The sequence below is a fragment of the Rhynchophorus ferrugineus genome, unplaced genomic scaffold, assembly GCF_030347505.1.
Source record: "Rhynchophorus ferrugineus isolate W39M unplaced genomic scaffold, kcgeb_rfMv2 rfM1, whole genome shotgun sequence".
Lineage (NCBI taxonomy): Eukaryota > Metazoa > Arthropoda > Insecta > Coleoptera > Curculionidae > Rhynchophorus > Rhynchophorus ferrugineus.
In genome coordinates this window covers 76,147,352-76,271,139 of record NW_027472580.1, presented here as the reverse complement: position 1 = coordinate 76,271,139, position 123,788 = coordinate 76,147,352, and the positions used below count along the sequence as shown (strand labels likewise).

At 32.4% G+C, this 123,788-nt stretch overlaps 1 protein-coding gene across 6 annotated transcripts; it reads right to left on the bottom strand.

Moving 5' to 3' along the window:
* Positions 1 to 12,916: 12,916 nt before the first annotated feature.
* Abd-A (abdominal-A) lies at positions 12,917 to 114,764 on the bottom strand. Of its 6 annotated transcripts, XM_076410175.1 has the most exons (5): positions 113,742 to 114,486; positions 107,453 to 107,473; positions 104,453 to 104,485; positions 103,179 to 103,199; positions 12,917 to 16,698 (listed from the first exon to the last, which is right to left on the bottom strand). In XM_076410175.1, the coding sequence occupies exons 1-5, from the start codon at positions 114,403 to 114,405 to the stop codon at positions 16,298 to 16,300; spliced, it is 1,140 nt and encodes a 379-aa protein (XP_076266290.1). In that variant the 5' UTR covers positions 114,406 to 114,486; the 3' UTR covers positions 12,917 to 16,297. The 6 variants fall into 6 exon arrangements, with proteins under 6 accessions (XP_076266290.1, XP_076266317.1, XP_076266309.1 ...); XM_076410202.1 differs by lacking the exon at positions 107,453 to 107,473 and having other exon boundaries at positions 113,742 to 114,611; XM_076410194.1 differs by lacking the exon at positions 103,179 to 103,199 and having other exon boundaries at positions 113,742 to 114,605.
* Positions 114,765 to 123,788: the final 9,024 nt, after the last annotated feature.

Sequence of the window (123,788 nt, the reverse complement as noted above, 5' to 3'; positions counted from 1 at the left end):
GGCCTTGCTCAAAACCGCTCAAGAATAAATTATTGCAATAAACTAATAACAGAAATTGTTGCAAAATCGATTGTAACCACGAAGGATATAACAGTTTAAGCTAGATGCTTTTGCGGCACGGAAGTGTAATAATTTTCATTCTGAAGCATTATTTGCAGAATTGTATTGCTAAATATATTTAAAAAATGATTTTGATCGCCATTTCTTTGAACTAGCATCGATATTTTTATTTTATTTTTCATATTGTTTGTTTTCTGTGTAAAAGTTTTCTTAAAGGCGTCGATATATACTACACTACTGTGCAAAAGATTGGAGACACTATTTACTACACACCTATTTTTGTTAATCCATTTTGAAATAAATATGTTGGTGTTGGGGTTTATTATCTTTAAAAAGAATAAGTAAAACTATGAACAAGTAATTAAAAACAAGGGTGGTCATTTTAACGAAGCCAAAATATAACCAAAAATTTATTAATTTTTTTTTGGTTTTTACTAAATATATTTAACAAATTTAACAATGTTACTAATTGTAAAGTAACTGTTAGTATAGGTTTTAATTAAAATTTGAGAACAATAATTTATAACCTTGTTGTAAAATCATAAGATAATTTGTTTATTGGTTTTATTGTTCTTGTCTTTCGGTTACTTAATTCTTTCCTTGTCCTTCATTTTTAATATATAGTAACTACGAGAAAAATTCGAAAGTGAATTTAAAATACCCCTAGAAATCCTTCTGTCTTCTAATTTTTTTACCACTTTGCTGTTGTGCTTCCATATATCTCGGATCTATGACATTTAAAACTTTTATGTGGGTTTTATAGCCTGAACGTAATTATTCGGGGACCTATGGTTCAATAAGGAGTTTCGTGCAGAATTTTAAGGTACCTGGCCGTGAATGGTGTACGATTTAATAGGGGGAAGAGGTCGATTAACAGATCGTTTCTTCGACATTGTTTGAAAACGAGTGTTGTTCTGCATAGCGGGGTACAGAAATCGCAATATATCAAAACATACGCTCGATGCCCGTTGATGTCGAAGAGGTCGTAAAAAAGCGAAATAAAGAATTTTTCGCACATAAAATGCCTGCATCTACCATAAAATGGCTTTATTTAGATATTTTCGGTTCGAATTGTTATTGTGACTTGATAGCAATAATAAACATGTCCGATATGTTTTTGGGACTACCGAATGTGATTCAGTTTCCGCTAAATGATGAGGTACGTGGGTTTGACGATATTTAGCATAAAAGAATATTTTAGAATATTGAGTTAACTGTAATTTTTAGGTAAACTATATTTAATATTACCAGTAGATATTAAATAAAAGCCATTTTTTAACTATATCAGATACACTTTAAGATTAATTAATTATTTATTTGCCGAGGTCATTAACTTGTGTCAGTAATTAATGTAAAATAGTAACTGAGGTGCTGCAATGGGCTTTTGAAAGCTAGCATAGAAAATATACTGGTTTTCTTGTTAAATAAAAAAAAACGGTGTGATAGCTATTTTAAAGTTGCCTTGGAAATGTTCTTAAGATAACTGCGATTGTTTGCAATTAGGTGCTTGTATGTATGTTGATCTGGGATACTTATAGGATAAAATGCGTAGTATTAATGCAAGCAACTGCTAAGAACCTAAAATGACTGTTAAATTTTTTATACACTTGTTTATCAGTTTACATACTTTTGTTTTGTATAATTGAGTTTTCCATTGAATTGAACTCTCTAGATTCATTATTTTCGTTTAGTATACACTTTTAGAAGCTTGTGATGATACTCCGTCATATCCATATAAACGGTTCCTGCTCATCCTTGCTCAAACTCTCAAAGAATAATAACAAAATATGAGGAAAGATCCAAAATGAAAGAAAATTACTATCAGAATAATTAGCTAATGAAAGAAAATTACTATCAGAATAATTAGCTAACCAAATGCCGTTTCCAACTGTTTCAATATCTTTATCAGGTAATGTTTTTTATGTCATTTTGCGATTGGTGATAAAAAGTAGATCTACTCCGATAATTTAACATGCAAAAACTCATATGTTATTTCAGGAAAGCCATCCATATCGACCACGAAGCGGAATATTAACACCATGGAATTAGTTCATGGATTAGCAAGATAAATGAACTGCTACAAGCGAGTGAAACTGTTGGCGACATCATTTGGACAAATTGAACGACGTATTGATATAAAAATATACTAACAATAGCAAATAACAGATGCAAAGTCATTGTCTTGCATGAAGAGTTTTAAAAGTGAATGATACACTACAGTAGTTTAAATGGAAAGCCTAGCCAGCGCACACAGTAGCACAGTCAGGTGTATGAATAAGTGCGAAAATGGATGGATAGTTGATGGTTTCTAAACATCGATCTTTCGACAAGATATAACCATAATATTGCCATAAATATGGAAAGATACTCTGGAAAATATTGGATAACATTTTTATTAATACATATTGTACTAATTTTTCACAAAAATTGAGAAAATGATCAAATTACATGAACATAAAAAATTAGTTTTTATTAGAGTTTCTTTTTACCAAGTACAGGTCTTGCGGACCCTGTATTTCATAATGTAATTTCAACATTTCAACATTCAACATTCAATAATTGACCAGGCACAAAGTATCACCGACATTACTGAAAAAGCTTCCTAAGGGAAAACAGTTTACTCAGTTCTTTGACATAGTGCAAGCCTTTGATAAAGTGTGGCATAAAGGAATCGTGCATAAACTCCATAAAATGTTGTCAGAGCAATACATTAAACTCTTAAAATCTTTTTTCTCATACTACAAATAGAAAATGTTACTATAGCTATATTTACTATTGACTACGATACTTGCTAATGGGGATAATAGTGAAGAAGTAACCACAAAACTGCAACACACAAGTAATAATCTAAAGAAGTCGAGCCAGATTAATAACAAGAGCCAGTAAATAAGAACATATTGATTTTACCAACAACCAAACTGTTCCTGTACCAGTAAATATGAATAATAATATTATGCCATACAGTTACAGTGCTAAGTATCTTGGGATGGTCTTGACGCCAAACTTCGGGTACATCAAAAGGTAAATAAACTAACTAAAATTCAAAAAATTGTATTGGTTATTTGGAAGTTGCTGCTATACAGGCAGATACTAAAGCCTATATGGACTTATGAAATTAGGAGGATTCTTTGTAGTAAATAATATTCAACATGGTATACATGATATATTATGAATACATTCAGATGCTACAAAAATAGTTACTTAAACCGATATCTTCGAATTCCAACTGTTCTAAAGGACATTTAGAGAATTGTAATAAGATGTGAGGAAGGATTCCAATTCCATATAAACACGAAGTGCTTCAACTCTTGGATAGAATTGAACTAGGAAAAATAAACCATGTGATCTTGTGTAGTGCACTAAATGAAAAAAAACGTTGAAAAGTGTTACTAACTTTTATTCTATTTTATTACAGAGTATGTTAAGTAACGACCAATGGTTTAAAGATATTCACCTAGTTTTAAATTGCTGTAGATAAAAATTGTAAGATAGTTAGCAACGAGCAGTAATAATGTATTAATACATTAAAAAAGATATATTATAAATGATTTTTGCAACTATTTTTACCCAACAAAAATAAGTTAGAAAGTTGTTTAAAAGAGTTTCTTACATCACTTTGGCTTTTTATTTAAAATTATTACAGGCGAAGAAAATTGTACTGGCAATTGATTAATAAGAAACTACTATTAATATGATATTAAGAAAAGAAGCAGCCAAGATATATTATATTGAAAAAAGCAGTAAAAACTAAGTCATACATGCATGCATATATTATACATAAAGCCAACCACTGACTAGAGACCAACGTGGATAGAATCTTAGAGATTACTAGAATTAAGCCTATTAATTTTGCTTACCAACACTGAGGTAGGTTAAAATTTCAAAATAAAAGTTTGCAATAGATCAATATCTTGTTTTCTCTCAATAAATTTTCCTTATATATTAAATTTTATCAATACAACATTATATTAAGTACTACCATTATTATATTACCACCCTTAAATAGCAAATAAAGACCGTGAGGCTAGGAATTGATTTATTCAAAGAAATCTCTTCACTACCAAGATACAAAAGTAATTGTTTTTTCGCAATCGTGCTCTGCCTCTAAAAGAAGTCGGTATCAATTTTCTTTCATGGCTTTATACGAATCCTCATCGATAAACAAAACTATGCAATCGGCTTAGTATACCGACACCGATGTAAATTCGCAAAATCACCAAGAAAAAAAATAGAAGACGACGGGGAAGAAGATGAAGAGCGGAATGGAAGCGTATACGGTAATCCCCCTCGGTCCCGCTTTACCGCCACGCTGTGACTGAAACATCGAAAGTTCGAATGCATAATGAAAAAGTAAGCATAACAATATGTTCCAGGAGCATAACACACATTCTTCGGGTCTTTCCTCTACGGCTTTACTGCGTAATAAGGGTCCCATTTCGTCGAGACCGGGGATGGTCCTGGCTGCGGATCGTGTCTGGATCAAGGGGCTGCCGAGCGGTGGAACGACGTCGACAATGCCACCCCTGCCGCGACGAAATCGCCCATGTCGAGCCCAAATTGATCAATTCAATAACCGCAAACGTTGTAGTAAAGTTGTCGGTTGTTTTTCAGACGTTCATGGCTGGAAAACGAAGTGTGCCGCACTATACGTTTAATTTTTATGATTTTGTGATACTTCATTCTCTCCGAAGATTGTTCCATATATTTTAAATGAATATATAACTAATGCGAATTAATTTTGAGGAATCGGTTTTTTTTATGAAACATTTTCATAATTTTGTTTTTAGTTAATAATAAACTTGTAGAGAGAAAAAACTAATATCCACCCATTAGTTTGCTAGTTTAAGTTCATTAACAAGCATTAAAAATATGACCAGATGCATAGAATAACATGGAAATAAATAAATGATAACATAATAATTAATTGATAAAGACTATGAATGTAAAAAGGTATAATAATTTTAGATGTAGTACAAGCCTGTTACCGAAACAGTACACTGTCAGAGTCAAACAAGAGACCTACTCTATAATAAAAGTATATAAAGGAGATCCTAAAGCTAAATCAGTACTACAAGGAAATGTATTGAAGCCAATTCTTTACACACCCTACACATGTGATATAACACAAATGAAAAATATGACGAATATTACATTTGTTCATGATACTGCGATTCTTGCTGTCGAAGATAATAGTGAAGAAACCACACGAAAATTACATTAGGTAACAGAATACAAATTATTTTACTAAGCCCGGAAAAAAATTAACGAAAGTAAATCTGTGCATTTGCAGATCACCTATCATCAGACCGCACAAGCATCAATAACAATAAGTCATACTATCATTCCAACAACGTTAAAAATCTCGGAATGACTCTTGACGTAAAACTTTACTGAAAGCAACATATACAAATGTAAAAGAAAGAACTGGAGTTCAAATATAGGAAAATGCGTTGGTTATATTATATTATTCAATTGCAAGTTTTCGACCATAAACCCCTGAGACACCAAGATCTTCTGCCGCTCAAAAAACCAAGATAATCGCAAGGAGACAAGAGGGAAGACTCTATTCTCATATCAATATCGAAGTATTATAACTCTTGGATAACTCCAGAACAGGACCTAGACCCAAAATAATCAAACCATTTAAACTTATGTAGTGTAGGGCAGTGAGATATATTTAATAGAAATACAACAATGTTAATACATATCAGGTATCATTACTATATTAGGTACTAACATATGACCAATAGGTCCTCCTAGATATTAAAGTTATTGTAAAGACAAATTGTAAGTTAGATGGTAACGAATAGTAACAACGCAATGAATAAATTGAAAAAAAAAGGACACCATTAAATGGAAAAGACTCAAATTTTAATTCAAAAGAACATCAGAACCTCTCATTTGTTCCAAGTTATTTTGCTTACTTATTTCATTTTTCTTATCAACAGAATAGTTGTCATTTATCTTGAATTCAACCAATTTATCTGGTGTTCCTCAGGGTAGTGTCTTGGGACCACTCCTATATCTACTTTATGCTGCTGATACCCCAACAACAAAAGAAACAATACTTGGAACATTTTCCGATGACACAGTCATCATGCCAAAATACACATCTCTACGTAAAGCTGTAGAAAAAGTAGAGGTCAACAAAATCTACAAATGGACTAAGAGACTAGAAAATACAGCATAATAGCTTCAAATCTGCCCATGTTAATTTTGCGTTGCAGCAATTTGACAAAAATCTAATTATATCACTTGTCGGATGCGCGATTCCTCAAGCAGAATCCGCCAAGTACCTCGGAATATATATCGATGGTAGGTTAAATCAGAAACATCATGTTAGACAAAAAACGGAGCAGATTAGACTCAAAGTCAAAGTAACTATACTAGTTAGTTGGAGTATATTCTGGACTTGACCTAAAATCAAAGAAATAGGTTTATCAGTCAATGATAAAGCCAATTTGGACCTATGAGGTGCAAATATAGGGTTGTACTAACAAATCAAACAAACTAGTAATCCAACGCACCCAAAACAAAGTTACGATTAATTACCAATGCCTACTGCTACGTAATCAACGAAGAGCTGCACGATGGTCTCGAAATCAAATGGTTAGACGAAGTGATCCAAGATTTCGCACTAAAACATGAAATAAGGTTGCTAAATCATAGCAACGTGGAAGCAATACAGCTGCTAAATAACACGCAAGAAATTAGAAGATTGAAGCGAATCAAACCATACGTATACGTAAACGTGAACGTGTTTAGTACATAAGTGTATTTTAGTTTAGTAGATTCGTTTTTAACTTTGTTTAGTAGATTAACTTTAGCTTAAGTAGATTCATTTTATTTTAATAATCCCGTACTCGCCTATTAATGCAAGTACAACAGCATAGTAGAAATAAATTAGTTGCAAATTAGGTTTGTACTAAGCATACCTGATATGAGATGTAATTAATAAAAAAATATCTTGGGGTACATTGATTTAAACCATATATTTTAATTGTTTATATGTCTAATATGTTATGTTCAGCAATTTATTTGAAATACTGAAACAATGAGATTACAGACGCACATGTTAAATTTGATCTCGGTACCTCGACATTTATTGTAGTTATTGTATCTACTGTCTAATTGTGAACAGATACGTTAAAATACACCTTAATAGCTCGAGGTATGCCGACGTCAACCTTCAGATTTGGCGAAATATAAAACTCTAATTATACGACTTGATTTATGTCCCATTCCTCAAGCAGTCAACTCGATATTAAAATAATTTGAAAATATTAAGACAGGAAGGTAAGTAGATTAGACTGAAAATTAAATAACTGTCTTGGTTAGTTGAAAGATATTCTCAACTTCATCTTAGATCAAATAGATTGATGTATTAGTTAAAGGTGTCAGCCTATTTGGAGTTATAGTGTTGGGGGCATTAACGTTATAACTCCAAACGCACGGCAACTTGTACGTTGACTTCAATATCAAACTGCTCAACAAAATTATCATATATCGCACCAAAACAATTAAAATTTAGTTACTAAATCTCAGCAATATTAAAGCAATATAACTAGGGGACAAGGCGTAGGAAATCAGATGATTGCAGTGAATCCTACCACATGAACTTGTATTTGTAAAAGATGTATTTGATTCTAATTTGGAATGCTGGTAATGTATGAGAATATTCTTTGAAAAACGCCTCACGAAGTAATTTTATCAATGCAAATAGACAAGTTTGTTAAAAATAGTACTGCTTGTTAATATAAAATTACTAGTTGTTACAATTATCTATTAATGCCAGGACGGAAATATACCTTATAAAATAATATTAGCATATATATGAGTCTCCAGATTCGATGACAAGAAACTAATGTTTAATGTAGTTTTATAATGTATATATGCAAACACTTTCATACAAATAAGATCCCATTAATTATTACGGACCGATATAATATCACTTACCATTATTAAATAGTGGTTTTATTGAACTTTACTGCATGAATACGTTTATGTCATTACCTGAAATAGAAAATACTATTATGTCCTTGGGACGTCAAATGAATAAACCATTTTACCTAATTAGAATACGGTTAAATAATTTTCTGTATATATCTATTTTGTAATTTTTGTCTCGGAAAAACTATTTCATTAAACACACGATTTTTTCCTATGGATTATTGATATTTTGTCGCAATCAGATCAAAATGTGCCTAGATATGGATGTTAGTGATAATAAAATAACCTTCATATATAGATAGAACCAAAAAAATATTATGCGATAAATTCTCCTTTTTACCAACGAGAGTTTATCTGGACTAGACCTACCGAACATTAAGACTACCGATTGGCGAGTAACCAACATAGAAATCATCCCAGAAGACATCCAGTCTTACCCAACCATACACACAAGACGACAAAATATAAAAATATGGGCAAGTTATAAAAGTTATATATATATATATATATATATATATATATATATATATATATATATATATATATATATATATATATATATATATATATATATATGTGTTATATATATGTTATATACATATATATATATATATATATATATATATATATATATATATATATATATATGTGTTATATATATGTTATATACATATATATATATATATATATATATATATATATATATATATATATATATATATATAAAAGCAGATATAAGATACAAACTAAAATAGTAAATACAAAATAGTTATTGATAAAAACTATATGAATATAGTCAGATCAAAGCAGTAAATAAACCATGTTGTGAAAGCTACAAAGTCACTTTCAATAACTAAATTAATTTTAAGTAACCTCAGTTAAATGGATAATCTAGGGTTGAAAATAGTACATTTTAACTGTGTAAAGTCCTAGGAGATTAAGATATAACACTAGATTTATTGAGCGATTTCATATCATAATATTTCAACAGAAAAAAAAGTTGTAACCTGTTAAGAGTCTAGTGCAGAGATGTTTTTGAAATCAGCAAGAAATAAGACACTTTTCACAGGATTGGATTTCATATCCAATACAAATCATGTTTTCTATGACAGGTATAGTTAAAATAATTTATAATCTTATATATAAAATGTAGCATAAAGAATAACATGAAAGTCGTAACCAAAAGTTAAAGATTGAAAATATTTTTAAGTATAATATAATGTATACTCGATCCAACTTAATGTCTAATTAATCTAAAAACGGATAATATATCTAACAATTATTTTATATCATTCAATTATTATTGGATTAAAATTATTTTACCTTAATTTACAATCAACCGGCTTAACTTTTTCAAACACTAACGCTCGTTACGAAGCATGCAGCGAGACTAATCGGCTAATATGGTACGACACAATTCAAACTATATGTATTTAAGACAGATATAGACCATCAAATACAAACTGAGACAAAAAATCCTGAAAAAAACGCATGGAATTATTTATGAAAAGCCTCATATCTATATCGTCAATTGTTTTTTTATCAATGCCATAGCTGTTTGGCCGGTTCAAGTAAACATTGGATCGGCTTAAATGTAGACGTAAAATAATTTTGGACTAATATTAAAATCGTATTAAATATCCTTTTATTTTTAGATTTTGAGGAAGGAAATATTCTCGCAGATTGTAAACTTATTTTATTTAAAATTATTTTGTTTTAAAATTATTTCAGTATGATATTATTAACTATATTATGAAACCAGGAATTTTTTTTTTAATTTTGTTTTTTTTTGTATATTTTAAAGTCTCCTTTTACCAACTATGGGTTTATCTGGACTGGGCCTAATGTTCCGGTCCACGGTCTCCCATTAATCATCCCAGAAGACATCCGGTTCCAGTTCTTTCCTTTTCTTCTTTATATATTCCTTCCAGCGAAGTTTTGCATCAATATTCATTCCGAGATATTTAGCGTTGTTGCTGAATGATAGTATTATTTAATTTTATTGGTGCTTGTATGGTCTGATTGTAGGTGAACTGCACATGTACAGATATACTTTCATTAATTCTTATTTTCCAAGCTTGTGTCCAATTATTTATATTGTCACTTGCCTGTTGTAATTTTCGTGAGGCTTCTTCACTACTGTCTCCGACAGCTATAATCGCAGTATCATTAGCAAATGTAGCCATTGTAATATTCCCCTTTTGTGGTATGCCACAAGTGTACAGTAGATAAAGCATTGGCCCAAGTACAATTCCTTGTGGTACACCGGCTTTAGGTTGTTTTATCGTAGAGTAAGCTTCTTCTTTCAAGGCCAACATGCCAAACCTTATCGGAGGCTTGTGCTATATCCAAGAATATAGCTGAGCATACTTTTGTACTTTCGTAGTCTTTTTCAATAACATCCCTTATTCTTTGGACCTGGTCAATTGTTAAATGCTTGTTAATAAACTCAAACTGGTATGTTGGTATTAGGTTTTCTCTCTCTATGATCGGTTTTATTATTTTCAACAGGAGTTTTTCAAAAACCTTAGATATTACTGGCAGCAGTGATATAGGTCTATAAGCTTTTATTTCGTTTGGTGTCCTCTCAGGTTTTGGGATCATTCATTATAAATCAATAATCGAATTTTCAGACTCTATACCCGGCAAATTATTTTCAATATTAGTTTCATTTGGTTTGAAAGTATTTTCTATACATTCCGCAAGTTCTTCTGATTCTTGGTGATTGTCACGTGCCCCATTCCAACATAGGTCCTTTATAGGTGGACTATGGAGACATGAGCGCTTTAGATATTTCGTGGCTTTCTGGAGTGAATAAATGGTTTCTTTATAAATTTATAAATAAATAGGTATCGGTGATTTTTTTAAATTTGCTAATATTAACAATAATTAATAACTGCCAAATACTAATAATTCATTTATTTGGCTAGCTAAAAATCATAAGAGCAGAGACTCTGTAGGTATCCGTTACGATTATTATATTTTCAGTTTGAATTTTTACAGGGGCATTATCCTGTTACTGTTGTAATATTTACCAGCTTATTGATACTTTCCTCTGAAAGAGATCATCAAACAGTGATTTCACACAATTTTAACCACTATGTCTTTCTTGAAATTAAAGCAAGCTATTGTCTGAGAATTAAAGTAAATCTATAAGTGGCAGACAACAAGATCGATAAATTAAGTAGAAACTGGGAAATATAGCTTAATAACTCGAAATCTGTCCATATCAATTTTTAATTGCGGGAAGAAAGCATAAATCTAATATTATCTAATATTATTCTATCATATCCCTACACTGTTTAACATAACAATAAACTCTATATTTGATATTCCCAATACAATACATATTGAGGCTCTTTGCAGATGACATAATGGCATTCCGCTCTTCTTCCGATCCCAGTGAAGCGTCTGAGATAATTCAGTTATTTGAAAAGAGTTGCTCAGTGGACTCGGGTAGCTGGTTTTATAATATCCTCTACAAAGTCTTCAATAGTGCATTTTTTCTGAAAACGGCATTGTACAAGGCTTTATTCTTTGACTCTGAATGACCTATGAATTCCTGTTAAACAGAGTACAAAGTTTCTTGGTGTTTACTTCGACCAAACGCTTACTTGGAAGGAGCATATATGCAATTTGAGACAGAGAACCAGAGCGATTGGTTGATTTGTACTGATTCCGTGAGCTCTATCCTGGCAATTGAGAATGCAAGTTTTAGACACCCTATTATCGTTCGCATCTATAATATCTATCACAATCTTGTTGTACGGAAAATAATAATATCAATTGTTTGGGTCCCTAGTCATGTGGAAAAGGTAATGAGAAAGCAGACAAAGCACCTAAAGAAGCCACTCTACGCGGTAGATATATTCTTAGTTTTCCATATTATAAGGATCTATATCCTATTATTACGACTAAAATGGATAGTTTTTTCAACTGGAGTGGGACTTGCTGGAGGGCGTTAATAAATTGTGGTTTATTAAGCAAGACTTTTTTGCTTCTATAACATTATATCTACTAATAGGTATAAGCAGGTCCTGTTAAATAGGCTAATGATTGGGCATTGTCGGTTCTCACATTCGTATCTTATGACTGGCGATGTTCCTCCGTTAGTTGATTATTGTGAACTAGTAAATACAGTCCGACATGTTTTTCAATCATATGAGGCTCTACGGTCTATTTGAGATAGACATAATATACCTATAAATCTGTAAAATATTTTTACTTCAATCCACGTCGATAAAATATTTGATACACATGATTTACATGAAATTTATTTAAAATATTCTACTATTATGTTATATTTATCTACTGCTTTGGTCTCAATATATTATATTGTTTTATATGTGCTTTTAAGTTAATTTTATTTCTTTATTTATTTTTATATTTTATCTATGTTTTTATATTTATCCGCTGTGTTACATAATCTACTTATATATATTCATATATTTTAAATGTATAATATTTATTTATGTTTTATCTCGTTTTATATATTGATTATTATTTTACTTGTACAATCTGTATTTATTATATCTTATATGTATTTTGTACATGTTTATTCTATTTTGGATTTGTCAACTAGGCATACTTAATAATATATATCACAGTCCTAATAAAATAAAATAATCAAAAAATTAAAAATATACTTATCATATCTAATAAAATATGTAATAAAAAGACTCTCAAATACATTCGTACTCAATAAACTAAATTGACAAGGACAAACAAAATGCTGCACCATGAAATAAGTCATTTGTTCTGCACAAGAAGCACAAAAATTATGGCAAATAATCTTCGGATATATCAAAGCATTTTATAAAGATATATCATTATCTTTAGAGTTATAACTTCCCCAATAATACTTAATTAAATGATTGAATATATAATTTAAATAAAAACAATGATGTTTTTCCAAAGAAATATTTATTCAGGTTCGACATTCTGTACATTTACATTATATTAGGTTATACAGTTAAATATAAGAAACATGGCATTCAAAGCTAACTGTTGTATTCTAATGATACACCTAACTATTTATAGTACATTTATTTAGTTTTAATAATTCGGTTTGAGGGTTTCCAAATCGACAACTGTCTCGAAACCAGGCGACTTTCAGTATTGTTACGATATCATGGGTCTGAATACGGTTGTTACGTCACTAATACATCCGAGATCATTTTAACAGTAAAACTCCGTCCGAACTGAACGTCGGCTTGTTTCTAAAGAGTCGTGCCATTGTTTAAATGTTAATTTACATCATACAATTACGGAAATATCTTAATACTTAAGTCCCTAAAAGTATATACTATAAACATTTTCATAAATAGTTGAATCGATGAGAGTTGATTTCGAATGTTTTAATTGTCGTGAAAATAACAGCGGGAAATCAGAATTCAATTGTACGGGGCGTTAACTTTTCCGAAATCCAACGAAAACTATTTTTCCAAAACTAAGTTACCATTGAATGATAGTCACAAACAAAAACGTTTTATTTTTTTATTTGTTTAGAACAAATTTATCATTGCACAACATATAACTTAAAAAATTAATGTTAGTATTGCACTTTCACATTATATGTTATAAAACAATAAGGAAACAGAAACAAAGAGCAGAGAGATGGAAACAAAGAAAACCACAACAACAATAATACTAATAGGGGGATCAATGTAACTTAGTTTGTTTTTCTCTTTTAGTGGAGGTTCTCTATCACAGGTATGAAGCTTCACAAAACGTTAAAAATACAAGGATTCTGCAAAATGATTTTAAACACCATCGTAAATGTGGTTGGCGAATTTTCATCTTTCGTTTTTGTGATATTCACTGTGTATAACTTTAGTTGTGCTTATTTGCTATAAATGCAAACAGCAGAACAAAAAACAATCTGCATTTTAGCGATATATCTATCAGTCGGGCATGTTAGCTTTTGGATATAGGATGATCGAGAATATATCATCATAATTTAAACGATGGAATTAAAAGAAATTTTGTCAGTTGGTTAAATCACAATGTAGGGATTAAATATATATTTTTTAATATTAAAAGAAATTTAGAATCGTCAACTATACTAAAGTTATGTTAACTATGATAATATATGTAAATCGATCTACTCATATCCAATTCAAAAAAAATAAGAACAATTCTTTTCAAGCAGCCTTAAATATATAAGAATATTTACATAAGTGAACTGTACACTTAAAACGACATTTACCGCGAAATATTTTTAAAGTCTAATACTATAACAATGTCACTAGATGCCAACAGAAAAGAAAAAAAAAATGTCACCATTTCATCCATCAATATCTTGATCGAATTTGAATCGTGGGTAACTCGATTCGTATTCCTATAGGGATACAGTATATAGATAACAAACGAAAACTTCTTTTTGCGTATACAAAGATTTTTTTTACATATATAAACGATGAAGAAGGAAAAAGGGGAAATATACATTGACTTACATTAATGAAATAAATTTACAGTTACGCTTATGTTTGTTTGTTCTCTTTTAAAATTACTTTATCCGAAATATTGTACAGTTTTACGTATCTATTTGTGGAGTATTTTTTTTTGCTTGACGTTCGAGTACGGAAACGCCCGAACAACTACTTAAGATAAGATTTGAAATAACACCAATTGTTTCTTCGTCTTTCTTCTTTTTATTTAAATCTAATAAAGTACTTCTTTACAAGAGTGTAGACGGTGTATCTCGTTTTAACTAGGGACCAACAATATTCAAATGTGTACTGCTACTATCCATTAACAAAAAGGTGACAGAAACTATAAAGATTCCTTGAACTAAATTATAAAATTTAATTTTATATTGAATATTAACTAATTACATATGTATATTGAATCAAAAAGAGTTCTGTTTAGTTTTCGTAAAAAAACGTATCGATTGATCAAAAATATGGAATAAAAGTGTATAAAACTTTGATGATTGCAGTACCTTTGCGACTGCTTCTCGTTAATAGTAAATATATAATATATATGTGGCGTATCTTTAAGAGATACATTTGTAAAAGTTTATTACTGAAAGTAGTTTTTTTATCTTTTCTGAAGTATATATTTATTTCTAAACTTTATAATATACGTTTTTTTTTTGTTCTACCCTGACACCAAATTACGTATAGAGTACTAAACATATTTTTATTTTCACAAATGGGCTTGATCATTCATCAAATATGAATATCTTGGAAACTTGTAAAAATATATATATATTCTGTTTTTGATGACGGTTTTCGTTCGCTTTTTTAGTCTCCAAAAAAGCTTGGCACAAAGTCAAAACATAACAAAACGCGCGTAGTAAAATAACTAAGTACTTACATGGTGAAACTATTTTTGTTGTTGTTAAGCGCACAAACAGGCGAAATGTACACAACTTCGACAAATCTTACACTAAAAATAATTTATTGCTTCAGTAGTCAGTTAACCCTCAAAACCAAAATATATAGTACGTTTCGTCAAGGAAAGAAATTAGCCAAAATTAAAAAAAAATACAAACAGATCGTCGTCGAGTTCATAACAGGGCATCTGTTGTGAGACCCGACGACGCATCATAACATTGTAGGCCCAAGATAACAAAAAAAATCACAACAATATTACTTAAAATAATAACGTTAAATAAAAAAATAAGTTTTTTTGATCGCCGTTTCGGTCGATCGTTAACACATCGAAAGATGATCATCAATAATCAACCTTCCGAAATTAAATTAATAATAATAATAATAAAAAAATACAATTACAATTACTTTAAGTATAAAAAAATAATTTGAACACACTTCTAGTATATACAACGGATTTTTTATACAACACTGTAAATAAAAAAAGCATGGCTTCCTGTAGTAATCATAGTAATAATAATGTTCTGCGTTAAAGCTTCGGAGAATAGTAATAAGTCCGTTAAACAATAATAATGACATAATCAAAAGTTCATTTTCGTTTTCACATGCGCAAAACTAAACTGCACTAGTGGCAATGAATTCTTCATTGTTATCTTCTTCTTCTTCTTTCGTTTTATCGTATAACAGAAAAACATCAAACACGAACGGTATAATGAAACGTAAAAACTGTGAAACGCGCTTGATACCACCACACCTGGACATTCTTGGTTTCGATATCAAGCCGCAGTAAAAAAAATAACATAATATTTATATACACTTAAAATATGACCTCCCAATAAAGGAGCAACAAAATAACATTTGTAAATGTTCGTTAATTCAAGGAAAATAATGAGAAATAAAAACGAAACTAAACATTCACCATAAAATCGACACTAACCAAAGCCATAAAATTATGTCGGAACTTTCGTTACGGTTTTCAAAAGATCCGAGGAACTTTCGGTTTTAGTGAGGTTCATCTTCATAGGATCGTGGTGGTGTTGGTGTATGCTATCGCTGCCGATGCTCTGTTTCTGCTTCTCCTGCTGTTGCTGTTTGTGCCGTTCCTGTTCCTCGCGCTCCCGACGCGCCTGCTCGTTGATCTCTTTCACGGCTCGCAGTTCCTTCTTCAGCTTCATTCTCCTGTTTTGGAACCAGATCTTGATTTGGCGCTCGGTCAGACAGAGGGCGTGAGCGATTTCTATTCGTCGTCTTCGGGTTAGGTAGTGGTTGAAGTGGAACTCTTTCTCCAGCTCGAGCGTCTGGAATCTGGTGTACGTCTGTCGGCCGCGTCTTCTGGGGCATCCATTGGGACCTAAAACAATTGCACAAGTTGTAGGGTTGTCATATAAAAATCAACATATACGGGTAATGAGGAAAAACAGCAAAACAAGTGATTGAACCTTGATATATAATAGATTAAAGACAGTTTAGCTAGCTGTAGAGTAATCTCAATATCAAAAGAGATTCACAATTTGTAGTAGTATAAGGAACTTCTGAATAGATTTAAAATCAACTTAAATTGATTTATGTTATATTAATTAATATTATTATTGCATAATACGAGGTGAACCGCACTATATCAATTTAAAAATAGTTCAAAAAGATGGCCAAGATGTGTATAATCCTATGGCTAATATTTTGAAGAAATAAATTTTTCCGTTTTCTTGAAAATTATGTAGATTTTTTTCGAATAAACCGGTAATGACTTTCCGAACATCTGGTAACACATTATGTTGATTAATTTTAAAATAATTAATAAATATATTAATAATTATTAGGAGCCATATACTTTGCTTTAATTATTAAAAAAATATTTGACTAAACTTGAAATTATGAAGTTGATCTAATAAATTTAATACAATTTATATGCTACATAAGAAAGTTTCTGGTAATATTAATAAAAAATATATCATGAAATATGAATATAATAATCTAGAGCAAATCAAAAAAATTATATTATAAACAGTGATAGTTATTTTGAGTAGAATATCCCTAGTTCTTCTTCATTCGACCATTTGTCGTGCCCCCCAATTGACCAAATAAAGACGATCGTCATTTAATGGAAGAAAAAATGGAAAGGAGGCTTTATGACCATACGTTCTTCGCTTTTCTTTTCACCAAAAAGGCCGTTCTCGTTATCGATTTCCTCCATAGTCTCATCATTTTTCTGTTACGATTCTAAACACTTTCGAAATCGCACTCGGAACAACACTGTTTTCGTAAAAAACTCAACTTTCTAAATTTCGAGGAATTATTAAAAAACTCTCTTTTCCTCGACTTGAAACCCTTTGAAATCTGATTCCTTTCACCCTTTCATATCGACAGAGCAACTTTCTTTTTTTTATTGCCCTAGTCGAAGTTAAAAGGTATAAAGTCTTTTTTCTATCGGGTCCGAGATAGGTAAAAAAAGAAGTAATAAAATCAAACTGACAGACAAGCTTTTACCTAAAAAAAGGGTTTGGAGTTTCGGAAATTATCTTTTTGTGGGTGAAAGTTGAAAGCTCTAAAATTCGACTTTGTTGCAAAAGATAGGTGGTCCCTTAAATATAGAAAAATTAGGTCAGAAATTTAAAGGGTCCAAGAAAAGTAATATATTTGCAATACATGTTACATATACATATTTGTTTCGAAATAATGGGGTACCAATGCAACCAAAATGTTTACGAATTTAATTTTAATTTTTAAGGAACTTAATTATAGTTTCTTAAATTCATAAAAATAATAAAACAAAATATTATCGTAAAAAAGGAATTAAGAATAGAAAACCATCAAATTAAATGTGAACGATCTAAATAATTAAACCCATATATTCAGTGATGATGATTCAAAATAAATAACGATATACTTTATAGTAGAACAGGTAAATAGTTCTCAAAAATTTAATTAATTTTTAAGTATCAATCAAAGCTACATTTTTAAGCATACAGTAATTTTAAACGTATTAATTAAAGTTTAGACATGTCTAAATGTATCTAATGTTGCGATTTGGTTACTGATACATAAGCTAAATCTTCAAATAGTCGAAATATATCATTTAAAATACTAGATCTCTAATGAACTACAAGCACCATCTATTTGTAATAACAGAACTATTTTTACCTTTAAAAAATCTAAAACAATTTTGTGCATTATATGATCACTAGAGATGTGATTTGAAGATCCATGTCCATTGACATAATTCTGAATCAAAAATAAGAGATAAGAGAGATGCTAAGCAGTGGTGTGAATCTGACTTTTTGGCGTCGAAGGGAGATATCTGACAAAATGGAAGGCGTTTTCGTATTGCTTATGTTATTGTTAACTACCATCATCCCTAAAATTCATGAATTAAAGTACGAATTGTCTCAACGCTTGGTCAGATTTCGCTCTCTAAAAATAATTTCGTGCAAAAACCTTCCATTTTTCTATATGGTTCGCAAGCATGGTCTAAATTCCTTGAAATGATTAAGTCTTCGAAGCTATGACGTAGAGGATGACTCTACAACAGCTTTACAAGCACCAACACTGAAAAGTTCATAAAAGGAACTTCTAGTATAAATAATAAGTTTTCATCCAATTTCAGAATCCATTCTATTCGGGCCATTTCGACTCTCATTCCATGATCATGTGAAACAATACTCAAGATTATATCGATTTGTAATTAAGAAATGTCTCTATATCATTTCCGAGTTCCCGCGTTCAAAACCCATCTTAAAACACATTCAAAAAAGAAGCCCTTGACTAAGAGTTTCAGACTACTTAACATATACTACTCAATTTCTAAAAATTTTTAATTTGATTTGGTTCAATAAATCTAAAAAAATAAAAGAGAAAATAAAGCTATGAATTAGTAAAAATGCAATTTAAGCTCTTCTATTTCAATTTATCTATTCCTATTTCCAGACGATGTTACAAGTAAGAACGTTATTCGGATCCTCCGGTAATGCCATCGAGATTGTTAGGAAACTTTTGTCATCAAGGGTCCTTCTCTTTTTACGTTTTACAGACGAGAAAACTTCGATGCTTACAGTGAAATATGGTATTCGATACACGTAGGAGTGTTCTTCACCGTGGGTCTGAAGTTGAGTTGCAGCCGGTGTTGGACACGTGACTGACTCGATATTAGATCGTGGACGATACGGTGGCTTTTCCATTGTTCGGGGAAGGATTTGTTAACGTGTCCCACCGATTTTCTTTTCAAATATTACGTTCTATATTCCTTAAAATATAGAATACTTCTTTTGGTTCGTGAGTCGTTATAGGGTCCTTAATATTAAGTAAAATATTTTAATTTCTATATGTTGAATGATATATGAACGATGATAATAAAATATATTCTCGGCATTATGAAATGTGCCCCACCCTCCAGACGAAGTACACTCATCATTTCACATTCTTCTCCTATTCAGAGCAGATAACGCAGTCACTAGTCGTGATTGTTTACAGTTTACAACGTTTGCAAGTCTCGTTCCGGGAAGATTAATTAATGCAGATAGAAGTTTATCGCGTTATTAATGATGGCGGTTAGTGCTGTGCACCTAACCCATGAGATAAAGATGAAACTGCGCTGATAACAGGATGGACGATGGAGAGAAGCGGTAACGGTTCCGGTATTGCCACGATGGAGATTGCTGATCAGGGCTGTGCCAATCCAGAGCCGGACTTCATTTGTACCATGAAAATTAATATTTCCGCATTCATATACAGCGAATATACCTTAAAAAATGTTGCCTATGGAATTGTGTAATAAATTATTTCAAGATTGGATAATATATTGTAATCATAATATAACGAGCCTCAATATAAGAGTTTATCGAAATCATGTTTCAGTTCACTTCCATCAGATGACATAACTAATAAAGACGATAGAAAATTGTATTAAATTTTTCGTCATTCTTTAATCTTTGGATTTTTTACTAGTCCACTGCAATTATTTTATGACGAATTTATAGCTCCATAAATGTTTTATCATCACTGTTTTGAAACGATAATTATAATGCAATATGAAGAAAATTAGTTAATAAAGGATCATTTTTCATACTCTTATTAAAATTGATTTAATATGTAATATTTAAAGTGCATGTATGCAAACTATGAGATGAAAATAATATATATAATTTTCATATCTAGGTTTGTTCTATATGATTTAACGAATTTTTGACAGATCCTTGGACTACCCATAAGAACTAATGCAAAATATACCTTTAGGTTAACAATACATTTATGAAAAACCTCCTTATAACGAAATTTTAATCATTGTAGAATATAGATAAGATATTAATGATCACTACTTAACGATTTTATTGCAACTTACAATCTTTATATATATATATATATATATATATATATATATATATATATATATATATATATATCATCTTTATATAGTATACCAATTATTATCACTTAATTTTACAATAATTCAGTGGCGTTAAATTATTAGTAAGAAAGTTATTGTTAGTTGATGCTTACTAATGTAAACAATACTAACTGAGAAATGAAAAATCATTAAGTTTGCAGACCAAAATTTTACAAAGAAAAAAAATAGAAATCGCTAGTGCATTTCCTATGAAGCACAGTGCATGTTAATAAAGAAGAGGAAGAAGGCGAGGAAGAAGACATTAAAATATGGTCGCAATGCTATGGATGTAATAAAATGTGCATTTCTCCAAAAAATTGACTTAAGTGACGGTGTAGTCAGTATCATCAAATCATGGAACTGATTGCTCCTTGGACACGATAACTAAAACTGCGTAACCGCACACAACACGCGACCACAGTTTAGTACTTTTTCTCCAATAAAGAGAAATAAAGTGAAGAATATGTAAATATGTGAGTGTGAATATTGTGTATTTTATTTTGACTATGTTCTGTAAGTTGAGATTAATAAAAAAATTACCTTGTTAAAATGAACCGTAATCCGACCTACCTTCTATATTATAACCAATAACTTGGCATGACGAATATCTTCTCATTTCTGTTTAAAAAATAAATAATAAAATGTCTTCTGAAATTTGTTCTGAAGATACTTCTGATTTACTAACATATTATTTAATGCTAACAATTCAATTCATTATTGCCAGTGAATTATAGCTTGTGCTGTTATGTTACATTATATGCGCTATGTTACATTGCTAAGAAAATAATATACTTATCATAATCTTTTAAATCCCAAAAATCAAAAATAAATTCACGCTTTTATGGTACATACACTGAATGAACTGTTCGGAAATTCACACTAAGGACTGACTGCTAATAGCTATAACTCTGCAGAATTTTTATATAGCAAAGTTCTGTCTGCAAGAAACAGATAAAAATAAAAATAATAGAATACGAATAATTTAATGTCAAAACAACCTCTGAACAAAATTGGATATAATGTTATATTTTAAAAACACTTTTCAACATTTTAGTTTAATTTTTAAGATTTTATTTGCTTTCAATTTTAAAACGAATAAAATTTTCACGTTCCTTAATCCATCCCTGTTCACTGCCGCTCATCCAACTACCTCCCCTTCCCCCCACTGGAACCGTTCCCCAGATCCCCCTCCCCCCAACACCTCTCGCCGACAACCCGGCAACCCTCCGTACAATGGAATCTCTACGCCAGGCGCAATATGGCACACTCCGACTGCCACGTTACCATGACGACCATACCGAATCCCTCTCGATTACCACCCCTCGAGATGCAGCCAGGCCCCCTCGGATCAACCGTAAATCAGCCGGGGTGCGCGGCAGGGGCAGGGTGTACCAGAGAGGAAGGACGACAATTTACAGTCGAGCAATTAATGCAGAATGTTCCGGGACGTAATTAAGCGAAATTAAAAAATAGAACGATGTCATCGTTTGAGTTCGGTAGATGAATTTGAATGATGCTGGATGGATGATTCAAATTTTAATAAGTTCGTATCGTGGATATTTAATCAGTTGCATATAAAATGAAAGTACAAGTTAAAAATCCCATTTAAAGCAATTCAATACAAATCAAAAGTATACAAAAATGAATATAAATAATAGTAATAGTAAAATAATATCTAATTCATTAATATATTACTTTTTATATCTAAATATTACAATTTGTGAATACGAATAATATTTATTGAGATCAACTTTCACAAAAATTAAATCATTTTAATTCACAACTAAAAGATTCTTGTTTACAACAAAAAACTAAAACAACCAAAATGTTTAAACAAAATACATATTACGTGCATAATAATCTACTAAAATAAATTAATTTTATCTCAGTTTTATAGTTAACTATATCGTAAATATCAGTTAAATGGCTTGAATGAACATGTTTAATTTTTGAGATCGGCAATTTACATGATATGAAATTATTCTTGTTTTATATTATTAAATGCTTTATATTTCAAGTTAAACATAATAGTAAATAAAAATTTAAAAAATCGTTAAACATATGGAACAAGTTTCAATAAAAGCACGTAATAGCGCTAATATATTTTATCTTGACAAACTATAAATCATCAGAGTGAGCAGCATCAACAATAATAATAATTAGTGTGCCTTTGATTTCATTTCATTGTTCATTTCCTTCCAAGGTTGCTGGACTTGACGTTGGTATCATTTGGCTGGTAGAAGTAAAAAATGCCGGTAGTAAAGCTTTTCAGGTTCCTACAATATTAGTATAAAATACTGTCATATTAGTAGAATAATGTAATTCATCGAAAAATAAACGTAGTTTAATTGAACTGTTAACGTATATGGATTAAATCATTGAACTAAATATATTTATTAAATGCATTGAAGTCTTGGTTGGACCACTCTAGAAAGTGAATGCTTTCCACTGAAAGTCACTGAGCTCATTTAAGCAATCTATCCTATCCATCAATTCTATAATTCAGATTAGACCGACAGGCAGATCTACTGTTTTCGTACTATAAGTTCAAAGTCAACCTCATGTCACACTATGTTCACCGATACAGAAGCTGAGGCTCCAACTATTAGAACGACATCATTCACAATTAGTATCCGTTATTCAATAATCAATAAGCATCATCGATTTATTAACAGTAGAACTACAATTTTGACATCTTCCATTTTCTTTTCCTCGATTTTATATCTTTATGTATTTTAAGCATTTTTCGTCTCTATAGATGATATTTGGGTTTACTGCTACAATTTTGAAACGAAATTAAGATACCAAAGACTGCTGGGAAACCGGTTCTTCGATTTCCAAACGACAAATCTGTCGAAAAGAAAGAAACTGTCAATGTTAGTTTCCAACAACGACAAAGAATCCTCTCCTGTTTCATACCTTAAGAAAAAGTTCACGGAATAAACATTTTCTTCAAAGAAGATATACCGGTGCCGGTACATGTGAAAACGCCCATTGATAGAAAATATGTTGAATATTAAATGAGGATAAAATTAAAAATTGTTCACAAATTGAATGAAGTCTAACGAGTATCTAGTAAACGAGTAAAAAAGAGTCTGATATTAGTAATTGAAAAGGTTTTCGACTTCTTGGACTTCAAATCACGAACGAAATATAGTATCTAATCACGAACCAAATATTTTCTCATAGATATGTAAGACAAATTTGTGTGTCTTGCGAATGGAATGAAACTGGGTGTAAACAATTTTAATATACCATAATATATTATAAATGTTACATAAACATGTTATAAATATAAAATATATGTCATAATAACTAGACATATAATATTTTAAATGTTATGTTATATATACAGCCATATAAAATGTTAAATAGAATTAGTAACCTACACAAATGTGCCGAAACAAAAAAAATACGACAAAAAAACAATGAAAGGTGTGTCTAGTATCATCCTGAATGGCCACGGGACGCGAAATAACAATAAACATAAGATTATAGCTCATATAAAAACAGTAAAAATTAATTTGAACCGTAAAACACCTATAAAAATAATGATATTTCAAATTTATACCTTGTTTTCTGTTATAAATCATCCCGGTAGATTTTCTTTAATACCTGCAAATTTTCGATGTTTTTTATGATGGATTCTCCCATAAAACGCTAAAAAACAAATTAATATCTATTATTACCGCGTTTGTGCATACAAAGTTCTCGCACAAAGCTGGACATAACATTCGTGGAAAATTATTTATTTTAATAACGGCATATTTGAATTTAATGTTTTTCTACTGTATTTTAAAATAAAACTGAATGGCTTCTGGTGAAGCTTTTTGTAGTTTTATTTTAAAATATGTTGCAAGACTTACTAAGATGACTAAGATGTACGTTGGTTGCTACAGAAAATTTAAATATTAATACATCATGGGAGTAATTTAAAGCACAAAACCATCATTTTATATAAATATTATAATTTATATTATACTGTGTTTTTTATCATTATTAATTATTATAAAACTTGAAACATTTGCTGACGACACAGTTATAATGGCGAAAGATGTATCTCTATCTAATCTCAACAAATACAAGTAGCCGTCAGCACGTTCTACAAATAGACTAGAGATTGGAAAATGCAGCTTAATAGCTCCAAATCCGTCCATGTTAATTTTGCATTGCGACGAATTGACAAATATTTAATTATATCACTTGACGGATGCCCAATTCCTCAAACAGAATCGGCTAAATACCTCGGAATATATTTCGATGGTAATTTAAACTGGAAACATAGTGCCAGGCAAAAAGCAGAGCGGATTAGACTCAAAGTCAGGCAACTGTACTGGTTAGTCGAAAGATATCATTATCATTATCAGTCAATCATAAAGCCCAAGGGGTGCAAATATGGGGTTGCACTAAAACATCAAACCAACTAGTAATTCAACGCACCCAAAACAAAGTTCTACGACTTACGCTGCTTATCGCTACGTAACCAACGAATAGCTGCACGATGACCTCGAAATCAAACGGATACAAGAAGTGATCCAAGATTTTGCTCTAAAACATGAAGTAAGGTTGCTAAATCACAGCAACGTGGGAGCAATACAGCAACTGGACAACACGCAGGAAGTCAGAAGATTGAAACGAACCAAACGACACGAATTAGTTTAGTGAATAAGTGTATTTTTAAGTTTAGCTTAATTAGTTTTATTCTAATTTGGGAACAGAACAGTAGTAACAAATTAATTTGTAAATTAAGATTCTAGGAATCTGGAATCTAGCAATCTAGGAATTTAACAGTAATAAGCTATTTGTTTTTATCCTAATTTGTTATGGTTTAACACTTATTCTACGATGGATACTTTGGACTTAACATCTATGTTACTGTTTTTAATATGCATACTGATTTATTAATGGATCCTCTGTTCATGTCTTTCAATACAGAATAATATCGATAGGGTCTATCTTCAGGTCCTTAAACAAGTTGTCACTGCGAATGTATCATGGAGCATCAACTGTACTTTGCTCGCTGTACCTTGTTTTACAAACTTATAATATATTTCTTTTTACTCTGTTTACTTTGGCTGGTATAAACCCAGAGTTGAACACCATATGTCTATACGGGTTTCAAGACCTGTTGGCAAAGCAAAAGCTTATTATATACTGACGGTGCTGAATATCTACCCAATAACAAGTACATTTTTTGTATTTCAACTTACTCTTCACACTTTTTCTTGAAAAAATGTTTTCCACCTCAGTTTAGCATCAAGAGTCATTTCTATACCTATTGATTTATATATACTGGCTTGTGTTTGATTCTTTTGCTGAAGAATTCAAAATACACTGATTTATTTTGATATTGATGAGCTATTTTTGTGCCCGGCATTGTAGCAATAACATTTCAATTGCAACAATATTTCCATTAAATGTAATCGAGACTTGGGTCCCGAGTCAACAGCAAATAAAGATCTGGCACACCTGCTTGTATTTTCTTCAAGTTAGAATAGGGATCATTTTCTTTGATTCTAAACTACCTGTCGGTTATATATGACTGACTGAAAACATCGTCCTATAAATTCTATAAGTGGAGCAAGTTCACAGATTGGCAAATCAAATGAATAAAAACTTGAACTAACAAAAATATTCTTCGGCTGCATTCCTCTATATATTTCAAGCTTTTGATAATATGTAGCACACTGGACCCATCTGCACTTTCACCTACTAAACTCATCTGGGCGACGAATATATTAAATTACATCCAATATATTCAGCTCTTACACAGGGAATGGATATAGGAAGTCCATTGTTACATCTCCTTTATACAGCTGACGTATCGCCCTCAAACACCACCACTGTGGCAACATGTTCTGAAGTTACGGCGATTTTATCATCTCTCTGGCTCCAAAAACTCTGAATATCGATGTGAGAATATATGCAAAAAATATGAAACAAAATTTAACACATATACTTTAAAATATTTAAACATAGTTTTAGAACATCCATATTTTAATATTCTTCTGTGCAGTACCCTTGAGTCATAATTGTTTACAACGGATGTAAGGTCTGTCGTTTGTAAGTACATCACTACAACTTTGTATCGTCTTGTATCGTTGTTAATTCATTCCCATAGACGATGTCGCATCAATGTGTTTATAAAAATGGTCGTCATAGACTCAACGTGAATATCAATAAGTGTGAGCCTGTTTCTCTACACAACGGCCAGTTCGAATTGAAAATTCACCGTCATAAATCTCATAAAATTCAATTGAATAACAATTACGAAGTTTTATTTATGGTTTCACGAGGACCAGGACATGATTTATTGTGATTAGAATGTGACTAAACTATGAAACACCCCCCCACCCATCAATCAAATGCAAAGCTCGTTAATTTAAAATAAAATCGGTTAGTTAATTATAAATAAATCACCAATAGGCGCATGAGTTCAAACTAAAAACTAGTTTACTAGGCAATTCTTCGTTAGCTTTACGGTATCCTCGGTATTAGTGCTAATCATAAATAAACTAAAATAATATTTTTTCTAATCATATGCGTCAATTTTAAGCAATTAGCTATTGTTCGTTATGCATAAATAAGTACCCAGGACTAATAATGCTATTCATTTGTTAATTGCAATTCTTTAATTAATGACACACCATGGCCAACAATAACGATTATTCTAATGGAACATTGTTTAAAATTTAATGAGAATGTACCGATTTGGTTAGTAGATGGCGTGCATTGAAGTAATTGAATGTAAATGGGAATAATGCATACTAAATATTTACACACTTCTGATTCACTGTTTACGTTATTACTTAATTCTGTTGCTTTTGTACCTCTTATATTTGATTACTTTTTATTAATTTAAGTTCACACAAATACTCTGATTGGATAGATTTAAATCTGGAATATAAATGAGAATTAGGATAAATATCTATACATTTCTGGTTTAATGTTAGTGTTTGTTTCATTTAATCAAATTGGCATAAATACATTGGTTATTTGAATATAATTCTGGCTTCACGACTTGAGAGTTTAACAAAAACTAAGACAAGCATTTTTCCAACTATCTCTATAGAAGCAAATCTTGATAATGTCTTGTATATAAGTCAGAGAACATCTTAAAGAATTTCCAATTTTTATTGCTTACCAATATAACGATGATGATGTGAAGTTAAATTGTCTCATTTATAATATAATTTATATATAATGATATTAACTTTGTTTAGTAAAGTTGTATAAATGTCCTAGCTAAATTTACTAGGAAACCAAAATAATATTTGTAAGATAAATATTTCATAAACATCCTTCCATTCCAATAAAAAGAAACGTATTCACTTTTTCACAGAAGACACATATACACTATGTGATATGAACGAGCGAAACATCGAGAGTTTTTTTAGAAGGCTTATTGTTCAGTCTTATATAGTGAAATTCACTGGTTAGAATGGGGTTTGAGAGCGAGACAATATAGACCAGTCAAATTTTCATAAAAAAAAACAAAATTGGATATAATTTATATATCATACCATTAAAAATGTACATTAAAAGAAAATAACTGTTATATTGCCTTTAAAACAAAATTTTTCCAGTTTCGTTGGCGCAGTGGTTAGGGTGACAGGACGGTCTTCACACAGTTGCGACAGCCGCGGGTTCGAATCCAGCTGCGGCATGGATGTACTTTATATTTGTGATTGAAATTGTTAATTTTTTTAGACAACAGTGGAAAATTCGACGGGGAATAACTATGCTATCACGCCAGTAACCAGGCTGGGTAAGACCGGATGTACTATGGGATGGTCTCTAAGTTGGTCACTGGCCAGCCTTAATGCCGAGAACCGTGGTTCGGAGCCCACGTTAAACTGTAGGCCCAGTTCAGATAAATCCTCGTTGGCAAAAAGGAGACTTTAAAGATCTTTTAAAAAAACAAAACTTTCATACCGCAAAGTTATGTTATATTTTCTGATATTAGAGGAAATTTTTGGAAAAAATTAAAAATTGTCACACCTCGTATGTGATACATTAGTGATAAATAATGTTCTGCTGACTACAATGAACACATCAACCAAAATCAAAAGCTGTAGCCTTTGAAAAATATATTAATAGTAATTTGGAGTAGTATGATAAGAGGAATAATGGGTGATTTTACAAATATCCAATAGTTTTTAAAAATAGCTTCCAGTCTCAATGACTCTTTAAATTCTAATTCTAATCAACTCTAATCCTGTAATGATATAATTTCCAACAATGAAAATTGACCTTTAGTAAACATTATAAGAATGGTTTAAAACTTTCCCGGGGATATATCCATATGACTTATTAAAAATGCCACTTGGGTTTTAATTGGTTTTGTTTTAACTATCCTGGAGTGATCACACAACAGTGGGTCACTATTTATATTTCGGGAATTGGCAACACTGTTGTCATGTGGGTCCATCGTAAAGTTTTTTCATTTTTAACGATATGAGTACGTATCGCAACATTTTGTTGCATGGACGCTATTTGTTTATTTTATATTTAGTTGAAAGTTTCGTCTCGGCAAAAAATTAAACTGAATCGTGAACATTTTCGTGAGATGATTTTTTACGACTCAATCAATCAACTTAATTTGACTTTTGGCGATGAAACTCCATTGAAAACCACCGTGTATCGCTGGAATAGTGAATTCAATCGTGGTCATAATTCGCTGTCCCACGAGTTTCGTGAAGGTCGTCCAAAATTGGCTGTTGTGCCAGAATACATCGATGCTGTGTGCGAAATGATTAAGCACGATAGTCATGTCACCTATTGTGAGATTGAGGCATCCGTAAGCATTAGTTCCACCAGCATATATGCGATTTTACATGAATACTTAGCTGTGCGAAAGTTATGTTCGCGTTAGATCCCACACAATTTAACAATCGCTCAAAAAGACTCGTGTCGATCGGTGCAAAGAAATGCTTAAGAAATTCAATCTATAGACATTTATAACATCGCGACACGTGACGAATCATGGATATATACGTGTGAGCCCGAAAGTAAGCAGCTCCAAGATGAATCAAATCCAAAAGTATTCGCGCACGAAGCACTACAATGAAAATGGTCGCCTGTTTCTTCGGGAAAACTGGTTATATTGCAACAGTGCCTCTAGAGGACCGTAGAACAGTAAATTCTGATTCGGTACACAACCATTTGTTTGCTAGAAGTCTTCGGTGACATAAAGGAAACAAACACGAGACGTCGGACTGTTCTTCATCATGACAATGCGAGCTCTCACACATCGGCTCAAACAAGAGACTATTTGAGCACTCAAATCATCGAATTGATGAAGAATTCTGTGAAGAATAAACTGCGTGGTCAACGATTTTCATCGCCGAAGAAGCTATTGAAGCGTTCAAAAATCATGTTTTGAAGATGCCTCATTCGGAATGGAATAAATGCTTTGAAAATTGGTTTAAGCGTATGTTTAAGTGTATCGATCATCGTGAGTACTTTGAAAAACAATAAAAATATAGTCGCAGTTTAACTATTTGTTTTTTATTATTCCCGAAATATAAGCAGTGACCCTCGTATAACCGGTAAAAAATTTTCATAAAAACTATAAAGATTCTTCTATAAAAAGTATTTCATCTCGCAAATAATAAAGATAATAAATATAGCTTTAACTAAAAATTAAAAGTATATATACACTGTTACCTATTGAGCTTGATGTATTATGCATAAAACTAATAAACGCACATTTCCATGAAGTTGTGTAATATCTGTAGCAAATTTCAAACATCGGATGGGTTTCGGATTTCTTCACTATGAGAATAATTTAAAATCTAATAATCACCCAAATTAGAACGGATACGCTCTTATTGCCAACTAATTACACAAACTTTATAAAAGGCAACAGTGTAATTTACGAATTTTCAATGTTTATTATTGGTGCTTTATAGCGCACTGAAATTTCTTTGATCCTATATGAGTTATGTTTTAAGGTTTTTTTTCTCATTGAAGCTCGCACGCTTTAGTTTTCCGTTTCAGGGTTTCGCTATTTTTTGTAACTAGGATGCGATTTAAGTTTACCAGAGATCAACTTAAATTGGCAACATCGCATCCGAGTGATACCTTTAATGCATGATTTCTATATTTAACAACTGAGTTTTAACTTTATACGTAACACATTTTTAATTTTTGTATATCTGGCTTAGTAACGCGGTGGTTAAAGTGATAGGATAGTCGTGATATAGGCGCGATAGCGGTTAGTTCGAATTCTTAATTCTATGGTATGAGTGTTTTCTTATTTCATTTTTAAATATTATATATAAAAACCTGGCGAGAAACAATTATTTTAGTTATGTCAATCTGGCTGCTAGTGATATCCAGAAAAGCCTTAGTTGTTGTACAAGAAGATAAGTCGTCCAGATGTTTGAAGGCAATACATTGCCTGATTAATGTAATGGGAATCTGACAGTATTTTCCTTCTCATTTTATTCTCGTTAAAAAGAGACACGATGCTGTCTGATTAGTTCAGAACACGTAAACGAATGAGCCTGTCAAAGTCGTTCGGTTGTCAAACGTATGCAAAATTTTTGAAAGAAATAGCGATAAGAGGTTATAACTCTAACCTACAAACTATTGTTGCTGTATAATTAACTATAATTTTTAGATGTACTATAATGTTAAAATAAATTATATTTGATAACATTTTTGTTTAATTATTTTATTTAGATTAGAAATTTGTAGTATGTCAAAGCCAAATTGATCTAAAATTCAGAATTGACGCGGCAACATTCCGACGTTTTGACGTCACAAATTTAGATGACGTATGTACAAAATAACTTTGAATAGACTATACATAGAATAATAAACAATAGAATCCAATATTCATTATTTTTGCAACCACTTTGTTGTGTATGCAATAAAGTCTAGTATTGAAACCTAGATATCCCTATAGTCAAAGAAGGAATTAAAAGGTTCGCTGGTAAAAATGAAACCGAGAGCCTCTGAAGGGGCTAGATAGAAATCGCATCATTCTCACAACAATTAGAAAAAATCTGTAACAGTGTGCGAGTTAAAACGATGTAAACTGAGAGAACAGAACTACAGCTCATTGTTCGATGAACTACAGCAAATATGAATTCATAAATATTATGAATAAATTAATGTTGGATCTATTGGGACAGTTTCAATACAGAATTAATTTAAAAAATTTATAGTAGAATATAAAATGTATGTGAATTCATAAATGTTAGGTCTAGAAGACCAATTTCAATATAGTTAATTTTAAAAATTGTTGTAGGTATAATAATCTAATAGGGGTAATAACCTTCTATAAATTTCAATTTCTATTATTACAAAATAATAGCAATATATCTGAAATGAAAGTGGAATAGTGTTATTTGATTTAACACAAACTTTACACATTTAAGTAATTAATATATATATATATATATATATATATATATATATATATATATATATATATATATATATATATAGTAATTAAAATAATAAAATGTTTTATATGTCAGGTTCCACACCATAAATTATAGTTAATAAGCTATTAAAATACATTTCATGACATAGGTAATATTTAATAATTAAGCAAAAACCTAATTAAAAACTGATTAATGAATCTTCCTTGTTTTAAAAAACATTTAAATAAATCATCTTCCAGATTTCTCTATATGATTCAACTGTATTGGCAATTCTTTTACTGTTATTGCAACATAATTTCACCAATGAAATCTTTAAAGTACAATTAACGATAAGAAAGCGAAACCTGTTTATTTAATGACACGAATAAAAAAGGCAAACTCGTTAAATATTAGGACAATCAAAACGGTACGATATATTCAGTCGAAAGCAAGTTATGATAACTGTCCCAGTTAAATAAGCTGCGGGATATATCGTCCCCCTATTCCGCCAAAGCTTCTCAACACCCGATTGTACAAATTTTCTCCATTGCGACGCAAAAAATGGCTCAGAAAATAGCACGCAACAGAATCATCCACCTCCCCGATCTAGGGCCTCGTAAAATGTGTCAATGTCCCGTCTAGATGGCGTCATCGACCCTTTTTTTACCTTTTCGCGCACTTTTCATTTCCTCGAGAGCGTTACTTTTATGTCGATTGCTTCCTTTTCGCAGTTGCGTGGTTCTCCTTCCCTACCCCCTTCACTCCGACACCGACGGTCCTTTCCCTGTCCTCCGTCGCCACCTCCGAATGCCGCTCTCGTTCTTTTTTCCCCTTTTCGTTCTTTTTTTCCCTTGCTCACCCTTCCGTAGCCAGGTTGCATTATCCACGTTTCTTATCGAATAGGATGCTACTGATGGAATGTCACCATTGTCGTCGCCGTTTACTTTAATCCAGAATGGGATGCGGAATCGGATATCGTGACAAGGAGATGTGATTTGAAATATGTCTACTGTAGATAAAATAGTTTTGTCTAGGTTAAGAATGAGGCAATTGTAACTGGTCAACACAAGTCCCCGGCCTGACACATAAATGGCACTACTAGAATTAAATCCATATGCTTTTTAGTTAGCCCTAACCCTCAAAAGATGCGTGTATAAATTTGACAGCTGTCTGCATTTTGACTGAAACAACTTTTGTTATTGTGAAAAAAAAATGGATAAAAAGGAATTTCGCGTGTTGATAAAATATTGCTTTTTGATGGGAAAAAATACAGTTGAAGCAAAAACTTAGCTTGATGCCGAGCTTCCGGACACTACCCCAGTAAAAATAACCATCAAGGATTGGTATGCTAAGTTTAAACGTGGTGAAATGAGCACCAAAGTCGGTGAACGCAGTGGACGCCCAAAAGAGGTTGTTACCGACGAAAACATTTAAAAATTCACAAAATGATTTTGAATAACTGTAAATTGAAATTGAATGGAATAGCAGACACTCTAAAGATATCAACTGAACGTGTACATCATATCATTCACGTACATCATATTTGGGTATGAGAAAGTTCTGTGTAAAGTGGCTACCGCGCGAGCTCACTTTTGATAAAAAACAACGACGAGTTGATGATTCGGAGCAGTGTTTGAAGATGATCAAGCGTAATAAACCCGAGTTTTTGCCTCGATATATGACAATGGATGAAACATGGCTCCATCATTTCACTCCAAATTCCAATGGACGGTCATCCGAGTGGACTGCATACGATGAACCCGCTCCAAAGCGTGGGAAAACGCAACAGTCGGCTGGCAAGGTTATGGCTTCTGTATTTTGGGATGCGCATAGAATAATTTTCATTGACTACGTTGACAAATGAAGGGCCATCAACAGCGACTATTACATAGCGTTATTGGATCGTTTGAAGGACGAAATCGCTGAAAAACGGCCGCATTTAAAGAAAAAGAATGTGCTGCTTCACTAAGACAATGCGCCGTGTCTCAAGTCAGTGAAAACGATGTAAAAAATCCATCCATCGTATTCTCCAGATCTGGTCCACAGCGACTGTTACCTGTTCAGAGATCTTAAAAAAATGCTCGCTGGGAAGAAATATTCATCAAATGAAGAGGCGATCGCCGAAACTGAGGCCTATTTTGAATCAAAGGGCAAATCGTACTATAAAAATGGTATCGAAAAGTTGGAGGTTATAATCAGTTTATCACCCTTGAGGGAAATTATGTTGAATAAAAAGAACTAATTTTGCTAAAAAAATGTGTTTTACTATGGTAGGCCGGGGACTTTTTAATTGACCTGTTAGTTTGTTCTCAATAAAGCAGATAAAAGAATAGACTATACCTCAACAGTCTTTTAATTCCTTCAGAATGCGTAAGGTAAATTACTTTTTGTTTGCTCCTTGTGACTCTGTTCAATTTTGAGTTAAATACAATATGGTTGATAGAAGTAAAAATAGTGCAAAAAAAAATACTACTCATTCAACGCTATTAGATTTTCAGGTATGATGCAAAATGAGGAATGGTGAGAATCAGAGTAAGAGCCGTGATTTAAAATATTGTCACCAAATTAACATTGTTTGAGTTAGAATTTATAGTAATATGACAGAGGCAATACCTAGTCGCTTAAAGACAAAAATAGAATGTAGTATTTGTCTGGCACTACAATAGGTTCCTTTTTTCGGAATATGTAATATAAATAGTTTTTGGTTAACTTTTATTTGTTATTGTTATATAGTCAAAAAGTTAGTTGTTTTAATTGGACCTTTTTTTTCTCGGACAATGTAACTAAATTGCTTTAATCAGAAATTTAGAGGAACGATCTTAATATCATGCTATGAAGTTTATGTATTAACAAAATAGGGGGGCTCAAATAACGTAACTGAAATATTTCAATGGTTACTGAAGTTATGATATAACAGTGCTCAAGTTTCCTAACGATAAGAAGATTATCAAGAAGCCGACAATATTTTCTTGCCTGCGTATACAGGCATATCTTAAAGTAGCGAACACTACAGTAATTTGGTTAATATGGCTAAACATTTTTTTCAAAAAAACAACAAAAGATTTTCAATTATCAAGCGTACAAATAATTTTCAAAGATTTACCACAGAGGTGTTACTATCTATTAATCTTATTCGGTATATTTGTAATAAACTTGATGTTGAAGCCTCATTAACAGGCTTCGCTTCAGTACCGTGAAAATGTCGGAGTTTGTACTAACTAAAACGCATTTGCCGGAAGTTTTACTTTTTTAATTCAATTTGAAGAAAAATGCTGACGGTCATCGAATATTGTGTGAATACTGGTTTCGGCGTTTTAAAAGTCATAATTTTGGCTTCAAAGACAAAGAGCATTCTGAACAGCTGAAAATATTTAAAGACTGGGGCATGAGCAAAGACACAACAATGTTATTCTTCAACACGACAACTCTCGACCACATGATGCAAAAACCACCTGCAATATTTTTCAGACCTTGCACCTTCTGATTACTACTTGTTCCGACACTAAGCGTTTTACTTCTTTAGAGGGCACCAAATAATGGGTCGATCCGTGGATAGTCTTAAAAGATACTTTTTCTTTCGATGATAGAATACGTAAGTGACCTGAAAGATTGGAAATTTGGATAAAATATATTTTACCGATTTTTCACAATAAAGCTTCAAATGAAGAAAATATGTTTAAAACTAATTTAATTGCAAGAAATTGCTTTAAAAACGTAGATTGTTTGTACAATCCTAATACCACTTCCATATAGAAGAACATATTAAAAAAATATAGTCGAAAAACGACGGTTTCATATTTTATCAGATAATAATCATATTAGAATATTTCCGAACGTGCTAAGCCATGAACATTTAGTACATTTATTTAGGTAGTATAAAAATTTACAACCCAATAACAAAAATAGTCACTAAAATTCAACCGACATATTCAAAATATTGACCATATTCTGAACAGACCGAATAATAAAAATAGAACGTAAAATGTCCGCCGTCGTTCCCCCTTATTTATGAATCAATTAAACATATTGTTATTGTGTAATAAATTTTGCTCGTCGAAATTGTAGAATGACAAAAAAACTAAACGTATTCGAAATTGGTATTTATAAACACATACATTAAAATCCGGACTTTGCAATATCCGATGATGGTTAAGGATATACGAGGTCATGCCAAATAGTTATGCGAATTTATTTTTATTGACGTTTTATGCAATATTACATGTAGTTTTAAGAGTACTAACTCTACAAATACTACAAGAATGACGATATAAAGTTCTTTAATATATAGTAAAATAAATTCAGTACAGTTTAATTCTCATTCTACTATTTAAATTTAATCCTGGCTCCTGTAATATTATTATTCCGAAATAATATAAATAAAACATATATATAACCATTATCATTTAAATAGAGAAACATTAAAAGATACAAAAACAATAACGATAATAATAATAGGTAAATATGGTGTCTCATTATATTTTTTAGTTTTATTTATGACTATATACAAAATATATTTAAATAACAAATAATTTTAAATTATTCCATTAAAATTTGTTTTATATTTGGTTGCAAATATATTCGTTGAAACAAAATATTCAAATCAATTCGGAAATATCTTCTGCTGGAATCTAAAAACAAAATATATTTTCTAAATATATTAATTTCTCATCAAATGTCTCTTCTCAAAATGTTTCCACTCTTCGAAAGTTAGTATCAACTAATAAAGAAACCATGAAAGAAAACTCGATCTGGTATTCATAAAATGTAATGCACTTTATGAGCTTTATAAACTACCAGTAAAGCATATAAGTTTGACTAGATGAAAATCGCAAGCAAATTCACGAAAAATTAAACGACAATGACCATTCCGCTCGTGGCCACAGGTAATCGTCCAATTTCACACCTTCTGAATGGCCCACCATGCCATAAACATTTCCTTATAGTAGCCATAATGAAGGCCGTATACAAAATATCAAAAATGCAAACAAGCTCAGTTTTTACAACCCCATAAACTCTTTTTACTGCCCGTTGAACGATACTTTATTGACGAGATGTTTAGTTGTCCACGAAATCTAGGCCAACTTCAATTGAAATAAAGCCATTTTTTATATTAACTTATTTGTTTGTTATACTTCAATTATATTTATAATTTAAAAACGACAATTTCAATCTGATTTTTAATTCTTTGGATTTAATGATTTTATCATATGATACAAAAAGACCCAGGATGTTAAATATATATAACGAACGAACAAATATTGTATTCCATTAAAAATAAAGACAATAAAAAAACTATTAATATAGGCTATGAAGTCAATAGTAACCCATTACAGCTTCTCTCTCTCTCTTCACTCTTCCCTATCGTCATGCTTCATCTCGAGCTCTATTTGAAAAAAACCTAATTTTAACTTAACACCAGTATAGAATATTTAAAACCGATGATCTGAAACTATCTTGAAGGGATAGATTAATATTGAGTTTAGTGATAATACTTTCTTAAAAGCATGATGCTCACTTAAAAGGTAAAAATATAAATAAAAATATTCAACCTTATGTCTTAATACTAGATAATTGTCTGTTATTTCAAAATCTGATTGGATGTTAATCGTTAAATTAAATTAAATTACAAATAAAAAATGAGTTCTAAACTTAAGTGTTATAAGTAATGACAGATGAAGTATCAGGTAGTATTTACATAGTTATGGCGTTTTCCTTATTTTTTCTTAATATTTGGAATTTTTCTAATAAAATAATTTACTGCAAGTTTACAGTCACTTTAGAATAGAGTTAAAAACACTTTTTTTTGTTAATGTAAAAAGTATCTAATTACCTTTCAACGAAACGACGTTTGTAGGAAGAACTATTTTTATTATTCATCAAGAGAAAAGTGCTCAAATACACCTCCGAAAATTTGGCCCATATCGATATGTAAAGCCGGAGAGGATTTAGAAATGGATATTTCGAAATGGCAACTAAAAAGAATGCGAAATTTGGACAGAAACAATGCTGATTTTAAATGTTTGTTACGAAACTTTAAACTCTATGGAAAAGATTTTCAAAAAATATCAGGAGTTATTGTGTGGTGATTTATCTCAAATACAACAAAGGGAGATATTTTGAGCAACAATAACAATTAGCTCGAATTTATTATTAAATAATTTTATTACCTGATATTGATGCGAAATTAGTTTTGGAAAATTTTGCATTTATACTGCAAAAATGGAATTTCTAAGAGCAAATCTTAAGAAATCTAATACCCAATGGTGGATGCAAGGCATCATCCAAAAGTTACTTTTCACTAATGTTTAATTTAGAGTACATGCTGTCGCCCTTTAAATATTTAAAACTGAGGCTGATCTACTTTGGTTTCCCGCAGGAAGATCCACGACATGGAACATGGTAGAAATATGCCTCAAAACATATATTTGTTTGCATTTATCCACATCGAACATATCACTGGAATGGCTTATACATTTGGTTATTTGAAGCTTTATTGTAAAAAATAGGTATAACGTATTTTACTCAAGGTGTAGTTCATCGATAGCTGCTTCTTTTTCCCATACTTCTGTCAATTTACAGATTCCATCTCGAAAGAACGATGTAGGTATCCTTTGAGGCTATCCACGAGCTACCACCTTTCTTGGTAACCCTATAAGAAGTATAGTATTGTTAAGATAGGTCACGACTTATCTGTCAGAATACATAGTAACAAGAGAAAGGTGTGGAGAATACGACGGGTGGGATCGCATTTCCCATTTTAATGTTTTCAAGTATGTTTTTCACCGATTTTGCAACATGTTATCGAGCATGCTGAGGAATAAAATTCTTGGACCTTTGCTTGTAATCCGACCGTTTTTTATGCAGTGCTCGACTCAGATCTATCTATTTTAGTCGACAGTGATTCCCATTAATAGTTTTATCGAATAATGCCTTAAAATTTTTGTCTTCAGTTTTTTTGGCTATCTAGGAAGCTCTTTGTGTTCGGTGTCAAAATCATCACTTTTCCAACGTCCAAATCAGTATTCACATGAATAATGTTTCCTAATTTATACGATTACTTATTATTTTAGCCTTTAGTTGTCTTTGTTTCGGTTGGAACTCCGCGTGAAGACGAAACTTCAAGTTGTTTCTACTTTCCTGTTGACCTAAGACTGTAAGAATGACAATGCACCATTTTTATGTTCTACGTTCTAACCATACAAATAGCATTGTTATTCTGTTTAATTTTTTCTCAAAATAACCGACACGTATTAAAAAAAATTAATAACAACAGATGGCAGACGTATATGAACCACCTCTGACAAATCAACACCATCCAAAATAAGCCCACACGTTAACGTGAATTGCATTTCTTTTCTTCGTTAATTTTTTTTCATACGGAATTTAAAGCATCTAACTGTTCCCAACTCTCGACGTATCATTTAGTAAATGATTATTTCGTCACAGATGTATATAACATTTAGCGGTAAAAAGTCCTATTACTGATGTAATGGGAAACGCCGAAAAATGCAAATAATCAAAAGCACCTGTCGCACTGAATGAAATTATCGTTATTAGAACTAGTTAGGAAGGAAGAAGAGGAAATTATACGGTGGAGAGGTTCACGCGTGTAATAGAGAGAGGAAAGCGTGGAGAGTGAGACGGAATAGCTCGTAAATAATTCCTCGCCCACTTGCACAAATACTAATTAATTTTATGTCATTATTCGCAAATGTTCATAATAATGGTGATTTATGGGTAGGTAGACAAATTAATACAACGCCGAGGCTTATTATGTTACCAGTAATAAACGCATTAAACAATGGGTAATCAAGCGGGATCGAAAGAAAATTCCAACGCTCGAAACAATCAGAGCTAATTGAAAGGAACTGATTTTTTGCGATTTTAATGGTTTTGCGTTGGAAATCGTTTAGGTAGCCGGAGAGACTAAACTCTCTATGTTGCCGGTTTATGGTTTAACTTCTGAGTTCGTAGGTTAAACGATACTTGATTGATAGTGTAAATATTGAATATATTAATTGGAAAGTGGTTAAAATAAAAAGTATGCTGCTTAAAGACATGGTATTTTAGTAGAAGTCAAAGCTGAGCAAATGCTTCGGATGTTTCTTGTGCATTTTGAACGTAGTTATATTGATTTGCAAGAAAGAGAATTACTAGGACAGCTAATAAATCATAATAATCTGCGGAGTCACTCTTTGAGTGGTGCTAATACTTTATCAAAACCATTGAACATTATTTATAGAAGGCAGAAGGAATAAAGGTATTTTCCATTCTTCAGCATGAAATTGCTCGCCAATATAGCTTTAAATTGGTTAAGAAATATTTTAAAATACTCCTATTCCTCAGATTGTCTTTCGTCTGTTTATCACTTACTTCGATCAATGTCTAGGTAGGAGTTCATGTTCGGTAAAGTTTGAAAAAATGGATCAATTATTTGTTTTCACTTTTTAGTTGCTTAGTGATACATGACATTTTTATTATTAATTTGTTCCAGTTCCACCTTAAATTTTAGTAGTTGACAAGATCCAAGAAGTATCTGCAAAGATACATCAGTTATCTAGCAATAAAATAAATGAGTGGACCAAACAACGAAGAATAAAATTAGGAACAGTTCACCGGATTTGAAATTAAACAAAATTATCGTACTGAAATAACTGCTCAATATTTAGGTCAGATATTGTATGTTCTTGAAAAAGACAGCGTCTATTAAAAAATAAAACCCGAAATGTCAATACAGATTAAGATTATGACTTATTTATTATTTATCATTGAAAAAGTTGTGACAACACTTTGAAACGATGTCCATGCTGCTACTTCATCAGGCGTTAAACGTTTTGTATATTTTGCGTCAGCTATTAGTTTTCGAATATCAGCTCCGACAAATATTCCTTAATAAATTCTTCTTAGCACTTTTTGCGCTTGTATCTGAATAAATTGGTAATGGATCACAGTCCTCACGTGAAACTAGCTTCGGCACTAATTATATGCCAGGATATTTATACTGCGCTATTTTGTGAGATTGGCTGGTGATTGAAGAGCCTGAAGAGACCAAAATCCGTTATGATGTCAGTGAAAAGACTTAGAGTACAATATGTGTGCATTGAATGGTTGGGGACAAAAAATGGGAAAAATGACCAAAATTTTGTCGCTTTTGCATATAAATTCTTGGGCAAACATATTAAAACGCAATATTCATGGATTAAAAACAATGAACAAATAAAATTTCGTATGCATTCTTAAAAATGAACGAAACAAGCCGGACACATTACGGATACAAAATCTGACAGGGGAAATAAAAAAAAACTGGCCAATTAAAACGACGAACTTTATCCTGCAGTGCAAAAACCGCCGGGGTAATATGCAGGAGACGACCCGGCCGCCGTATTTCACATTAACCTTCCCGGTGGTAGTGGTGCTCCGGGCGCAATCCCGCGCCTAATTAAATATTTGAATTCATCCCCCCTTTCATCCACTAACCGTCCGCCCGATCCGGAACCGCCATCATCCAGCCCCGCTCGCCCCCACGCCACCCCGCCGATTCCCTTTATCCCGAAACTCCGTTGCAGGTTGCACTCGTTGCGAAATTGGATCCCGCGCAAACCGCTCACGGAGAGGGCGTCGTCGTTTCGAGACACCAGAGGGCGCAAATGAAGATAACGTCGTCGTTTATCCGGCTGCAAATGGCCTTAGATGCATTTCGGCATTACCGGGTTGAAGGTGAGGCGGGGAGGCGGGGGGTGCTGACGGTAGTTTGCCTTAGAACGGGACCGATGAAGGGTGTGGGAAGAGATAACGGTATGTCTGGGATTCCAGCGAATGCAAGACGCCCGGATTAGAGATCCTGGATTTTTCGTGGTGGATTTGGAAGTTTTGCAGGAAATGCGACGTATAATTTTTCGTCAATGGGACGATCTGACGGAATCACGCTTACGCTATGTACTGGACGTGAGTTAGAGCAAGTCGTTTCGCTGACCACTTGGACTTAGACGGTTCGTTGTTATGTTTTCCATTCCGTCCACATCCTAGTTTTATAGAACTCTGCATTTTTAAGACATCTATGTATTAATAGGCTCCACCAAAATTTTACCTCCCTTCTTGAGAGAAAAGAGTGCACCTAGAGACGTTAAATTTGACATGGTTAAAGTGTATATCAAGGAGGATTGAATACGCGAATACGCCCACATCAAGCAACCAGGAATAGCCGTCAAATCGGTGACACAAAATATATTAACACCTTCATTAGTCTTCTAGAGGATAAGCAAACGAACAATGATTGTGATCCCAGATGCGAATAGTATAATCACTACTATACCACCATGGCAATTCTCAAGAATACACACAAACTTCTCTATGAAGGCTCTGAACAAGGAAACAAATAGTCCTTCTAGACAGATAATTGAAGAGAATTATACGAATCATCTTGTCATCTACACAGATGGTTCAAAACGAGAGAACTTTGTGGGTGCCGCTTACACGTCTAATCTACTTGAGAGACACTTTTGGCTTCCATCATTGACTAGTGTTTTCTGCTGGCTCTGGAGAATTACAGATTAGCGAATCGATACTAATAGTATCGGATTCTATGAGCTCCCTAGAGAGCCTAAGATCAGTAAGGACAGTCCACCCTCTGGTCACATCCATAAGAGAGATACAGACAAAGCTACAGTATAGGGCTGTAAGAGTAACATATCTTTGGATCCTCTCCCTTAACGGAAAATCTGATAATGAAAGAGCCGACCACCTGGATAGTAGACTAATTGATCTGTTCAGCAAAAAAGATGCCAAAGTGTATATGAAGGGCCTAAATAGGCAGTTGACCCAATTAGAATGGGACCTTCTCAAAAAAAACAACAAATTGTGGGAAATTAGGGGATCTTCTATCAATCCATAGATTATAATTACATCAGTAGACATAAGTCAAGCATCCTTGCACGACTACGAATTGGGCACTGTTGATTGATACATGAATATTTGCTGAAGGGACAGAGCTCACCCTTATGTGATTTGGGCCAGATTCAACTTAGCGTCAGACACATCCTACTGGACTGTTAAAAGCATGATGATCTGAGGAATTAAACAATTGGCCCAACCTGAGCAGCTGAATCTGCTGATCGGCTACCTAAATACCGCAAACCTATTTTAACACTTGTAACAATCATTTATTACTTTTGGTTATTCAGATATTGTTGGAACTATTAAATTAATTACAAATAAAAATAATTAAAGCCGGCTTGGTGGCGCAGTGATAAAGGCGATGGGACGGTCCTCCTACTGTTCGCAACAGCGGCCACGGGTTCGGATCCTGCTGGGGCATGGTCGTAAATTTATGTTTGTGATTGTTTAAAATTTCTGAATGTTCTAGGCATTTGTGTAAAATCCAACAAGGGAAATGATCCAGTCACGCCTGTAACCAGGCTGGGTAAATACCGAATGTCTTCTGTGATGATTTCTAAGTTGGTCACTCGCCAGCCGGTGAGCTTATGCCGAGGACCGTGGTTCGGAATCCACGTTAAACTGTAAGTCCTGTCCAGATAAACCCTCGTTGGTAAAAGGAGATATTTTAAAAAAACTAAAAAATTCAATTTAAAATTTATTAAGAATAGTATGAGCATGCAAAGTGACATTTTACATTTTTTAGAGAGAACAAATTAATGTGCCCGCTTTATCTAAATATATATACTGTTGTGAAAGAAAAACTCGACAAATGCGAACATTTCATCTTCATTTCATTATAGATTAACAAAATTTGAGGATAATAAGAATTGTCTGTCCACTTTGTTTACAAGATATTTAGATTTTCGCAAGCAGCTTCGGCTTTAAATTGATGTCTGGTGACACAGATCAGCTAAGAAAAATTGTTCTTTCTTAAAAACTGATAGTAATTGATATGGTTCTGAAGATATAGCATATCATTGTACTAGAGGTAATTCTAAAGGTTATTCAGATTTTTCTATAAATTTTAGCGATACTAACACCTGATTCATTTCAGGTCTCATTGGTAATTTAATTTCCTAATAAAGCAATAAACGAATAATGATATAATATATAGAAGATTGCAGCAAGAGCTAAAATGAATGTTGCAAGGAATATTAGCAATTATAAAATAGCATCATAGAATTTTAATTCCTCATTTGTTAGTGAGTTATTAGTTCCCACGTGAGATATACGACAAAGCAGAAAGGAGTAGATTAATGAATGCCATAGAAGACAAATTAAAGATGAGCTATCTGCAAGAGTAATATTTATTGTTTTCATACAAGATCGAAGAATGGAATAAATAAGTAGAGTACAATGCAATTTATAAATTTAGGTAAGGAAATAATTCCTTTAATTCCTTTAAAATGAAAATATGAGCAATTAAAATGAAACTAACCACAGAATTTGAACCACATAAATAAAATTAATGAATTGTTATCATTAACTTTGTAAACATTTTAAAGTATTAATAAAAATTAAGGTAATTAACAATTAATGCAGTTTATATAGTCACTACATGATATTTTATTCTTTGAACCTTATATTAATTATTTTAATTATTCAATTTATAGACTATTTAATAATTGTAAATATAATTCGTTATTATACGTTTCTAAATTGTAAAAAATAAATCACCTAATTATGTTGGTTATTGTTTTAATATACATGCTAAAATTAAATGTCGATTTCAAAATTGTTTTGTTTATATGTCGCCTGTTTTATTAACAAATTTTACTCACATTCCATTTATTGTTCTATATTTATATCTATAATATTTGTACTTATATTTGATGCTGTGAAGTTATTACAGTTCTGAAAATGTACTTTTGTTATAAAGTTTGAGTGGTGCAGTAACATAAACTTATTAATACTTTGTTCATTACTGAAACTTGATGGAAATTAAATTTAATTAAAGGAATTTTTTATTTTCATGTCTTAAGACAATCCACCCATGTAACGTTTACCCTGCGTAGAAGAACATGTCCACTAGTAAATATCAATCATCGTCAACTCCCCCAAGCAGAGCAAGTTAAATATCTTGGTATGAACTTAGATCGACGAAAGAGTGTCAGTGTATCCCAATGTATTCGCTAATCAGCTAAATATGCGACGTGATAGTGAAGTGCGTAGACTAAAACGTTTAACACCACCTGATGTGATTACTGGACATATGTAGACATTAGAATAAGCTTTAGAATAAGACTAATTAATTAAGATAATATTTTATGCAGAAGATCGCTTAATGAAGTTATTTTCCGCATGCCATGTAAATATAATATAGACATAAGAAATACTTATTGCCTATAGAGCAGATTGTGGAACCACAAAGAGTAAAAAAATATGTCTTAAGATACGGACATATATTACCTTAATTATTTTTGATCTTATGTTGATAATGTTATCAACACAAGTTTTATTTTATTAGCTTAACATATCATTTTTAATTGATTTTCTTTATTCTATTATGCGAGAAATATAATTAATTATTAAGTTAACTCGAATTTCCACAACTGGGCGATTCCACAACTGATGCATATTTCTGGCTCTCTATTAAGAGTTACGGATCAGTTTTAGGTATGAGAAAACCAAAATTAAATTGGGAGAACTAAAGTTGCTATACGCCACTGTCGACCTTTTAGCCGACTCAAAAATGGGGCTCGTCCGGGCTCTGCGCAAAGTCAACGATATCGACGCTGACGCAGTCTCTTTGTCGTCATAGAAACTGGAGTTGCTTTGTTCCATTACGTTGCACCATATAGATATGCACGTGTCTATTGAAAACGAGCGCATAGACGATGGCAGTAATTGGAAGAAAGACTTGGGAATTGGAAAGTTTCCATCGTGGAGAATAGCGGGTCGGATTGTCTGGCGATCGACGGGGTTGAACATCAGCGTTTGATTATTCCTTTTTATCTGGCGTCAGTTTGTTTTCGCGCCAGTATTTTATGGTAACCTCCAGTTTACTATATCTACTTCAATTTTCATATATAACTCAAAAATCATAATTTTATAATTAATATACTGTCAAACCTTTACAAATTAATTTACTGTTGACAGGTATATATTAAATTAATTCATTGATGAGAAGTTATATGGGTTTGAATATTTCAATAATCATTTTGCCTCTAATTACGTAAAACGATTTGCGTTGGAGGCAGTTCGGCCACAAAAATACTTAAAGATTATATCAAGGAAAAGTGCATTAAACAGGATTGAACGACGAATGGCAGCACTGAGCCTTCCATTGTTTAGTCTGGTGCTATCAGGAAACAGAAAAACTACCAATTCGATTTAAAAGATTATTATAGTCATGGAATCAGTAGTAGCAGAACATTTGCCTCCAGATAATGAAGATGTTGGAGAAATGACAAATGCAGTATATAATTAATATTGGTATACAAGACATTTGCAAGAAGATACTTCCCCAAGAATGTTTTCTTCCACCATTACGGTGTGAAACTTCCGTCATGCTTCCCTCCCCAGAGGATGTTAAAGCATCTGATCACTTTGCATCTATGTTGATGCGACAGTATTTAAACATAGAAGTTGGGGACATATTCGGGACTGCTCCTTACAATTTTTACTGTCCATCAATACAAGATGCATTTATAAGAATTTGTTCAGTATGCTCTAAATACTTGGAAATCGACAAAGTCAAAGCAACTTCACAAAAAACTGCTGTGCGAGGAAAAAAACTAGCAAAAATCATCTTATGTAATAATTGAAAGGCACCTAATAGCAAATGATATCTAGAAATTTTGCCCTAATTGTAATAAAAAATCTATTAAGGAGTATTCTTCGAAATGAACCTTATTTTATTTAACAGTTTTTTCGCTTTTCTATTGTTGGTTTTTGAAATCTGATGAATCATTGTTTTTGCACCCAAAATTTGAAAATAGTATTAGAGCTTGAACAAAATGTATTCATTTAATTACTTAATTGAATTAGGAGGTATACTTATTCTTATCTACTTAGAACAACATGTACTTTAATGTAATTTTTAATTTCATACAAATACATCGCTCATAAAAATGCTTTTTAGGTATCTTGGGCATCAAATAACACTTTTATCAAGTATAGTATCAAATTGTCCCCTGCTAAATTTCTTAAAAAGCGAATTAAATTACTTATTATACAAAAAAGACGAAATATTTTCTAATTCACAGTTCCAAAACCTCTAAAACATAACTAGGAAAAACTAAAATATCCTACATACTTTATTCGCTTTACTCAATATAGATTCTTCCGGTATCACTAATTCATCAACCGTTCATAATATGTTAAAGTAAAGTTCAGAATTGTAAACAGTTTGATAGCTTTCAAAAATACTAAACTTTGAAATTAAATGCCATGCCTATTATTATCTTATGATATTATAACAAAAACATTGTAACAGTGAACAAAAGTTGTCTTGTTTATTATAATACATGTTTCTTCCGAAATACCCGAAAAAGCTCAACCAAAACTTTAGTATCAATTGGAAGAACCGAAGGAGGCAAAAGGCAACTACTAAGGTCCTGGTAAATCTCTCCGAGGTAAAGGAGATATAAAACCGCAGCTTGACAGGCAGATTAATTCCAAAGAGCGAACTATTCCCGGCCTACCTCGATGGTAGTCCATTGCGCGGCATAACGACCAATTCGAAAGTAGAAAAACCTGACCGAATGGTGGCCGTTTTTCACGATTATGAATCGGCCGAGCACGTTGGGTTCATTTCAGCACGATGGCCCATTAGCTTTACCGTCTAATTTACGTTTAATTGAAAATCCTTATCTGGTGAAAACGGAAATCTCGTTAGCTGATACAGATTTCTTTATGGTTATGGTGGAAGGTCAACGCCGAGTACGGTTTTGCTGTTTTGCATTTCATTGGAAGATGCGCCGGCGGAACGGAAAGAGACGGAAACGGTGAACGCGACGGAGAGAGACAGAGAAAGAAAATAAAGAGATTCGAGGACGACCTCTTAACGGGATAAATTCGCCATATACGCCTTGGGCCAGCATCAGGATATTTTATCGAATACCTCACTAAATCTGAGTCATAATTTTGAATTCGAATTTTTGAAGTTCGAAATAAAATGTTCTAATTAAACATATAATTCTTATAAAAGTAATTCTACGAAAATATAGAAAACAATTCGAGACTTTATTCTAAATAAAGGATATATATTTATAATTCAAAGTGTTTTATATCGTTGATGTATTGCTACCATTTTTCATGAGACATTTTTAACTATTTCATAAAATTTTAAATATATTTTCATAAAATTAATATTAGTTAGTAATAAAAATTAACACCTGGAAAATATGAGGGGTTTTCTACTGAAGGCATGTCTGTATACTATTTTATGGATATTGTTCGAATATGCCCTAATGTTATTATGCAACATAAAGATATAATCACCTTCATACTTCTTTAACAACATTTCTTTTCAGATGATCTAGTTTCAGCTACAAATTTTTTCATATTGATGGTGGAAATCGCCTGCAAAATAATTCTCGTTATTTGCAGTTCAGGTCACTTTCTGATCATGATAAAGAATTACGAGTATTTCAACATGGGACCCATAATAACATATTGAGGTTGAATACGTTGTTGAATCAACAAAGCTAAAATGATTATGATATAGATAGTTTATTACGGTAGTAGTATAAAGAAGTATGAACTACAATGTCTTAAAAGAGATAAGTTTTGATAACGTCCAATAGGACGTCAATCCAATGGGACAATGTTACTGTACTATTTTTTCAAATCGCTCTCTATGATCTTGATCTATTCTCTCTTTGGAGCTACTTTGTAACGCCTTCCACCCAAATTCAGGTTCATTTCGTAATAGAAGTATGTGAGGAATTCGTTTACATTCATTCTACAAACATGTCCAAAGTACCATAATCAGGGTATCTAAATTTGTTCTTCAGTTCCGGACTGACTCTTGGATCTTAAACGAATTACGTCATTTCTAAAATCACATCTGAATGATTTAAAGCTCACAGTATATCATATATCAGACTGTAACAATGTGCAAGTCTTGGTGTCATACAAAAGAATTGGTCAGATAGGTAGTTGAAAATATTTTTATGCTGATTAGATTCTGTATAAAGGTAATTATTTGATTGTGCATATATAGTTCGACCTATATTTACCACAAGCAAAGTTATAACTAATCATCATTTTATTTTATTTTGAGTATTCAGTAGTATTTATTATGGCTCTAGCTGTGGACTTTCGCTCGCGCGACTAGAAATACGTGCTATCTACGTTTATACCCCTCAATTTGATCCAAAAAAATTCGGTTATCATCATTCTGTACCATTAAATTTTGATGGGATGAAAACATATCTCTGCCAGTCCAAAATCTGCGAGTAAGAAAGAGTAATTTGGGTATCTATTGCCATCTAATAATGGTAATGGTAATGAAAATGGTAATAGTAATCTATAAAAGTAAATCTTATGTAAGTTGGCATCATTCTTACAGTTACGCTTGCTCACATATCCATTCATTCAAAGTCTTGTTTAGCATCTCCAAAGACTGAGTAAAAATAACTGATCATAAGCTACATGGGTATCACAAGCCATTAAAAAACTTTTCTAAATAGAAATAGTATTAGAATCCATGAATGGTAAGATATATTACCATAATCATTAATGCATTTTAATAAAAATATATAAATCCTCACCTACTTTATTTAATATCTGTTGGTATATCGTTAGTCTGTTACCAGGTATATTGTTGAGTGTGAAATACGTTACTAATGTATATCCATATATTTTTACGAGACTACTCAAATCTGTAAAGAATGAGCGGAATAGCAAGAAAAAACGCATTTACGGTTACACTGAACCGTCGATAATCGTCGTTTAGTTTCCGCAATGGAAGAGCGACAGAAATATGGCTAGTTTTAATGATTTGGGCCGTACGAAATGACGCTTAATTGCACTTGGAAACGGCATGGCGTGTTGGACTTTACTGACAGGGCGCGTTTCTTATGAAATATTACCTGTAAAACGAAAATTAAATTTAACTCTCCAGCTAAATAAGCTGGTGTGGATTTAATGTTAATAATGTATCTGTAGTGCTTTGTAATGCTGCTATATATATATATATATATATATATATATATATATATATATATATATATATATATCCTGAAATCATCCTCAACATCCTGAAATCTATAAATATATTAACATGAGACCTAATGGTATATATAGTTGCTCCTATATATGATATTGATATTCCTAATGGAGTAAGCAATTAGGTTATAACCAAAATGTATTAAATAATTTTTTGTTGAGTACATTGAGGAAAATCCACTTATATGACATTTTTGGAAACTATTAAATGGCAATAAAACTACTAATAATGAAAATTACTATTATCTTAAAACAATCCGACCATTTTAATTAGATAATATTAAAAAATGTCAGCTTTTATTCATACTAAAAAAACTTGTCAGATAGTCTGACGTGAATGGTTAATTCGATTTTTGTTTTAAGTCATGTTAAATATGTAGAGACAAACAAAGAAAAAATGCATTATATTTTACAGTATTTATTCAATAAAGGTGAAAACGCAAGCCAGGAGGCTGAAAATGGGAAAATTAATATTTCTTCGAATTAGGTCATTTTTTCAAAATTATGGATGAAGTCATGGGTTAATGGTCTAAGATGATCAAAACAGGGCTGACGATCAGGAATATTTAGGTATGTGATTAGTGAAATTGGAAAATAATCTATCTATACTATCTATATAAACAATCTATACTATGAGCTGCACCCTTACGGACAAGGTCTTAACTCTAACCAGTAATACTGTGAAAAAATAGGCTATCTGAAGAAGCAATCGCTCAGAACTCGCCAACTTTGGACTTCTAGGACAGGAAGTGTTTGTCGTCAAGACAATTCCAGGTCACACGCATCGGCAGAAATATTCGCCATTATTATCGACATATTGATTAATTTTGATAATGATTGATCTTATATTCCATACATAACCCCTACTTCTTGCCATCTTTGTTGGTCAATGGTGAAATGTTTTTCTTTGAAATGAAACTCAATAACTTTTTCTTGAGAGGCTTAATGAATTTACCTCCAAAATGACAACAAAATATGGAACAACAACGGCGCATTTTATCTAAATCGTATCATTCTAATAATACAAATAAGGCCTTAAAACTCCTGAAAAAATAAAGGATTAACAAGTTATAAATATCACCAAGAAAAGTAGGATTATACTCATACTATCAAAACCCTACAAAAAGCTTTTAGATTGATATAATGCATGCATTTAACAGCTATGAAAATATGATAAAGTCAGCTCTTAACATTATAAAGTTGCACTAACACAAAAAAATTTTTGAATACACGTGTAAGGAATGTGCAGATGAATTTTTATTTTACAAGTTATGAGAACTGATCGATATCTCAACTTTCATTCTTTCTCATATAGTTATTTTCTATTTTGTTAAAAACATTATCAATTAATCTCTACTGCTTTACATATTTCTGGCACTGTAGAGATACTATGATAATAGATGTTCGATGTTACGATATATTGTTTTTTTAAGGCAGAGCCTTATTTGTACTTTTTAGAGCCGAACGCTGTTTTAGCTACTCGAAATATTATATAATTAGTTATTATAATGTATGTACACAGTGGGACACTCTCGGCTAGGTTAACCAATACTTAGTTTCCCTCAAATGCGCGTTCTAATGATGTAATATACTATCATATAAACTTCGAAACACTAAATACACCATTTGGAATAAAAACATCGACCAGATCGGAGATCATCTACCCCAACCAACTCACCTATCTATCCGGCTCGGCCGAGGCGACCGAAACAAAAGAACATCGCTTGTATCAAGCGAACATTTACGACACCCTTACCGGTCGTTTTATCTGAAAAACGTTTCAAACCTATCTGGCTGGGATCGATTTCTTGTCGGGGAATCGCGGTGACGGAGGTGGGGGACACTGGGGACGAAACTGGGTGGTTTTGGGTTGGGGATGGATATTTACGGCTTTGGTGAATGGACGATGTTAAGAGGTGGCAATAATTTGCAGCAGTCTCATCATTGGTCCCTTGGTATGCAGGGGAGCAAAACTCGATATTTGCTCCTTTTATTTTATCTGTCACCCATAAATATATTGCTATTAGTCATATATACTATGTATTATCGTTTTAAAGTATTTATTAACTAAACTATACTGATGAGGCCAAATATGGTAAATACATAGCGTACCGTAGAATTGATCATCTCAAGTACAAGAGTGTTTTCTTGTATAGGAGCTAAATAAGATCGATCATTGTCAGCAACAATGAATCTAAATTTCTTGCGTAGTAAACGATATTTTTTTATCAACTTCAATGCCTGGTTTTTTCAATTGTTAATTATAGTTCTCTAAAAAAAGGCACCAATTTCCTATACTACCAGATACACAGATATATTCTTTAGAAGAGTATGTCCCATTTTAATATCTATTGGACTTTTGTGAAAACGATAAAAGTATAGTTATTACTTAATTATCAAGTTTTTGATGCCAGAAAATCAATAAAGTTTTAAAATATTTCTATTTTTTGCACTTCTGAGGAAGTGAGGAGTGTGCTCGCTGCTATTGTTGGGTGAATTTGTGTTTATCTGGCAAAGCATATAATTTCTCACATTTCAATTTTAAATATCCAGTATCTCAAATATTATACCTTTCACCAAACATAGTATGAAGAGCGCCACAGATTCATTTGTCATGCCTCTTGTTGAAAATATTATTTATCAAAATAAACTGACTATTTTAATAATAAGTATTAAGATACAACCGATTCATTATTGTTAATCGTGTAGTTGACTGTAGATTTGCAATATTTTTATGTTTCTTGGTTTGAAAAGAAGGTTCGATATCCTTAGTGCTTGTAGAACTAAGGTTTGGCATGTCGGTGTTAAAGTAAAATGTAAGGATAATTTTAAGAAGCAGTAAGAAGAGATGTGACAATGTACCAACATGTATATAAAAATATTCTTTAAATTGCTGCTGTTGCCATAGCCGTAAATTTATGTTTGTGATTGTTTAACATTTGTCATTGTCTTTAAACAACAGTGTAAAATCCGACGACGAATACGGTCTCAGTCAAGCCAGTAATCAGGCTGGGTAAGACCCGATGTTTTCTGGGATTATTTATAAGTTGGCCAGTCGTTAAGAGCGTCGTTAGTAGTTCGGAGCGCACGTTAAACAATGGGTTCATTACAGGAAAATCATAGCTGGTAAAAAGGAGACTTTAAAATATGTAACCATTTTTTAAACCTATTTTCATAAGAAAGGATAAGAAAAACGCGGATTAAAAGACCCAAGTTCGATTCAAGTTTTTTCCCAATTACAAAAGACTGCGAAAATATTTCTAGATAGTACGGAAGATACTCCCAGCTGTTAAAAAGGCTATTTAGACTTATGAGGTTATATTAAAACATCAAATTAACTACCGATACGTACAGTTTATGGAGTTTTCCAAGATTTCGCCTCAAAACATGAAATAAGGTTACTAAATTACAGCAACGTGGAAGCAATACAATTACTGGATAACACGCTGGAAATCAGAAGAACGAAATGAACCAAACTACATGAATTTGTTGCTTTTGCTTAATCCAATTTAATATTAATTTGGGAATTACATACTAATATATTTGTTTCATGTTAATTCTGCTTATATATTGATCTGCGTACTTGTATTAAACAATAGTAATAAAGTTTATGTATTATGATTGTACTAAGAATAAATAATATAACATGTAATTAATTTAAAACTTTAAAGAACATATAGTTATACACCTAATTTTAATTCAGTAGAAGTCTGCAAAAACCCAATGCTTCAAATATTTGGAAAATAATATATTTTGATTAAGGAAACCATGACTTGATATGAACCCATTGTGCCCAATATATTAGTTTGTTATAATAATATGTTGCAAATAAGAAAGAAAAAATAATAATAAAATGAATGGGTTAAGACAAAAGTTAATTGTTATTTGTCTCATCTCCATCTCTTGCAACTGAATCATCTGGCCCGTTTTATTGATAGAGTAAAACTGAAATGTTGACGATTTGTTGGGTCATCGATATACAACCGAAATAATGAAGCCCGCTAATATTTCGCTCCAATGAAAATCGTCAAAGCCGATGATAATTATTAAACTAACGAGAATGAACTCACACTCAACAAAACTTAATGTCTCTTTGTTCCCATCGCGGCCAACTCTGTTCGCTATTCCACCGCTTCATTTGTTTTCTGGGCACGACAAAGTCGGAAGTGCACTTCGGAGCGGGGGATGGCAACGAGAGAAAAAAAGAACAACCGAACGCCGCTGCAGATTAGATTGGCGAATGCAAATTGTAATTTTAAATGGGCTGTGTTACGCCATGTTGCCGCCCGCAGATAAATAACGGGACGCGATGGCCGAAATTAAACAGCCCTACTGGCGGGGGTTGGCGGTGGAGGCGGGAGGTGCTCGCTAGCTGGAAATTAACGTTTTAATTGGAGGGACGAAAGAAAAAAATGGTCGTTCGGTATAGGATCGCAATTACGTCGGGACTGTATGTTGCGCTAACATTTAAATTAGGGCGGAAGGGGTGCGTTAGTGTCATTTGGTGTCAGTTGCGGAGGGTTGGAAACATAACAATTATTAAACTGTACATGCTCGATGGAAATTAAATTATATATCATGCTAGGGTTGATACAAATTTATCAAATATACATCGGATTATGCAAACCCCGGCTATATATAGACAAACATTATTGAGATTTAATAATACAAACTTTAAAATTAATATATACAAGATCAAATATTTCCTTTTCCTTAGATATTCTGAAATATAGCTGAAAATATCATTTAAAATGTTTAACAATATTGACTTCAGCATCCAAAATGTAGTAACAATATAAGGTTGGAATGGTAGGAGCCCAGGATTTTGGATTTAAATGTCAAACATTGATCTATTAAAATTGATATTTATAGGTCAAGTATTAAATATAAACTATCCTTAGTGAAGTCTGCAGAGAATGTTTAGTTACATCTTACAAAATCTATGAAAATCTATATTGATATAATTAAAAGGGCCTTTATCCTACCTGCAGTGATACTAGACATTATTTGCTTGTAATTCGGAATTGAAATATAGATTTTAACGGTTGAAATGTCAAAAAGTCAAATGATTCTTTAATTCTGGACACGATGATTCAGGAATGAAATGAAGACTTACTTAGAAGCCTACCATAGCCTGATATGCAACGATTATAATTGGTACTGAAAGTTTACTTGATATACATAGGAGAGGAAATTAATAATTGACCAGACATTGCTTCATAATAATGATTTCTTTAGATTATTATGGGAAAAATTCATGCATATCCTTAGAAGATGTCTTCCAACATAGTGTCGGCCAGAAAGATCAAGAAACACTGACTTCATTTAAAAAGCGAGTCCGCGTGTATTCGCAAGATTATTTTACTTTATCAGGATATATGGAATTTTTCATACTCTAGATAAAAATTGATATTGACATGTTTAACTCCATAGTTTTTCTGTTCAATCGTTATAGTCGTTGAATTTCATTTACTCATCAAATAAAGTTATCACTGGCCCTTAAATAGAATAAAAATGAATCAACTTGTTCAACTAATAGATAAAAATGATACAAATATCGATCATTTTGAGAGAAAGTTCAATTTGTTCTGACTTAGTTGATGTTAAAATCATAGTTTTTAAATATTTTGAATGAGAATGTGTTTTACTTGATCATCAGAACATCAACTATGAGACACCCAACAATCTTTCGGATTTTCATGGTTAGTTTTAGATCAATAGAATTCAAAACAGAGCTAGATTGTCAGTTTTTTTGTCTGATTTTATGTGCTGTTTCTATTTCAATTGATTTTTAAAACCGTAAGTAAACTAGTCCGGAAAATATTTGTGCTCACCATTTTTACCATTTGTTAATCATCAAAATGAATAAAAGTACATTTATACAATACACTGTGGATTAGTTTTCCACGCATCTTATATGTGAGATCTAATAACTATGGAGCATAATTGAATAAATTTACATAATTATTAGGTATATTGAAAATATAAATACAGAGATATGTTTTTGTTAGAGAATTAAAAAATTCACATAAAAATATTTCTTTACCTAAAAAAAAGACACACAGTACACACCTGAATAATGTTATTTATCAAAAAATATCTCATACATAGTTTGTTCTATAACATTTCAATATCGTTGCTATTATATGTTAATTGAAAGAAAATCACAATTAACCGTACATAATAAATTACCATTAGACAAGCAAGTACGAAAACCTATATAGGTTTTAGTTATTATCTTACATATTAATTATAGATTATATTAAGTCCTAAGAAGCATAAGTGTAACCAGATACCACAGGGCTTATTCACTTACACTGATACCATCAGATATTGATCAATATTGTCACTCAAGAAATTAAGAGAATCGCCAGGAGACAGGACAAGAGACTACATTCTCATGTTAATATCTAAATGTTGTAACCCATAGTTAATACCAGAATAGGACGTAGACTTAACAGAATCAAACCATTTGATGTTGTGTAGTAAGATATAGAGCAGTATAGTAAGATGCATTTAATATAAACAAATAGTACTGTTAAGATCAGCAGCAAGTTAGGTTCGATGAGTCCTCCCAGATTCAAGCTATTACAAAGATAAATTGTAGGCTAGTCGCCAACGACTAGTAACGATGTAATTGTAAATAATTTAGAAAACGATATATTTCAAAAAGTCTTGATGTTATTTTATCATACATTCATTTATTTTGATAAGATAATTTAAAGATAAATACTAGCAAAATAAAAAATTGGCAACGCCCTAAAGACTTTATCAACTGATTAGTACTCGTCAACTTGGTACAAGAAAGAGCGGCCCATAGCTCCAAATAATTTCAAAACCAGTAAAGGCCGCCGATATAATTTAAAATGGTCATCTCGTTCCCACGAGGTCCAGCCATAGTCTCGTCCTAATGGATTCACGAGAAGAAAAAACAAACCAACCGCAACTCGAAGAGAGACAAGACAACAAACCCGTATGCATATTGGACCGGGATATCCATCAGAAGAACACGGCCCAGACCGCCGAACAATAGAAAACAGACGGGATAAAGAAATCCCGCGTCTAATTTATGGTCGGTTCGGCTCGGGCGCATTTGAATAAACGATGGGAGACGATCCGAGCGAGATAGAAGGCGAACCGACCGACCGGGTACGTACAGCATCATCCCAGATAAAACTCGCCCGATGCCATAAATTAATCCCATGGGGGGATCCATTACCGGATTATGGAGGCCCCGATAAACCCGGTTGGTCTGCGAGTTGTTCTTTGTGTCGCCCATCATTACGCGTTTTTTAAATATATGTGTGGTATCAATTGCGAATTTTCCATTTTTAACTAATACTAGATTGTTCAATAAGTTCATAGAAAAATAATTACATATACGAATTATGGCTTATGGATCTTGCCATTATAATGTCTTAACATATCGACTGTAGTTACAACAGTTTATCTCTTCGTTTAAACGAAGTCAGGAAGGAGAAGGACGTTCAACTTGTTTGCCAGATATCTAGATTTTGGTTCAATTTTGAAATAACTCATATTTTAATCTATTGACTTTCAATTATTTATTAAAACCATTCTATAACTAACGATGATTATCATAACTAAAATGTTTTCCACTGAATAATTTATTGTTCAGACATTGGTAAGATCAAACAGCTTTTTCCTTTTTAGATGCCTGACGATATTATGCACATTTGAAAGTTGGCACACTTCCGTTTTGATGAAATTCTGGAGCCCTTTTTGATGGGAATAGGCAAATCTTCCGATAGTGTTCATGTCCAGACACCTATGTCTCATCTCACGATTCTTTTAATTTTGTCTAGTCACACTACTCTAGTAGTTCACTAGACTTAGCGAATATCTCTTGTTGTACAGTCCATATGTTTATTAATCATGGAATTGATTGTGTTCGATTGCATTGTTTGGTTATGTTGGTTAGATAGATATTATATATATATATATATATATATATATATATATATATATATATATATATATATATATATATATATCGTTGCATTAAATATCATTGAAGATGCTCATGTTAACAGAATATTATAGCATAAAACTTGGTAACTCATTACACTTTTTTTATCATCTCGGATAGCAGCCAAACTGTCCACATAACAAGAAATATGAATAATACTATTATTCCATACACTAACATTGCTAAGTACTTTGTGATGAATCTTTATGCAAAATCTTGTTGGAAGGGGCATATATAAAAAAAATATAAATTATCCACACATAAATATAATAAGTTGCTGCTGTATAAGAAAATATTAGAAAAGAAGTTATATTAACGTAATATAAGTATTTCGGAATAAAGACTTGAGAAGTATTATGGATACATCCGGATGCTAATAATTACTTACACCGAGAACTTCGGATTCCAACTGTGATAGACAAAGGCTCGCAACAAGACATGAGGAAAGACTCCACTAGCATGTAGACACAAAAGTGTTGCAACTCTGGATTAACACTGAATTAGGACAATTAGGCCAATTGGTTTTCCTAGATAAATAACTAGTTTTAAGTTACTGTAGAGAAAGTTAAGAGGTTCGCACCAAGACATGAGGAAAAATTCCACTTGAATGTAAACACTAAAGTGCTGGAACTCTAGGTCAACACCGAAGTAGGACGAAGACTCAAGGGTGACTAAAAACTTTAACTTATTAAAGACTAAGTGAGGGCCAATTGGTCTTCCTAGATAAATATCTAATTTTAAGTCACTATAGAGACACATTTTAAGTCAGTTGTCAAAAATATCTGAGGAAGTAGAATTAAGAACCAATACACAGAGAGTGTTTCTGCAGAGTGTTATTTTTCTTAATTCAGATAAGAGGAGTAATAGTATTTATTCCGATACACTATTTATCTCGATAAGTCAGACATTCAAGAGAATAGTGAATTGATTACTCTCAATCCCTTGTTTTACAGTTCAGTCGATCTTCGAAATAATATTTGAACCTCTTTCGACCTCAGCGACTGATAATATTTTGAACTATAATCATGTAGACAATTTTTTACAATACAGAATTGAATTTTTAGAATCCTTAAAATTAATTCACATAGATTATACGGAGACTTCCTACATAATATCTTCTTGATTCAATTACTTATCTGGATAAAATTCACATTAAAGTAACTACAATAGACAACAAAGATGTCTTCGATGTTGATACTTCAATATAAAATCCTTCTGACTTTAAAATTCCCCAATACACAACTTCGAAAAAACATTTTCTATTTACAATAGGCATAAATACATTCGCGTATGGGGTTGACGTTAGGCGATACCCAGCGACAAAAATCCACGTGTAGGGAGTACTTTATGCATGTGTTTTTCGCGTCCCACATGGGCCGGTGTCGTTTCTCCCACGCCGAAAGGCGATTCGCGCTCGTCGAACGCCCGTTGCCTCGCGTCCGCTAGCGGAATATTCAGAACCGAGACAAAATACCGTTCCAAAAGGCCGATCGGTCGTAAAACGGCGGGGTAATGTTAGACGACGTGCGCGATTTTCACTGTTGGAACATTAAAAATGGTCCAGCGGGTCCGGGTTTCGAATAACAAAGCAACAATAAAGCTACAAGAAACGAACTCGCTCCGGATGATGTTTACTTTTGAGGACTGGTCTGGTCGGGTTAAGTGAGGGCGGATCAGTTTTTCAATAGAAGTTCACATTTCTATATAGTGAACATAGTTAACCAAAAGACGATTCCCTGTAATGAGAGCTGATCCCAAAAGGTTGTTTTTGTGTTAATAAAAAACATAAAATTAACGTTTATTCCAGAAGTTGTTTTAACTTATATTGTTATAATCACAGTTGAATATTTATTGATCTAGAAGTACGCCTTGTTTCATGTGCATATTGTCTATAGTCTATCCAGTTTTTTTGAAGATAAATCATCAAGATGTTTAATGCGGCAATTTGTAAATTCGTTTTAGAATCAGACTATATTTTCCTACTCATTTTATTCTAGTCAAAAAGAGACACAATGCTGACTGATTAATTCGAACAGGTAAACGAATGAGTCTGTCAAAGTCGTCCAGTTGCCAGACGTATGCAAAATTATTGAAAGATCTACTGATAAGAGGCTATAATTCTAACCTATAAGCTAATGTGGCTGTATAATTAACTATAGTATTTAGAAGATTATACGTTAAAATAAATTGTATTTTATAACATTTTTTGTCCAATTATGTTATTTAGATTAGAATTTTGTTGCATGTTTTTGCACACAACATTTTCCGCAGAACTAGGTTTGGAATTCTGCAAAACCGTATGTTATAGTAAAGAAGATGTTGTACTTTGCACGAGCGACTGTGCAGTGTAACTCTTGCAGAATTTTGGTGGTTGTTTCCTTTATATGTAGTACTGGAAAGGAAACGTACCATACTTGGTTCCAAGCAATCGAAGATCTTTACGATCTCTCATCTTCTAGTTTCTATATGCAGATGCCTTAAATCATTACAATTATTATGTAAATGTTGGGGACTTTGGAGGAGGATATATTGACCGACAATTGCATCATATTCTACACCTAACTATATGAATCTACCCCTGACTCTGTTTGAAGCATGGCTCGAGCAATGTTCTATTAAAGCCAATACATAAAAGTAGGTTCAAGTAACCTTCACACACTGAGGAAAAACCTGCCCACCTGTGAAACTTTATAATACAGAGATTCTACATCATTCCTCAGTATTCATCTTGACTGGCGCAAACACATATGTGCCAAAAGTAAATAATAATTGTACTGCAAGCTCCGGAGCCATCTATAAAGCTATACTAATATAAAGCTATATTGATCTTGATGATTTGATTTTGATTGATGATTGATGAAATATATATTTATATGGAAATTATATATCCTTGAATATTAATGAATAATATAAACACATTGATTATCCAATAATAAATATTTATGGTACAACGCTTTAAAAAAAGGAAGTTTAATAAAAATAATTATAACCAAATCTACAGCCGTAATTTTTGATAACTTTTCTGCCTACAAAACCGAAGGTTCGAATTCCGGTATGTCTCTGACTGACTGAGCAAGCCGTGAAACAAGAACAATATAGCAACAATTATAAAACATGCATGGCACCCAATCAAAATCCCTCTAACATATCTAGAACTTACTGGTACACCGTATTTTTGGGTTTCCTATGAAAGGAAAAAATAATTTATCATTGGTGAAATAAATTAAATTACTCTTAGAAAAACACTAGTGACATAATAAAAAGATATTAGCCGGTTTGGTGGCGCAGTGGTAAAGTCGATAGGACGGTACGGTTGCAATAGCCGCGGGTTCGAATCCTGCTGGGGCATGGTCGTAAATTTACTTTTGTGATTGTTTAAAATTTGTGATTGTCCTAAGCAAGAGTGTAAAATTCGACAAGGAAAATGATCCCAGTCACGCCAGTAACCAGGCTGGGTAAGACCGGATGTCTTCTGGGATGATTTCTAAAGTTGGTCACTCGCCAGTCGGTAGGCTTAATGCTGAGGACCGTGGTTCGGAGCCCACGTTGAACTGTAGGTCTAATCCAGATAAACCCGTAGTTATAAAAGGCTTTAAAATATATTTAAAAAAAAGATATTAATAACAATTATTTAGCATAAATGTATGTATTTGAGGATTATTATTTATTAGAAATATTAATTGGATCCAAGTCAGCAGTCAACATTAGAAAGAAATCGTTCTCTCACAGAAAAGATGACCCCCAAAAAAAAATCAGAAATAATTAAAAACCTAACCTAGTTAAAGACATTAAACGGTAGATTCTTTACGGTCGTAATCGATAGGCAATAAAATAAACGGCAATAATAAAACCAGTGAGCGACGAAAAAAAAGGGCACCAAATGATAAATACAGTGGGGCGAAATGAAAAGGAGAGTGGTGAAAAAAAAAACCGAAACGTCAAACGCGGCAATAAAAACCCTTAAACGGTCATAATGTGGGTGAGTAAAATATTCGAAGTACCTGATCTTTAATAGCCCCATAAAGATATCGTTAACATTGCTGTAAATCGTCGAATGGCTTCTAGTTTACCGACCGATTTGATTTAGTTGAAACAGTGTGTAAATTGTTTGTTTCGGCATCGATGTTACGTAGACGTTCCTCAGGCGAGTGAAGAGTATATCGGATCAAATAAAATCAGAAACACTTTAGAGATGTTGTCGGATTTTCCTTTAATAATAACGGACTTATATTCTAATTTTAAATAAAAAAACTGGTTATTCAGCAAATTGAATATATTGGACGTCTTCGCCATTGATAGTGTGTTGATGACGAAAACAAAATACTGGCAGTCTGGGTGGTCTTCTATCTAATTAAAATATTTCATTCAAGATATAACATATTAAGAGTTGTTCTTTTACAAATACGTTTCTAAAGTCGATAATTGAGTGCATTATTATTTTTCAAAATATTTAAGATTTTCACTTGTTGATTGATTGACACAGTTAGAGCAATGTTATTTCAATATTTGCATGTTAAATTTTTTTTTATTTTCAAAACTTGCACTCGAACCATAACTCCTAGCCTTGATGATATTACTGTCTTCGTGAGAAATCTCCATGACAAACAACTAGAAGGGTTATTCAATATAATCAATGCCACTTTAAGATGCCAATTTATTCCAGATAATTGAAAACATGTTCATATTATTGTAATAACCACCCAAAAGGCCAAATGATCTCCAGGAGACAAGGTCAATTAGCTTACTAAACTCTCACTTATTCGTTCATTTGCAGACTTCCAAGAGTCGAAATATTTTACGTATTATGATTCAGATCCAAACAGCCCTCATTATGGTAATTTTAATTTTTCACTTGTCGAATATTACCGCTGCATTTTAGTACCTTACAATATTGAAAAAGGAATGCCATCATAATCTATTTCCGGATCGTAGTGGAATGCTGCTCGTCCTTGGACCACAGAAGCACTGCTTCCGTGGAGTCACTAAATATCATTCTGTCGTGCTCGCTGTTGTATCTGGTTTACATTTTTATCTCTCGCTAATCATCAGTGTAGTTAGCACGGAAGCTAGCTCATAGCGCATTTGATTGACCTCGCCGATCTAAGCCAGTCAGGGAGAGGTCTAACGTGCTAAATTTGTGACTAAACAATAACAAATGTGAAATATATTTTTAAAATATGCATCACCATAAACATTTCTTACATAACATATGGGCTGAGAAGTTCCGGGCGTAAAAAGAATTGTTTATTTTGTTTAAAATTGGCTGTATTCATCAACGTAATCTCCACCAAGAGCTACAATAATTCCAGAGCCACTGTAATATTATAATACCACTTTTGTAGAACGATTTATCTTTTGATTAATATAGTCCAGTCGCCAGTTGCTGTTTGCTCAGATGACGATAGTTTTGATTCCGTAGTGAAATGATGGATCCATGTTTCATCCATTGTCAGATATCAACGCAAAAATTCCTGTTTATTACGTTCAAACATCGCCAAACACTGATCATAATCATCAACACGTTCTTGTTTTTGGACAACACTGAGCTAACGCGGCACCCACTTTGAACAGAGCTTTCTCATAGTCAAATGCTCGTGCAATATAAAACCAAACATACTTTTGATAACTTTAGTTGTCAGTTAAATCAAGCAACTGCATTTTTATTTCGTTCAAAACCATTTTGGGGATTTTTTTGATGTTTTCTGGTGTTACCGCCCTATTAGGACGTCCACTGCATCGTCGGTGTCTCTACCACCACGTTTGATGTCAGCAAACCAACGTTTTATTGTTGTTTCTGATGGAGCGGAGTCCTTATAACACTTTTCAAACCATTACTTGGCTTGAACGATATTTTTTTCATCAAGAAGCAATGTAAAATTAAAACACGAAATTGTTTTTGATCCATTGTTTTAAAAATAACCAAACTAGTCTCGCTCTTAGCACAATAACTCACAAACTTATAAGTAGAATACTATGAAAATTTAACAGCTTTCTTTTGAAGGCTAGTACTAACTGAAAAAGTGGTAAATGCAATAAAACTAGGACCATTTATGTCTTAGGCCAGGGACATTTAAGCCCATGTGTTAGTTGTATCATATATGAGGTATATCTTATTTATTATTTTTCAATTGATGTTCACGTTATTGACAATTATTTCCTACTATATGAATACCATATATTCATATGGAAATTTCAAACCATATGAATCTTCCATGGTCTTTCATAAATATTCTCTATTGGTAGTAAAACCAACTAACAGTAATTCATTAATATTTTTACTTATAGAAGATATTACATTCTTAGCAATTCGTTTTCCCTCTAGACGTATCTACTATTTATACCAAATTCAAAATTATACCTATAGCTCACCACCCTCCCAAAATTGCAATCCCCATCCTCCAGCCTCCTCCGGGCGCCTTCGCAACGCCTCGTAATCCTCCATCCCGCCCCCCGACCTGCCGAGCTGCGCCGCTCCATCCCCAAATAAACCTTATTGGCAACGTAAATTTCAATTAAGAACGGTGAGGCCTCTTCCCTGGAAACACAAACAACAATTTACTAATCGATTTTATTAGGGGAGGCCCCATTACTTCTACTTCTAACTTCGTTTGGCATCAGCCAGACAAGCAATTCGTTTTCCAGTTAAGGGAAAATTAAATTTATCGCTCCCCGCGACGGTGCGGGGCCGAGGCGGCGGCGGATCGCACCCCCTTTGTTTTTTCATCATGCTATCGGAGAACATCGGTGTAATTCACGATCCGGCTTTGCGGTACTCAAAGAAATTGGGTGTAAGTTGTATCCGGCCGTTATCGTTCGTTCATTTTCACTTAGGTGTTCACTTTGAATAGTAAAAATTCATACGTTTCACTTACTTCATTTAGTTTTAGTGAACATTTTTTATATATCAGTCTATAAATTAATTTTAGAAGATTTGCAACCGATTACATATTGACAGGTATTGTGTATTAAATCACACTGGGTGTTTTTCTAATCAACATGTTGAAGCCTCGCTCGTGAATCTTCGGGCTTCACTTTTCGATATGTGTCATGCGTGCCTTTTCAAGTGCTAACAAAACATTTTTCTCAGTGGGTTGAAAATGTCTGAATTTGGGCCGAGTAACTCGCACGTGAAGAAATTTTACTTATTTACTTCAATTTGAAGAAATAGGAGGTCTCCGAATGTTGTGTGAAGCTTATGGCATCCATCGATTTCGACATCCGAATATTGCTTTCTGCGTTTAAAAAGTCACGATTTTGGCACCAAAGACAAAAGGCGTTCTGAACAGGCAAATGAATGGGCATCGCTATCGACTACAGTTAATGCATTTGCTACTACACGAAAAACGACGGAAATACGATCAAAGATACACCAATGTTACAGGCGAAAACATACATGAAAAGGGGAAGTGTTACCCCAGCCGCCGTATTCTCCAGATTTTGCTACTTCTGAACTTGTTGCGATATATGACTCGTAATCAATCTGAGCAGCGCTTCACTTCTTATGAACATTCATGGATAGTCTCAAAAGATATCGTTCTTTCGAGATAGAATCCGCAATTTGCCTAAAAGATGACAAAAAGTAGCGGCTATCGATGGATTATTCTTTGAATAAAATAAAAGATATATTATTTTGTCATGAATTAGAAGACAGATGTATTAATATTGATACATCCAATAATATTTAAACAATATTTAAAATCACCGGTTGGTGTAATCTGTAAAGTTGTAAGCTTGTTCACTTCATTAAAACGTGTCGCGGGTTTAGAAACGTGATGGAAACTAGACTGGCTTTTAAATCTCTTATATAAGGCCCTATCTATATATTTGTTGCTCGTCATTAGATAAGCCTATTAGAACTGTTAATAATTATTATCCCATGAGGTTGGTAAAAATCAATAGTGCTCATAAGGTAGGATCCTGTCTTGTCTTACTGCCTTGAATATTTTTTCAACACCAACACCCTGTTAAATTCCACAAAATATGACTAACAAGATTATGTTAGAAGATTTATTTTCTCAGATCTTTTCAAGGAAACATTATGCAATGATATTCCTCTCGAACTAATAAAATACATCAACGGTTTTTCACCTTCAATCCAGATATCCTTACCTTCAATCGATTAATTGGAGTTTTGAAGGTTATGTTGACGTCATTGCATCGTCCATTCTATTTTTCGATCCAAGATACACCTTTTAATCAATAGATATGTGCAAACTATGTAATTTGCCTCTCTGAGTTTGTTTCTCAATTGAAGCTTAAAAATGCCGAAACTGTAAAGTAGGAATACAGAAACTGCAATCGCTATGGATGATATTTATTTAATAAATAAACATAAATGCGTTGTTTATTTTTACTTTATTATAACCTACAGGTTAAAAGAATGACAGGAGGTAACGAAAATATTTTTTCGGACCTATGGGACTCAGTTATGATGATATTTTACGAGAAATAACATCAACATAATATAAGTATTTGAGTATAACGGCTTATAGAAGCCTTTATTCTAAAGTTTCTCATGGAAGGAAGGAAGAATAAAGTACTATAGATGCACCCAGATACTACAGAAATAATTACTTACACCGAGACCTTCGCAACAATACATGAAGAAAGACTCACTTCCGGGCAGACACTGAAGTGTTTACAACCGTTGGTGATAACTGGACAACACTGAAGTAGGGTAGACCCATAAGTGACGTGTGGCCTTGTGTAGTTGAGAATGAAATGTTGAAGACACAGAAACTTTTAACTTTTATTTTATTAGAAACTACGTAAAAGTCAACCAATGATTGACAAACTTCTTAGATAAGTATCTAGTTTTAAGTCATTGTTGAGACAAATATTAAGTTAGTTGGAAACGATTAGTAATATTATATTAATAAGTAATTATACATATTAAATCATTCATAATAAACTATTTGTTCTGAATTACCATATATATATATATATATAATTTCGATGCGCAATGTGGAAATTCAAAGAAATACTAAGAAATATGTGATGGTGTTACTGAATAGTTAATAATTGCAGGTTATGTTCTTTATAGATGCCTAATCTTCTGAAACGGCGGCATAATCATATTAAAAAAAACGAATTGATGGAAAACATTCTTTATGTTAAGCCCCTTACAGAAATTAAGGAAACGTTATTAAACATAAATGCGGGCTTATTGCTTTCGTGATATTACAAGTTAAAGGAACGGCAAGCGTACCATAAAGACGCCCCCCTAACTAAAATTTACGGCAACGTTTCCCGCTACCTCTTTCCTCTCCCCCCGCGCTCGGAAAGCCCTCGCGTCCCGAACGAGCCCCAGGGTAAAAATCCCGGAAAACCGAGGAAGTGCAATCTTGCACCGATATATCATGGACCGAAAACTCGCCCCCCTTGCTCCCCACCGGTCCCCGGCCGCCGTGGCGAATTTATGGTCCGGACCCCGGGCCCTTCCGCCACCACAGTACCGACCTAAGATTAAAACCCATATTTTATATTTTATTTTCGATCGACCGTCTCTCTCTCGCTCACGCGTACCTTCGTCCCCCTTTTTCGCCGAGGAAAAAGTTTTCGCGATCCATTGGCCCTTTTTCCTCCGTCCCGGTAATGAGTTTCGAAGTTTGAGACGACGGAAAGGAGCCCACGCCTTCCGACCCCATGCCAGATAAATTAGCTTCGGGTTATTGTCGGGATTGAATTTTTCAGCAGTTTAGTGACCCCCCGGACCCGTTCCGACGGTGATTCAGGCCGCGGCGGTTGATATCCGGGGCCTACCCAATAGCCGGGCTACGTGAAAATGTACTGTTGTAATGCTAATTTGAGAGGGCCTACGATGCCGCGTAATGAATTGGCGACGTAATTTTTCTGACATCGAAATTCCCGAGAAAATGAAAGTGACTGACGGAAATGGAGCCAGAGAGAAGGAGCGAACTTGGTTCTGGATTATTCCGGGCGTCATTCTTCCAATTTTTGCAATATTATTTACTCCAACATAACCCCTGGATCGTTTGGAAATATATATTCTTAAGAAAAAACTGTTAAACTAAAGAAATGGTGTAAGATGGTTATTAAACTTGGTTGCCTTATTAAGATATTGTTCCTAGAGTGCATCTTAATCCCAAAATATTCTAGTCTACATGCGATTTTCAGAATTTTATGAACTGTTATTATTATAATGATTACACAACAATATTACGATTTGGTCAAACCAAACCCGTATGGCTTAATATAAAACTTTGACAAAGAATTTGCCAAAGTATCACACAAAAGATTTTATTATATTTTAAAATTACATTTTATGTTAGATATGATTAGTACAATCTTAATTTACAAATTAATTTATTACTATTGTTCTGTTGCAGCTTTATAAATACATCAGTATGTATTACCTTAATTAAAATAAGATTAAACTACCTAAGTTAAAGTTAATATTAACACTTTACACTATACAAATTGGCGTGGATTAGTTCGTGTCAATCTTCTGATTTCCTGCGATTTGTCCAGTACCTGTATTATTTCCACGTTGTTGTGATTTAATAACCTTATTTCATATTTTAAAGAAGAATAACTAGTATTGACTTCAAAGTCATCCTGCAACTCTTGTTGGTTACGTAGTATTAGCATTACATATTGTACTGGTACCTTAAGCATTAGTTACGAGCGCTCTTCTTACTAAATGTAAAAAGTATCAGTGAGGATCATGAGATCAGCTGATAGGGTAAGGTTTAGTGAGAAGCTCAGAGGCAGTCTTCACATCTCGTTGGTTTTAGGTCCAGTTGAGAGGATCTTCCAGCTAACATTGTACTGTTACTTATTACTAATACAGAAGTATTTTCAGAAGTTCCGACTCTATAATTTTATTATACTAATTTCCTGGAATTAAAAAATATAACATATACACTAGTATGGGTACTTTTAGAGCTACATTTCTATATTTCATTATAACAATACATTATATCGCCCAAAAATGGTCACTCATACGAAATCATTACAACCTGATTTGGAAATAATATCGTATCCTCCATAAATCCCTGATCTACCGCCAGTTGAATACTAAGTAAACTCGTAGTGAATAAATTTTTTTTGTTGGTTTCAATTTTAAACTGGAATTTCAGTGAACTGAAGCAATTTGAAAATCAAACATTTACACATTCTGTAGCGTAATTATTATTTAGAATTATGTTAATTATTTAAAACCAAAATAATTGTTTTATATATATTTAAAGTTTTCTTTTTACCAATAAGAATTTATTTGGACTGGACCTACTGTTTAACGTGGGCTCCGATCCACGGCCCTCGGCATTAAGCCTACCGACTGGCGAGTGATCAGCTTTGAAATAGTCCCAGAAGACATCCGGTCTCACCCAGCCTGGTTACTGGCGTGACCGGGATGAATTTCCTTGTCGGATTTTACACTCTTGCCTAGGACAATTAAAAATACTAAACAATTACAAATATAAATTTACGACCATGCCCCAGCAGGATTTAACAGCGAACCCGCGACTATCGCAACAGTAGGTGGACCGTCCTGTCGCCTTTACCACTGCGCGAACCAAGCCGGTACCAAAAAATTAGATTTTAAATAGAGAAATTGTCGAATGCCTAAAGCTTAAAACAGGTTTTCAACCAGTTTATAAAAGCACAGCAAGCAAATAAGTCAGTGAAGATATATGAAACATATGAAAATATGTTTAATTAGATTCAACATTCAATATTTTTACATTTCTTTCAAAGACAAACTGTTTTTACTGCCCTAGTGGTTCAATAATCTCCCCAGTGAGCAATAACTAATCTTTATGATAATTATTAAATATCTGGCAGGCAGAAAATTACTTCGGCTAATCCCTGTTAAAAATGCCTTATTCTAAACCTTATTCTAAAGTGTTATTTCTATGTATCCATTGAACAGATTGAATGATACTAAAAGTTTTAGTCTACGCATTTCACTGCCATCGCTCACATTTAGTTGCTCACATTGCTCTTCACTCACATCTCCCAAATTTTCTGGAAAATACTCGAGATGAGATGAGAAAATGTAGTTTTAAACTCATTAACCAACCTAAAGCGTAAACTACTATTAGCATCCTTTTGACGATTTTCTTTAATAGTTAGGGTTTTTATATAGAGATACCAATGTTTCTTGGAGTAATTTTCACCAACTTTAAGCTACTTCGGTGGTCAAATATTTTCGGTCTACTGATTTGCTCTGTGTCTGCTATCCAATAGACACAAAAAGCAAGGACATCTGCTAAGCTCAGCTTATTGTTCAAGCAACATGCACAACATTTTAAAATCGCCGCACACCTGTCAATTATGGCCTTCATATTTACAATTTCAATCTCTTGTAGGTTTCTCTGAGATGTAGGAAATGGGCTACAGAAATTGAATCATAAAAATAGCTGTTGTGAAGTAGAACTGATTTAAACTGAAATACCAAAAACCAAGTTTGAGTCCCAAAATATATGGAAATCAGTTGAAAATAATCAAATAGCTTTTTTATAGCAAATTTTTGTAATTTATACTTTTCAATTCATAAAACAGGCCCTTTGTCTCTGGTTCCTCTCACCCCAGAACCATTATATTGTCTTCAGTTAATGAAACAATATCCTCGACATAACGAAGATTGAAAAAATGCTCCCTATTTATGCCGGCTTGTTATTGGAATCAAGTCAATCCTTTCAATGCGTCCTGTGACTATTTTAATCTATAAACCATGTTAAATATGTTTCCAATCTCGATGCAGCTTTTGTTTTTGAGTAGGACTTTACTTTTGACATTTTCAAGAAAGATCATGTTATATATCCCGAGGTAAATGTAGTGAACTTAACTGATTATAGTAAAAGCTGAGAGTGATTATCACAGTCGAGACAAAAAATCTTAAATAAAAGCTACCATGTAATTAACATATATCGTGCAGTGTATTTAACAGCTGGTTAAAGATAATGAGATTTTTTCGAAAAGGCATAAAGCTTTTAAATAATTTTGCTGATTTCTTTGTTGTTGTATCTGTTTGAGCTGATGTAATGTACTTAAATAAGTTGTTATGGCTATTTCGAAAAACCATAAAGGTCTCCTCAAAACTAGCTGACGCTTTTGTATTCAATGAGTAACTACTGTATGTCAGCTCTATTTTTGAGATAACCGAACGTTTTCCGCTATGAGAGAACTGTTATAAAATTCAACGTAAAACAAATTGTTATGTCCGACACAAAAATAAACCACCGAAAAAAAAATTAGCCGAGGATCGAATTCCCAACAACTCATAAATCAATACCGACGTTGACAAATATCTGGGCACGTTCTATACATAATTAGCTCGTTAGTTTCAAAACTGTTCCAGATTCCAATTAGGTTGGCAGTCATAACTCGGAACTCGGTTTGCATCGAACGCGCATGACGTTCTCATATAAAGTTCAACGGAGAATGAAGCAATTTGTGCTGTTATTATTTTTCTCTTGTCGTCTTTTTGGCGCTATTGACGAACGCTGGCTGCTCAGCGGCTAAACAATGTTTACGTTTCGATGCTTTATTGTTTTGTGGCGTGAATGGCCAAATGTCGAGTGATTTCAGACTTTATCACGTACCTCTCATTCCCGACGATTATACGACGATAAAAATGTTAACACCGCTTTATTACTGTTGTTATTCTCTCTGGTACTCCGATGAAAGACAAGCGGTTCATTATAAACATCCGATAATGATGTTTAGCACTAATCCAAAGAATAATTTCAGGAAAAGATAATGCGGCGATGACGGTTTGTATAGCTATTCCTTTGAAGAGCCAATAGTAAAAAGTATCTGGTTTTTGTCCAAATAAATGACTTACGAGTTTTCAGAGAAATATTATCTCTGAGAATAAAAAAACGTAGTTCTCCGTGTTTAAAATAAGACATAAGAAAACAACTTTATTATACAATTTTATCCAATAAGTTCACGGAGTATTTCATAAAGATAACACCAAATATTCTTAATCAAATTTTATTTGATTTAAAAATTTTGAAGATACGACAGGTTTTGAGCAAAAAACAGCTTTTGATCAAGCTCAAAATCAAAAAACTATATTGGTTAGTCCGAAGACTTAAAAGTAAAGAGATTGGTTTTATCAGTCATTAACCTATTTGGCCCTATGGTGTTCGAATATAGGGTTGCATTTAAACATCAAATCAACTAGTAATGTAGCAATCCCAGCCAAAATTTATCCACCAAGCACTTACGATTACAAATTACGATAAATATGTTTACTAAATCACAACAAGGTAAAAGCAAAGAACTATGGAACAAAGACGTATCCGACTGCAATTTTAAAAATGGTTTAAGAATTTTTTCATATTTTCATCATGGATAAGACTTGAGTTTATCATCATAAGCTATAATTAAAGTAAGAGGTAAAGTGATTGGTTTTTCTTTATCAGAGGCGTTTGGATAATAGGCCCTTTTATGTTTCTGGTAGCGAATTTTCAGCATTAGTATTAGTAGCAAGTCCAAGCAATAGCAAATTAACTCGTGCTGTCATATTTATTTATATAATTTCATGTCTTATCTGATGTAAGATTATCCAGTTTGGTTTTATTTTGCTGAGTTCTGAAATAATGCCATTTCTTCTTCGCTCTTCTTTATGCAGATATTACTTCTAGAAACTAGCATCGTAGAATAATTTTAATATCTTTGATCAAGTTTTCCTTCCCAAAATTCAGTTCTGCTTCATTAAATTATTTAATAATGATTAAACTATATGGATAAATAAAGTGCTATTTGTCTTTTTAATTATTACAGTAAGAATGTTTTTATAGATAAAAAAAAATACTACTACTATTCACTTATCTCTTAAACTAACAAATTAATGGGCTCTAAAATATTCCAACAACTTAGTCGAAGCAAAATAATCAGTATCCAGTATTACCAGCAAAAATAACACATCCAGAAAAATATATTGTAATGTATTCTTCAGTGAATTTCTGTTAATACATTTATAGACCCAAATTCTTACGCCTAGCTAACCATCATCCAGTAACTTTCGAATAATATTAGAGGAATTTAACATATTTTTAAAATGACAGTTAATATTAGTACGAATCCCTTTACCCAAATGAAACATCATCTGGTAGACCGCTGTAATAATACCCAGTGCAAATAAAAAGCCCTAAAAATTAAAATAAAACTCCAGTAAAGAAGCCGGTTCTTTTTTCATCTCGTTCATCTCCCAGGAGCTGGAGGATTCCCACCGCATCCATTACGGGGTGGTTACCACCCCATTTCCAATTTCTTTTATGCCTTTTACCATAAGTAACTGACCAGTTTCCCCTATCGCTAACAAAAAATAAAACCGAACATCTAACCTATGATAATCACGTATCATCCACCACGCTCGTCCAGCAATGTCGTTTCAAGGTATCCCGAAGGAATCTCCCCGTTTTTTTGGGGACCCCTTTTGACCAACCACTTTTATTCCTATATATCTCGTACACAGGGGTAAGTAAAATGAGTTATATCAATACGGGATACAAATGTTTTTAGTGGTGGTATTTTCTGATGTGATATGTTAAATTTTTAAGCTTAATTTAAATTATTTCATACAAAATAAACTAGACATAAATTGTTAAAAATGTTAATATGAAAAATACAATATTGTTGTACTTCTAATATAACTTAAGTAGTATGTTTTTTATTTGTTTATTTTTATTTTATGTTTTTTTAATTTTTTCAAATATTTTTTTAAAGTCTCCTTTTACCAACTAGGAATTTATCTGGACTGGACGTACAGTTTAACGTGAGCTTCGAACCACGGTCCTGGGCATTAAACCTACCGACTCGCGAGTTACCAATTTAATAAATAATCCCAGAAGATACCCGGCCTTACCCAGCCTGGTTACTGGCGTGAGTGGGATAATTTTCCTTGTCGGATTTTGCACTCTTGTCCATGACAATGACAAATATTAAACAGTCACAAATATACTACCATAACCATACAATACTCATAAAATTTTACGAATCAAAAAATTTACGACCATATCCCAGCAGTATTCGAACCCGCGACTATCGCAACAATAGGTGAACCGTCATGTCGCCTTTACCACGGCGATTTGAACAAATGTAATAGAATATTTAACTTTTAATTGAATTTAAAGACTACGGAAATGTATTGAGAACATAAAAAATTTATAAAGAAAACATTTAATGTTAACTGAACTTATCTAAAGAAAAAAATGTTTAGTAGATTTATAAGTTTAAAATTAAATTAATTTATAGTTCTAAAAATAGTCATTTTAATTGAAAAAGATTATTCATTCAAATAGAAAATATTACTATATTTCATAATTAATCGAAATGAAGAAAAAAATCTTAAACCTTCAAAACTATTCGATTTTGGAGTTAATAAAAACTATTAACAATATTAATGGTTGAAATATCAGCAAGGGAAAAGAAAATAATAATATAGGCATTCTAGCCAAGTCACAAGACCTTTTCTAATATGGTACATCTATATGAAGAAAAATAAAGCAATTATTAGTAATATCAGTCTCTTCCGAAGGCTTATTATGTCATTTCTGACATTATTACGCTTCAGTATTTTAGATGTGTCGTTATAGGCACATTATAACACTTTCCGTCATTGGACCATTTTAAAAATGAAGTTAGTTGATCAATATATAAGCAATTGATAGTGAACTCATTTAATAATTGCTCATTGCTTAAGAATCTGGAATTATTTTTTTAATTTTATTTTTACATTCTTTTGTAGCAACCTGGATGTTTTGGTAGACAGTGATAAACAAATTAAGCGAAATTGAAGCCATTTTTAGAGAAAAATATAACATATGTTGCACAAATTTTTTGGAATTCTAAAATTTCTTGTTTCTTTTGTTTAAAATTTATCGAATCTGGTCGAAGCCAACAAGTATCTACATATATGCGTACAACCGAAACGAAACCCATAGAGGACGCTTTAAATAATCAGATATCAGGTCAATATCTGGTTACATGAGCGTTGTTTCACCTTCACATATCGTCTGTCTCATTCTGAGCCGATTTAAATGTCTCGCCCGGCTCAAATGCTATTCTTTTCCGCGGCGTATCACTAAATGTCAAATAAACACACAATAAAAACGCGAAGCAAAACAGGATTTTAATATTAAACGATGCAATAAACAGTAACCGACATATTAATATGAAGTTGTTACGACTTTATACTATTTTTATGGGCGGCTATGGCCGATAAAATGTGAAAATCGTTTCGGAGAGATCGCGAAAGGCCTTTAAAATGACGTGGCCTTGTGCGGTACGATTTCAATTATTAATAGAATTTCGGATCGTGTCGGAAAATGAGTGATATTGGCCAGGGGAATGGGTTGAAACGGGATTGGGATATTGCATCGACTGAGGTGTAATATATCAATTCAACGAGTTTGTTATGAAGCCAAAGTTTTGGTTGTTGTGTTTTGTTTTCGTTCGACAACATTTGACCTAGATATTGCAAACAATTGATGCGTAAGAAATACTGCGATAGGCATAGGTAATTAAAGAAGAGTATTTTCGTAGCATTGGATTACTAGTTGGTTAGATTTTAATGCTGCCGTAAGTTCAAATAGAGTTTATAATTCAGTGGTAAGATAATATCTTTCATTATCGATCGAATGGGAAGCATCTACTGACCCAGTACCGTTGATTTCTGATCCGCTCTGCTTTATACCTAACATGACGGTAAAAATTATTTCTGACAATATTTTCAACCCACAAATCATAAAAAGTTTACAATTTATCCACATTTATAATATAGGTATCAAAGTTAACATCCTCTGAAGCAATATCATAGACCAACGAATAAATTCAATTGCGACGCATCGTCATCATGCCAATCGACTGAAAATAGACCTTAAAATGTTAATTTTTGTGTTAAAAATATTGTGTAGTATGTACAAATGTGATATTTTTCTCTCAAACTTAAATGACCTTCTATTTCAATGATCTTTGCTTGAGTTAAAGATATTCATGTACGATAAAAACAGACGCAATTCTATTTCCAACTCAAAATATAATACAATACAATTATCAAAAAATTACTAGTAATAAAGCTAAATAACATCATCCTAAAAGAAATGCTATTTCAAAACAAATAAATATCGAAAGAAATAAGTGTTAAAATCCAGTTTAAGCTAATGAAAGTCATAATAGTCAAATTGTATATAATGCGCACTTGTCTTGTTTGGTTATTATGAAGTAAACATATCCTGAAGCTATGTATTATTAGGAATATACTGAACATATTCTGTTCTCTGGTTTCTCTCACATCTCTCCTTATCTCGAAATGTCAACCATCTGTGAGATATGGACAGACGTTTGTCAGCATTTGTTGAAACACTGAATGAATACCAGCCATAACTTTCAATTCAATAAGGTCAAGTATTTAATAAATCTACATGACTATTTAAGAAGTATAGTAGCAACTTTTATAGCAGTTTGAATTTATAGCAGCCATCAAAAATGATGAGCTTTATGGTAATAACAATAAGCCAAGAAAACTGTGCCAACATTCATGCAACTATATCTTCAAACCTGATAATACCAGCTTTGGGTGCTTAGATATACCAGCTTCTAATGCTTCGGAAGCCAAAACCGCTGGTTTGAAAGAAAGAAGTTCAGAAATTGCTTTTTTTTAGGTAAAGGAAGACCAAATGTATGGACCAAAAATCGCAGATTAAAAAATGTAAGTTCAACTAAACACATTTTCTTTAAATTTGGTGTAAGCCTCTTAGATAATAATAAATTTTTTTAATCGGAAATATCAAGAAAAAAATCGCCATAATTTGACAAAACAGCCATAATTTGGCAAAATAACAACTATAGCAGCACCACTAGATCAAGATATATAATATTATATATTAAAAAATATCTGGTAAAAAAACGGATATCAAAAATACTGTTAACTATACCTCAAGACTAGAGTACCTCCTTGTGTATTGTTTATTAATATTAGAGTAAGTAGTTTCGTATAACATTTCAAACACCTGTTTATTTAATCGCAACAAAAAATCTAAACCCCCTCCGAAACCCTATCAATTTATCACCGTTCCAATAAATAACGAATAAAAACAACACACAATCGAGACGGCGATCGTAAATCAACTTGTACAAATGATAACCCATCATGTGAAAGGATCCAAACAGTGGGTCCCGTACACCGAAAATATAGATCAATAATCAAGCATAATCACAATAAACTAGATTAAACGATCCCCATAAATTATTACTAAAAATAAACAGGCTATTTTACGTCTTATCAAAATGAATATGAATCATAAATCTGCGGATTACAAGGGGTAGTCACGCGATCTAGTTACGAGTCTGAGTTATTGCTGGATAAAATTAAAATTGTTTAAACTTAGATTTAACACTTTAAAAATATATCTACGTAGTATTCATAAGTGATGATTATGATTATTTATTAAAGAATAATATGTTTGTCTTTTGGGTTTATTAGTATCTTTTTTTAAATATTTTAGAACCTTATTTTTACCTATCAGGGTTCAACTAAACTGGACATATGCTTAACATGTACTCCAATATATGATTTTCGGCATGAAGCCTATCGACTAACGATCATCCCATGGTTCAGAAAGATTCAAACCCACCACTATCCGAACAGTAGGAGGACGTTCTGTCACCTTTCCCACTATGCCAACCAAGCCACCTTATTAATATCTTATTTAGAATTATTTACATTATTTTAAGCGAAAAATTGCAATTGCAGTATTACAAATTTCTTAATGGGGCTTAGATTATTTTGAAAGCTTGTCAAGAACAATTTTAATGTTAAAACGAAACTAAGAGAAATTCTCTACTCATTGCATTTATTAGTGGTACCAACCTTCCCAGGTGGTTTTTCTGTTCCCTTTAAAATTATCATTGGTGTAACATTATAGAAACATATCTGGCCCATAAGAGCTCATATATTGTTAAAAATCAAGAAAAAATAGTTATTAATAATGGAAAACATATCTATTGAAAATTTTTTATAAACTAACGCATTAATTTTAACAAAAGAATAGAGAGACCTATATTCAAGTCCTATTATACTAATTAACATGTAAATGAAATAATTATTATTTTTTTATAATCATTATGTTGTTTATAATTAACGTAATTTTAAGAAACATCAGTTGATATCGTTTCAGAGAAATAATATTTACCTTGGGTTCAATTTGTATGCTGATATGGTACTGTGTCTGTTTCTATACTGTTAAAGGTACATGATATGATAACATACGAGGATCGTTTATTTAAATAAAAAAATATTAACGTTATAAAACTGGATTAAATAATTTTCAGTATCATTTACTTTATTCAAAATACACACCAAAAATTCTTGTTAAATAAGAAACGTACTAGGTAGTCAAACGCATGGAGCTATTTGATTTAAGGTAAACTGTACTTAGTATCTATGAACAAAAAAAGACACTGTTCCAAAATAAAAGTTATTTTTATTATAAAAAATATAAGATGTATTGGTAGTACTTGTTGTAATATCTCCTAATACTTACAAACCAATAGTTATGTAGCTTTAATTATAATATTTTTAATTAAGAAAATATCTCATCAAATTTATCTGCGTCTTATTCTTCTTTGTTACGTTTTCTACTAAAAACTACGCTTTCATGTATTTTGATCAGCGATATCTATTGGTGAAAATGCAATGTCAATGTAAACTACTATTAAAACCAATTTAATAGCATTATTGAGTTGAATCTGTTTCAACATCTGGGTGTCATTGCAGGCCGGGCAAGAAAAAAGAGTTTCCTGTGGCTGGTAACGAAAAATTGATCTAGTACAACGGTTATAAGAGAAAAAGTCATGAGTTAGTGAATTGATCGGCATGAGATAGTCAAAGTGTAGTGTATTAGAACCTACTAAAATCTGATGAAACTGTTGCAGATATCTGCCGATCAGTTAAACAAATTGTACAACATATTGTTATAAAAAGGTCCAGCAATAGTGAACAGATACTAAGTTACCCTTTTACATGACAATACTAGGTCGCAAGTTGTAAATGTGGTGCAAGATACGCTGTTGCAGTTCTAAAAATAAATTTTGTCGTACTCAGCGCTTTTTCATTACCACTTGTTCAGATAAATGCAGCATAGCTTGGCTGATAAACGATTTGGAGATGCTGAAGAAGCTTTAATACAGATCGATGATTTGATTTTTATCAAACCAACATTATTATTTCGACACGTGAACACACGATAACTGATATCGTTGCGGTGCCAGAGACATAGGAAAAAGGTTGTAGAATATGATGGAATTCCTGCAATTCCTCAATCCTTATTATCAGATCCTTTTTAATGTGTAAAAAATATTGTAGCATATGCGAGCACTTAATATTTAGCAGCTTTACTGATGAAAACAGCTGAATATATCAATTTGTTTGCTACACAGTGAGATATCCATTGCATCGGTCGGATTACACAATTCTTGAAATTATTTCATATGAACAGACTAGACAGATATCAGTGGAAAAAAAGTTCAATCGAGTATATTAGGCCTTAGTACTGATTGTGAAACAAGACCTTCATTCGAAAACAGAACAAAGTATTAAGCTGTGATGGTTGAGGTTAATCTAAATGGAAATAATATACCTCAAGAAGAAAGGCCTCTACACAAACAAAGTACTCCTAGTCTATCTAAATAGTTAAATTATAGAAAATATACGAAAAACGCCAAAAACAAAATTATTACCTTAATACGGAATGTGTCCCAGAATTTACTGAGTATTGAGTTTAAGATAAACGAAATTGTTCATTACAGTTATTAATTTTATTTTAAAGGTTTCATTATAAAGTAAAATAAATTAAATTAGTTGTGAATTACCAAGTTAATTAAATTTTAAAACATATTGAGTTTCAATTTAATAGAAATTTAATTTAATTGGATATGAAAGTTTCAATAAGGTGGCAGTAATGCCTTGATGATTGGCCACGTAATTTGGTCGTAGCCATTGTTCTCCATTACCATAAAGGAATAGTAAACTGTAGTTGGCAATTAGCCTACTTACAAGGGATGGAGAATAACAAGCGGCATAATTTCGAGTGGCGCCCCCACCACGTCACAGCCGTCAATTGCGTGGTCTTGAAAATTATGCATCATTTTGTGTCGAATAAAACCTCCGCCATAACGCGTATCGTAAAGTTTACGGTTGCCAAGTAACCGTTTGGATGGATGTCAATTGCGGACCCTTTTTGTTTGCCGGATAATTTTACGGCACGGCCGACCGGCCGTATGTTCGCCGCAAGTGTCAAAACGACATTCCCCCTGTTTTGAAGGGTAATTTCCCCGACTGCTCCCCGTCGACCCATATCTTGGACGGTGGACGATTGGATGGCTCGCTCGTGAAGGGTTAGCGTTCAAGATTAATTCTTTGCGGACGCGCAACTGCTGAAATTTAATTTCGCCATAGTGGGAACCCTAGTTCTCGTGATAGAGCAGAATTCTTTTGATATAACTATTCGCAGAGTATTAACAGTCCAACAACGTTCAGAGGACTTGGCAGATCATGAAGCGTCTATAAGTGGAATCTGGTTTCTCAAGAAATTCCTCAACTATGTCTATATTCTAATTAATACAAGGCGAGCTATCTGATTTTTTATAATATTATCGTTGCCCTCTTCAATAGTAACCAGTGTTGGGAAATATCGACCGAAAACAGTCGAAACAGTCGATAGACAATAAACTGGCGACTGAAAATTGTAATTACTAATGCACGGTTCGACTGTTTTTTTTTTTTAATTCGTGATATCAAACGAAGATGTACGAATCCTTTCCTATATAAACTGTGAGAGAAGAAAGGACGGAGATCATTACTTGGAGCAGTTAATTTTGTATGTTCATATTTTCCAGTGGAAGTATCAGCAAGGCGGAGATGTATATATATGCTCCTTTCCGTACTGACTTTAAAAAAGAAAAGGATAAAAAATACTGAATACTATTAACATGCAATTAATAATTTCATTTTAAATGAAGTAGGATTACTTTTATATTTGTATGTTATGTGGATCTGTAAATATTAAACATATAGCTAATCATAGAAAATTACTAGTCCATGACAAAATTAAGAGTGATCGCATAATAACTACTAGAGCTATTTTAAATAAAATAAATGCTCTATTTATTATTGAAGGGAAATAATTTTTAACAAAGATCGAGAGAGTTAGATCGAAACTAAAATGTTAATCCTATTATTGCCATAAAAACAGTCAAAAGTATTTTACTATTTATCATTCACAATTTTAATCCTTTTACCCTGTTACATTAACAATCTTGAAATATACCGTTCAAAAATACTGCTATATTAATATAAAATATATTGTTATTTACAAGCAAAATACCAAAAAATCCTAAAACTAAATATATTACAGTATTTTAAATTTTTTAATATAAAAATAGTAACTAAAAGGAGACAACTAAAATAATCGATAGAAATAGTAATAAATTTAGTCGGACCGAAAAAAGCTATTGAAAACAGTCGACTGAAACAGTCAGTAGTAAAAAGTAGTAAAATCATTCGAACCAAAAATAGCGAATGAAACAGTCGATAGTAAAAAGTAGTAAATTACTACACAGTCGATAAATGTTTTATCGTAAGTTCCCAACGCTAATAATAACATAACATATTCCATAATGTCATTCGACAATTAAATTTTTTATCAAATTGATAAATATCTTACACAGTACATTCAATTGGGCCACGAAGTTTTTGCGTTACCTATATTATTGGCTAATAATCCCATACTATGAGCCGCTTTCCTAGAGCTAAATTCGTAACTCGAACCTCTAAGGTGAACAATTATAAGTAACCAACTTTGGTCACGGAAACAGGTATTGTGTTTCATCAAGACGCCAAGCCACACCCAGATAGCTTCAAGTTGTCCAAAATAAGCCCCTCAGGAGAATCAGATCTCCTTAGAGAATTAAACGCTCAATGGTTTGTCAGAAATAATCAAATTCACAGGGAAACTGACACTACCGAAATCAAGCACTTCATATCTCTTATTCCACAAACAACAACTCAGCTCAAGTTCTTCTGAAAACGTACTTGTTCGTGAGCCGTTCGATATGCTCCTCTTTTCCAGACTGAAACGAGCTCTTCTGTGGCTGCAGTCATAAATTTCTTCCCGTTCGACAGAATCCAGTCGCGTGTTATATATGTTCAATATATGTTTTTTCGCCGGGTTCTTGTGGCCAATAATGGCTTGTTAGCCACATCCCCAAATTTAATGCAGTAGCAGTAGTAGTAGCGACCGACAGGGGTCAACTGTGAGGCTGTTTCGGTTTAGTGTATTGGTAAGCCCAGAGGCCCCAGAGTCTCACAGAACTCGGTCCAACTTGTCACTCCTGGGCAAGTCTCCACGACCAGGCGCGGTCATGCATTTCACCGTTTGGTTTTAGGCCAGAACGAAAAAAAGACACACAGATGCCAGATACTCCGGGAACTTGACTGGCACCTTATAATTACCACCTGTTTCTGTCTATGGGCAATTATCTTGCTAGTGAAGATCTGGCCTTAAAAGAGGTTTGTCAATATGGACTGTCAACGTTTTTTGACAACATGCACAACGGCTTCTTTGAGAGAAGCGGGCGAGATAAATGGAATTATCTTCAAAATGGAAACAAATTATGTTAATCATTATTACTCTCAATTTACTATTTTAATAATTTATTTTTATATTACTCCTAATCCTAAGGTACAAACATTATAATACAGACCTTGCAACACAGTATTTGTTACGAAATAGTTCTCCAATATTTTGTAATATAATTCCAGTAAGTCCATTAATGTATATCCTATAGGTACATTAATATTGTAGATAATGTTACCAATATCGAAATATCTCATAGCTTTTCTTAATTTCTCAGTTAAATATGTATCATTTAACTTGCTATTAACATAATTTAATTTATACTGTTCAGTATCTATCCAGGTTCCTGACATACGAGTGCACTGCTAGTAACTAGCGACTTTGCTTCAGCATAACATATTGGGTCTCTTTTCTCTTTGAATTTTGAGCCGGCCTCATTTTGATTTAACTTTACTTATTTTACTTCTCTTGACGCTGATCTATAGCTTTTAGAAATATGTGAGAATTGTGATAAAAGTAACTTGAAGTACTTAAGAATCATAACTCCGGCACTAAAGACAAAAGCTTCTGATAAAAAGATAAAAATGAATTAAATTATAGTCAATACATTAACTCAAATATTGTTGTTTTGCTTTATTATTCGTTTAACTTAGTTGAAGAAGTATTGCTCAAAAGAATAAAAATTTTAAAATTCCCTCGAGCAGTAAATGCCAATCTACATTTCACAACCTACATTTCTACAAACAATACTACATTTCTATTATTGAAGAGTTTAAATATTACTAAATAAAGAACCAAACTATTTCTAGACTGAAGTATTATATAGAATGTAGTGTAAAAAAGAGGTTGAAATATTTTTCAAAGTATCAGAAGTATACTTCAAAAATTCATTAATACAAGGCATGTAGCTTACGTAACATTTGGGATTTATATATTAATTTTATTTACAATTAATTATAAAAATAATTGGTGTTAGAATTTTTGCGTCATTTTATTAATTTAAATCTATAAAAAAATATGAATATAAAATAAACATTGGGCCATCATATATATTTAAATTGATTAGTAGGTGTAACGAAGTAGCAAAGTTAACATAATTCATACAAACAAAATGTTAACTATACAAAATCACCATCCATAACTAAAATGGTTAGTAATATCAATTAAAACAATTTTGGCGTGCCATTATTGAAATTCGGCTACAAAATAGGTAAATAATTGTTACAGAATTTTTAATTACAAGTAAAAAATTATTTGTAATTACATATATAGATAATTTTGCTATTTTTAAATCAAATTAGTAATCTCTAATGTACTTTATTAGCAATTGAATAAATCTGGTAAAAATCATTCCCTAATTGCCGTTTACAATATCTTTATTATACAAGGGATACGCAAAATACTATCAAGAACGTGCAAGTTTGCAGACCAAGTCTTGTAAGTTGTATTTCAGTGTATTATAGAGTGTGTGTCAGATATCACAACAAGTCATCAGTTGAAAGTGTGATCGCTCATCTCAGAAAGAGAACAAATCGTTGGTGTTCGATTAGGGGTAACGCCTGTAACGAAAAGAGCTGAATTGTTTAACAAATCACTACCGCGGGAAAAAAACAGAACTCAACACTCACTTGAATGAAGCTGTTTCGACAAAAATGGTACGCTAGGAACTTTATAAAGCTGACGTTCATGAAAGAGCTGCGGTTGCGAAACCCTTTATAACTGAAGCCAATGATAAGCTGCGGATGAAGGATTCAACGATCATAAAATCTGGACGCTTGATAATTGGAAGAATGTGGCATGGGCCGATGGACTACCGTTCACATTATTTTCTACAAAAGGCCGTGTTTATGTATGGAAATGAATGAAACCTATGGCTTGCTTCCGACAGACAAACATGGGGTAGGTTCCGTTTTAGTTTTCTGGCAATATCCTGGAATTCAGCTGGTTATTATATTCACATCATTTTTACAGGATCAATACAGATGAAATCTCGACATCCTCAATGACTATGACTCAATGATCTCTCGGAATAACATATTGCTGTCAAATAAGGCCATATTTCAAAATGACAATGCACCCATACACACATTCAAAAAGATTCAGTCCTGGTTTGAGGAACATTGGCATAGCCTTATGTTAAGCCAGTCATTAACAACATTGAACAATTTTAGATTTTAGAGTGAGCACTAACAGGTTAATTAAAAAGTCCCTGGCCTGACACATAGATGGCGCTACTAGAACTAAGTCCATATATTTTTTAGTTAGCCCTAATACCCGAAAGATGCGGGTATAAATTTGACAGCTGTCGGATTATTAGTTTGTAAATTATAGCATTTTGAGTGAAGCAACTTTTGTCATTGTTAAAAAAATTGACAAAAAGGTATTTCGCGTGTTGATAAAATATTGCTTTTTGAAGGGAAAAAAATACCGTTCAAGCAAAAACTTGGTTTGATGCAGAGTTTCCGGACACTACTCAAAGAAAATCAACCATCAAGGATTGGTATGCTAAGTTTAGACGTGGTGAAATGAGCGCTGAAGACGGTGAACGCAGTGGACGCCCAAAAGAGGTTATTACCGACGAAAATATTTAAAAAATCCACAAAATAATTCTGAATAACCGTAAATTTAAATTAAATTAAATAAACACTTTAAAAATATCAACTGAACGTGAACATCATATCATTCACGAGTATTTGGGTATGAAAAAGCTCTGTTCAAGGTGGGTGAAACGCGAGCTCACTTTTGACCAACAATAACGACGAGTTGATGAGTCGGAGCAGTGTTTGAAGATGATCAGGCGTAATAAACCCGAGTTTTTGCGTCGATATGTAATAATGGATGAAACATGGCTTCATCATTTCACTCCTAAGTCTAATCAACAGTTTTTCGAGTGGACTACACGCGATGAACCCGCTCCAAAGCGTGAGAAAACGCAACAGCCGGCTGGCAAGTTTTGGCGTCTGTATTTTGGTATGCGCATGGAATAATTTTCATTGACTATCTTGAAAAAGGAAGGACCATCATCAGCGTCTATTACGTAGCGTTATTGGGCCGTTTGAAGAACGAAATCGGCGAAAAACGGCCGCATTTGACGAAAAAGAAAGTACTGCTTCAACAAGTCAATGCACCGTGTCACAAGTCAGTGAAAACGATGGCAAAAATCCATGATTTGGGCTTCCAATTGCTTTCTCAACCACCGTATTCTCCAGATCTGGCCACCAGCGACTATTTCCTGTTCTCAGATGTCAAAAGAATGCTGGCTGGGAAGAAATTTTCGTCGAATGAAGAGGTTATCACCGAAATTGAGGCCTATTTTGAAGCAGAGAACAAATCGTACTCCAAAAATGGTATCGAAAAGTCGGAGGGTCGCTGTAATCAATCAGTGTATTACTCTGGAAGGGAGGAAGGATGTTGAATAAAAAAAAGAGTTGTGCCAAAAAATGTGTTTTACTATGGCAGGCCAGGGACTTTTCAATTGACCTCTTAATAATATTGAAAGATTATAATAATGAATGAAGTACTCTATAGTAGTATTATTGCCTAGTCAAAAAGGTCTTGGATTCAAGTCCGGCTTAGGTTATGAATATTTAAAATTTTTAAAGACAAAATTGCAAAATTTAATGTAGAATAACATAACGATCAAGAACGCTAGTGACCAAATTGGTTAAAGCCGAATGTGTTCCGAGATTGTGTCCAATTTGGTCCATCACTAATTAATAGTTTTCCCAATATGCGAAATATTAAAATCCCACAAGAGTGAATCATAGATCCAGAAGAGAAAATCTATAAAAGTAGCAACAAACAAAATAGTTTAATAAAAAGCATAATATCACATTATTTCAGTCATAATTTAGCAATGAATATTCCTCACACAAGTTAAGAAAAAGTACCCCCCCTTTTATATAATCAAGCGATAAAACGACAAGTATATCACACGTGAAACTCTTCATCCCCCCGGTCGTCGTCTCCTTGTCAGAAAATCGAACGCCCGCCATCGGGACATTCTTAGGAAGTATAAACGCAGTAAAAGCGCCATTCTGCGTAAGTTTATCGCAATTGCGGAACAGTTTGCTTCGAACACACACCGACGAGGTAAAGATAATGACGGCTAAAGTCTAATGAGGCTCACGGTCTAGTAGGTCTCTGGAGGCCGATACGCATCTAACGTTCCTGTAAGATTCGCGAAATATGATTTGAATTGTCTGGGCGTGCTTAATCTGCCTTTTACTGCTCTTGGCGCTGACGGAAATGGCTTGTAACGCACCATTTTGGATGGTAGGCATTGTCGAATGTACAGAGCGGGTTTTATCGAGATTTCCCAGTTTTAAACACGTACACGTTATTCGCCCGACTTGGTTCCACAAAAAAATATACCGAACGTGTTCGGGTTGTAATTATTTTTCACCCCCGCGAAGCATGATTGAATAATAATCAAGATAATCCCTTCTTTATTAATAGAGCTTCTTCGCCCTTTATCAAACTCCGCATTGCGGTAATTGTCATGGCGCGACGCTCCCAGATCAATTAACAGCAATACCCACATGAACGGAATGTAATTTACGAAGAATTCGAACCGAATGGCGATAGGGACGAAGGTATTTTGTGGCATGATATTCTCTCTAATTATTCCCGGAATAAGAAATAATTTCACTTATGAAAAAAATAAGATGTAATATGGCGAATGTTTTAATTTTAGAGGTGAAATTAGATTGTACCCTTAGCAACGAATATTTATTATTGAAACAAATGGATGGTTATACTGTAAACAAACTAACGTTGTTGATATTACGTTTCAACTACATATTCGAAAACAACCTTTGGTGTGTTTATTGAATCAACAACAGCCAAAACATAACAGTGTCATTATCACACCATTAGTTTGAATATTTTTATGATATTGTAGCTGATGATTAAGATTTTTTTCAGTTTGTTATGGCTTATTGATATGCACGTAATAACACAGTGACAACATGCCATACATTTTCCATAACTTATGTTTTTTTATAAAAGTTGAAAGAGAATGTTTCGATAATTTGATATGGATAGATGCAGTGTCCGAGCTTACAAAAAATTAGTTTAGAATAATAATGGCTAATGATTTTCCTAATCCAGTGATCATAGAGCTAATTTTTCAACCTAACTAAACTTCACTGATAACGTTGATGATATTCTAATGAATATTTTTACTGCAACACACTTCTTATATTTCTTATATTCTATGTTTTTGGTGCGGAGAAATTCTTCTGTGTTTAATTATCAACTATATTCATTATAATATTATTTTCCGATAAGTTTTAAAAAATTATGAATAAATAGATGAATGCCACAAATTATTTTGCCAACAAAATTAATTTCAATAAATCAACTTGCAATTTTACATTACATAACATGTAACATGTTAGAAGAATCAGCGTTGAAAATGGAAGAAATTTGAGATTTTATGAATGCTTGTTTTATAACACTTATCATGACTGAACCATGAACTTGGGCATTTTAGAAATCATTCTGAAGTCAATTCGAGTAACTAGGTAGATTGCTATTTTTAGGGATATTCATAACTACAACACCGACATACAATTACAGTCATAAACAAAAATACACGCTATTATATATACTATAAAATTGAATCATAAAAGAATAAAGTGATAGGAAGTAAAAAACAATTTATAAATTAAAAAAAATAAATGAGACAAACCGAATTAGATATTTATAACATGTAATCTGAAATGTTTGCAAAATTCATTTATACAGAATATTGGAGACTATAACATATTAAGTATCCGGAAGAAATTTTAGAGTCGACAAAGCTTGCGAGGGAATTAATATTACTATGGTGGGAATTTACGACATCCATTTTAGAATAGTGTTAATCGAACAAAAGACAAACGTCATCAAATCATCATTTGAACTATATCAGCAGACCACCACGCCATTATCTCAGCCATTACAAGACATTAGAGCGACTATACCGCTAATCCAGGTAAATATACGGTCTCGTGACTCAGAGAATTGCCAGCCAAACAGCGCTAGTTTCCATCCCGTACTCCCCCACACTCCTGTCGGGTCCAACTCCATCTAGTTCCAAAATTATTATATTGGTTTAGGCTCAATGGGATCGTTTCTATTCGGCTGGGCCTGCGGAATTCGACGAGGTAATTCGGCAATTTGTATGAATCCGCTCGAACCTGTGCCACTTTAATTATAATTGTTAATTGTTTCGGCGCAGGGGTTGGTGGGTGGAGGTTGATGGGGGGTGGGTTGTTCGACGAGGCAAACAAAAAAAACGAGAACGTTCCCGTTTTAATTTTCTCTGTTTTTTTGTTCTGGGAAATAGCGGGTTATTTCCGGCTAGCGTTTTGTGAGTCGTTTTTAGGGTAAAGTACTTTGCAGTTGATTTGGAAATGGTCTTAGAAATTCATGTTGATTTTTTATGTTAATCAATAACTGAAGCAATAGTTTAACTACTCACTATTTACATATATTATCTATGGAAAGTATTTTTAATTAATTTGCTAGCAAAAGTATTAATAACAATGATGTAAATAATTGATATTACTCTTAATTATTGATATAATATAATTATTTATTAAAGAGAATGTAGAATGCTATTGAGATTCACTTCTAATAAAAACCGTTTATTCTCATTCTTAGAAAATGAGTGTAAAATTAGCCCTAATCTCCTTAGGTACCTTAGAAAAAATTCGTAGCAATTTCCTAATAAATTAAATATTTCACTAAATATTATTTCTATCTATAATTATTCAATATTTCACTATATTATTTATTTTATATATTAGGCCTATAAATTATTTCTTCATTTGCAGCTTTATTGTCAAAAATCTTTTCAATATATTTTATTCGTTGTCTATTAAGTATTGTCCATCCATACCCACTACTTTTTCTCAACTTTCAGGCAATTTATGGATATCATCTCGAAAAAACGATGTATCTTTTGAGGCTATCAACTTTTCGGTATCTTCGTAAGAAGTGAAGCACTACTCAGACAAGTCACGACTCATATATCGGAACAAGCATTAATCAAAAGGAGCAAGATCTGAAGAATATGGCGGGTGGGGTAGCACTTCCCTTTTAAATGTATCAAAGTGTTTCAACATGTAGTCGAGCTCTATCATGCTGAAGAATATTATTGTTGTACTCGTTTTCCGGCCGTTTTCCAGCATTACTCGGCTTAATCGCCATTGATGGTTTGATCGAGTAACGCATTCAAATCCTCGCTCTTCTAGCTGTCCAGATCGATTTGCATTTTCGAGATCACAAGCATTACCTCTAAGATGTCGAAACTAGTGCTCACTTGTTGAAATAGATGGGCGTCGCACATCATTCGATGACTTTCGGTCATCTGTATCTTCAAATAAGAACTAAGAATGTAAGACATCCCATAAATGTGATTTACTCGGTACAAATTCAGACATTTTCAATGCACACACTTCGACGAAATGACATATAATGAATAATGAAGCCCACTATAGAGGCTTCATGTTGATTACAAATGTTCAGTAATACAAATACACAGTAACGATATCTATTGTAATATCGACCTGATACCATTTTTAAACAAGTAGAATAGAGAAATCAAGGGGAAAGATAACTCGGAGTGAGATAGAGAGAAAAAAAAGGACCCATACTTCCGGCATATATTTACAACGCGTTGTATCCAACAAACAGGGCAAAACAAATGGTGTTTTCTTAAATCTACAGAACCATAACTCGTTCTACAAGATAACAAATCATCGAATTTCCTTAAATGGCTTCCACAGCGTATACCTAATGATTCTAACAACTGTTTTATGGCAACATCACTGGATTATATCCAGAATGCGAGGTGAATGAAAATAAATCGAAAAAAGCTTTCTTAAAATAGACGGTTCCCCTTTTTACTAGAAACAAACCGTGATTTAAGCGATTTTTTTCCTCATATTAATCCAAATATTTCATTTTATTTTATAATAAAACGTAAATTACCATTCCCTCCATTAGATGAATGAAGCTATATATAGTCGTTTGTTTTATTTTGAACAACTCACCTGGTACTTTAAAGTTTTCCATTTGTATTTTTAAAGTTAGTTTCATAAAATCACATCAAAACATTTTATTTAAATTTTTCAAAGCCACGCTGCTTGTTTTCTAATTATCGATTGATTAATGACTGGTAATTAACAATAAAACGCGTTTGTTTATGCTATTGGAATATTATTATTTCCACATTCGATTGTAAACATAGTGGTTTCTTTCTAGAATTATATTCAACAGATAAAGCAATAAATTAATATTTCCTATATCACACGAAAACGCATTTATCACTATCGCCTGTTGAAACGTAAATATGGAATGTGTCTATTTTAAATTAAATAATTTGTTATATTGTAAGACTTCCCAGATAAGAAATTCTATGATTTATTGTTTTGTTTTATGTTTATTGTTATAATGGGTCTCTTTTTTAACTAACTGCTTTAAAAAACTTCATATATGCATATATTAACCTTCATATATTTATCAAAATTTAGACAATGTTAGTTATAATAATTTAGCATTACTTAATTTTTATACATGCTAACAGTTAATTAGATTTTACACAAAATTATTAATTGAGCAATATAGAAACTGCCCGTTTGTTTGTTCCGGTTTTGAATCCCTATCGAGGCTTAGATATATTTAATTTAAGTCGGTAACTATTTATTGGCATAAGAATAAAATAAACAATCATCCCAGTCATGCTAATACTCATAACAAAGCTAAACTGGTCTCCAAATAGGTAAATCTTACTTAAAACCGTGGCCTTTTTCTTTTCTTCCTTCTTTAACTTTCCGCAATGACTATAAAAACCTTGTATCATAAATTTATTTAAAACTTGAACACTTTCCTCAATGTTTTTGTTGCAAAAATTATCCTGCTGCGGTATTGAATGTAATGAACATTTTCACTATCATTTTACTGAACAAGTTGTTCAGACTAATTCTCTTAGCACGTTATCTACCCTTTATCCTGAAAACTTGCAACATCTGTAGCACAGAAACGTCATCTCAGCTTGAATTTGGGATGTTTCCGAGTATCTGCGTCACTTGATAATCGATAAACCTTGTATCGAAACAAAAGTTGATGAATAATAAGCACTCAAAATTACATTTTTTATTATTTAGATTGGTATCCCGTACATACTCAGCAACTATAAGTTTTGTAATAAGCCATATTCAAGATTTGTCTTCATTACTTCAACAAATTACATTTATTGATCTTCGAGAATATTCTATTGACATTGTTTAAGACTGTATAAGACATCGTTTTATTACGGGGCCCTGATATAATATATGTACATAGCCAATACAACCCAATATTATACAATATTACATATTTTTATATTACTTATTTAAAGTCTATTTATTCATGTTATGAATAAATGTAAATAAACAAATAACGTTATAGCCGGCTGGTTGGCGTAGTGGTAAATGCGACCTCCTGTTGCGATAGTTGCGGGTTCGAATCCCCCTGGGGCATGGTCTGGTATGTTTGTAATTGTTTAACATTTCTGATTGTCCTTAGGAAAGAATGCAAAATCCCACAAGGAAAATGATCCCAGTCACGCCAGTAACCAGGCTGGGTAAAACCGGATATCTTCTGGGATGATATCTAAGTTGGTCATTAGTCAGTCGGTAGGCTTAATGCCGAGGACCGTGAGTCGGAGCCCACGTTAAACTGTGTAGATCCAGTCCAGATAAGCCCTCGTTGGTAAAAGGAGACTTTAAAATATAAAAAATAAAGTTATACATTTCATCACAAATGAAATGTATAACTCGACGCTGTATTTTAAAAACAACTTTTGGAATCCCTGAATGGTTAGCATTTGCAATATTTATTGGAAAATTATATCGTTGACCAATGACGTTATATCAGCTAACCCAAATATCAAGGAGTGATAAGATTTATGATGCATTCAGTAGATGCTAATAATTTATAAACAAGTAAACAAGTTAATTTTGCTCGAGATATAAACCAATTTTACAATCATTTCCCTATAGATGTTGTTATGTTTACGTATTTTTATGTTGTATGTATGTGAAGATAGTTAATTAACGGTAAATTATTAATATTAAGTGGCGAAGAGAAATATATGGATTGCAGTGATGGGAGCTTATATAAAAAAAAAACCTTAAAAATTACTATCGAGGCGATTATCCCATTGACCACTACTCTTTACTACAGAAAGTTCAGTTCTCCTTCCTTCTTTCAGTATTTGAAGATGAGAAGATCTAATCCAAATAGCGACTATAAATTTGAAAAAATGAAAGCAGCGTGGTAATAACCTTATAACTGATATAAATACAAGTTTAGATCTGTGAAAATATTTTTCTCTTAGTTGTTGTATGGTAATTACTTTAAATTAATTAGTATGTAAAATTGTTAATTAAAAGGACCAAAAATGCATGTATATTGTATATGTTGATGCAGTATCACCGAAGCTTTATAGTTTCTTTCTTTTGCTTGTCTAATTTGTACTTGTATTATATTGATTTGTGATTATTTAATTGATAGAAATTTGACAAAAATAAAATTAATCTAAAAAATAAAGCTCTTTTTTTATAATATTACGCCTATAAGTATTTTTGAATTAGATGTTTTGTTGTAATAACTCAGTATAGTGTCTTTTATTCACAGTGTTATCAATGGACAATATCTACTTTTTTCCATCTTTCTATCAATTTATGGATTCCATCAAAAATCAAAAACAATGTATCTTTTGAGACTATTCACGAATACACCCATTTTCTGGTATCGTCATAAGAAATGAAGTATCGGCTCAGACAGGTAACGACTCTAAACATGTAAAAATCAGGAAGGGAAAGGTTTGGAGAATACGGCGGCCTAGACGACACTTCCCATTTTAATGTTTCCAAGTATGTTTTCATCGGTTTTACAGCACATGGTCAACTGTGTCATGCTAAAGAACAATATTGTTGCTGTTTTTACTCATTCCAGCCGTATTTCATACAATGCTCAAACGCAAAGATTGTAGTAGATAGCGAACCCCACTGATTGATTGATTTTTTTGACATTTTTGGCCACCATGATAATTTTTTTTTGGCTGATCACAGAACGCTCTTTATCTTCGGTGTCCAAATCACCACTTCTAAAATATCAAAACTAGTATTCACATTCACAGTTGAAGTGTTACATTCGTCATTTTCTTCAATTTGAATTAAAATAATAAAATTCCCGCAAATGCGTTTTACTCGGTACAAATTCAAACATTTCCAATGATGAATTATATATATATATATATATATATATATATATATATATATATATATATATATATATATATATATATATATATATATATATATATATATATATATATGTATAGTTTATTTATATATAAATAAACTATTTTGCATCCAATCGAATTATACGTCAGCATATTTTTTGCGATTTGAATTATTTGATTTTTTCCTCGGCCTTATCTCATCTGCATAACGACCGAAAGTGGCCACGTCTCGGACCGGGACGATTCAGTATTTTATACACGAAACCCCGTCATTTTTTACGTTGTCAACTATAAATACGTCAGACGATCCGTTGCCTTACCCCCCCGGCCCCGCGTCCTCGACCGAAACCGAGCTCCATGTCGTTTCCCTACACGGAATGCATGCACAAAATCAAGCTTTCCGTGCAAGCCACGTGAGATCGGGGCGTCTCCGGAGCCCTCTCCGAGCTATTTTATGGCCGTCGACCTCGTTCGCTCCGTCTCTCTCTCTCCCGCACACGCCGTGTCGCTCGTTCCCTACCAATGTCGATTTTCGACGATGCCACCATGTGCGCAAAAGGGAAAGGTATCTCCCTCCTTGACGCGTCCTGTATCCGAACGATCACAGAACGAAGCGAAATGTTGCTCTCGACGATATATTATCAATTTTTTAGTTACTAACAACTTTGATTCGAAAGATCTCACCACCAAATAGCAACAACATAAAAAAATTATCTTGTTAGTTAATACAAAATATATGTCGTGGTGACATCACTATAAAAAGAAAGTAAGACACGGTTTATTAAAGTTTTATTACTTTTCATCATTTACAGCTGTAAACAAAATTACCATAATGAATACTGAAAATCCTTTTTTGTATCTGCATATCTTTCCAGGTATCATTAATCCACTACTATTTTAAATTAGAGGGTGCTGAATTATATTCTATAGAATACATGTGTGTATGATACATTCCTTCAAGTCATGTCAAAACTTCTTCTATACACTAGTATATGTGATATATCAAATAGAAAATATCACAATGGCTACATTTGCTTGAAAATTACAATAGACCTATGACATTATAAATAATTTGACTCAAACCTGTAACCTATAACAACACCCCACAAACACCAATATTAATAAATGATAAAAGAAAAAGTATTGGAGTTGAAATGTAAGAAAATATGTTGGTTATTTGGAAGATCAATGTAAATATAATGCAAGTTTTCCAGAAGAAGTAGTCCTAAGAAGCACAGTAAGAGCACCCAGCTACTATAGGAGTAGTTATTCCATTCTCATGTTAATATTGAACTATTGTAATTCTTGGACAGCACTAGAACAGGGTACAGACTCAAAAGTGTGTCATATTTTGTAGTGGAACGTGTAGTGTTAATACATAAACATTATTGGGCAAAGGAATAATTTAGGACCGATAGGTCCTTCTAGATATATACTTAGATTTAATCTACTATAAAATTAACTGTAGGTTAGTTGGTAACAATGCAATAAACAATTTGAAATCGAAATACAATTTATTTCCTTGGTTATCCTAGAAATTGGTAACTACATATACATATATTGAACCAAATGAATTTTCTACAAGAATGTTCGCTTCTTGTGATCATATATTTCTTCATCTGTCTGAATTTATTTCGTTTTATATAAATCTACCTCACCTTATAGCATTAAATCCTAAGAGGAAACTTTTAGTAAATGCTGGACAAGACAGCTAAGGAATGACATGAAGGCTTTTCTTAATTACAAATCAGTGCAATAAACAAAATTATGCAACATAACTACGGTAGCAGTGTCAGAGGTGAACTTGAGGTTTAAAATAGTCTGGTGTATCGAGTGTAGTTTATCAAACACAATTACAATATATTTGTCATCATCAAAAGGAAAGAAAAAGTTGTAATTTATATTATCATAATAATAAATTGTATGACTTAAAAGTGTAGCACAATATTAGACAGCATGAAACAATGATACGATAGAAGAACAAAAGAAATACCAATGGCGAAGGTCCACCTTAATGTCGATGCCCCGTACGAGAAATATCACCAGATACATACCTTAAAAGAAATATCCCGGTAAGGCTTTCACACTGACTCACGTTTCCGATGAATAGGACGAAGTGTATTGTGTGAAAGGCATGAAGATAACTTACAAAGCAGAAACGGCGCCCACCGCCAGGTTCCGCGGATGAATATCAGTAAATCAACGTGAAACACGAAGCTGAAACCGAACACCGTCGTTTGGACTCGACAACGAAGCCCCAAAATAAAAAAAAACGAACATTAAAGGGAAAAAAACGAAAATAACAAACAAGCCACAGTGATTAACGTAAAAAGGCACGTTTCAGACCATGTCCAGATTTATGGTAGTCTCAATCTTCGTCGGAAGGTAGTTTTTTGTTTCTGTTTTCTCCATCTCGGTCTTCGCTCTCTCTTTCCCAAGTCTCTCACATGTGTGTATGTTTTTGTCCGACTCTTTCCTGACATGGCGAACGTTAATTATGGTCAATCCGATGGTCTGGGACTTTTTAATTAATTCCCGCCTAAATTATCTTCAAGGTAAATTGATTTAAAGAGAAAAGGTTGAATATCGATAAATCATTAGACTTGGACTTTTTGCGTTGGTTTTTAACAAGGATTGTCAAGTTGTATGGTTATTAAATTATGTTATATCAGTTATTTATTTCAGTTTAAAAAGTGTTTTATTTAGTTAGTTTTACTTATTATACTCTTCATTTAACAAATATACTGCAGTAAGAAAAATCAATAAACGATTAAAACAAGTCTTAAATAGCGTAATTGTTTTTATAAATTTCAAAGTGATCTTTGATGCAATGCTAACTTTTTGCAAAGTTCGAAATAGTTGTTTTTTTATATTATTAATGGCTATAAGAATTTCTTATGATAATTAGTATATACATAACGTACATAACATGTAGAATATCACTTTAGTAAGTTATTTCTTCTCTAAAACATTTGTCTATACACTTTGCTGTTGTCATATATATATATATATATATATATATATATATATATATATATATATATATATATATATATTCATTAGGGTGCACTAAAACTCAAAACTCTTTTGAACTATGTATGAACACTAACGCTTCTTGAGGGATATCGTGCTGTATCATTTCAATAGAAACATAACATGGAACATCGACTATAATAGTTTATTTTGGAGAAACTAAAGTTGAATTCTCGTTCTGGAATGGTTTTTTTTTTCGATAGAGCAAATAGGTAAATAGTTGCACTATGATGCAGTAGGATAATGCATTTTACCTATTTATTTTCTTAATATATAGGTCCTTTATTATTTTATATTATAAAATGTTATACATTTTTAAAAACTGTCGAATAATCTAATATATCAACGAAACACTCTACAGATTAACAGTAGCTTTATATTCCTTGGTTGGGAAGGAAGTTCAAACATCCTTGGTACATTTAGAAGAAATGTTATTCTTAAGTAGTAAGGTTAAGTTAACAGTAAAAAAATAAATAACAATGAAAAAACATGTACATAAAAAGATAGTCGGAAACATAATATTTATATTCAATTAAAATTTGTTAATAAAGTCCTATTTTGTTAATAAATGTGTTTGATATTTGGGAATCAAAATCATGAGTTAAAAGCTCGTACAAATGTTAAAGTACACATTTTAAAAATCAAAAGTTGGATGATTGAACTATTCTTCTATTATCACGGAATTGGATTATGTTACAATCTTGATATCTTTACACTATACTCCACTACACTACAAAATTCTGTTATGAAGATGTCACACATTGATCTTAAATAGTTGAACAATTTGAATTCGAATATACCATAATATTTTGATTTTATCATGAATATTGTGAACATATTCTAAATTAATTAAAATGCCCGTATCAACGTTCACAGCCAATACAAAGCTACTGTATCAATTATACAATCAAATTGTTGAACATTTCCATAGTGGTTCGGTCTTCTTGGTGCACGCGATACCGCCTCATCGATAAAAATACACATCTTGTGTGCCTTATTATCCTAAGCAAGGAAGGTTCGACGATTCAGCGACCTAGTTAAACCCAATTAAGTCGTCTCCGATATTGTTGTACGCGCGCATAAAAAAGAATCTTTAAAAAAATTTACGTTCTAAACGATTGTTTTAATGATACGTATTATGTGCGTGTCTATTATTAACTATAAATAACGTATGACCGCTGTTTGCAAATGTCTGGATATAAATAAACGTCGAGATCTCGTGGGGATCGTAGAGAATAACGATTTGTCACTTTATCGATGAGAGAAAATGCCCATTTGTGCTGTTCCAGTTCGAACTTAACGATGCGGCCGGAAAAATATGCTTTATTGAGGTTATGAACGCTGCTGGAGATCTATTATGTTGTTTATCGATTAGAATGTTGTAAGTGTAATTTTATAAACAATGAATTATCACAAAATTATACATCAATCAATTGGCATCCATGGTTTACATAACTGAAAAATAAATAATTTTTAGTACTTTTACCCCTTTATTTCAGAGAATAGCCTTCTACAATGTCGATATATTTATTCTAACGCTGCCTTAATCTTTTAGTGCACTTTTTGTAGAATAACTTTTTTGTTGTTTTTGGAAGATTTTCACTAGCTTCTGTCTATATAATACATGTATTGCTGTATTTCATATATATTTTATTTCGCTTTACAGTTTCAAACAGCGTTCTGAATTTTCGAAGAAAGGCTGTTTTTGGTTCGATATTAGAAAATACGGCACTCATTCCGAAATCAACTACTTAACATGATCAACATTTTGAGCGAAATTCTAAATCTACGTCCTTAATATAACTGCCAGTAAAGTGTAAATTAATAGTTGGTATGACATGAAATCAATCAGTCATATTGGAGTTTTATTACAGCGTTAGGCGTTAATAGAATTAAAATTGTAATAAAGCATCTTTTAACTGATGAATACAAACTGTAAAACAAATACATATACTGTTAAACCAAATAAATGCAGACGTAATAGCTTAAACATTTTTGTCTCGGTTGCTTTCCTGGGTATCTGTTAGGCCTTTTATAGAGTATAGCACGCAGGGCTGCAGGTTAAACATTAAAATTTTCTTCCTCATTCCCATTTTCAGCTACTGAAATTTTATCTTGTCATATATAGTTTGCTATAATACAAAATGACTATACAATTAGTAGAAAAATATTGTATCTCCTGTATACTATTCTGAACTATTGATCGATAAACTAGTGATGTGTGGAAAGCCAAGCCTCGCGAAGGCCCAATTAAAACATCAAGAAGGTTTACCACACCTTATTAAAACGTCAGCCGTAACTGAAAAATGAAGCATATTAAAGCAAAGCAAAATCTACCATGTTACCTTTGACTTGAGTAGAATGAAATGCCCATCAATGAATATTAATAATTGCCAACGTCCTTAATCTTTAGTGAGTAGAAGTTTATCTAGACTGACGTCTAACTTGTATTAGCTCGTAAGACGAAAATCGAAATTATTACAAGATACAAAATATTGAGCACAAATCAATCATGACAGTCTTACAGGATCCAACTATGGGGTAGGTCTAGTAAATCTTATATAACCATTATTCAACCGTTCCACAAAAAAGTGTTGTGTACTATAGTCAATGCTCTGGACTATATCTCTAATGAAGTGATGCAAAATAATATCCGTCTAGAAACCATAATATGTATAATTCACTGTTAGTATTGAAAATTCGAAAGAATGTCCCAATATATTTTACGTATAAGTCAAGAATGATTTAGTAAAAAGCATTTTAAAAAACTCTTAATACATAAATTGTGTAAAATATTCTGTTTTCTTTTAGTGCTAAGAATAGATTTTAATATAAAAAGTTTTAATGTACATGAGTCATGACCATACCTCCATATCTCTTTATATTTAAATTATAGTCAAATATTTTAAACAAATAATTTATTCACTAATTTTTCTCATTTAAGAAGAGCCATTGGTCTTTATTTAGTACCAAAGGAAATATGAAGAATTCAAGTTCAAGTAAAATATTTATACCCAATAAGAGCAAATAATATATGTAGGTCATACGAAATTAATATCTTTGCTCGGTCTGATAATTTACACTGACAAAATTAACGATGCACCGCTCTTTTCGTGAAGCCAAATAAAATAAATGACGATCTGAGTCAATAACGAAACAGAAATGGACCATTTTAGACGAGTAACTGTCCACAATCGACTATAAAAATCACCGTTGAAATGTTTTATATCGTCGTTATCTCGCAATTTTGGAAGGTAAACCAGTGCTGTGTGTTACATTTTGTTGACATATGCGTACTGGAGACTTCTGGTGTCAAGGTCGATGGAATTTCTAAAATGTTGTTTAAGAAGTGATTACTTTCGAATCGATCAAGTTCAAAAAATGAAACAATTTTTGTAGTTATATCAGAAATGTGTAATTTGGTTCTATTTAAAGAGAAAACTACTTATAATGTTTTGTTAAAGATATATAAGATTCTTAATCTTATATATATGAAAGATAAGATTGTAAAAAGACCTAATAAAGAATTAAAAATATAAAAAGTTGGCTTAAAATAATCACTGAAAAAATATAGGCCCTAAATATGGAGCACTATTATAATCATTTTCTTTGAACCAACAACAGAAATTTCAAAATATAACATAAGGACTGTATACCAAATTTGATATGTAGACTAAAGGGTTAGAAGAAGAAAAACTAATATTAAAAACAAGGATATATTACTATATTTAAAGTTAGTAAAGTGTTTTAATAAAAATTTCAATATCACTGAGGAAAATTATATTTACAGTGAAAGTTGTTTAAAATTAACATATTAAATATTTCGTAAAAATATTAATATTTTGATGTTTTGATGGTGTTATCAACATCTTACTATTGAGAAAAATATATTTATGATAAAGCATATAAAAAATTATTTAGTATTTAGAGTTCCTTCTTCTCACATATAAATGAAAATCAGTACTTAAATTAGATATCAAAACGGTTACCAAGTTGTGACAAACAACAATCATCTGCCAACAACATTATTTATTGATCACATTGAATAGAAAATATTTCTAATTATAGTGTATTATAGCCAAAATTATTTTGAGATGAACCGGGTGCTGAAAAAGCTGGTTAAACACAGAATCTGCTATTATATCTATTAAAATAGTGTTTTAATACAATCCAAGAGCACTGTACCATAAATTATTATTAGATTCGATATTTCAAATTGCACAAATTTGATCTGCCATCCATCAGCCTGAAAGAGATAGCTGAAGGAACTTGAACTTGGGAAAAACTAATTCTTTTACCTCTAACTTTCCTTTTAATTTCCATAACCGAAAACGTGCATCCTTCCGAAAAAAGAAACTTTTTTAGGAACCCTTTCTTTTTCATAAAACTCTTTTTTTACCTGATAAAAAAAGAGAAATCGCAGTCAGCAACACAAGAACACACAAAAAGGGTTGCAAATCACTGGAACCAGGGTGAGCCTTTTACGTCGTGCTTGAAAGCTGGACCAGTTCATAAAAACGTAGTCGGTTTCGAAAAGACACGAAAGCCGGCCATATTATTTATGATTGTATATCGGCAATCAAAAGGTATCATAAACGTGTATTATATTCGTATAATGTTTGATTTAAACGTAATAATGTAGACTTTAATATGTACGACTGTCAGGTCAGATATAAATAACAGAAACAGCTGCTTTTTACAATTTTATAAATAATAGCCAGCTCATATATTTTCAGAAATAGTCGGACATTGATTTAACACAATCGTTATTTATCGGATATTATGTAACTAAAAGAGAGTAATAATTAAACCGATTTAGTCCGTATAATTGGTGAAATATGTTTAAATTAATTAATTATACTTGTTACGAAATATTATCAAGGTCTACAATTGTAAAATGGAATATTATTGACGTTAATTTTAATAAATCTTATTTCTTTCCTATTATTTCAGCAACATTTAACAGTTGTCACATCAGTTATAAACAACAAAAAGCATAGATTTTTAGTTAGTACATCCATCATTTATTCTTATTGAATAGAGTTTTTTTTGAAAATAATGTTAATATAATTCAATTATGTCTCCCATATCAACTTAAATATGTAAATTAATGGAATTTAGTAAAACACAAGCTAAGAAAATATTTTTCATTATTAAAAGCCTATAATTCTTAATTTGAGAATGATATAATTTTACACATTTTATATTATTTGTTATAAATCATTTTATTTTTTTATGTATGTTAAAAATATTCTTAGTATGTGAATGACAGAAACAGCTGCATTTAGTCATCCAATATTCATTTATTATTCGAATTTAATAACAGAATGAATTATACATAATAAGATATATTTAAGTGCAGATGTATAGCGATTATATGCTTATCAATTTAGGTGTTAAAATCTGTAAAATTCTTCTAATTCAACTAAATTTACCTCAGCGAAACGTTCATTGAAAATTTTGAGAAAATAAAAAAATACTTTATTCTAGATGTAAGAATTATGAATCCAAATAATATATTTAACAACTTTAACGCTTTATATTTTATCTTATTTATAATAAATCCACCCTTTTGAATATATAAAAGATGCTTATATAATTTAGCAACATTTAATAAATATTATAAAAGTATTTAAGTTATATGTTTTTAAACAAAAATAAATGATATAGCACTTAAACTTTTTTGGGAATAAAATTCACCACCTTATTTATTGAGCTCCGATTATTAAAATATTTTAGATATTAGTTTACTAGTAATAATTTTCTATCAAACTGTTAATTGATTAGAATCTGACTGAATAACTAATATTAAGGAATGATTGGTGTAAAATGTAACTTAACAATTTGAAACAAACCGTCTAGCTGTAGAAACTAAACTAAGATGGAAAGAATGCATTGGATTTTTAACCTTTACGTGAATTTGAGTGTGACAGATGAGTTGACATAATTCTTGCGATAGGTAGTAAGGTTTCTGTGCATTCGTATATTTTTGATTCTCCAAAGCAGTTAATTTAGCTTGAATATATAAAGAAGTAATGGCTACTCACTCTGTTGTAGATCATAAGCAGCTGAAATAGGAGAAAGAATATGCAGTTATTAATGACAAAATATAGAAGATATTAATCAAGTTCTCGAAAAAACTATACACATTCAAATGGTATATTAGTTTAATAATTTGATATAGCAGGTATAACAATACATAACCAGTCATTAATTGAATAAGAGGGCTACTTCAGAGAATAGAACCAAAAAAAAATGTAATGTGGAAAACAAGATTGAAGTATTTGCTATTCTACAAGTGAAAGTAGAAAGGTATTTCTAATAAAATTCAACTTCATTGTTTCAATATATTCCTGACTTCTAGACATAAATCCCACAGAGATACTGATACTTTTTCCAGCCGAAAGATCAAAGTAAATATGTTCCAGTATTATTCAAGACAAATAAATGGGAAGTTGTGATTTAGACCTAGAAGATGTAGTACGTGTAAATGCAAAATTTTTAAACATAATAACCAGATATATTGGAATAAATTATATTAGGAAGTAATTATTGTTTTCACCCATATTTCCGTACATCTAATTTAAGGATGTAAAGTTTTTGTATCTAATTTGTATTGGCTCCTTCTTTATTATATTAAATTATATATAGTTCAAAGATAAAGCAGAAAAATTATAATTTTAAGAGGTCATTGTAACATGCCTTTTTATGTTTTGTAAAGTGGTGATTTCTTTTTAACATCTAATTTTTAATGTTTTCAAAAATTCTTATGTTAAAATATTGACTGTTATTGTATGTTAAGATATTGTTTTCGTTTTAACAATTTTTGTGAAAACAAAACGGCTAGAAAATTGACGAGCTTGTCAATGCGTTCAGCAATTGCTTTTAAACAGTTTTACATTACCTATTAATTAGTACTCAATACCATTAGTTCATTATGTAATTCCGCGATATCCTTCATATGGGTGACCTTTGACGGTAGCTACATTCGAAACGACCAAAACACAACTGGCAACATGTCGTCGACATAACGCGCTGCCGAGTCTCAAATCAAACTCCATTCATATCAAAAAAATATTATTAAGAGTTTCCCGTCTGAAATTTGCATTACAAAACGCAGCCTTGACGATGAATTTAAGAAAATTGTAGCGGTGGGACGTAACGTTGATGTCATGGCCCGTTTTCGACGTTCAAACTCTTTGATTTCACTTTTTGTTCGTATTGCCATGGCAATTATCAAGGCTCCATCAAAAGTTAATACAAATAGATTCAACAAAAGCGAAAATAAAAAAAATAAAAATATATGTACCATTGTACTCACCACAGACAACCCTGTCGAACGGACTCATCCAGTCTGTAAAAAAATAAACATTATTAATTTATTTGCTGGTGATTAATAACTAATCTAATTAATAATGTTTTACTACTTATTTATTGAAATACATTATAATAACTATTAAAATAATTGTTCGTCGTTTTTGATAATATTAGATATGACATTATGCAATCAAGATTCGATATTATTAGATTATATATTATCCAACCAAACCACCATAATTATGACGCAATACATAAGATTGAAAACTTGTAAAAAATGGTTAGTGTGTGTCTTTTTAGAAAACCGAGGCTAAATTGTAAAAAATATCTATTGATTTAAGTATTACTGGGGTTAAAATATAGGAAAATATATTGGTTAATTGGACGCAAATTACAATTATCAGTACATAATGAAGTGGTATTTTACAACAAGTATTTAAACCTGTATAGACATACGCGATTCAATTATTTTTTAAACAATAATTATATTATGTTTTCCAGAAGAAAGTCTTGAGAAGTATTGCAAGTGCAGCCAGATACTACAGGACTGATTACTTACACCGAGAACTTCAGATAGCGACGGTCACTCAAGAAATCAAGAGAATTGGAAGGAGACATGAGGATATACTCCATTATCATTCCAATACCGAAGTAATAACATGCCAATTGAAAAGTCCCCGGCCTGACACATATATGGCGCTACTAGAATTAAATCCATACGTTTTTACAGCTGTCGCATCATTAGTTTGTGAATTATAGTATTTTGAGTGAAGTAACTTTTGTTATTGTGAAAATAATGGATGAAGGAATTTCGCGTGTTGATAAAATATTGCTTTTTGAAGGGAAAAAATAGAGATGAAGCAAAAACTTGGCTTGATACCGTGTTTCCGGACACTCCCCCAGGAAAATCAACCATCAAGGATTTGTATGCTAAGTTTAGACGTGATGAAATGAGCACCGAAGACGGTGAACGCAGTGGGCGCCCAAAAGAGGTTCTTACCGACGAAAACATCCACACAATCCACAAAATGATTTTGAATGGCCGTAAATTGAAATTGAATGAAATAGCAGATACTCTAACGATATCAACTGAACGTGTACATATCATTCATGAATATTTGGGTATAAGAAAGCTCTGTGTAAAGTGGGTGCCGCGCGAGCTCACTTTTGACCAAAAACAACGACGAGTTGATGATTCGGAGCAGTGTTTGAAAATTATTAATCGTAATAAGCCCAAGTTTTTGCATCGATATCTGACAATGGATGAAACAAGGCTCCATCATTTCACTCCGAAGTCCAATCGACAGTCATTCGAGTGGACTGCACACGATGAACCGGCTCCAAAGCGTGAAAAACGCAAGAGTCGGCTTTCAAGTTTATGGCGTCTGTATTTTGGGATGCGCATGGAATAATTTTCACTGGCTACCTTGAAAAAGGATGGACCATCAATAGCGACTATTACATAGCGTTATTGGGCCGTTTGAAAGACGAAATCGCCAAAAGAAGACCGCATTTGTAGAAAAAGAAAGTGCTGCTTGTGTCACAAGTCAGTGAAAACGATGGTAAGCATCCATGAATTGGGCTTCAAATTGCTTCGTCATCCACTGTATTCTCCAAATCTGGCCTCCAGCGACTATTTCCTGTTCTCACGTCTCAAAATAATGTTCGCTGGGAAGAAATTTTCGTCGAATGAAGAGGTGATCGACGAAATCGTACTACAAAAATGGTATCGAAAAGTTGGAGGGTCGCTATAATCAGTGTATCACCCTTGAAGGGATATATGTTGAATGAGAAAAACTAATTTTAACAAAAAATATGTTTGACTACAGCAGCCGGTGACTTTTCAATTGACCTGTTACAACTCTTGTATAACACCAGAAGAGGATCAAAATAATCAAACTATTTGATCTTGTGTAGTGTAGTAAGGTGTATTTTATAAAACAAACAGCAGTGTTAATACAGATACATTATTGTACCAGAGATGAAGATAGGGCTGATGGGTCCTCCTAACTATATACCTAGATTTAAATTCTTGTAAAAACAAATTGTAAATTAGTACGCGACGACTAGTAACAATGTAATAAATACTTCCATCTTTCAAATACAATACAGATCTTGAGTTGAAACATAGTTATTTTAAAACAATTCTTTACATCTTATTAGGATTAACAGTGAAAATTACCGGTTAATCAAAACATATAATAATTATAAGGAGCAATATCCGCAGAATACTGCGAATAAGATTGGGTTTTCTCCTAAAGGGTATGTATGTAATTTTTCATGAATTTTGAAAAATAGGACTAAATAGTCCGTGCAACATCATACATTAACATACATCATGTTGAAAATTTGGTGTAAAGTCATCGTTCTAGGAGAGCATCAATACCGCACATGATACATGTTGGCACCAATAGCCTCCTGCACGGGAGATCTTCTGATATAAAATCTATTACAGATATATTGAAACGAAAATTTAAATGGTAGTGTTGTTTTAACATCTTCAAGATGGCTTTGCATTGTCGAAACAGAAAATCTTTTGATCTACTGAACACTTAACAGAACATTTGGAGTATGAATATTTTGTTTGATACAATGCACTGATTATAGAATGTACTTCATTCTCGATGTTGTTATTAAAATAGATCGTTTTTTCAATATATTTCAGAGTTTTATATAAGAGGACTCTTTTTCGGCTAGAGATAGGGTATGTAGAAGAGAGGACATATTACAATCAAGACTACAACCGGGATTTGAATCTGACTGAATAACTAATATTAAGGAATGTTTGGTTTAAAATGTAACTGAACATTTGAAGCAAACCGTTTAGCTCTAGATATTAAACTCAGATAGAAAAAATGTATTGGTTTCCTGGCCTTTATGTGATTTTAAATCAAATAAGCGCGAGTTAATACAACTCTTGTGATAGATGTTAAAATTTCTGTACATTGGTAAGCTTTTAATTATCTGAAGAAGTTAATTTAGCTTGAATATAATGGCTACTCACTCTGTTGCAGGTCATAAGCAGCTGAAATAGGAAAAAGAATATGTAGTTACTAAATTGCAAAATAAAGAAGAAATTAATAATGTTCTTGAAAATAAAACTGTATGCATTCTAATGAAATATTTCTATGTTTATAATAAGTTTGGCATAACTAGAATCACATTACATACCCCAAGACATTAGTTGAAAAGGCGGTAACGGAAAAATAAGACGGAAGCATTTGTTATTCTGTAAGTGAAAGTAAAAAGGTAATTCTAATAAAATTCCACTTTTGGTCTTTTAACTTCTAGAAATAAATCCCACAGAACAACTAACACCTGTTTCAGCCGGAACGTAAAACTAATTATGATCCATTATTACTCATTTTCGATGTTGTTATTAAAATAAACCTATTGTTCAGCATGGTTCAGAGTTTTATGTAAAAAGTTAAAACTACAGTCTGGTTCTTACATTGAAGACTGTCGAATGAAATGTGAACGAATTCCTGATATAATACTATGGCAAATGTTTTTTTTTAATATGCAACGGAGAAGCTCAGGAAAAGAGCTCAATATCATAAGATGCAATTAGCAAAGTAAAATAGGAAATCATTGTGAGACACTATCCCCAAGACTTTTACACACAACATATGATTTTTAAAAAGCACACAAGCCTTTTCAGAGCCGCATTTCCTTTGAACAAAATATAGAAAAAAAAAGTTTGTTTTTAGTCTTGTTCAATATTATACAAATTATAAATTATACCGCTTATTTCAATTTAACTAAAATTCTGACTATTCTCTAAAGACTTACGAAGCACTTGTAGCGCCATCTCTTAGAAATATCTAGTTCTATAGACTTAATGCCATATATAATATATAATAAGTAATCTCATCACCAGATAGCTTATAATATTAAATATAAAAGATAAAAATGGATGTGTCAATTTAATAATAATTTTTAATCGTGGATTTAGTCAATGAATCTACAGTTTTCGGTAGAGTTCTTCAATTGTAAACTAATTAAAATATTTACTGATATTATCACATTAATATTACACGTATTCTCACACTTCAGATCATCCGTATAATTGATATAATGCCAATTAGATTTCATTTAATTACATTTATTGTAGTTATGTAATGTCATACACAAAAATGGGGCCATTGTAAAAATCCTAGAATGTTAAACATTCAGTTAAGTTAGTATTAGTATGCGCTTTATTACATTTTATAACTAGCATATGATTAGAATAAAAAATATATGTAGCTTGTATATTGTATATGTATAGATATTTAGATAATATGAGATTTATCATACTTAAATACTAGTGTAATTTTACTTACAACTGTTTTTGGGTATAAACAATTTATATTTTATTGATTATAGTTTCTATTTATGAAAAAGAAAGGAAATCCAAATGAAAGTATAAATATAATTTAAAAAAAACTGATACTATGTTAGCTAAAGCAAGGTATTAGTGGTTTATGTTCTAGCAATACGTATAGTGTTTTAACATTTTTTTGATCCCAAAAAATATCATTTCAATGTGCTTCTTTAACTTGAATAAATTTGCAGATGAGTTAGTTATGATTACAGATTTTAGATGCAAGTCTAAGAATTGTATATTTGACGTCAGAAATGCGGTAAGGAACTGAAAATGCAAGATGCCACGGTATTGAAAGATCATCAAACATTGAATAAACGTTACAATAAACACGTTATCATCCGCCATAATTGCCAGTCATTGGTTATGTTGATTGTTGATGATCGATGTTTTATACTATATCAAGATGCCAACAATTTTTTCTAGAACTAGGCCAAAAATTGGATCTATTCTTCCGAAAATAATAAATATTTTTTAAACAAATTCTGAATTTTAAATTAAAAAACCAAGAAAACTATGGTTGAATTCATATTTATTTCTATACTGCTTTTTATAATATAGACGGCATATATTAGTATTATGTTCAACAGGAACATCATCACAAACACAATTCATTATTTAGATTATATTTTTCTAAGTGACTTGAATATTTATTGCTTCATTTTTTCATTGGCCCGAAGACAGTATGACTGTGGAAAAACTCATCAACATACTATAACATATATACGTAGAATTAATAATATTCCAAGAACTAATGTACTTTAATAGAATAAAAATAATATAATGTGACATAAACATTTAAATAATCAGGTGAAATTGATTAATACAGCAATCAATTCAAGAGAATGAGTTGTGATACATAGAAAGTTAGGATGACAATTTGATAAAGATTAAAATGGGCCAAGAATCGCCATAAAGTTAAAACAGTAAGTACAAATAATAAGAGCGAAAACAGTATTTTCCTCATGTCTTCCGCTTTCACTCAAACGGTATATTTTCTGTGTTTGAAAACATTTCAGTTTTTATTGGAAATTATCTTTATCTGCATGCAAAGATTATGAGAGATAAACGTTAGAAAAATGCAATGAAATTGCAACGATAATCATCCAGATAAAAATAGATGGTGATATCTGGACAGGAATTAAGCACCAAGACCGTTTGAATACATAAAAAGTGAGAATTTGACGGTAGGTAAAGCATTTTTATTGAGGCGCCAGTTTATGGGGTACTTAAAAGATGTTTTACACACTTTTTATTGGCCAATATTTTCACGCCGGCTTCTATGGAAGCAGTTTATCACCATTTTTTCCTAACAATAACCACCTGGACAATTAATTGTTCCGTTTTTTGTTGTTGTCGAGCGCCCGTAAAAATCGTTTTATGAATTTCGACGGCGGTTCCAGTGCCGCTCTATCATGAGGGGTGGACCCCGTGGACGCATCCGTCGGCATTTGTCCGGTTGTTTTGTTTAATTGGAAAGATATAAAAAAAATTAAGTCCGTTTTTATGAAGATCTTCATCGTAAAATCGCTCGTAAAATTATCCACTTCCGACGGATCAGAAAACCGTGTAATCGTGTCGGATGATTGTTTATTAATCTCCTCAGATTACCAGAGGGATTATGTTTAATAATATTTCGTTAATATCGACTTTCCACTTTCTATGTCTTTCATAAAATATTTTTCAGTCTCAATCTATTGCTTATAACACTTTCTCTAACACATAGGGCGATATCTGAAAGGTGTATGTTACTTTGTTCTTCAGTTGTGAACTCACCCAAAATATTGTCATTGTCTTCAGACCTCCTTTATTTTCATGAAAGGTTATCATTTTTAGACTTCCTCGCTAAGAGAGACGTGACCTCATTATGATCTTATATATCACTCAACTTTACTAGTTTTCTAAATTACTGATCTTTAGATATAGCATAAAGCCTAATAATAAATTATGAAAAGACGAAAGTATTGGTAACAGATCATCTACAATCTACGGGTGAAGTAAGACACATTCCTAAGATTACAATTATCAGTAAAAACAGGCTCCTCCAAATGCTCATTTTTTCAGTTCTTTTATCTGATTTCAAAACCTGAACGCAATGCTGTCTGACATATACCGCTAGTAAGTGTTTTACCTATTGATTGAACAAATCTTCAAAGATTTTTTGACATAATAAATCTTTTGAGTGGAAGATGCTTTGGAGATTCTTCTAAGAAATAACTGATTAAAAATAAGAAACAATTTAAAGGATAGAAAATATAAAAGAGCAGTGATAAGATTTAATAAAAAATAAACTAGCAGAGAGCACCATTTTTGGCTTCAAAGTAATTTATAATTTAATATATTCTAATATTTTTTCAGATTTATATTAGATTATTTATTTATACGAGTTAAGAACTTTTAACATATGTTACAGTATTTACATCAAGTATTAATGCATACCTATAAATATTAGACCTGATTATGAGATGATTAAATGTTCTAACAATCATTACATGTGCAAAACAAGTCGAAAAATAATCAAAATTTTATTTTTCACTCTTAAAAATCAGTCCAAAAAGTAAATGTTAAACAATTACCGAATTTAGCTATATTTCAATCTAAGTATTATTGATATTCGGTGAACAAGATTATTTCCTGTTTTTCTACCATTTTCCTACAGTTTTAACAAATTAATTTGATGTAAAATGAAATAATTTACAGACCAACTTTTTTCTTTATATTCTTTTGAATTACAAAATTATTTGGCAATTATAATTTTAATGGTTAATTACAACTGTTAATTGACTCTTAAGATATCTTATTATATATTTAACAATAGCCTACCGCAATCGGCGGTCAACATTATTTAAAAGACTCAATAAACAATAGAAAACGATTGTTCGAATAAAAACGATAAAACAAATGACAAATGTCGCATTTAAATTGGCGTTATGCTGATGTTATTACCGAAATAGACCATTTAAATGTATTAACAGATAATAAATTGATCGACATCGATAACTGGTAAAGAACGCGACTTCAATTGGAACAGTCGACTAAATATATAATAATTGTTCCAAGGTATGTTTGATTGAAAATTGATGTAAAAATATGCGGAACTTCCTATTTTTATTAAATGCCGTACTTCGAATGCGCAATAAAACTCATCCAGTGCGGTAATGTTCATTTAATATAATGTTATATTATTCCGCGAGCAAACCAAAAGTTGCGTGTTAAAAATATTCTAGAAATTGAAAACCACAATTGCACACAACTAAGTAATTGTAACATTGTTTATGATCCATTAACTTTTATTCTCGTAATAATTATGATATGAATTGCAGTGTAATAGAAATTTATGCCAATCAGTTCATTTGTAAGCAGAAAGTAACACCAAATAGTAATTTAATTGCGCATATACTGATTTTATGGACAAGACACTATGAAAACGGTTTAACTAACATAAGGGTCCAATCAGTATGGTGACTGAGGATATGTATAATTAACACTTCTCTATAGGTTTTAATTAATATCTACAATTTTAGATAACTTATTTAAAATAACCGTTAATACTTCTATCTAATAATGACGAATTTATCCGAACATTTTTGAGTTTTATCTAACCGGAAAGCTATTATTAGTCGATTTATAATCAAATTAGTGGATAACAGTTTTTAACCTATTATACATTTATCCATAATTTAAGATTAGCTTCCTGAATATTACTTTTTATGTCAATTAGAAATATATTAATATAATGTCATCGATCTTCCTATTAGTTTTTAAATTGTATAATATATATTTACCTAATTATTATTAACTATAATTTAATAATTACTTACGGTCAAAAATCCAAATCAACTTATAAGAATAATTAACAAAAAGTAAAAAGTAGTTAGAGAAATATTAGGCCTAATTTTAAACTCCGAACATTTCTCTGGTATTAATGTTTGTATTTTCATTTACATTATTGCAAGAAAACGATGTTTTAAAATTAGATAAAAGTTAAAATATGTTTCTGATATAGCCAATTTTTATATTGTTTTTGGAGCCAATCAAGATTGTATTTAGCTAATTAATAATAACTTTTATTTAAACCAAACCATACAGGTTTAGGGTAGATAAGCAATTATTATTAATGATTATAATTAATTAAATTAGATGTATAAATCACAAAATTGTTAAAACGTTGAGTTTTAACTGTTAATAAAAATACTATTAAATTTTTATGATCCCATCAAATCAAGTTTTAGTTGATGTTTTCAGATATGACAAAACTACTTGATACGGTTACAAACATTAATTTGGCGCACCATAGAGTTTAATGAATTTGGCTTAAATTATTATGTTAATATTTATTGTTAGTAATTGGCAATATTTAAGTTAATTTGGTATGTCTCGAGAGTTCCGAATTTGTTTGGAAATATAAATTTTATATGACCGATGGCGATTGTGCACTATGAACTCCAGATAATTTTGTGATAATAATAATTAATTTTAACGATTTGGTATAATTAAGGCTTCATTTATTATTTTAAACCTCCGATTTAGCACAAGCCGTATGTGTATCCATAATAATGTTACGTACGCCTTAATGAATTTTGTTTTATAATGATAATAATGGTGGTTTGCAATAATTATTATTGTTTTAATTCATATTTAGTTATAAAATTGTGACTGATGATTTATGATCTATTTATTGTGTTATAATGGCATTTATTGTCATTTAAGAGGTCTTTAAAGGTAAATGGGCGTGCAATAAAACTTTATTGGTGAAATATACTTAAGTAGTATTAAAAATGGTTAAATAAACGCATGCGTGATTATTAAAATGACTACTAGTGTAATAAACGGTGATGAGACTACTTATGGGTGATTTTCTGTCAACTATTAGGGTATTTTCGTTTTTATGGACACCGATTGAGTGGGCTTATAAAGGATTCATTACCTGTGATTGACATCCACGGATATCGGGGAATGTCCGGTATGGGTTGTCCGCCGGGTGCGGTTGGTTGGGAGCAGGAATTCAGCGGATCAACGACGGCACTAGCTGCTTGATGGTAGAATTGGGCGGCCACCGCCATGGATGCGGAAGCGGCGCTAACCGAGCTGGCGGCGGACACTGCCGCTCCGTTTTGATGATGATGACCCAGGGTGTAGTTAACCATAGAATCGGTCGGGGCCACGTTACCGGCCAATCCTGCCGTGTACCTGCAGGATTTGTCTGTGGTGGCGGCGTCGACGGCTGCCGCCAAAGCGGCCGTGCTCGATGGGAAAGCGCCGGGCACCATGGAACCGGTGGCGGCAGCGGCACCGAAGGCCGCCGCCGCTACTGCTTGCTGCTGATGGTGGTGGTGAGCGGCGGCCGTGGCGGCCGACACGTACGGGTACATCCTGGAGGCGGGCGACGTGGACGATGCGCTGCTGCTCGAGTGCTGCGGTGACGATCCGCTGTGGGGCGATACCGAGGAACTGCAATTGACGGCGGACGCGAGACTGGCCTCGATCGAGGAGGCTGAACCGCCAACCGGCGAGGTCTGGAACAGGTGCTGGTGCTGGAACTGCTGATGGTACTTGGGTAGCATGCTATCGATGATGAACTTGGAACTCATCGCTGTCGGGAGGACGCGGCGCTCGCGAATTCCCGGACACTGCACTCGCACCACGCACTATTTACCATAGTAGGTCCTGCTGAACGATCATTCGCGATATGCTTTACGACCGACTGCCCGTATAACCCTATTGTCGGAGTGATTTCTTACGCGTCCTTCTCTTCCACTTCTTCGAATCCTTTATGACCCATGTATGTGCCGTCTATAGCCCTCTATGCCTTATCCACGGTACTAGAGATCGTAACGGGCTCGCCCCTCCACGCCGCTCTGGTCGGAGCAGGTGCGGCTTCAGCCAATGGCGTCGCTCGCAGCCACGCGGTGTCTCGCGAGCCATCCCTCGCCTCGTTCGGACCGCCAGTGTTCGGCTCGGCCGACTGACTTCGTCAGCTCTCTCTTTTCCGTGCCACTTCATCGATTCTCTTTTTTTCTACGTCGGGCCTCGTCGCTCTCTGTACTTACCTCCAATTTCACGCCGTATTTTTAAATTTCCTCGACCATTATCACTATATCACCACACCATAATTCACACACTAAAATACCGCAAAACTACAAATAACCCCCGCTCACACGTATCCCTAATATCCTACACATATGCATTCAAATAAAATAATTAAAACAACCCAAAAATCTCTACTTAACACAATAATATACAGATTATTATATATATTAAATTAAATATTCAATATTTCAAGTTAAATATTTAATTTTTTCACAATTTGTTTACCACCAAATATATTTTCAACGCTAGTCGTATCAGCATTATCTGGATAATGCTGATAAATTAAATTATTTATATTGTCAGTGTAAATGTCTATTTAATACCAGTTAATACAATAATAAACAAATCATTAAGTTTAGCAAAAATATTAAACTAATTATTCAAAAATACTATTAATATGGTTCAAGTTTAATATTTAATTGAAATCACAAAATGCTTACTACCAAATATATTTTCAACAAAATTACAAAAGTTTATCAGCATTATCTGGATGCAAATACATTTTCCTCGCTTACTCCTCATAGTTTTCTCCAATACCGTTTTTGATAGTTTATTTGACGTTATAATTATTAAAATTTTCATGAATGTTTTTATTATTTAAAATCGAAAACATTATATACTTACATCTCGATAATGCCGACTATCTATCATAAACAACTATTTACAACTTGTCAATCACAACAAACCAACTATTTATTACACCATTTTAAGCTTAAACCATAATATAAACAGGTATAACATTTCGCCCTATCAGATAACGCAAAAACATAATTTTATTGCCAACATACGACAAACATAAATCTAAATAATTTTGTATTAAATCAAAGTACCGAAATCATAGAATATTGAACCGAATATAGAACAAGTATGTGTCGCGCCATCTATAGAAATGACACAGAACTTATTGCAACAGAAAGAGATGGAAAACAAGTGCAACCAGTAATGCAATTATGAGGGGTTCGAGGGGCTCAAAAAAGGAACGGTTGACAGTACCGTACTAAAATATTTGCCATAATTTTTATACTAATTTTTTACGGTTTCATTTAAAACTTAAATAATCTCTGTTTAACTATGAGTTTTACTTACAGTTTAGGGTTCTCTGATCTCATTCCAAATGTGTATCTGAAAACGAGAAAGGTTTGAGAAATGCAACAATCTTTATTTTGGAAACATATTCCAAATATTTATTAAAATTCTCAGCAATATCAATTATGTAGTTATTATTATATAAAAATATAGATAAATCTTTGGTGGAAAAATATAAATCTTGTAATGTAGTACAAGCATAAAAATTTCAGATATTTTTATTAACTGTGATTACAACGCGTTCTAATTGTATAATGAAAATATTTTAAAAAATTGTCTTAAAGGAACTGCTTCAAGAAGTCGAAGGAATTTTACGGTGAAATATTGACGTCGGAAAAAACAGTCGTCTTTCGGTGCAATAAGATAGAAGAATTGTTGATATATGAGGCCCACGATTCAGATTCTAAATTAAAACGGAATAAACGATCACTTATTTTCATATAACATGGACGGAAGGTATATCTACTAAGGATATTATAAATAGTTTTCGTGACCTTCAAGTTTTTATACTCAGTTTGAAGTAAATTAGATAATCAAAAAAAGTTTCGGACACATATAACATTTTTGTTAGACAAAAATCAGAACATGTTAATAGGAAGGTAATCTCAACTTGACCTAAAATCAAAGTAACAACCGAAGGGTTCAATTGGTCAGACAATAACAAAATCAAATTGGACTTACGGGATGCAAATATGGGGTTACATTAAAACATAAAACAAGCTAAATCATTGTTCTATTCTACAATTAATTTTCAATGCTTATCGCTACTTAACCAACGAAGAGCTGCACGATAACCTAGAAATCAAATAGATTTAAAAAGTTATCCAAGATTTCGCCTTAACACATGAAATAAGGTTACTGAATTATAGCAACACTGAAGCAATCAAATCACAGAGGTTTTGTATAGTGTATAAGTGTAACTGTTAACTTTAGCTAGTAGTAGTTTAGTTTTATTTTAATTTGGGAAATACATAAACATTTAAAACACGTGTTAATCAATCCAGTGTAATTAAAAAAGACCATTAAATAAAAATAATAGCCACTGGAACATTAAAATATTATTTTTGGGCTTAGTAATGTTTATTGGTTATAGCAGTATTAATTGGTCAACAAAATTATGTTGTTTAAAAATGTTGAACTATTTTTTTATAAGGGGCTAAAGAAATCTGATAAATAATGACAGGTAAAGAAATGTTTAAAAAATCACAAGAAGATGAATGAATTGTGGAAATATAGTATCTATCAATTTCAATTACTAAATTAAAATCAAATACAACAATCAATTATTCTTCTATGACATTGATGAAAAACAAGAATACAAGTACCGAAGATATAAATATTTGTTGAAACCTTTAATCTTCGCAGCCTTAAAGGGATAAGTAGGTTACATATAATTTAGTTTTATATATATTCTATTTTTCTATAATAATTTTGTAATCCCAATATACTAAAAGCTGTAACTCTACTCCGATAATAATATAGTTTAAGAAATGCATAATACAAAAATTAATATAGTGAAATACGGTCCTGTTCCAGACCACCTCAATTCCATCCAAACCGCGTAGATCCGACCTTTTCTAGCCTTTATCTTAACGCCAGCGGCGATTGTCACTTTACCCATGTTTTACTGGTTCGAAATAACCCATAAAACGGTGGTAAAGCCCCATACGCCTCGACCATTTCGACAAACAACCGAAAGAGGACGGCGAAAGAGAAAAAAATGGTAAACGTTCCGGCTAGTTGCCGAAAATCACCACAAAACAATAAATTTAACATCGTTCTTGTACGCGTCCATCATTTTTCCCTGACCGCATCGTTAATTATAAGTGGATGGTTTTATAGCCGGTTATATTTTACCTGATATTTGGGGAAGAATGTCCCACAACACGACTTTGATTCAAGCCGATCGGTTATTGGATAGTTTAATTTATCTTCAATATGACTCAATATTCATAACAGTTTGTGAATTAATTATCGTAATTATGCATTTTATTGTAGCTTCAGTACGTTGAGATTTTAAGAATCTTTTGGAAAATAACATTAATTTATTGTTTATGTTAGAAAACTATTATTAACGCTATTAATAATTACGTATTAATTATTTAACGCAGTTTGGAACGTAGCTATAAAGCCTATCAAGATCATCAGAGAATATCCGGTCTTACCCAGCTTGGTTGCTAGCTCGAATAAAATGATTATTTGTTTCATGATTTTATACTCTAACCTATACTAATACTAAGATACGTTAAAAATTATATTCTCTAAATAGAAAGTAGTAAAAATTGTCGGATAAAAAATTGTTGAAAAAATATATGTAGAATGTATTGATTGATTGTAAATATTATTACTGATTAATAATAATTAGTAACAATTATTATAATAATGATTATTATTAATTACAAGTAATTAAATATTATTTCAAATAATTTTATATATTGTGAAACTTGAGGAGATATATTAGAACATCTAGTAAAAAATATGTTTGATTTACAGAATAACTCGAATCATAGGGCAGAAAAAGAAAGGGCTAACCTAAAAGCTGTTAATATTACACTAAAGCTATTCATGAAAAATATTTTTTTATTAATATCTTAGAACGTCAACCAACTGCCCATGGGCAATAACTATTATTTAATGATTTCAGTTATATAATATAACTATCCTGACATGTAGTAGATCACTTCAGTAAGTGATCTACTGTACAACTTATAATCTAAAGTCCAAATCACACTCGTTATGGGTCCTATGGGGATATCGCGCTAAATCAGTTTGTTGGACACGTAATATGGGGCATCGACGATGACTCGCATCACTTTATTCTAAAACCTCTGGAGGATATCTATGTTAGATTTGCTAGTAGTACTCCGCAGTTCAGTACCATAGGTTCAAATGGGCCTAAGTATTGACTTATACAGCAAAATCTTATTATCTAATGATAATTTAGATTTACGCCCTATTAACCAGTACATTTGGTTTAGTTTAAGTCCAAGCAGTTTGCGTTTTGTTAGTTTTTTCAATATCAAACGTCGATCGAAATGCATTCCCAGATATTTAACGTTGTCTGCTTGCGGAAGTTCATGATTATTCAATTTTACTGGGGGACATGTTGTTCTACAAATGGTGAATATCACATAGGTAGATGGGTAGATGGGTGGTCTCATTTACTCAGATACGCCACGTTTTCAACCACAATTCGACTTTGTTATAAGATGAAGTTGGAGGTTTCGTGTGGCTGGTCTTGGATCCTCGTGTGATGATAAAACCGTTGTATCGTCAGCATATGTAGTCAGCAATAGTAGTGTTTCTTGAAGTCGGTAGGTGAGCTGCATACAACACATATAACAGTGGGCCAAGAACACTGCCTTGCGGAACACCCGAATATATTGGGTGTAAGTCACTGTATTCGCCACCATGTTTGACAATAAAATGTCTGCCTGTAAGGTACGATTTCAGCAGTTTAAAGTGCTTATCGGGCAAAAGCTTAATGAAAAAGGAATAAATTGAGTACTTAATTTTTGGTGTTCGAAACAACAAAGCGTAAAATATTATCAAGCATATTTTTTCAAAATATTGAGACGTACTTATTAAATATACAATCTATTTTCAATAATTATATATCACTGAAAGTTCTGTAAATAGTCTGCAATAGCCAGGAGCTTAAATACTGCTGGGAAAAAGCTGGGTTGTAAATTTATATTTTTAATTCTGATTGCGCAAAAGGCAAAAGTGCAAAATCACGCCAGCAATCAGGATAGTTTCTGGGATGATTCCTGGAAGTCAGTCACTCGCCAGTCAATAGACTTAATCCCGAGACCATGGGTCAGATCCCACGTTAAGCAGTTCCCAGTCCAGTCCAGATAAGTCCTCTTAGTTGGTTTAAATGAAACTTTACATATCAATATCGAAAATAATTATTAATAGGACATACATGTTTGAATGAAACAACATAATTTCAAAACTAAAAAGAACGTAGAATGACCAGAAGATCACTTGATTTGAAGAAAACGGAAATCCTCAAGGAATCTCTGTAAAGTATTTAGAGACCAAACTTTTAATAGAACAAATAATAAAGCAACTTCATTTAAAGTAAAATATTGTAAAAGCCAACTTGTTTGAATAGAAATATACTTAAATACAGAAAATGATTTTATTATGCAAACAAATACAAACCTAAATTAATTGCATATGAAAGTTTTCATGGACTTTTTAACTATAAACTATGTTAAACTGGGAAGTACCTGAAATCTAGATGATACTAATATATAGATATAATCAAATCAAAGAGCCAGTTAGGTAAAACGCAACATCCTTTGAAAATATTGAAGAACCATTTTTTTGGGTATCTTAGATACAGGATGGATGTAAGCTATACGAAAAGGCGGCATTAATATAAACGACTATTGAAAAAAAGAAAGTTATAAACGGAAAATACAATGTCTGTTAATTACGATGATTAGAATGAAATATTGCTTTTAAGAACTACTATATTTCCTAAATATGCCTTATGTTAATGAATCATAAAAAATAATTCAAAATTTTAATCAAAGAAATGATATTTTTATATAACATTTGTTATGTGCTTATAATGTAGACATACCTTTAATCATTTTTTATTGAAATAGATTTATAGTATACGGTAGGTGCTTGAAGAAAAATTGTCATAATTTATATTAATCAAAATATTTTCTATCATTTGCTATAACTTCTTCACCTTTTGCATCTTTGTTAACGAATCTATAAGTGTGGAAGTCTGCAATAAGTATTGCAATCCATTGCTTGCATTTTTTTTGATTTTCTGATCTATTTTATCAAATGCTATCAAAATCAACTCACTAAATCATTGAAACTAAAACCGACAATTGGGATATTACGGAGCAGCATTACCAAAAGTTTCTAAAAGTGTTTAGCATGCTTCAGCAGCAAATTTCTTTGAAACGAACAACGAAACTAATTAATGGTTAAAAGGCAACTTTGAGAGTTCTATCACTGGAGTCTGCATACACTGAATGATTCAATAATTCTACATAAAAAACTGTTTTTTTTTTGTGGAGAAATGTCAAAACCATCGAGCTTAATATTTATGTTAGGTAGTTTACGTTGATATTTCGCTTTTTCATCAATAGTTATCCCTGATCAAAATACATGTAAGTGGCTAATATAATTAACTTAAATTTCTGCAATAGATGTTTTATTAAAATTCTCAAGAAGAACTTCCGAGTGATTTGAATAATAAGTTAATCAGGTTATAAAAGCTGCAAGGCGATAGTATATTCTGTCAGCTTTCTTCTTTGTTTAGTTTTATGGTAGTTTATAGGACAGAATGTAAAACTCAACAAGGAATAACTATCCCAGTCACACTAAGGAGGACCAGATGTTTTTCGTTCTGGTCTCTATGTTGATCCTTCGCCAGTCGGTAGGTTCGTCGTAAAATATCGTGGTTCGAAGCCAACCTTAAGCAAAAGATCCACTCCAGATAAAACCTTTGTTGGTAAAAAGTAGACTAAAATATAATAACCGGTATCAGTTAACTTTAACTTGGTCTCTATTATAACAAACCGCTAACTGTCAACATTATATTTATGGCCCTTACTTTGATACGTGTGACATTTTTATGGACATCTTTTCATCAAACAGTTTTAATGAAATAAAATATAAATGTATAGTATTTATTTTGATCCGCACTGATCGGAAACAATCGGTGGTCGAGAAACTGCCCATAAATCAGGACAAACTGTTCATAAAACTAGCGGAGAAAAGTGTAAAACGAAAAAAAATCGCGTTAATAATAATTTCGAGAGTAGATTCCGAAGTGTCATTGGAATATATATATAGCCGGGGACTTGTTTAAATAATAGTAGCGGCCGTATACTTTATACGACAACGTAAACGATCTATAAACTTTTAGATTGCCCAATAATAATAATCTGTTTGTCGGTTTACAACCAGGAAATTTCGTTGAATTTTATACGACACTTCAGCGCCATGATTTAGACGGCTTTTTCTATTGTTTTTTCTTGTATTTTTTTTCCACAGCTGTAATGTCTTGATTTTTCACGAATGAAATAGATATTATTTCTGTAAAAACAACGAAAAAATCTAATATAATAATTTAAGACTTTAGGGCCATGAATGTTTCTCATCGTATTCGATATGGAAAGTTTTTCCGGACCGGATGACATTTAGCATTTGGAGTTCTAGTTGACTTTGTTTTCATCGCCAATCACAACACGCCATAGAAATCTTTTCATTTTTGGCCTGGCAAGCAATGAAACGGCGCAGAAAGCTGCAGATGCTGCAATGCGATCTTGAAACGGTTCAAAGTGGCATGGGTTTTCGTCAATTAAGTCTTGCAATATATTATTTTCGATGCTTTTGGCATTCAGACCGTTCTTTTATTACCTTTTATTTTAAAATCACTACTTTTAATTCATTCACCAGAATCAAAAGGCACAATTGGAATATAATAAATAAGCATCACCACAGGTTTCTCAAATTCTTTTTTCCTTAAAGATTTGTTAAATTACAAAAGTAATAGATGTGGAAAATATATACGCTGAATAATTCAGTATTACTAAATAAATAACTACTATTTTGTGTAGAGGAATGTTAAACCAATTGAGTTCTACAGTTGGGTTAGGTTGATTAAAAAGTGTTTATATTGATGATTATGTAAAAATGAATACTAGGGTTACTATTTATATTTCCGGAATAGGAAAAAAACAAATAGTTAAGCTGTGAATATATTTTTATTGTTTTTCAATGTACTCGCCACGATGATCGATACACTTTTGCATATGCTTAAACCAATTCTCAAAGCATTTATTCCATTCCGAATAATTTTCCATTCCGAATGAGGTATGTTCAAAACATGATCTTTGAACGCTTCAATAGCTTCTTCGGGCGATGAAAATCGTTGACCACGCAGTTTATTCTTCATGGATGGGAACAAAAAAATGTCATTGGGTGCCAAATCAGGGCTGTGTGGAGGATTACCCATCAATTCGGTGTTTTGAGTGCTCAAATAGTCTCTTGTTTGAGCCCATGTGTGAGAGCTTAATAAGAACAATCCGGAGTCTCTTGTTTGTTTTCCTTATTTCTGGAAGACTTTTGGCAAATAAATGGTTGTCTGCTAATCAGAATTTACTGTTATACAATCCTCTAGAGGCACTGTTGCAATATGATCAGTTTTCCCGAAGAAACATGTCACCACTCTCTTTGAAGTGTTTCGTGCCCGAACAATTTTTGTTGGATTTGGTTCATCTTGGAACATCTCGACTGCTGCTTACTTTCGGGCTCACATGCAATAATCCAATTTTGTTTAAACGTTCTCGAAGCATGCGGGATCTTAAGCGAACATAACCTTTGAACAGCAAAGTATCCATGTAAAATCGCATATATGCTGGTGGAACTAATGCTTAGGGATGCCTCAATCTTACAATAGGTGACATGACGATCTTGCTTAATCATTTCGCACACAGCATCGATGTTTTCTGGCTTCAACAGCCGATTTTGGACGACCTTCACGAAACTTGTCAGATAGCGCACTAAGACCACGATTGAATTCACTAAACCAGCGATACACGGTTGTTTATTATGGAGCATCATCACCAAAAGTCAAATTAAGTTGATTAATGCACTCTTGTTGTGATAATCTACGTCGAAAATCATAAAAAGAATCATCGCACGAAAATGTTCACGACCAGTTCCATTTTTTTGCCGACGCGAAACTTTTAACTAAATATAAAATAAACAAATAGCATCCATGCGACAAAATGTTCTGAATTCGAATATTGTCAAA

What these genes read in the sequence shown, in the direction of transcription:
- Abd-A (XM_076410175.1), bottom strand. Translation starts at nt 114,405, where the DNA reads ATGAGTTCCAAGTTCATCATCGATAGCATGCTACCCAAGTACCATCAG. An exon ending in TCCGTGGATGTCAATCACAG is followed by an intron (nt 107,474 to 113,741) that starts GTAATGAATCCT and finishes TTCCTATTTCAG; the next exon opens with CTGCTTATGACCTGCAACAG. An exon ending in TGCTTATGATCTACAACAGA is followed by an intron (nt 16,699 to 103,178) that starts GTGAGTAGCCAT and finishes CAATTGTTTTAG; the next exon opens with GTCCCAATGGATGCCCCAGA.